Source organism: Littorina saxatilis, linkage group LG3, assembly GCF_037325665.1.
Source record: "Littorina saxatilis isolate snail1 linkage group LG3, US_GU_Lsax_2.0, whole genome shotgun sequence".
NCBI lineage: Eukaryota > Metazoa > Mollusca > Gastropoda > Littorinimorpha > Littorinidae > Littorina > Littorina saxatilis.
Window position 1 is genome coordinate 77,598,117 of NC_090247.1, and position 144,179 is coordinate 77,742,295.

The 144,179-nt window shown below is 42.2% G+C and overlaps 2 protein-coding genes, 1 long non-coding RNA gene and 1 pseudogene across 4 annotated transcripts; all 4 read left to right on the top strand.

Annotated features, from left to right (window-relative positions):
* Positions 1-17,069: 17,069 nt before the first annotated feature.
* LOC138963309 (serine-rich adhesin for platelets-like) lies at positions 17,070-38,282 on the top strand. 2 transcript variants are annotated; one of them, XM_070335371.1, is made up of 2 exons: positions 17,070-17,937; positions 33,947-38,282. In XM_070335371.1, exons 1-2 carry the CDS (start codon positions 17,877-17,879, stop codon positions 35,323-35,325), a joined length of 1,440 nt encoding a protein of 479 aa, XP_070191472.1. In that variant the 5' UTR covers positions 17,070-17,876; the 3' UTR covers positions 35,326-38,282. The 2 variants fall into 2 exon arrangements, with proteins under 2 accessions (XP_070191472.1, XP_070191473.1); XM_070335372.1 differs by lacking the exon at positions 17,070-17,937 and adding an exon at positions 18,408-18,476.
* Positions 38,283-39,475: 1,193 nt separating this feature from the next.
* LOC138963311 (probable ATP-dependent RNA helicase DDX10) lies at positions 39,476-116,370 on the top strand. Its single transcript, XM_070335373.1, has 20 exons — positions 39,476-39,678; positions 40,860-40,920; positions 41,177-41,307; positions 41,778-41,936; positions 47,338-47,458; positions 51,454-51,568; positions 51,950-52,046; positions 56,914-57,018; positions 83,387-83,549; positions 84,140-84,224; positions 86,597-86,698; positions 87,132-87,219; positions 88,597-88,685; positions 90,917-91,460; positions 97,678-97,818; positions 99,306-99,464; positions 99,946-100,002; positions 105,922-106,019; positions 110,435-110,575; positions 116,252-116,370. Exons 1-20 carry the CDS (start codon positions 39,514-39,516, stop codon positions 116,307-116,309), a joined length of 2,679 nt encoding a protein of 892 aa, XP_070191474.1. The 5' UTR covers positions 39,476-39,513; the 3' UTR covers positions 116,310-116,370.
* Positions 57,116-67,158, top strand: LOC138961040 (mucin-5AC-like; annotated as a pseudogene).
* On the top strand, positions 67,618-68,183 carry LOC138963310 (uncharacterized). The gene is made up of 2 exons (XR_011454778.1): positions 67,618-67,837; positions 67,870-68,183. It is a non-coding gene; the product is annotated as an uncharacterized lncRNA (long non-coding RNA).
* Positions 116,371-144,179: the final 27,809 nt, after the last annotated feature.

Sequence of the window (144,179 nt, forward strand, 5' to 3'; positions counted from 1 at the left end):
CCACAACTTATATAAACATATGTCAACCTACAAATTGACACCCGAACAATACCTAACTAAACATAGCGAGCTCGGCTGGTCACATACACTACTGCTATGTAGGCTCGTATACCACTCCCCCGTGAGTGTGTGGGTCTGAGCCTACATAATTTTAAACAAACAACCATACCTGTACTTCTCCCACCATGATACTACCAGGTCTCCTACCACCTGTTTCCCTTTGCCCCCATCAACCCACGCCCCCCCTTCCCCCCACCCCCATCCCCTTTTTTCATTTTTTTTCAGGTGGCTAGTAGAGGCCCAACCCATGATTAAGTCTCCCCCTCTTCTCACACATATAAAATAATTAACTAAATCTTAACTAAAAATGTTATAGAGATATGAGGCTGTTGGCGCTCGGGAAACAGGGAGCGAAGGGCAGTGCCCCACCTAGTGATCGGGTGCCGCAGCCCATACCTCCCTCATAACTCAAAGGGAACTCAGCTCCTGCTCCCAGACTCTAAAATAAACTATAAAAATGAGACACTATAAACGAGAGGATTAATTTTAAACAATCTTTTAAGTAAAACTAATGCATCCTTTTAAATGAACACTGCTAGTGTACTGTCGGCTCAACTGCGACTATTGCAGTGGCAGGAGGGCTGGCGGACAAAGCAGATCTTAACTATACCATTTTGTATGGATAGGACAAAGCAGATCTTAACTATACCATTTTGTATGGATAGGACAAAGCAGATCTTAACTATACCATTTTGTATGGATAGGACAAAGCAGATCTTAACTATACCATTTTGTATGGATAGGACAAAGCAGATCTTGACTATACCATTTTGTATGGATAGGACAAAGCAGATCTTAACTATACCATTTTGTATGGATAGGTGCCGCATGGCACAGAGTACATGCGGGTGAGTATGAATGTGTGTGTCTGATTTTTACGTGGTAGCACAGTCTCTTTATTTTTCACATAACGTTTCACTTTTAAAGTTTTTAACAAAAGGTGGTTCTGAGTTTTAACATCTTTTATAAAATGATATATGAATTAAAGATTATGCTTTTAATGGTCCACAAACACACACCCCCCCCCCCCCCCTCCTTCGAGGCTGACAATTCATGTACAACACGTAAAATAACTTTTAACAGACAAGTCATGTACAACACGTAACATAACTTTTAACAACAGACAAGTCATGTACAACACGTAACATAACTTTTTAACAACACAGTTATTAGCATTGACTTTTGTGTTTTAGGAATTCACGTGTATGGCGGTATGTCTTTTTGGTATTGTGTCTTCTTCAAAATACATTGCGTAGTCGCAGATATGACACCAGGCTATACAAGGCAAATGATGTGTCAGAAACCATTACAATGTCGCTCGTGAAAATGCGGTTTCTAGACAAATGTTATTAGAGTACGGGAATGCCAGGTCTGAGCGCACGCTGAGCTGTCGTTAGTGCCTGGTCGCACACAACGTAGTCCTCACAGCCAGGCGCAGTGTACGGCTTTGTCAAAACGTTGCGTGACACTTTCATTAGCAGGGTATCCGGATAATGCTTACATTTCATACATTGTTATATTTTGACTGTTGTTGTCGGGTCATTATAATTTGAAGAGAATTGTGTCGATCGCTTTTGTCAAATTGTGTTGATGGTTGTTGTCAACCCGTATTGAAATATTCGGTTGTCAAGATTGTTTGTGCACGCTCATAACAGCTATGACACTCGCATTGTAGTTTAAAGGCTTTAAGCCTGTGACAGTGAGCGACGGTGTCAGGGCACCACTGAGGCTTCCCTCATGAAACCCGCATTACGTGTGAGGCGGCATTCAATCATTACCTTTTGTTCCCACCAGGCTCAACTTGGCTCAATACCACAGCATTGGCGGGAACTTTCCCGAACTCTTCTTCTTCAGCGTTCAACGATGGCTGTGTCTAGATTCTTTGGGCCGTGATGTTGACGAAGTGGGCTGTTTTTTTTCCCGAACTCAAAATAAAGTCCGGAAAAGTGGGCTATAATAATTCAGGCACACATCATTGTTTTGCTGTTTTGGCTGCATTTCTCTTCTTCTTCTTTTTTTAAAATTTATTTTTTCGTTTATTGGAACGCAGGCGCTTTTGTCAAAGAGAGAATGACTATCATTAACAAGTGTGTAGTCTTTTTCTCCAATCTGGTGCCAGTGTTGTGGCGTCTTTTTCCTTTGACACTGGTTACACTTTAGCAACAGAATCATTACATTAATAATAATAATAATCATAATAATAATAATAATAATAATAATAATAATAATAATAATAATAATAATAATAATAATAATAATGCAAACTTTTATAGCGCTATTCTAGAAAAATGTCTACTCTTAGCGCTTTACAATACATACATCGACAAGCATACTATACACGCACAGGCAAAGAAACCGACCAAACATAACCAACATACTATACGCGCGCAGGCAAAGAAAGCGACCAAACATACAATACACGCACAGGCAAGATAACGACCAAACATAAACAAACATACTATGACCAAACATAACCAACATACTATGACCAAACATAACCAACATACTATGACCAAACATAACCAACATACTATACGCGCGCAGGCAAAGAAAACAATCAGCACATGTAATAATTACTGACAACTAATAATGCAGGCATACAGTGACAGTCCAATACACAGCCTAAGCACATGTAATAATTACTGACAACTAATAATGCAGGCATACAGTGACAGTCCAATACACAGCCTAAGCACATGTAATAATTACTGACAACTAATAATGCAGGCATACAGTGACAGTCCAATACACAGCCTAAGCACATGTAATAATTACTGACAACTAATAATGCAGGCATACAGTGACAGTCCAATACACAGCCTAAGCACATGTAATAATTACTGACAACTAATAATGCAGGCATACAGTGACAGTCCAATACACAGCCTAAGCACATGTAATAATTACTGACAACTAATAATGCAGGCATACAGTGACAGTCCAATACACAGCCTAAGCACATGTAATAATTACTGACAACTAATAATGCAGGCATACAGTGACAGTCCAATACACAGCCTAAGCACATGTAATAATTACTGACAACTAATAATGCAGGCATACAGTGACAGTCCAATACACAGCCTAAGCACATGTAATAATTACTGACAACTAATAATGCAGGCATACAGTGACAGTCCAATACACAGCCTAAGCACATGTAATAATTACTGACAACTAATAATGCAGGCATACAGTGACAGTCCAATACACAGCCTAAGCACATGTAATAATTACTGACAACTAATAATGCAGGCATACAGTGACAGTCCAATACACAGCCTAAGCACATGTAATAATTACTGACAACTAATAATGCAGGCATACAGTGACAGTCCAATACACAGCCTAAGCACATGTAATAATTACTGACAACTAATAATGCAGGCATACAGTGACAGTCCAATACACAGCCTAAGCACATGTAATAATTACTGACAACTAATAATGCAGGCATATAGTGACAGTCCAATACACAGCCTAAGCACATGTAATAATTACTGACAACTAATAATGCAGGCATACAGTGACAGTCCAATACACAGCCTAAGCACATGTAATAATTACTGACAACTAATAATGCAGGCATACAGTGACAGTCCAATACACAGCCTAAGCACATGTAATAATTACTGACAACTAATAATGCAGGCATACAGTGACAGTCCAATACACAGCCTAAGCACATGTAATAATTACTGACAACTAATAATGCAGGCATACAGTGACAGTCCAATACACAGCCTAAGCACATGTAATAATTACTGACAACTAATAATGCAGGCATACAGTGACAGTCCAATACACAGCCTAAGCACATGTAATAATTACTGACAACTAATAATGCAGGCATACAGTGACAGTCCAATACACAGCCTAAGCACATGTAATAATTACTGACAACTAATAATGCAGGCATACAGTGACAGTCCAATACACAGCCTAAGCACATGTAATAATTACTGACAACTAATAATGCAGGCATACAGTGACAGTCCAATACACAGCCTAAGCACATGTAATAATTACTGACAACTAATAATGCAGGCATACAGTGACAGTCCAATACACAGCCAAAGCACAAGAACCACAGTAGGCTTCTATATAAAAACGTGTCAACGGTACTATTTACACACACACAAACAGTGCTGACACAAAGCGCAGAAAATATATATACACGTTATTTTAGGCGCTAGGTAGGGGGTGAGGTGGGGCGGGATGGGGTGGGTGGGGAGATGCTGGAGGGGAAATCACTTGCGCTGAAAGAGGTGTGTTTTGAGATTTGTCTTGAATGTAGTGAGAGAATCTGTGTGTCTGAGAGGCAGTGGTAATCTATTCCAGGTCACAGGGGCTTGATAGGTGAAGGACCTCTCGCCACATGTCTTTGTTTGCACTGTGGGGAGTCGGAAGAGTCGAGTGTCGGCGGCGGAGCGAAGCTGACGAGAGGGGGTGTAGAGATTGAGGAGTTCTGACAAGTATTCTGGGGCAGAACCAGAAACGACGGCAAAAGAAAGAGAGGAGAGTTTGTATTCGATCCTTTTAGTGATTGGCAGCCAGTGTAGAGAGTGAAGAAGGGGTGTGGCGTGTTCATACTTGGAAGATTTGAAGACCAGGCGGGCAGCGTTATTTTGGATCCTTTGAAGTCTATCTAAAAGGTACTTAGGGAGACCGGCCAGAAGAGAATTGCAATAATCTATCTTTGAGAGGACTAAAGAACACACTAACGTTTTGGTTGCATCAGCGGTGAGGTAGTGACGGACTGAACTAATCTTGCGCAGCTCTACATAGGCGGACTTGCAGATGTTAGAGATGTGTTTTTGGAAAGAGAGAGTTGGATCGAGAGTGACGCCAAGGCTGCGGACAGACGGAGAGAAAGAGATAGGTAGTTCGTTGACAGTGAGAGAGGCAGGAAGAGAAGGGTGATTGAGAAATTTCTTGGGACAGGCCAGCATAACTTCGGTTTTGTCACTATTTAACTGGAGTTTGTTTAAAGACATCCAATCACTGAGGTCCGCAATGCAATCCTGTGTCCGAGATACCAGATCGTCAACTTCAGCAAGGGGGGCAGACTGATGAAGCTGTGTATCATCAGCGAAACTCTCGTGCGACAACGCATGGCGACTGATAACATCGGACACAGGGGAGGCATATAGAACGAAAAGTATGGGGCCAAGCATGGACCCTTGCGGGACACCGTATTGGAGAGCTGAAGGTTGAGATTTGATGCCGTTGACACAAACGGTCTGCGTCCGGTTAGTAAGGTACGAACGAACCCAGGAAAGGGCCAGATCATGAACACCAAAGGAGTGCTGCAGCCTGTGGAGCAGAATTTCGTGGTCTATCGTATCGAATGCGCTAGACAAGTCCAGTAGTGTTAGAATGGAGACCTGATTTTCGTCAAAGCTAAGAAGGATGTCGTTTACAATCTTCAGAAGTGCTGTCTCAGTACTATGGTTTTTCCTGTATGCAGACTGATGGGTGTTGAGAAGGTGGTTTTGCTCTGGGTGAGTGAGAAGTTGTGAAAGGACAATTTTTTCAGTGATTTTTGAAAGGAATGACAAGTTCGAAACGGGCCTAAAGTTTTTCACGGAATTCTTGTCAAGTGAAGGTTTTTTGATGAGGGGCCTAACTATTGCAGGTTTGAATTCATCTGGGAATGAGCCGGAAGTCAGAGAGTCGTTGATGACGTGAGTGAGGTATGGAAGAAGGTCATCAATACAATCACACAGCAGAGAGGACGGAATGGGGTCAAGCTCGCACGTTTTCGGACTAGCGCCTAAACACACCTTTTTTACAAACTCGCTGGTGACAGGCTCAAAACGCTGCAGGGCTGGACCACAATACATCCTATCGGCAACCGGTGAAGGCGGGACAACAGCAGAATCAAGCTTCTCGCGAATAAGCGCGATCTTCGCAGTGAAAAAGTCAGCGAACTTCTGGGGAAGCTCATGTACAGAGAACATAGTGGGAAGAGGGGAACAAGTCACCTTGCCTAAGATGTCATTGGTGACACTAAACAGCTGTTTGACTGAGGTGCATGCGAGTATTTTGGATGAGAAGAATGCAGACTTAGCATGGTCGACGATGGCGATGACCCCGTTTCTGGCCGCCTGAAATACTTGCCGGTGCACGGTTAGACCTGTGGCGCGCCACTGACGCTCCGCCCTCCTCCTATTCTATGTAACCCAATGACTGTTGCTGGATAAGTGGACTGACTTGCTGGATAAGTGGACTGATATCGGTTTTACCTATCACGGTTTTCTCCTGAATTTTACTCATGACATCATGTAACACATACGACATCATATAATACATATGGCATCATATACTTCATATGACATCATATAATACTTATTTGACATCATATACTACATATGACATCATATGACATCATATAAAACATATGATCTCATATGATACATGTCGATATCATTCTGATCAGTCATCGCTCAACGGCTATATCGCCAGTTATCTCTCTGACCGGACGCTTCAGTCCTACGCAAATCTATCAAAACAAAAGTACAGAGTTATCTCCCATATGTTTTTCGCGAGCACTGATCTAAATTTGAGATCAGTGTTCGCGAGACAAAAATGATTGCAGATTGGCCGACTTCGACAGTGATCTCCGTTCTGTTCTTCACAGTTATGATAAAGACATCGTTCTAAGGTCAAAACAAGTCGACATTTTAGGACTGCTGTCAACTGGTTACAGAAAAAATCGTCTGCTCCAGTGAGCGCCGAAACCAAACACGGTTGATTATCACGTGACACTTTTGCCATATTTATAGAGTTGTTTGCACAGTAAATACAGCTGCGAAAAATAGCTCGCTTGAAACTGTCTTACATATCAATTCCTTTGTAATAACACCATGAAAAATAATTATCGACGATCGCGAATCTGCTTATATCAATAATACATTACAAAAAGCTCTAAATATGTTTAAAAAAAAATCAGTTTCCTTGCCAGTTAAGTTAGTCAGATAATTCACAACAATATCAGGTCAGAAGCAGTGGTGGAAGTTAGTTAACAGGTTTATGGCAAAGAAAGGCTCTGACCAAAACGAAATCCCGAAACTAACAGTTGATTGTAAAACCTATTTTGAAGACCAGGAAAAGGCTGAATTATTTAATATGTCTTTTGTTAAACAATCAGAAATAAACGACACAGACGATAATGTTCCCGATATAGACAATGCTGAGTTTTTTGTCGACGATATGGTCGTGACTTCCGAAGAAGTGAAAAGTGTAATAGAAAGTCTTGATACATCAAAAGCTGTCGGGCCTGATAAAATTCATAATAAGATTCTTATTGCAAGTTTACCAATAATAGCAGAACCTCTATCTATTTTATTTACAAGATCATTAAATGAGGGTGTATTTCCAAGCATATGGAAAACAGCACACATAACACCGATATTTAAAAAGGGGGATAAAGGAGACTGTTCAAATTATCGTCCCATCTCACTCTTAAGCTGCGTAGGTAAAGTTCTTGAAAAATGTGTTCAGAAACATGTGTTTGATTATTTTGTATCGAATAACATAATCACACCTTCCCAGTCTGGTTTTATTCCTGGTGACTCCACTGTGTACCAGTTAACATTACTGTCCATGCAATCTTTTTCGACATTTCCAAAGCATTTGACAGAGTCTGGCACAAAGGTCTTCTGAGAAAGTTATTTGCACTAGGGATTCGAGGTCAGATGTTTAATTGGTTGCAAAACTATTTAACTGATCGAACACAAGCAGTGGTGCTTAAAGGAAGTATGTCTAGCTACTTACCTGTGCGAACGCCTACAAGGCTCTATTCTAGGACCTCTCCTTTTTCTGATTTACATTAACGACATAGTTGATAACGTTGAATCCATTATTAAACTGTTTGCCGACGATACAAGTATGTATTTAAGCCTGGAAAATTCTCAGATGCGAACAGATATTTTTAACTCAGATCTTGATAAAATCGACCAGTGGGCTGGACAGTGGAAAGTTAAATCTAATCAAAGTAAAACAAAACTTCTGAATATAAGCAGGAAAAGAAATCCAGATTACATCCCTTTAAACTTCGGTGGCACAATTTTACAAGAAACTGAAAGTCATAAACATCTTGGTATTATTATTCAGAATAACGGTAAGTGGGAGTTACATATTAAATCTGTTATAGCAAAATGCCGTACGCTAGTAGCTTGCTTACGATCTTATAAATATAGACTAGGCAGAAAAGCTTTAGAAACAATGTATAAATCCTTGATATTGCCACATTTTGATTATGCTGATGTTCTCTGGGACAACTGCCCTAAGAAGTTAGCCACCGAGCTCGAAAGTATTCACTTAGATGCAATTCGAACCATTGTTGGAGCAGTCCACGGTACAAGCCATTAAAAATTGTACGATGAGTCAGGCTTTATTTCATTACTAGAGAGGCGAAAACGTCATAAATTGATATTATTTCACAAGATCGTTCACCGCAAGGTGCCAAACTACTTATTAGCGATATTGCCACCATTGATATCAACTAATAACCCATACCACCGGCGCAGACCTCTAGACAGGAAAGTTCCATCGTTTAAAACTGAATTATACAGAAACTCATTTCTCCCATCTACTACACAACTCTGGAATTCTTTACCAGACTATATATAAAACTTAGTGATTCCCTAAGTGAATTTAAGCACTTTTTGTCAAAAAACGATTTAAGTCCGCTGTGTTATTTTTATTCTGGAGATCGCATGTCACAAATAATTCACTGTAAGCTCAGGTTATATATATAAGTGATCTGATCTCAATAACGATCTAGTGAGACGTCACGTTGCTACAGATGCATCATGTGACTGCGGATTCCCGTCCGAATCCGTACAACACTTCATATTCGATTGTCCAAATTATCGCGAAGCACGTCAAGAAACTATACATACCCTCCCTAATCACATAATTCACCTCCCCCACCTTTTAAACGGAGACAGACAGTATTCTTTAGATTTGAACAGGAAAATTGTTTCCACCGTACACTCGTTCATTGAACGTTCAGGCCGCTTTGGGTCAATCAGAATAAATGCTCTACAAGCCGGACAACAACTTTAACTTCTGCACATCTCCTACCCATCCCTCTTCTTTTATTCATCTTCTTTCCCTCCTTCCTTCCTTTACTGTCTTTCTTTATAATCATTATGCAACGTTCATTACGTTATTAATAGATTTGGTTTATTGAGACAAATTTTTCAGCCGTTACCGCCTTAAGTGTTGTACTGTCATGCAGGAACACCACTATAAGCTTCTAGCTTGTTGCTGTTTCTGTGAACTTTGTATACATGTCCTTGTTAAAATAAACTTATGTTTAAACCAACAATATCAGGTAGATACAAATAAAAGGGGGGGGGGAGGGAGAGACTAAAGAAAGCTGCTCTGAATGAAACTGTTGAACCGAGCTGAAGCCTGAACCGCTATCAAACTACATCCACAGAGAAATGAAGAAAGCTGCTCTGAATGAAACTGTTGAACCGAGCTGAAGCATGAACCGCTATCAAACTACATCCACAGAGAAATGAAGAAATACTATTAACGATGAGCCGTGGCAAGACAAAGAAATGCGAAAAAGAATATAATGTCACGTAGCCTACTCATCATACAAGAAGGCAGAACAAAAATCATGGCTACACTGCGATACCCTGTTTAACAAAGCTACAAATCCTGGCTACACTGCTAACCCTGATTAACAAAGCTACAAATCATGGCTACACTGCTAACCCTGATTAACATGCTACAAATCATGGCTACACTGCTAACCCTGATTAACAAAGCTACAAATCATGGCTACACTGCTAACCCTGATTAACATGCTACAAATCATGGCTACACTGCTAACCCTGATTAACAAAGCTACAAATCATGGCTACACTGCTAACCCTGATTAACAAAGCTACAAATCATGGCTACACTGCTAACCCTGGTTAACAAAGCTACAAATCATGGCTACACTGCTAACCCTGATTAACAAAGCTACAAATCATGGCTACACTGCTAACCCTGATTAACAAAGCTACAAATCATGGCTACACTGCTAACCCTGATTAACAAAGCTAAAACAAACCAGTCTTGACTAAAAGTAAAAACACAATGTCCATTTGTAGTTGATCAGTTTTTATATTTAGTCAAGTTTTGACTAAATATTTTAACATCGAGGGGGAATCGAAACGAGGGTCGTGGTGTATGTGCGTGTGTGTGTGCGTGTGTGTGTGTGTCTGTGTGTGTGTGTAGAGCGATTCAGACTAAACTACTGGACCGATCTTTATAAAATTTGACATGAGAGTTCCTGGGTATGAAATCCCCGAACGTTGTTTTCATTTTTTTGATAAATGTCTTTGATGACGTCATATCCGGCTTTTCGTGAAAGTTGAGGCGGCACTGTCACGCCCTCATTTTTCAACCAAATTGGTTGAAATTTTGGTCAAGTAATCTTCGACGAAGCCCGGACTTCGGTATTGCATTTCAGCTTGGTGGCTTAAAAATTAATTAATGACTTTGGTCATTAAAAATCGGAAAATTGTTAAAAAAAAATAAAAATTTATAAAACGATCCAAATTTACGTTTATCTTATTCTCCATCATTTGCTGATTCCAAAAACATATAAATATGTTATATTCGGATTAAAAACAAGCTCTGAAAATTAAATATATAAAAATTATTATCAAAATTAAATTGTCCAAATCAATTTAAAAACACTTTCATCTTATTCCTTGTCGGTTCCTGATTCCAAAAACATATAGATATGATATGTTTCGATTAAAAACACGCTCAGAAAGTTAAAACAAAGAGAGGTACAGAAAAGCGTGCTATCCTTCTTAGCGCAACTACTACCCCGCTCTTCTTGTCAATTTCACTGCCTTTGCCATGAGCGGTGGACTGACGATGCTACGAGTATACGGTCTTGCTGAAAAATGGCATTGCGTTCAGTTTCATTCTGTGAGTTCGACAGCTACTTGACTAAATATTGTATTTTCGCCTTACGCGACTTGTTATATCTCGCTTCAACTGGTGTCTACACTGAGCCCGGGTGAGTTGTAACCCCATTCCTACAGTGTGAAGGGGGGAGAATACAACAGACCCCCTGAGTCTATTCAGTCCGGCCTTTGTGTGGACAGCAGCCCATTGAACCCCCTCACTCCTACCTCGGCTCCAGTTCACACACCCACCCCCCACCCCTCTTTTTTTCTCAGGACGGCTGGGTCCCGTTAGGGTTTCACCGGTCACGGCCAGCCAATCAGAGCGCGCGAGACTGTGCCCCCTGACCTCTGAACCTTTTCACAACAGTGCTCGTAGTAAAGTTGTAGTAAAGGCAGGCGGCGGCCCCGTTCTCTGTTCTCCCGTGCCGCACACCTGTCCCCCCTTTGTGTGACGTCAGGGTCGTATTGCACACACACACACACACACACACACACACACACACACACACACAAACACACACACACACACACACACACACACACACACACACACACACACACACACACACAGCCTGGCTGACACACTTACACACACACACTGGCACACACCTGGGGCGACTCCATTCTCTTTAACAAGTCTCTCCTCCACATTGAAAACCTGTACGTGTTCATGTGTCATTTTCAACAAATAAACAATCACGTGACAATAGAACTGAATCTACCACCACCTCCACTATACTACTACATGTACTAATTAACAGTAAGAAATAAAGAAAATAAACTTAAGTCAGTGCTGAATTTGTTTTTTGTTACCAAACACATTACCTTTAGAAAAAATGCAGAGAATAGATCTTTTCAGCGTCTGGACCCTTTGTTCCAGACAGGCTTTACATCAAAATTTCGCTCAAGCCTTTCTATGCGGGGGGGGGGGGGGGGGGGGGGAGGCCACACAATGGGGAACCAACATCTGGCGTCGACCTGTTCGTGAGCACCCTCTGAAAAGTGAGACAGAGGGCTTCAGAGAGAGAGATGGGGGCTTCAGAGAGAGAGAGAGAGAGAGAGAGAGAGAGAGAGAGAGAGAGAGAGAGAGAGAGAGAGAGAGACACTGAGAGAGAGAGAGAGAGAGAGAGCGAGAGACTGAGTGAGAGAGAGAGAGAGAGAGAGAGAGAGAGAGAGAGAGCGCAGGGGAGGTAAGCATGTTCCAAGGCCAGCTGGCGTCTCCCGTCGCAAGGGCGGGAGTTACCCCTGAGGTTCTGTCAGGGTTTTGTTGCTGATATCTTTTATCTATTTGATTTTAACAAGCGTTAACTGAACAGATCGGATAGCTCCTTTTTTGTTTTTCCACTTTTTCTTTTATCATTCTCATGATATTATTTTTTCTTTCTTTGTTCTCTGTTTCTTTGTTTTCTTTTTAGTTTAGTTTTTTATTTGACGGACGGCTGTGACACGCCGGTACAGTGATTTGGGAGACTCAGGTTTTACTGCACCCTCACAGCTTTTCATCCTTGACAGGGCCTCAGGTTGGTGTCAGCTGCTGCGCCGTGTCAAAGTTCATCGCGCGCAGATCATCACGGGTCATGCCGTCATCTAGCCCCGCCCCTTTTATTGTTGTCCCATGGCGGAACCGTTAGTTACGATACGGGGGGGGGGGGGGGGGGGGGGAGAACAGATGACAAATTCACACTTTTGTGCTGACACAGACCCGTTAGCCGGAAAGAGAGAGGGACACGGGATAACAAGTTGATTCTCTGTGGTACACCCACAACACGGGATAACAAGTTGGTTCTCTGTGGTACACCCACAACACGGGATGACACGTTGATTCTCTGTGGTACACCCACAACACGGGATGACACGTTGATTCTCTGTGGTACACCCACAACACGGGATGACACGTTGATTCTCTGTGGTACACCCACAACACGGGATGACAAGTTGATTCTCTGTGGTACACCCACAACACGGGATGACACGTTGATTCTCTGTGGTACACCCACAACACGGGATAACACGTTGATTCTCTGTGGTACACCCACAACACGGGATAACAAGTTGGTTCTCTGTGGTACACCCACAACACGGGATGACACGTTGATTCTCTGTGGTACACCCACAACACGGGATGACAAGTTGATTCTCTGTGGTACACCCACAACACGGGATAACAAGTTGGTTCTCTGTGGTACACCCACAACACGGTATAACACGTTGATTCTCTGTGGTACACCCACAACACGGGATGACAAGTTGATTCTCTGTGGTACACACACAACACGGGATAACACGTTGATTCTCTGTGGTACACCCACAACACGGGATAACACGTTGATTCTCTGTGGTACACCCACAACACGGGATGACAAGTTGATTCTCTGTGCCGGTACACCCATAACACGGGATAACACGGTGATTCTCTGTGGTACACCCACAACACGGGATAACACGTTGATTCTCTGTGGTACACCCACAACACGGGATGACAAGTTGATTCTCTGTGGTACACCCACAACACGGGATGACAAGTTGGTTCTCTGTGGTACACCCACAACACGGGATGACAAGTTGATTCTCTGTGGTACACCCACAACACGGTATAACAAGTTGGTTCTCTGTGGTACACCCACAACACGGGATAACACGTTGATTCTCTGTGGTACACCCACAACACGGGATGACAAGTTTTCACAAGATAAGCAGCTGGCGTACCCTACAAGTCTTGATAATGGTTGACCGACAGCTTGCTTACGTTAGTTTATATTGGGCCAAAAGCGCAGCCAGCAGGCCGTTTCGCACAGTAAACTATGACTAAAAATGTTTTCTATAACGATCGTATTGTACGACTTTCACGGTCGTCAACAATTTCTTTGCTTTTAAAAAAACCCGTTGGTTTAAAAAACATATGTTTTCATTCTATAATTCTCTCTTCCCCAGTGATTCACTTGTGTCGAATCTCGTGAAAACATGAGGTTGAGCTAGCTGAAGGGAGTAGCAACATGAGGTTAAGCTAGCTGCCGAAAGGATCAGCAACTTCATAGCAACACTGAACGGAGAAAAAAAGAAAGAAAGAAAGAGAGAAAGGAAAGAAGAAAGGAAGACAGGAAAAGCCTTCATAAACAATCGAATAGAAAGGAACATTGCTGAAAAAGGCGAGCATTGCTGAAAAAACCCAAAAAACGAAACAAGTAAACATACAAACAAAACCAAAACCAAACGAAACCAAAACATACAAACAAACAAACTAAAGACACAAAAAAACAAGTCGCGTAAGGCGAAAACACAACATTTAGTCAAGCTGTCGAACTCACAGAATGAAACTGAACGCACTGCAATTTTTCAGCAAGACCGTAACCTCGTAGCATCGTCAGTCCACCGCTCGTGGCAAAGGCAGTGAAATTGACAAGAAGAGCGGGGTAGTAGTTGCGCTGAGAAGGATAGCACGCTTTTATGTACCTCTCTTCGTTTTAACTTTCTGAGTGTGTTTTTAATCCAAACATATCATATCTATATGTTTTTGGAATTAGGAACCGACAAGGATTAAGATGAAAGTGTTTTTAAATTGATTTCGAAAATTTAATTTTGATCATAATTTTTATATTTTTAATTTTCAGAGCTTGTTTTTAATCCATATATAACATATTTATATGTTTTTGGAATCAAGAAATGATGAAGAATAAGATGAACGTAAATTTGGATCGTTTTATAAAAAATAAAAAATAAATTACAATTTTCAGATATTTAATTACCAAAGTCATTAATTGATTTTTAAGCCACCAAGCAATACCGAAGTCCGGCCTTTGTCGAAGATTGCTTGGCCAATGAGGGTGTGACAGTGCCGCCTCAACTTTTACAAAATGCCGGATATGACGTCATCAAAGACATTTATCGAAAAAATGAAAAAAACCATCTTGGGATATCATACCTAGAAACTCTCATGAACAATTTCATAAAGATCGGTCCAGTAGTTTACTCTGAATCGCTCTACACACACGCGCACACACACACACACACACACACACACACACACACACACACACCACGACCCTCATCTCGATTCCCCCCTCTATGGTAAAAACACCACAAAAACAGACCCATCATCAAGAACAACAAGAAATGTGTGCACCTGTGAATGTTACGAATGTCACCAACAACAAAGAGGGGGAATGTCACCAACAACAAAGAGGGGGAATGTCACCAACAACAAAGAGGGGGAATGGAGACGAGGGTCGTGGTGTATGCACGGAAATGTAGGTCCGTGGTGTATGTGTGTGTGTGTGTGTGTGTGTGTGTGTGTGTGTGCAGAGCGATTCAGAGTAAACTACTCGACCGATCTTTATGAAATTTGAAATGAGAGTTTTTTGGAATGATATCCCCAGAATTTGTTTCATTTTTCGATAAATGTCTTTGATGACGTCATATCCGGCTTTTTGTAAAAAATGAGGCGGCACTGTCACACCCTCATTTTTCAATGAAATTGATTGAAATTTTGGCCAAGCAATCTTCGACGAAGGCCGGACTTTGGTATTGCATTTCAGCTTGAAGGCATAAAAATTAATTTATGACTTTGGTCATTAAAAATCTGAAAATTGTAATTACATTTTTTTTATATAAATGATCCAAAAATAATTTCTTCTTATTCTTCATTATTTTCTGATTCCAAAAAGATATAAATATGTTATAATTTTATTTGGATTAAAACCAAGCTCTGAAAATTAAAAATATAAAAATTATGAGTAAAATTAAATTTCCGATATCGATTTAAAAACATCATCTTTAAAACATTTAAAAATTTCATCTTATTCCTTGTCCGCTCCTGATTCAAAAAACATAATAGATAGGATATGTTTGGATTAAAAACAAGCCCAGAAAGTTAAAAAGAAAAGCGTGCTATCCTGCTCAGCGCAACCACTGCCGCGCTTTTCTGGATTGTCAATTTCACCGCTCGTTGCGGACTGACGATGCTACGAGTATTCGGTCTTGCTGAAAAAATGCAGTGCGTTCAGTTTCATTCTGTGAGTTTGACAGCTTGACTAAATGTTGTATTTTCGCCTTACGCGACTTGTTTTACGTTCTCTGCTAAGTGGAGCTCGGTTTGTGTGCGAGGCACCATCCGGTGCTTCAGTAATTCAATAACTTGAAACATTTTTTTATTTTATTTTTTTTAAACCCTATCTTTAAGCTGTTGATTTAAAAATGTAAGAAAAAAGAAAAAAGAAAGAGGGAGAAGGAAAAACAAGTCGCGTAAGGCGAAAATACAATATTTAGTCAAGTAGCTGCCATTTTTCAGCAAGACCGTATACTCGTAGCATCGTCAGTCCACCGCTCATGGCAAAGGCAGTGAAATTGACAAGAAGAGCGGGGTAGTAGTTGCGCTAAGAAGGATAGCACGCTTTTCTGTACCTCTCTTTGTTTTAACTTTCTGAGCGTGTTTTTAATCGAAACATATCATATCTATATGTTTTTGGAATCAGGAACCGACAAGGAATAAGATGAAAGTGTTTTTAAATTGATTTGGACAATTTAATTTTGATAATAATTTTTATATATTTAATTTTCAGAGCTTGTTTTTAATCCGAATATAACATATTTATATGTTTTTGGAATCAGCAAATGATGGAGAATACGATAAACGTAAATTTGGATCGTTTTATAAATTTTTATTTTTTTTACAATTTTCCGATTTTTAATGACCAAAGTCATTAATTAATTTTTAAGCCACCAAGCTGAAATGCAATACCGAAGTCCGGGCTTCATCGAAGATTACTTGACCAAAATTTCAACCAATTTTGTTGAAAAATGAGGGCGTGACAGTGCCGCCTCAACTTTCACGAAAAGCCGGATATGACGTCATCAAAGACATTTATCAAAAAAATGAAAACAACGTTCGGGGATTTCATACCCAGGAACTCTCATGTTAAATTTCATAAAGATCGGTCCAGTAGTTTAGTCTGAATCGCTCTACACACACACACACACACACACACACACACACACACACACAGACACACACACACGCACATACACCACGACCCTCGTTTCGATTCCCCCTCGATGTTAAAATATTTAGTCAAAACTTGACTAAATATAAAAAGAAGAAAAAGGAAACTGAGCTGAACATTAGGAATAAATTTATGTTATGATTATTTTTATTTATTTATTTATTTATTTAAACATATTAGTTTACTGATAATGTTTGTTGATTTAAAAATGTACACATTTGACAGAGAAAAGAAAAGACCTATGAGGAAGGTTTGCTCCAAGCCACACACCAACAACAACAAAAAAAGGCAAACAATAATTGTAGTAGCAAACCTGCATGCAACTGAGGTTTAAAAAAAAAAATTTTAAAAAAAATAACTTGAAACATTTGGACAAATTAATAGCCCAAAACACTGAATCTATTTACTTTATAACGAACTTCATCACAGCTTGACATCACAGAAAAAAAGTAAAGCTTAGAAATGTGGTAACTTCAAGTTAAACTCATCGGAAGCTGTCTAGAGCTCCCCAAACCTAATTTACATGTCAATGCGTGCGTCACAGACTAGGGGTAACAACGAAAAGTCGACACCGGTAGTCAGACGAGAGAACGCTGACCTCTCTGAAGTTCACGCACATGTTGCGCATGCGCGGTGTGCCACAAGTGTGCGTTCATTGACGCCGAGAACACACCCACACAGGAGTTGTAAGTCTATGCGGATAGCACGTTAGTTATGAGATCTATGCACTCCGGCATGGTAGGACGTGGACCTCGCTCAGTCTGACTGCATACTTGTGATCAACTTTCAGCATTGGGTTGCTTGCCAAGAGGAGTACTATACCGGAGACATCCTGCACATCGGACGCAAATAGAACATTCCTGCAGAGCGTGTGTGTGCATTGTACATGCACACATTCCGACAGCTTGCGAATTCCAGAAGAATGCGCTTCAGCGGCGGCTGCATTGGTAGGTTTGCCATCTTGCATAGCTGGTTATTTGTTTGACAATGCCAGTGGAGGCTCATAATCACGCCCAGACACCCTCCGCACACTCTGTATTCGGCGTGTGAATCTGGGATGTATTTTCCATGTGATTATGTTGATCATTCCTGGATAATCTGCACTATGAGATCTCTAAACCAGCATCACACACTGTGTGTGTGTGTAAGAGAGAGAGGAGAGAGAGAGAGAGAGAGAGAGAGAGAGCGCTTTCGACCTTTGCACAAGTGAGTTCAAGCGAGGGTTTTTCCAGTTGCGTAGGTAATTCAGACCTACACTTGCCTATCTTTTGTGAGAGGTCATTGATGCGTCAAGTGCGTCCAGGTACAACGCGAGGCAGTTACAACACTGTCAACAGCCGAACAGGCAGTGTGTGTTTTGCCCAGTAGCGATGTGTTGTGATCTCAGCCAGAGTGTTTAACTGGCTGAACCCATCATGTTGTTACAGTGGCTGAACCCATCATGTTGTTACAGTTGATGTGGAATATTCATGTTTTCACAGTTGCAGTAAGAATGTAGATTTTGAGATCGTGTTGCTTGCTTGGACTTGTGTGGACGAACCTACTGTGTTTTGACATGTGATTTGCAGACAGGCTTTAAGAGGATAAGACATTGTGTGCTTTACACTGTAGTAAGACAGGCACTCACCTGAATTTGTCCTTGGTCAAACCAGTCGTTTCTTACACATTGTGTATTTAACGGGTGGTGGGGTTAGGGGTGGGGGCGAGAGAAAGGGAGAATGTACGTTCTGGCTCACCGATTCCGACAGACCCTAAATATTAACGCAAAATAGGCTTCTGGACTAAACTTTTACTAAAATGAAACATGCGACAAAATCAGAAAAATACTGCATAAATCCATACAAAAAAAATACAGTAAAGTAAGGTTGTTTTGAACCAATGCCGGGTCTGTCGGAATCAGTAACCCAGAACGTACATTCTCCCTTTCTCTTATACAACATTCTTAAGCTCAATACGCTCTCTCATTTACAAACTTTACTTCATATGTTCTTTCACTGTTAGAATTATATCTGATACATGCAATGTGACTGTCTAAACGAATAGTTAACTCTTTACAAGTGATTCTATTTTTACTTTTTCTTCCCGTCCTATTTGAATCCCCTTTTTTAAAAACTGCTTTTTCAGATCTTCTATATCGAGTGGCTTGTTATATTCAGCTCGTGTTTTTGTTTGAATACTTGCTTTCTTACTTTTGTAGTCATCAAAGTCTGTTTGTATCTGTTTGAATTCTTCGTCAGAAACTTTTGAATCTTCAAGTGCTTTACTGATAGACAGTTTTAGGCTAGACAATTTTGATGATGCAAGAGTGGAAATGGATTCGTGTTTTTCAAGCTTTTTCACAATTTTTTTCATTATAGCTGATGCTATAAATGATAAACCACCAACTGCTGCTGCCACACCACCTAGGATTAGAGAAACTGGAGTCCCTACTCCGGTAGCTAACAGAATTGTTCCCGTTACACCTGCAGCTGATGCAAGGATAGTAGAACCAGTGCTGGCATTAGAAAGGCTGTTGTAAGTTGTTGAGTACTTACGTCTAGCGCGAGAATATTTTTCTAATTCATCTTCTAGTTGTTTTTGTATATTACTAATGTGTGCCAGTCTGAATTGTTGACTTTCTGCTGCACTTTCATCAATATTAGGATAAAGCTTCACACTGCTAGTCATCTTTTTAATGCAAAATATAAAATATTTATCTTAATTCTCACTGGCCAGTGTTTCTGCTAAGCTTTGAAGCTGTTCATTGCTTAACACCTTATCTGTATAGTAGAAAGCAATCAAATCAAGATAAGTAAGATTAATACTTCTTATTTCTGTTAAATTATTTATATCTGCGTTAACAACAACATTTTGGTTTGACGTCTGTTTTTTTATTGTGTTAGAATCCTTTTGAACAGCAATAAATACTCTGACTTCTTCAACATTTAATGGTCTCCAGTTGAGATTTATTCCTCTCATTAGAACAGTGTTTGTGGTTTCTTCCCTTTTCCTGACAACTATATCAAATATCATAGTTGCATTCTGCCCTATTGGAAGCTTGGGTATAAAATCGACAATGGTGTCAGCGTCCTTTTCAACACTTTGTTTTCTGTGAATGAGATAGTTGTTCTTATGGAAAGGTTTAACTGCAACTTCTCCCCTGCTGTTAATCGCAGGAACAAGGCTAACAATTAGTGGTTTAGCATTGATTGACTTACGGAATGTGTCGTCTTTTCCAACAAGAGTGTATGGACTCACAAATTCAAACTTCATTTCCCAGTCAATCTTTTTTATAACAGGACTAAGTACCCATTTTTTATTCTGATGTTTCCACATGTAGTATATGTCATCGACAATTGGATCAGGTACATTAACATCACGGATTTGGCCTAGTTTGAGAAATCTTGGTTTCTTTTCATCGTCGATTTCCTTTCTCTTGTAATGACCAGTGTCTGTAAACTCGAATGCATACACTGCACCAACTTCAGCATTGCTCTCAAAGTCGATAGCGTCTGCTAAATCTTTCAACTCTATAGTTGAACATGCAACAGGATAAGCTATTGTAGGTCCACTCGACATTTTAATACTCAATATTTTATGGAACTATTTCCAATGTAATGTTAAACAAACAATCAACTGGTTGTCCACTTTGATTTTTCAGATCAATGTGTAGGAATTCATGACACCCTTCCTCCAAGTCCTTGAACTGAAGTGTCTTAAATGTTGGCACGTGCATTTTACAAAAAGAGGCATCACTCGGTGGAAGAATCCTAAGCAGATCAGAACGCTGATCATTAAACAGATTATAGGATGTGTTAAGCTCTCTCATGTGAACAAACAGTACACTGTTAACATCCATGTCAATGGGACGTGTTCCCTTGTATAAATTTGTAATTCCAAGCATATCAAGGAGTTTGGTTGGAAACTCAACGTTTACTTCTCTAGTTTTGGGCATAGTAAGAGTAGCAATGAGACTTGCATGATTTAAACTCGCTGTAATACCTACTGGAGCAAACAATTCTTTCTCTAAAGTGCAGAAGTCATAGTAACCATCTTCTACAGAATGTGTTTTACCATTAATTCTAACCCAGTTGTTAGCCTTTTTTTTACTGATATTATACCAAGTAACCTTGTACATAATTTCATGCAGTGCAACTTTCATTCCTCCATTTTGATTGTTGATAGGGTTTGCAAGTTTAACTGGCACACTAGTCTTCACATTTGTTAGTGTGATAAACATTTTTTATTCAACAACAAAAATGAGTCAGTATAAATTCAACAAAGATGTTAAATACAAAACTGGACCATATTACAATCCAAAGACTATTTCTTTCCATGAGTTGGACTTTGCTGTAACAGAAACAGAATCCATTCGCGTTAAAGTGCCTGACCCATTCCATTCTTACCTAAATCCCCCAATCAAAAATGATAGTGTTCCAAAGATGTGGAACTCTCACCCAATTCAGTTCTATCAGAATCAGTTAAACTTTGCAATATTCTGTGCAACCACGGGATGTGGAGTGTCCTATGCAGACCACATGAATAATTCAAACTTACTGACAAAGTGTGTGTACACATTTCACGTTTACTATCAGTGCAGGAGAATCTTGTCTGAACTTCAGGCACCAATGCCGCATGAAAAGAGCTGGAACCCATTCAACAATAGGATAAACATGAAAGTGTATGAGCGTCTCTGCAATGAATTCAATATAGATTTTAAGACCGACTTTAGGCAAAAGCAAGACAAAAACCATGGCATGGGAACACTATATTTATGGGGTGTCCACAGGAGGTATAATTTTGATTACTGGCCAGGTCATACATCTTTTTCTTCAAATGTGCAGGTACAGTTAGGATCAATAGAACAACAGCACCACAATGCATGGACTACTTTTATATTAGACACCGGCAAAGGTTTCACTGGATCAGGTGTTGAAAGGATCAATGAATCTATCCGAACATATGCGTGGTGCTTGCTAGGCTCGCAGGCACAGACACGATCAAACATAATGAGAACAAGCACAGGGTTTGGTGCACAGAAACAGTTGTTATCAAATTTAGAAGATGTCATAAACTCTGCAGTTGATCTGCCTTCCAGCATCAAAAGGTATCAAGACTCTCTCCGTTATGCAAGATCAAAAGTTGACTTTGCTGTTGGTAACGGCCTTTACATGTTACCTTCTGATCTCCAGCTGCAGATTGGAACAATAACAAATTATAACAATGAAATCATTATTGCTAGTGACACCCAGCCGCTTGGAAAGGGTGAAGAACTGAATTCAGAAATCAGAACGATGTTACAGCCATATCACAATGAACAGAAACAAAGCGTGACAAGTGAAGATCACGCTGCAGGTGAAGATCATTCTGTCACTAGTGATGATCAAGCTGTTAGTATTAGTGATGATCATGAATCGCAGAAGACTGCTCTAGTAATTGGTGGAGTGGGTGTAGGCTTACTTTTGCTTTATTCTCGTTAGCAGAACACCTGCAATTAAAACTATTAGAGTCCAGAGATGTTCAGCCATGAAACCAACAACTTTACCTGCAAAAGATAACAGCCAGCTAACAATTGAACCAATGATTCCTGGAAGTGCATCCAAAGCTTTTGCTGCTAGTTTCTTTAATAGTTCTGCAATGTGTTTGAGTTGTTTCTTTACCCATCCCGGATCAGATGGAGATGAAGGTGAAGGTGGAGGTGGAGGTGTGACAGTGCCACCTGTGAGTGTTAACACTAATGTGCTTATTGCAAATCCTAACGCAGTTAGTATACTAGCTATTGTGATTCCCTGCTCTCTGAAAAGCGTTCTAATTCTTTCAGCAAGAGTTGTGTCTTCGTAAAGGATTCTTTGAATTGTATTTTTTATTCTGCTGACCTGTGTTCTCAGTTGTTCTCTATTGTTACTTAGAACTTCTAACCTTATGGCTTTCTCCTCCTGCAAATCTTTTAAACGCTTAGAAATTCTGTTTTTTACTTCTTGTTCTAGGTTCAAATCATCAGCATCAGCAAGTTTTTGTTTCTCTTTGTTTATATCTTCATCCAGCTGACCTAGTTTTGACAGATTATTTGCTATTTCACCTCTGATGGTTTGTAGTGATTGATTAAGGGCTTCTATTTCTCTCATAGGTAATAGTTCATGTGGAGTCTTCAGTGAAGTTTCCTCAGAAAAAGAAGTCTCTATCTCTTGTATAAGTTGATCAGCCTCATCTGCAAGTTTATTAAGATCTTGCAATGGAACAGATTCTATTTGAGTAGCAGTTGGTAGTCCTAGTTCTGCTTGTTGAAGTAAGGAAACAACCTGGGAAGGTGATGACCGTGTGCTAGGCACAATATCTAATTGCCTAAGTCGATTAGCAGTAAGTTTTTGTTTTAGTGAAACTTTTGATAGAAACTTAGCAGGATTAGATTTATATGTAAGTTGGACTTTTTCTCCTTTATCGCTAGTTGTATATAAATGATTTGCTTCCATTTTGAACTGGTTTGGATCTAAAACATCAGGTTCTTCTCCTAAACTTTTGTAGAAATCTCTAACTTTACCTTCCAGAAGTTTATGTCGTGCCACCTCATAATGCAGTGAATGATGGTAGGGAACCAAAGGGATTGCTTCGCTCATGTCGTCCGCTGGCTCAAATAAATCTTCAAATCCACCTTCTGCCATTTGTAACTTATTTTTTATTTTGAAAATAAAAAAAGATGGCACAATCGTTCGGTTCTGTTCTTGATCCTTACAGAAGGCTGAAAGAACCTCTCGGGGTAAAAGGAATAAGGCAAACAGTTATAGTCACAAATAATCCTTCTACTATTGATCAGAATGAAATACTTACTGTTAGGTTTCCTAATCTAGGTAAGAACGATGTTATTGTACCAGGCACTGTAAGACTATCATTCAAATTAGAATTAGAATCTGGCTCAGATGAAAATAGGACTTTGGCTTATAATGTAGGAAGAGCAATTGTGAGGAAGATTACTGTCAAACTGGAAGGGCGGGAAGTGATGTCATTGAATAATGCAGATGTATTTTTAGTTTATGCAGATAATTGGTTAACTGACAATGAAAAGAAAAACAGAGTGTTTCAAGGGATTCAGTCAGACAATGGGATAAAAGTTAGAATAGGAGCCGGAGATAAAGCTGACAATAACAAAAAAGATAACGCTGTCAATGTTGCTTTTGGAAACAAATTTTGTATTCCACTTGACTTTGAACTCATAAATTCACATCCTCCCTTCTATCAAGGAGCATTGCGTGACAGGCTGTCATACGACCTGACTTTCAATAGTTATGATCGTGTTATGCTTTCACAAGACCCGGAAGCAAAGTATAAGGTGTCTGGAATTTCTTTAGAGTTTGATGTTGTAAACCATCCTGAACTGGCTAGACTTATAGAAAATCAGTACAGTTCTAAGCTGCCTATCTATTATGAAAGAGTGTTGAATCACAGTACACTTTCAAAAAGCCAGGCCGATCCAATCTGGAACATTAACTTGAATACACCAGCTAGGTCAATGAAGGGAATACTTATGTTGTTTGAGGAACCAAAAGATTCATATGAAAGGCAAATAGAAAAGTTTTACAATCCACTAATCAATAGAGTATATTGCACAATTGAAGGGCAGCCAAACCAAATATTTGCATCTGGCATGCTGCCATACCAACACTATGATGAAGCAAGAAAGTACTTTACTGGAGGAAGATTGAAAGACCCAACATCTGATCTTGTGGCTAAAGATCTACATTTACACGGTGTTGGCGTAGAAGATTTCTTGACAAATAAATATGCGTTATGGCTGGATCTCAGAACAACTGACGACAACAAACTGCATGGAAGTGGAAGGCGAATTGAAAACGGATCAGAAGGAATCACAATACAAATTGAAAAGGAAGTAGGGAGTAGTAGTAAATCAGTTAAGATCTACGTGTTTGTTGTGTCAGATGCGCAGTTAAACATCTCTGAAAGCAGATTACAGGATATTGTTTATTGAACGTGTTAAAATGAAGTATCTAGATTTTCTTCCAAAAGATCCACACTGTTCTTTGATTTGTGGGGCAACAGGTTGCGGCAAAACAAGATATGTTTTGGATTTATTACAGACTGTTTACATAAATCACTTTGAACACATAGTCATATTCTGTCCAACCATAAAGCATAACAGAACATACAAGGAGAGAAAATTCATATGGTCTGATCAAAATATATTTATTGTAAATCCTTCTGATCGTCTAAATGTTTGCTTGGAGCATTATTTCGATCTTTTTCAGAACACGCCAACACTGTTTATTATTGATGACTGTGCAGCAGAACGTGACATTGTTAGAAAGAAAAGTGCACTAGCAAAGCTTGCATTCAGTGGACGACATGCATTAATATCAGTTTGGATATTAACACAAAAATACAATGCAGTTCTGAAAGACTTTAGAGAGCAACTCAAAACAATAACATTGTTCTATTCAAAGGACCGTGACAGTTTTGAAGAGTGCCTTCGAGAAAATGATGTCATTGAAAACAAACAGGAGAGAGAAAGAATAAAGAATAATCTGAAATCTTCTAAGCACTCGAAACTGGTTTTAAAAACTGATCAACCAGTTCAGTATGTATGTTTGTAGAAATCCTTGCTAAGTTCTTGTCAAGTTCTTACTCAAGTTCTTGTCAAGTTCTTACCAAGTTCTTACTCAAGTTCTTGTCAAGTTCTTGTCAAGTTCTTACTAAGTTCTTACCCAAGTTCTTACTCAAGTTCTTGTTAAGTTCCTACCTAAGTTCTTACCCAAGTTCTTACCTAAGTTCCTACCTAAGTTCTTGTTAAGTTCCTACCCAAGTTCTTACTCAAGTTTAATTACTAGATTTTAATTTTATTCTGCATCAAAATAAAATGAACTGTGATGAATTGCTGATGCAGACTGCTACAGATATTGAAATCTGTGACAGTAGGACTATACCTGATAAAAAAGAAAGATTGTATTCACTTGCTGTTTGTGGAAAAACAAAACACTACCTTGGGCAGCAGTTAACTGTGGAAGAAGTACAACATCTTTCCTCAGAAGATATAGAAAAGTATCATGGACGGTATGAATCAGTGCTTGGTTCTAAGATGGTTAGAAGTATTGGACAGACTGTTATAGGTTTGTACACAAAGATTTTTGGACATTTTACACCTCTCGACTCGGAGGAAGACTTAACACATGATCTAACTCATGACCCTGTTGTTTCCAAGTCCCTCGAATCTCTTGCCTGTGGCCTGTATTATCGATTTGGTGCTTTATTAGTACCATTTGTTGCTGGATTAATTACTTTCAAACACATTAATTTTCAGAATAAAAAAGATGACGGATCAGTTGAAGCAGACAGTGGAGCAGACGAAAATACCAGAAGTGAACACAGTGACAAAGAAACCTGGTAGAGTAGAAGCAGGAAAAAAACTAGCCGAATGGAACAGACAAAAAAAGTTAAATCAAAAGGCAAAGCAGAACATTATGTCTGAGGTTGAGCAGACACCAAACATTCCTGAAGTGACTAAGGTCACACAAACTGATCAAGAATTAAAATCTTCATTTCTATCATACAGAAAAGTAGCTGTAGCAGCTGTTGTTGGAGGAGGTGGATACTTGCTTTACAAACTTTGGCAAGGCAAATATAAAGTGTCAGAAACACCAAAATCAGAAACACCAAAACCAACAAACAAAGCAGTACAAACAATAAAAAAGCCCACAGTAGTACCTGCAGTGGATTCATTTCATATGGAATAATTTTAATATTTTAATTTTGATAACATAAAAATGAGTTCTGAAAAGACAATAGTTAATCTAGTTTATCACGCTGCAGTGATTGGAGGCTTGAGTGTAGGTTACACAATGCTGGGTAAAAGTCTCCTCAGAATGAAACCAGCCGACTTGGGAAAGTTAGACTTCGAAGACGGTGCTAAACTAATTGGTGTTGTGACAGCTTCCTTTGCAACAAAAGACTTCCTGGTGAAGCAAGGAATTATTCCAGAAAATATAAACATGTAAGACAATAAAATGGCTAGCTTGGTTATGATGGTGGGAGGTGCGATTGTAAATGCGCTTGCATTTTCTGGCAGCAACTATTTGTTTTCTAAACTGCAAAATGGTGAAGAGAGGGAAAGGCACAACAAAGCCATGGAACAACTGGCGAAAGCACAGGATGAATACGAGAAGAAACGAATTGCGCAGTTAGACTTTATGAATGATAAACTCAGGCAGCAAGGACATGCAAACAAAACCTTTGCCAATGTTGATGCAGCCATTCAAGAATACTATCTTGTAACTGGAAAGAAAATGAAGACAAGTGCTCCTCCAAAACTGGGTGACTTTTATCAGCCTTCAGAAGAGCAGAAAATGGGGGAGATTGTTTTCATTGTTATTGGTATGGCTGTTGTTTACTTTATTGCGCGTGCTGTCAAATCTTAATATTCTGTCATTTAAAAAACCATGAGTGATGCTTTGTTATCTAAAATATATTATTCCCCAAAAGGATACTGGAAAGGAAGAACTGCTATTGACAAGCTCAGTGACGCAGCAGGTGTTTCTCAAGATACAGCAAAGAAATGGTTGTCAAAGCAGGCAGTTTGGCAGATCTATTTACCTGCACCAAGAAAAATTACACGACCACACTTTGTTAACATTAAACCGAATGACACTCATCAAATAGACCTGCTGTATTTACCGCATGACACAGTCAGAAGGAAGAAATATAAGTATGCACTGACTGTAGTTGATGTTGCAACAAGATACAAAGATGCTGAACCGTTGACAGAGAAAAGTGCTATAGCTACAGCTGTTGCCCTGCAAGAAATTTACAGACGTGGACCACTAAAGTATCCCAGAATGATTCAGTGCGATGATGGTAAGGAGTTTAAAGGAGCTGTCAACCAGCTTCTGTTAAAACATCATGTTACAGTGAAGAGAGGTATTCCAGGAAACCACAGGTCACAGGCTATTGTTGAGAGCTTTAACAAACAGTTGGCAGAAAAACTGTTTTCATATCAGTACCATCAGGAATTTTTGGACACAGAAAGTAAATTGCGTAACACTGAATGGGTCAAAAGATTACCATCAGTACTTAGAGCAATGAATCTGGAGGTATTTAAAGCTACAGGGTTAAGACCAGTTGATGCAATCAAACAGAAAACAATACCTGTTGCTCCAAAGTCAACAACACCAGTGGCATTACTACCTTTCAATCAGAAAGTCAGATATTTATATGCACCCGGTGAAGCTGAGGGTGACAGCAGGAAGCGTGCAACGGATCCAATCTGGAGTATTGACATTCATGAAATCAAGAGAGTAGTAGAGACAAATCCACCTATATATTACTTGAGAGAACCAGCACCGCAAAGAGCCTTTGTAAAAGAGGAATTACAATTAGTTCCACGTGGTACAAATGTTAAATGATTTTTTATTTCAGATTTTATAGTGTTAACAAAAATGGAAGCTCTGAGAAAGAATTCTAAGCAACTTCATTTTTTTGATTTATATTTTTATTTTGAGTTATAAAATCAAACTCACAGCGATGGAAGACTCTGTATTAGAATCTTTATCGACAGTATTTGACACCGTTGAATTACAAGTAACGGATCCTCAAAATGTGCAGTCCAGTGTGCAAGACGCCATTGAACAAATTCCAAACAATTTGTTGATTGAACCTCCAGTAAAAGTGCAGATAGTCAGTTTAATAAAATACAAAACAGTCAGTGATGAGGTGCTAGAAGTTCATGTTTCAACCAGACAACTAGCACTTAATTCTATGGCAGAATTGAATGGAAACTGGGCAGATGAAATGATGAAACGGTTTGAGCAAGCTGCAGAGGATGCAAAGATGAAAGGATCCGGATGGTCAGAAGGTGAAATTATAAAAATAGAATTGAAGCTAAGTAAATTTGCCCCCATCAGAGGTAGAAGTTACATACCTTTACCTCCTGCTCTTGTCAAAAAACGTGCTGTGCTGAACATAAAGAATGATGATGACAAATGTTTTATGTGGTGTGTTCTGGCAAGACTGTACAGTGTAAAGAAAAATGCAGAAAGAGTGTCTAACTATCATGCATACAGAAATAAACTAAACTTTACTGGTATTGAATTTCCTGTCAGCATTACAAGCATTGACAAATTTGAACAGCAAAACAAACCCATCACCGTAAATGTTTACACGTGGGATGAGGAAGATGAACTGAAACCAGTCAGAATATCAAAGAACTCACCAACGATTGGTGATTGTGATACTAACCATGTTGACATGTTACTAATGACTGATGGTGTAAAATATCATTACACTTTGATTCGTACAATGAGTAGACTGATGGCGAGCACAAGCAATCACAATAGTAAACAAGACTTTTGTAGGCGATGTCTCTTGCGTATTCCATCAATTCATGCAGCACTTATACACAAGCAACATTGTAAGAGCGTTGATGATGCGGTCGTGAAGTTAACAACACCGCCGCCAGACAGCAAAGTGTATTTTAAGAATGTATGCAAACTACAGAAAAGTCCTTATGTTGTTTATGCTGACTTTGAATCTATCATTGTGCCATATGAAGGACCTTTACCAAAAGACCTACCTAAAACAGTAACTCTAAGTAATCATCAAGTCTGTTCATATGCATTTATTGTTGTTAGTTCAGATGGTAAACATTCTAAACCGCAATTGTACAGAGGACCTAATGCAGCAAAGAACTTCTTACAGCAAATGAACCAAGTGCGAAATGACTGCTCCAAACAACTGAATCTTTCAGACATTGTTATGAAACCTGAAGACCAAGAACAGTTTAACTCTACCACACAGTGTTGGATATGCGAACAAAGTCTAACACCAAACCCAGACAATCCAATAGTAAGAGATCATGATCATGTAAGTGGGCAGTTCCGAGGAGCAGCACACAGCAAATGTAATCTACAATTAAAGTTTGATCCTAAGACTTGGAAGCTTCCAATCTTCTTCCATAACTTGCGCGGTTATGATTCACATCTGATCATGCAGGCAGTAACTGATGAATACAAAGCAAGATGCATTGCGCAGTCTTCAGAAAAGTACATGGCCTTTACTCTGAATAGTTTACACTTCTACGATTCTGCTCAACATCTGATGGGAACACTTGAGTCTTTATCTTCATCACTAACTGCTTTCCCAATCACATGTAAGTACTTTGACAGTGACTTAGTTAGAAAGGGAGTCTATCCATATGAATACATGGATTCGTGGGAGAGGTTTGATGAAGATGAGTTACCACCAAAGGATGCTTACTTCTCACGGCTGAAGGGTAAAGGTATAAGTGACGAAGACTATGAACACGCTAAGACTGCATGGAATAAATTAGGATGTAATACAATGGGTGATTATCATGATCAATATTTGTTGGCTGATGTTTGTTTACTTGCAGATATATTTGAGAATTACAGAAGAACATGTATGAAGCACTACAATCTAGATCCTTCACATTACATATCTGCACCAGGCATGAGCTGGGATGCATTTCTTAGATTTACAGGAGTAAAGATTGACTTGCTATCAGATCTTCCTACACTTCAGATGATTGAAAATGGACTACGTGGAGGAATCAGTATGGCTTCACACAATTACTGCAAAGCCAACAACAAATACTTGGACGACTTTGATCCTATGAAACCTTCTAATTACATCATGTATCTAGATGCAAACAATTTGTATGGTTGGGCAATGTGTCAGACGCTTCCACTTCGGAACTTTAAGATCTATTCAGGACCATTTTCACAATGTGTTGTGCTGACAATATTAAAAGCAGGCCCAGACAGTCGAAAGGGATGGATACTAGAAGTTGACTTAGACTATCCACTATCACTTCATGATCTACATAATGATTATCCTTTAGCGGCTGAGAGGTTAAAAGTAAACCCAAGAGAACCTCCAAAGCTGGTGCCCAATCTGTTTCACAAAAAGAAGTATGTGTGTCACTACAGACTGTTACAGTTTTACATTAGACATGGATTAATTTTGAAGGCTGTTCATCGTATAATTTTATTTGATCAAGAACAGTTTATGAAACCTTACATCATGAAAAACACAGAACTGAGAACCAAAGCCGCTGATGCATCAGAGAAAGACTTTTTTAAACTGATGAACAACAGTTGCTTTGGTAAGACAATGGAAAACCCACACAAGAGAAAGGATGTTAGACTTGTTACAAGAGAAAATGAGGCCATCAAGCTGACATCCAAACCACAGTATCAAGACTTTAAATACTTTCATGAACAGCTGTATGGTATCTTAATGAAAAAACTTGTAGTCAAGCTTGACAAACCAGTATTCATAGGCTTTACTGTGCTAGAGTTGTCAAAACTGTTGATGCTTGAGTTTTTGTATGATTATTTGAAACCAAGATATCCCAAATCGAGAGTACTTTACACAGACACAGATTCATTCTTACTTGACATTCCAGCGGATGACATTTACAAAGATCTAGAAGCTGAAAGTCCTGCAGTAAAAGGAAAAGATTCTTTTTATGACACTTGCGACTACCCTAAAGAATCACCATTGCACTCAAATGTTAACAAGAAGGTTATTGGAAAGATGAAAGATGAAATGAATGGGAAGATAATTAAGGAGTATGTTGGATTGCGTGCAAAGATGTACAGTGTTGCAAGTGAGAAAGGGGTGGTTAAAAAAGCAAAGGGTGTAAGCAAACAGGTTGTAAAGTCGAGCATATCGCATGATAACTACAAGGAAGCACTGTTTCAGAAGCGAGTGTTTCACCATGACAACCCTAAGATCAGTTCCGCGCTTCATCAGATCAACACAACTATTGTAAACAAGAAATCTTTAGATGCTAATGACACAAAGCGCGTTTATTCATCACCAGAATATTCTTATGCAATTGGACACTGGAGAACAAACGCAAATAGTATGAGTGTGTAATAAGAATTTTTGTCAATCGGGAAAACCCGCTATGACAGCTTTGTTTTGACTGCAGCGGGGACAAGGACGTTGCTTGTGAAAGGGGAGAAGGCTTTGTTGAGTTTCAAAGCAGCCACCAAGTACACTTGTCAAAGCTTGATTCAATAAACAAGTCATTTGCATAAAGTGCACTCGGCGGCCGCCCGAAGGCAGCCTTTGAAGCGAAGCGAAGCGAAGCAGGGTGTTGACCTATTTTGGCGCAACTGGCAGTTGCGTGACCTGATTGCAGTGTTAGCTCTAACTCTTTTTTCCTACTCTTGTGATTGCTGTTGATGTATATTTGGAACCATTGACGTCACTTTCTCAGCCCAATCGCGAAGCAGGGTGTTGACCTATTTTGGCGCAACTGGCAGTTGCGTGACCTGATTGCAGCCTACTCTTGTGATTGCTGTTGATGTATATTTGGAACCATTGACGTCACTTTCTCAGCCCAATCGCGAAGCAGGGTGTTGACCTATTTTGGCGCAACTGGCAGTTGCGTGACCTGATTGCAGCCTACTCTTGTGATTGCTGTTGATGTATATTTGGAACCATTGACGTCACTTTCTCAGCCCAATAAAGCCTGATATCCTCATTCTTTTCAAACATGGTTTTGAGTTCTTTTCTCATGTTGAAGACTTCATAAAAAGACATCCCAACTGTGCTGAATTTGGCTCTGTATGGAAATAGTAAACGGGCAATCTCCCTCAATCTCCGTGCATACGTAGAAGAAATTTTAACGTTTCTTTCCAACCAGCCATCCCAGGTCTCATTATGAATGCCTTGTTCTGCTTCATAAAACTTAAATGCGATTTCTAGAACCATTCCATATTGCAAATTGAAGCCCATTGAAGTTGCCTCCTGTCTTTGTATGTGTCTATATCCCTCAACTAACTTTTCAATGGCACTTGCTGATGATGTGATATCTTCCGGATTAAAAAAGAACACTTCCTTCCTAACTTTCATGCTTACATAAACAATTTTTGACTTTAAATATTCGTGGAGTTCATTGAACGTCATTGTTGTTTTGGTTTTCTTTGGTTTTCCTCCATACAAATCTGAAAGTTTCCGTTTTGGGCGTGAAGGAAATTTAGGTAGTTTTCCACTCTGAGATGGCCCTTCATTTTTCATTTGCGATAATACTTCAACAAAATTGTTGAGGTAACTGAGGTGCTCTTCAATAGTTAAAAACTGCTCAGAATTCCATTCACTCAATGATTCCGGTAAAACCATAGTTGGTGAATGTAAAATTAAAGTTGATGACTGTGTTGAAAAATCTAATAGATTTTGATGAGCAACTTGTGATTCAAGAATTTCTCTCTCTAATTCTTCAGAAATGCTATCTTGAGACATAAATATTTAGCAAATATAGTGACAGTAAAAACACTTCTCTCACAGAAAACACAACTGCACGGCAGGCGAGTCCAGAATGAAATGGCAAAATCACCAGGCTATGTTACAATCAATACCAAGTGTTGGGCGGACGTGACGTAACTGTTGCTATCACATGATTTAATCTTGTCTTGCCATTGGAGGAATATAGAAGACAGGCTTGCTGTTTGTTTTTACCAGATCAATACGGTAGTTATGGCTAGCCGACGAAGGGCAGATTGTTGGATCAATACGCACGCTGGCTGCAACTAGTTAATATTTCAATGGAAACTAAATTTAGCGTTGCACAGAGAGAAAGGGGGAATGTACGTTCTGGGTTACTGATTCCGACAGACCCGGCATTGGTTCAAAACAACCTTACTTTACTGTATTTTTTTTGTATGGATTTATGCAGTATTTTTCTGATTTTGTCGCATGTTTCATTTTAGTAAAAGTTTAGTCCAGAAGCCTATTTTGCGTTAATATTTAGGGTCTGTCGGAATCGGTGAGCCAGAACGTACATTCTCCCTTTCTCTGGGCGTGGTATGAGTTATGACTCATGTTGCAGCACAGAATATAGACTATTGTATTATATCTGGTAAGAAATACGAACATTTAAAGGTACATTTTATATGAGTGTTACTTGTTTGTGGAAATTGACAGAACTTTGTACTTTTTGTGTTTCAGGTGAGGTTGCCACGATGGAGATTCCACTGGCTTTCCCCATGCTGTTCTCTGCAGTGGGACAAGAAGACGATGACGATGTTCCTCCCAGCCCCACTCCAGACCCAGCGCCCCCCGCACACAACTCCCAGGTGCTCTTCCAGCGAGGATTCTTGGACTGCGCAGAGGCCGCCGTACACTTCCTGACAGACGTGGGGGGAATGGCGGCAGACAGTCCTGTGATCGCCGGTCTGAAGCAACACCTGGTTCTCTCCACGCAGCAGTTGACACCTGCCAGTCTGGCGTCGCCCTCACCCGCCTTTGCCTTTCCCTCACCTGTGTCTGGTGGGGGGTTTCCCTCACCTGTGTCTGGTGGGGGGGTGGTGAGGAGGAAGCATCATGTCAACAGTCTTCCTTCTTCCATGCAAGGTGATTCCCGTTCAAGCGTGCCATCAGGTTGGTCAGACAGTGTCAGGTTTGCACCATACACGGTGGCATCCCATCGAAGTACGTCCAGCAGACAATCCAGAGCAGGAATGGAATCTCAACGGAGCAGTGTGCTGCACAGTTCTCTGAGAGCACAGTCAATAACGTGCCCTTTGACCAGAGGTCTGGAAAATGTTCTGAGAGATGATCTCATCTCAACAGACGATCTGCATGGCGTGCTGAGGTGTCTGCAATCCGTGCAATCCCCTGCAGTGCCCCAGCATCATCCGCAACATGCACCCACTGTGCACCCCTCCACCCACCTGTCCACACCAATCTGCCGCCAGTCAGAGCACAGTGGTCATTCATGTGCTGTGTCCAGCAAGGTCAGTTCTTGCAGCAGTCTGAATGACAGCGGTGTAAGCCTGGACCTGACAGACGAAGTAGATGGACCTTGCAATAACAGTGCAGTAGATGAAGTAGATGGACCCTGCCATAACAGTGCAATAGACGGTGCTTCTGACCAAGTCTTCCACTCCAGCAACATTAGTGACAGTGAAAGAAGAGTGACTGGACATCTGTCTGACAGGACAGTCGGAGATGGTGAAGCGGAGTCGTTCAATTACACATCCTCTGCAGCATTCACCTCTCCAACGTCATCATCACTATCTACATCATCATCACTATCTACATCAGTGTCAACGTCAGTATCCATGCTGCCGGAGAGTAGCCCGTCGTCACAGCTGTCGCTGCTGTCATCTCTGTCATCCGGCACTCACCGACTGACGGCACAGTCAGGTGACGGCAGTGCCACCGCCTCCAGGATCCAGTCGCTGGCCAACGAGATTCTTCTCTTGCTGCAGGAGGAGGCTGATGACGAGGATGAGGACGATGACAATGACGATGAAAGTGATGTTGATGATGAGAATTACTCTGATGAATCGGAGGAAGATTCTGCAGTAGAAATGGAACCATAAGTATAAACGCTTGACTGTGTGTGTTGGCTAATTCTCTGGCCATATCACTGTCTCTAGTATCTGTCACTGACTTATGAGATGTTGCAATAAGAGTTGCATGGTGCTTTACATTGCCATTTGATCAGCGCACTGTGTATGATCAAGATCAAGACTTTGCAGTGAAACTAAAAATGGAGCCACAAACTATGACTCTTGTTGTTGGAACAGTCAGTACAGTACCACTAGAGTCCTACATCTTTAACTTGTGTGCGTAATTTATTGCAAAAAGTCTTCCATGCTACTAATTTTAAGTTAAGGCTGCCATTTGATTTGTTCATCAATGGTTGGCCGTTGGCATGAAAGACCAAGAGGACCAGGACTATGATCTCAGTGGACAAGACAAGCTGGGTGCTGGGAATGCTGCAATAGCAGAAAAATGCAGAGTTAAAAGTTTTGTTTTATAAATGTCTTGAAACATAAATATATATATGCACATCTACACCCCCTGTGAAGTTTGATGTAAGTAGTAAAGTTCTTGCTGGGATTGTTTTTACCTGAGGATGAATGAAATCCATTTGATGAAACAAATTTCCTTAAAATCATGCTTATGATTTCATTTAAAATCATGCTTATGATTTCATTGTATTCGTAAACAATTGTCTCTCTATTTTGTTTGGCATGATTTGGATTGTTTAAAGTCGAGAGTATTTTGTTCTTTGCTTGTTAAAAGTCAGGAGTATTTTGTTCTTTGCTTGTTAAAAGTCAGGAGTATTTTGTTCTTTGCTTGTTAAAAGTCAGGAGTATTTTGTTCTTTGCTTGTTAAAAGTCAGGAGTATTTTGTTCTTTGCTTGTTAAAAGTCAGGAGTATTTTGTTCTTTGCTTGTTAAAAGTCAGGAGTATTTTGTTCTTTGCTTGTTAAAAGTCAGGAGTATTTTGTTCTTTGCTTGTTAAAAGTCAGGAGTATTTTGTTCTTTGCTTGTTAAAAGTCGGGAGTAGTTTGTTCTTTGCTTGTTAAAAGTCGGGAGTATTTTGTTCTTTGCTTGTTAAAAGTCAGGAGTATTTTGTTCTTAAAAGTCAGGAGTATTTTGTTCTTTGTTTGTTAAAAGTCAGGAGTATTTTGTTCTTTGCTTGTTAAAAGTCAGGAGTATTTTGTTCTTTGCTTGTTAAAAGTCAGGAGTATTTTGTTCTTTGCTTGTGTGCCAAATGATGATGCCGGACTTATGCATACATGTAACTATGTCTACACATACATGTAACTATGTCTACACATGTATACATGTAACTATGTCTACTCATGTATGTAAGTGTTGAACCTGTAAATTGTTATTGTTGCTCAAGAAAGTTCTTAATATATTATGTTTCGCATAAATGTCAGTACACACTAAATGAAATTGTTTGAATTTAACTAAAAAAATGTCACCAATAGTGGCACATTAGAACAAGGGAAGTCTGTTGTATCAAGTGCAGTTTTCTTGGTGTGATTGTTTCATTGAAGGGAAGTCTGTTGTATCAAGTGCAGTATTCTTGGTGTGATTGTTTCATTGAAGGGAAGTCTGTTGTATCAAGTGCAGTATTCTTGGTGTGATTGTTTCATTGAAGGGAAGTCTGTTGTATCAAGTGCAGTATTCTTGGTGTGATTGTTTCATTGAAGGGAAGTCTGTTGTATCAAGTGCAGTATTCTTGGTGTGATTGTTTCATTGAAGGGAAGTCTGTTGTATCAAGTGCAGTATTCTTGGTGTGATTGTTTCATTGAAGGGAAGTCTGTTGTATCAAGTGCAGTTTTCTTGGTGTATGATTGTTTCATTGAAGGGAAGTAACTCTGATAAAAACTACGCAGAGATTTTATGGTGTGGATAAGCAATGTGAGAAGATTTTTGTCAGAACTCGCTTTTAACTTAAAATTGAGTCAATCTTTTTTGTTTCATTGATTCAAAGTTCAAGATGAAATCTTGATGGGACAGAGCGGACAGAGTATGTAAATGTTAAAACAGGAAGTCAATCTGTTTTGTCACTGTGTGTATTCATAAAAAAGTTAAAGATAAAATCTTGATGGGAAAAAGCTTGTGGATGTTAAAACAGGAGGTCTTGCGGTACATCGCTGTACGTTGTTTGTTCATTCTATGTTAGTCTCAAGGGTCCCTTCCCGCAGTGGGGCACTGCGGTTATGAAATTAAAAGCCCCTCCTGTTTTTGGAACCGCAGGAGCTTTCTACTGTTTGCTGTTAGGTAGATTTTTGGTTCCTCTTTCCTGTCATGCTCTCTTTTTCTTCATGAATTCTTTTCTTTTTTCTGCCTTCTTGCTCATTCACCTGTATTTTTTCCAAAAATCTCTTCTCTTGCCGCTTGTCTCGCGATTCATGTATAGTTTAATCTGTTAGTGTTCTGATGTAAGTCCAGCAGTAGATAGGTTAAGCCTATTTTAACATACTGGAAACTGGTAATCTTCCAGTAGGTATTAATTTAGTTTTACTAAAGCCTGCTGGGACACAAGTAATGGGTTAGTGCATTTGTAAACAGGAATCGCTTGACAAGTGGCCCCCTTCATCCCCCCCTTCCTCGTCCTGATATGGCTCTGCGTAGTCGGCTGGACGTTAAGCAACAAATAAACAAACAAACAAACAAATCAAGGGTCCCTCCTTCATGCGTTTGTTCTTTCTTTCATTCCTTTTCTTTCTTTGTTCATTTCTTTCTTTGTTCGTTTCATTTGTTTGCTTGTTTGTTTGAAATTAACTTGATTTTTATCTGTATACAGTATAGACAGGTAGATTTATTTATTTAAATATGTACATAACTTGTTGAAACAAACAAACCAAAGCACAAACAAACAAATAAATTCTTCCAAGATGTTTATTATGTATCCTTGTTGTCAATGCTAAAGCTATTAATATATTATTTGGAATTTGATATTGTTTTATGCAGTGCTAAACATTTTTATAGATTGTTGATGTTGTCTTTATAAAAAACACAATGAAAACCTGACCTTTGTGTTGTGTTTGGGTGTGTTGTGTTTGGGTGTGTTGTGTTTGGGTGTGTTGTGTTTGGGTGTGTTCGCATGCTGGCGTGAGTGTGTGTATGCATGTGTTGTGTTTGGGTGTGTTCGCATGCTGGCGTGAGTGTGTGTATGCATGTGACTGTGTTGTGTTTGGGTGTGTTCGCATGCTGGCGTGAGTGTGTGTGTGTATGTGTTGTTTGAATGTGTTGCTGGAGTGTGAGTGTAGGTGTGAGCATGTGTGTGTTTGTTTGACTATGTTCGCATGCTGGAGGGATTATGTGTGAAAAAAAAATTCATGCATTATAATCATTTAGTGTTAATTTCACTAAATGTTACATTAATTTATGTAACAGCAGGGTTTTAATTTACCAATGTGCCCTGCACCATTGGCGCATTAAATCTGAAAATGTCCCATCACAATTTGCGTCAGTGCGTCAAAGGGCGCATTGAGATTACGTTCCACTGCGCCAGCAAATGTACACTTTACGTAGAGGTTACATGCCGAGTAACGCCCTGACCCAGGGTCGAACTCGCAACCTCTTCGCTTCCGAGCACAAGTGCGTTACCACTCGGCCACCCATGTTCACCCATGTTCACACACACACACACACACACAAACACACACACACACACACACACACACACACACTCACTAACTCACTCACTCACATGCGTACACACACACACACACACACACATATACACACACACACACAAACTCACTCACTCACATGCGTACACACACATACACACACACACACACACACACACAAACTCACTCACTCACTCACATGCGTACACACACACATACACACACACACACACACACACACACACACACACACAAACTCACTCACTCACTCACATGCGTACACACACACACACACACACATACACACACACACATACATACATACATACAAACACTGATGCGTGCAGACACACACACCCACACACTGAGTCTGACACAGGCACTAGCACACACACTGACACACACACACACAATGACACACACACACAAAGTCACTCACTCACTTACATACGCGATGTGCGGTCATCTTTTCTAGACTGAGCCATGCAGCATAGGTCTATGGTGATAGTGAGCGATCGGGGAACCCTAAGATTGATTGAAAGAAGGGTACCCCTGAGCGAGCGGGAATCTAAATTTGTATCATTAGACACTTCCGGTTTACACCACCACATGTGCTTTCGCACACGATGAAACCAACAAACGGAAAACGCTTTGGCCAGGCCTTTTCTTTCAAGAAAAAGAAGCTTGGCAAAGGATTACAGAAAGGAAACAGACAGAAGAAAGTGGTGTTGACGAAAAGCCAGATAGTGGACAATGAGATCGCCGATCTTCAGCGCAGAATCGACGAAGGGGTAAGCCAGAGTCAGAGATCACGATACATCATTCATAAACAGATGCGGCCAGCCCTTGGACGTTGTACTGAGAGAGGTTGAAATTCAAAATACGCTCACCATTTAGATTTGATCATTTTAATGTTGGCAAGGCTTCCATTGAATGATTGCCATTAGAAATGAGATATAGTGGAACTGAGGAGAGTGCACGGAGATGGAGACTGTAAGTGTAAAGGCTGCCATCCCGTTTCTTCATGTTGGTGAGGAAATCCCTTTTTTCAAGGCAACGATCCTTATTTTGGTTGGTGCGCCTATTTGCCTGGAGTGAAAAATAAAGTGGATAGTTTTTTTTATTTATAACAAACAATTAACATGAACATGAGGCAAATTATGACTACAATTCAGGGGCACACTGCCAATACATAGTCAGCTTGTTCGAGGAGTGACATTGAAGTAGTGACATATACTACATAGATATTTTGTACGCATGTGGTTATTTTGAGTCACTAGTACTGTCCATAGCAGTGAACATGGTTGTAACAGTAATGAAGTGTTAGTCAACATAATTATGTTTGTGAAAAAACACACACACATACATGATACACACACACATCATTCCTTAACCTGGATGTCAAAACAGAAGTGTATTTGAATTGACCTACACGTCAAGGAGTCAACTGTTTCTGCACTGTACACTGGTAATGATTTGAAATACACGGGCGGGGATGTAGCTCAGTCGGTAGCGCGCTGGATTTGTATCCAGTTGGCCGCTGTCAGCGTGAGTTCGTCCCCACGTTCGGCGAGAGATTTATTTCTCAGAGTCAACTTTGTGTGCAGACTCTCCTCGGTGTCCGAACACCCCCGTGTGTACACGCAAGCACAAGACCAAGTGCGCACGAAAAAGATCCTGTAATCCATGTCAGAGTTCGGTGGGTTATAGAAACACGAAAATACCCAGCATGCTTCCTCCGAAAACGGCGTATGGCTGCCTAAATGGCGAGGTAAAAAACAGTCATACACGTAAAATTCCACTCGTGCAAAAAAAAACCACGAGTGTACGTGGGAGTTTCAGCCCACGAAGAAGAAGAAGAAGAAGAAGAAGAAGAAGAAGAAGAAGAAGAAGAAGAAGAAGAAGAAGATTTGAAATTTACTGTAGATATCACTTTGAGTTTGATCATTTTCAGCTTGTTTTTTTTTTTCAGATTGATGCAAATCAGATTGAGACTTTCTCTGATTTTCCCTTGTCAAGGAATACTCTGGCGGGTAAGTTTATGCTCCATCGTATTTTTACCAGGGTAAAGTAAGACTGAAGAGATACTGTGATGAGAACAGATAGGAGAACAAGGTCTTAAATACAGGATCTCTTTGATTCAGGGTCTTGAAATGATAAATGCAGGATCTCTTTATTCAGGGTGGTATTAATGGGGGTTCCACTGTATAACCTTTTCTGCAAGCAAGTATAACAACCCTCATAATGTTAATTATTCATCATGTTACAAATACATCATTGTGGGTTCAGGTCTAGCTAAGGCCAGGTTCAGCAAACCCACCGACATCCAGAAGCAAGCCGTGTGCGCCGCGCTGCAAGCCAGGGATGTACTGGGAGCGGCCAAGACTGGGTCCGGCAAAACACTTGCCTTCCTCATACCTGTAAGTGTGACACAGTGTGTGTGTGTGTGTGTGTGTGTGTGTGTGTGTGTGTGTGTGTGTGTGTGTGTGTGTGTGTGTGTGTGTTTGTGTGTGCAAGCCAGGGATGTGCTGGGAGCAGCCAAGACTGGGTCCAGCAAAACACTGGCCTTCCTCATACCGGTCAGTGTAACCCACTGTGTGTGTGTGTCTCTGTGTGGTGGTTTTGTTTGGATATTGAAAAATTTGCAAAGTTCAGGTCTAATACAGAAGGAATCAACAGAGAATCTTGAACAAAACAAGGTCTGACATGGGAGAACATCTTACATGGGGGAATATCTTACATGATGGAGGCGGTGTACAAAGCCAAGACGTCAGTGTATAATATGCCACCATTCTAATGAGTGATGATGAGCCAGGTACTGGAGGCGTTGTGCAAAGCCAAGACATCAGTGTATAAAATGCCACCATTCTAATGAGTGATGATGTGCCAGGTACTGGAGGCGTTGTACAAAGCCAAGACGTCCCCGACGTTCGGCATGGCTGCCCTCATCATCACGCCCACCAGGGAGCTGGCCTTCCAGATCTTCGAGGTGCTCAACAAGATTCGAACCGCGCACGACTTCTCTGCCAACCTCATCATTGGCGGGAAGGTGAGAAACAGTCGTGTTGTTTTTGCAGAGGGCTATATCTGAGAAAGCAGTTTTCTATGCTTACTCCATCTTCAAAAATAAACATTTATTTTTCTCGGCACAAACACTCCCCCAATTACACACACACACACACCCTTTTTCTCTCCCTTCCAAACAATAACAGCTATTGTGTTTTCAGCGTAGCAATAGGGTCCGATATTTAGACGAGACAAGTATGATGATGTTTTGTTGTTGGGCTGACAGAGGGTGTGGTAACACAGTGTGATGATGTTTTGTGATGTGACCATGGGGGCCTAGTAGCTCAGGTGATAGAGAACCGGACTTGTGGTAACACAGTGTGATGATGTTTTGTGATGTGACCATGGGGGCCTAGTAGGTCAGGTGATAGAGAACCGGACTTGTGGTAACACAGTGTGATGATGTTTTGTGATGTGACCATGGGGGCCTGGTAGGTCAGGTGATAGAGAACCGGACTTGTGGTAACACAGTGTGATGATGTTTTGTGATGTGACCATGGGGGCCTGGTAGGTCAGGTGATAGAGAACCGGACTTGTGGTAACACAGTGTGATGATGTTTTGTGATGTGACCATGGGGGCCTGGTAGCTCAGGTGATAGAGAACCGGACTTGTGGTAACACAGTGTGATGATGTTTTGTGATGTGACCATGGGGGCCTAGTAGCTCAGGTGACAGAGAACCGGACTTGTGGTAACACAGTGTGATGATGTTTTGTGATGTGACCATGGGGGCCTGGTAGGTCAGGTGATAGAGAACCGGACTTGTGGTAACACAGTGTGATGATGTTTTGTGATGTGACCATGGGGGCCTGGTAGGTCAGGTGATAGAGAACCGGACTTGTGGTAACACAGTGTGATGATGTTTTGTGATGTGACCATGGGGGCCTAGTAGGTCAGGTGATAGAGAACCGGACTTGTGGTAACACAGTGTGATGATGTTTTGTGATGTGACCATGGGGGCCTGGTAGCTCAGGTGATAGAGAACCGGACTTGTGGTAACACAGTGTGATGATGTTTTGTGATGTGACCATGGGGGCCTGGTAGGTCAGGTGATAGAGAACCGGACTTGTGGTAACACAGTGTGATGATGTTTTGTGATGTGACCATGGGGGCCTGGTAGGTCAGGTGATAGAGAACCGGACTTGTGGTAACACAGTGTGATGATGTTTTGTGATGTGACCATGGGGGCCTGGTAGGTCAGGTGATAGAGAACCGGACTTGTGGTAACACAGTGTGATGATGTTTTGTGATGTGACCATGGGGGCCTGGTAGCTCAGGTGACAGAGAACCGGACTTGTGGTAACACAGTGTGATAATGTTTTGTAATGTGACCATGGGGGCCTAGTAGCTCAGGTGATAGAGAACCGAACTTGTGGTAACACAGTGTGATGATGTTTTGTGATGTGACCATGGGGGCCTGGTAGGTCAGGTGATAGAGAACCGGACTTGTGGTAACACAAAGTGTGATGATGTTTTGTGATGTGACCATGGGGGCCTAGTAGCTCAGGTGATAGAGAACCGGACTTGTGGTAACACAAAGTGTGATGATGTTTTGTGATGTGACCATGGGGGCCTGGTAGGTCAGGTGATAGAGAACCGGACTTGTGGTAACACAGTGTGATGATGTTTTGTGATGTGACCATGGGGGTCTAGTAGCTCAGGTGATAGAGAACCGGACTTGTGGTAACACAGTGTGATGATGTTTTGTGATGTGACCATGGGGGCCTAGTAGGTCAGGTGATAGAGAACCGGACTTGTGGTAACACAGTGTGATGATGTTTTGTGATGTGACCATGGGGGCCTGGTAGGTCAGGTGATAGAGAACCGGACTTGTGGTGACACAGTGTGATGATGTTTTGTGATGTGACCATGGGGGCCTGGTAGCTCAGGTGATGGAGAACCGGACTTGTGGTAACACAGTGTGATGATGTTTTGTGATGTGACCATGGGGGCCTAGTAGGTCAGGTGATAGAGAACCGGACTTGTGGTAACACAGTGTGATGATGTTTTGTGATGTGACCATGGGGGCCTGGTAGCTCAGGTGATAGAGAACCGGACTTGTGGTCCTCGGGTCATGGGTTTGAATCCAGGCCAGGACCTACACAGGTTAACTTTGTGTGCACACTCAGAGACGATATCCATGTCCCACTCCTGTGTCACCACGATGGCAGCAAGAAGAAGACCTCCGTCATTTTGCCATAAGAACAGGGTTAGGTGGCTGATTACACCTGTGTCACCATGATGACAGCAAGAATAAGACCTCCGTCATTTTGCCATAAGAGCAGGGTTAGGTGGCTGATTACACCTGTGTCACCATGATGACAGCAAGAATAAGACCTCAGTCATTTTGCCATAAGAGCAGGGTTAGGTGGCTGATTACACCTGTGTCACCACGATGGCAGCAAGAGCAGGGTCAGGTGGCTGATTACACCTGTGTCACCACGATGACAGCAAGAGCAGGGTCAGGTGGCTGATTACACCTGTGTCACCATGATGACAGCAAGAGCAGGGTCAGGTGGCTGATTACACCTGTGTCACCACGATGGCAGCAAGAGCAGGGTCAGGTGGCTGATTACACCTGTGTCACCACGATGACAGCAAGAGCAGGGTCAGGTGGCTGATTACACCTGTGTCACCACGATGGCAGCAAGAGCAGGGTCAGGTGGCTGATTACACCTGTGTCACCACGATGACAGCAAGAGCAGGGTTAGGTGGCTGATTACACCTGTGTCACCATGATGACAGCAAGAGCAGGGTCAGGTGGCTGATTACACCTGTGTCACCATGATGACAGCAAGAGCAGGGTTAGGTGGCTGATTACACCTGTGTCACCATGATGACAGCAAGAACAGGGTCAGGTGGCTGATTACACCTGTGTCACCACGATGGCAGCAAGAGCAGGGTCAGGTGGCTGATTACACCTGTGTCACCACGATGACAGCAAGAGCAGGGTCAGGTGGCTGATTACACCTGTGTCACCATGATGACAGCAAGAGCAGGGTCAGGTGGCTGATTACACCTGTGTCACCACGATGACAGCAAGAGCAGGGTTAGGTGGCTGATTACACCTGTGTCACCATGATGACAGCAAGAGCAGGGTCAGGTGGCTGATTACACCTGTGTCACCACGATGACAGCAAGAGCAGGGTTAGGTGGCTGATTACACCTGTGTCACCATGATGACAGCAAGAGCAGGGTCAGGTGGCTGATTACACCTGTGTCACCATGATGACAGCAAGAGCAGGGTCAGGTGGCTGATTACACCTGTGTCACCACGATGGCAGCAAGAGCAGGGTCAGGTGGCTGATTACACCTGTGTCACCATGGTGACAGCAAGAGCAGGGTCAGGTGGCTGATTACACCTGTGTCACCACGATGACAGCAAGAGCAGGGTCAGGTGGCTGATTACACCTGTGTCACCATGATGACAGCAAGAGCAGGGTTAGGTGGCTGATTACACCTGTGTCACCACGGTGACAGCAAGAGCAGGGTTAGGTGGCTGATTACACCTGTGTCACCATGATGACAGCAAGAGCAGGGTCAGGTGGCTGATTACACCTGTGTCACCACGATGACAGCAAGAGCAGGGTCAGGTGGCTGATTACACCTGTGTCACCATGATGGCAGCAAGAGCAGGGTCAGGTGGCTGATTACACCTGTGTCACCATGATGGCAGCAAGAGCAGGGTCAGGTGGCTGATTACACCTGTGTCACCATGATGACAGCAAGAGCAGGGTCAGGTGGCTGATTACACCTGTGTCACCATGATGGCAGCAAGAGCAGGGTTAGGTGGCTGATTACACCTGTGTCACCACGATGGCAGCAAGAACAGGGTCAGGTGGCTGATTACACCTGTGTCACCATGATGACAGCAAGAGCAGGGTTAGGTGGCTGATTACACCTGTGTCACCACGATGACAGCAAGAGCAGGGTCAGGTGGCTGATTACACCTGTGTCACCACGATGACAGCAAGAGCAGGGTCAGGTGGCTGATTACACCTGTGTCACCACGATGGCAGCAAGAACAGGGTTAGGTGGCTGATTACACCTGTGTCACCACGATGGCAGCAAGAACAGGGTTAGGTGGCTGAATACACCTGTGTCACCACGATGACAGCAAGAGCAGGGTCAGGTGGCTGATTACACCTGTGTCACCATGGTGACAGCAAGAGCAGGGTTAGGTGGCTGATTACACCTGTGTCACCATGATGGCAGCAAGAGCAGGGTTAGGTGGCTGATTACACCTGTGTCACCATGGTGACAGCAAGAGCAGGGTTAGGTGGCTGATTACACCTGTGTCACCATGATGGCAGCAAGAGCAGGGTCAGGTGGCTGATTACACCTGTGTCACCATGATGACAGCAAGAGCAGGGTCAGGTGGCTGATTACACCTGTGTCACCATGATGACAGCAAGAGCAGGGTTAGGTGGCTGATTACACCTGTGTCACCATGATGACAGCAAGAGCAGGGTTAGGTGGCTGATTACACCTGTGTCACCACGATGGCAGCAAGAACAGGGTTAGGTGGCTGATTACACCTGTGTCACCACGATGGCAGCAAGAGCAGGGTCAGGTGGCTGATTACACCTGTGTCACCATGATGACAGCAAGAGCAGGGTCAGGTGGCTGGTCACCATGGTGACAGCAAGAGCAGGGTTAGGTGGCTGGTCACCATGGTGACAGCAAGAGCAGGGTCAGGTGGCTGGTCACCATGGTGACAGCAAGAGCAGGGTCAGGTGGCTGATTACACCTGTGTCACCACGATGGCAGCAAGAGCAGGGTCAGGTGGCTGATTACACCTGTGTCACCACGATGACAGCAAGAGCAGGGTTAGGTGGCTGATTACACCTGTGTCACCATGATGACAGCAAGAGCAGGGTCAGGTGGCTGATTACACCTGTGTCACCACGATGACAGCAAGAGCAGGGTTAGGTGGCTGATTACACCTGTGTCACCATGATGACAGCAAGAGCAGGGTCAGGTGGCTGATTACACCTGTGTCACCACGATGGCAGCAAGAGCAGGGTTAGGTGGCTGATTACACCTGTGTCACCACGATGACAGCAAGAGCAGGGTCAGGTGGCTGGTTACACCTAAACAGCACACACCTGGGTAGCGCGACTCTGTTGCTGCTAGTTTTCCACTGGGAGGAAGCGACCCAGATTTACAAGCAATGGGATGGTAATGAAATGACAAAAGTGTTTTGTTGTACTTGCAGCACATGTGTGTTGTTGTTGCATGATGTGGCTGTGTTGTTGTTGTTGTTGTTGTTGTTGTTGTTGTTGTTGTTGTTGTTGTTGTTGTTGTTGTTGTTGTTGTTGTTGTTGTTGTTGCATGATGTGCCTGTTGTTGTTGCTGCAGCATGATGTGATGTTGTTGTTGCAGCACATGTGGCGGGAGGTGGGGCTGATGAACAGCACCAACATTGTCATCTGCACGCCCGGCCGTCTGCTGCACCATCTTGACCAGACGCGCATGTTCAACGCCGATGAACTCAAGATTCTCGGTAGGAATTGGAAGAATATGAATTTTACTTGAAAGTATATCTGGTTCCATATAAACAAACAAATCAGAAACAATTACGCAATAAGGATGTGATTAGAAGAAGTGTTTTTGTGATAAGAGTTTAGACTTTTTAAACCTCAATGGTGTGATGGCCATGAGCAATAGTTGACGAATCTGCTGTACCTGAAAGAACGTCTTATCAGTCACAGAATGCTATTTGATGACCTGAGCTTCTAGTGATGAAAACATGTGTCCAGTACTGAAACAGTTTGTTAAAAACACTGTCAGTCTTTCTCTTCTTTTCACGCATCAGACGTGCGCTGCAGCATTTAGAGTGTGTAGTCATTTTCCTTAACACTTTGTACCCCACGTATGTTGACCAAGTTTTTTTTAGCCGAGACTAGCTGTGCTGCAGCAGGTCACTCAGAATTGTAGTAACTGTGTATCAACAGTCTGGAATGCAGGCGTTAGATCGACGTTACAGGAAGCGACTGAAGCTAACAGTCTGAGCACAATGCGGATATGTGCCGAATTTGAGCAGATGCAATGTAGTGACAAAGTGTGTACAGATATATCCGTACCTGGTCAGATAGAGCCATATGAGTGGGTACGGATATATCCATACCTGGGAGACAATGAGTTATGTTTGTGTAGTTATTTTCCTTTTCTTTATGTAGTTATGTTCCTTTACTTTGTGTAGTTATGTCCCTTTACTTTGTGTAGTTATGTCCCTTTACTTTGTGTAGTTATGTTCCTTTACTTTGTGTAGTTATTTTCCTTTTCTTTATGTAGTTATGTTCCTTTACTTTGTGTAGTTATGTCCCTTTACTTTATGTAGTTATGTCCCTTTACTTTGTGTAGTTATGTCCCTTTACTTTGTGTAGTTATGTCCCTTTACTTTGTGTAGTTATGTCCCGTTACTTTGTGTAGTTATGTCCCTTTACTTTGTGTAGTTATGTTCCTTTACTTTGTGTAGTTATGTCCCTTTACTTTGTGTAGTTATGTCCCTTTACTTTGTGTAGTTATGTCCCGTTACTTTTGTAGTTATGTTCCTTTTCTTTATGTAGTTATGTTCCTTTACTTTGTGTAGTTATGTCCCTTTACTTTGTGTAGTTATGTCCCTTTACTTTGTGTAGTTATGTCCCGTTACTTTTGTAGTTATGTTCCTTTTCTTTATGTAGTTATGTTCCTTTACTTTATGTAGTTATGTCCCTTTACTTTGTGTAGTTATGTCCCTTTACTTTGTGTAGTTATGTTCCTTTACTTTGTGTAGTTATGTTCCTTTTCTTTATGTAGTTATGTTCCTTTACTTTGTGTAGTTATGTCCCTTTACTTTGTGTAGTTATGTCCCTGTACTTTGTGTAGTTATGTTCCTTTTCTTTATGTAGTTATGTTCCTTTACTTTGTGTAGTTATGTTCCTTTACTTTGTGTAGTTATGTCCCTTTACTTTGTGTAGTTATGTCCCTTTACTTTGTGTAGTTATGTCCCGTTACTTTTGTAGTTATGTTCCTTTTCTTTATGTAGTTATGTTCCTTTACTTTGTGTAGTTATGTCCCTTTACTTTGTGTAGTTATGTCCCTTTACTTTGTGTAGTTATGTCCCGTTACTTTTGTAGTTATGTTCCTTTTCTTTATGTAGTTATGTTCCTTTACTTTATGTAGTTATGTCCCTTTACTTTGTGTAGTTATGTCCCTTTACTTTGTGTAGTTATGTTCCTTTACTTTGTGTAGTTATGTTCCTTTTCTTTATGTAGTTATGTCCCTTTACTTTGTGTAGTTATGTCCCTTTACTTTGTGTAGTTATGTCCCTTTACTTTGTGTAGTTATGTTCCTTTTCTTTATGTAGTTATGTTCCTTTACTTTGTGTAGTTATGTTCCTTTACTTTGTGTAGTTATGTCCCTTTACTTTGTGTAGTTATGTCCCTTTACTTTGTGTAGTTATGTCCCGTTACTTTATGTAGTTATGTTCCTTTTCTTTATGTAGTTATGTTCCTTTTCTTTATGTAGTTATGTCCCTTTACTTTGTGTAGTTATGTTCCTTTTCTTTATGTAGTTATGTCCCTTTACTTTGTGTAGTTATGTCCCGTTACTTTGTGTAGTTATGTTCCTTTTCTTTATGTAGTTATGTTCCTTTACTTTGTGTAGTTATGTCCCTTTACTTTGTGTAGTTATGTTCCTTTTCTTTATGTAGTTATGTTCCTTTACTTTGTGTAGTTATGTTCCTTTACTTTGTGTAGTTATGTCCCTTTACTTTGTGTAGTTATGTCCCTTTACTTTGTGTAGTTATGTTCCTTTTCTTTATGTAGTTATGTTCCTTTACTTTGTGTAGTTATGTCCCTTTACTTTGTGTAGTTATGTCCCGTTACTTTTGTAGTTATTTCCCTTTACTTTGTGTAGTTATGTCCCGTTACTTTTGTAGTTATTTCCCTTTACTTTGTGTAGTTATGTCCCGTTACTTTTGTAGTTATTTCCCTTTACTTTGTGTAGTTATGTCCCGTTACTTTTGTAATTATTTCCCTTTACTTTGTGTAGTTATGTCCCTTTATTTTGCCATTGCTTGTTAGTACTTTGATGGTGTTAAGGGGAGCACTGCTTCATATGATGACACAGCTAGAATTCTAGTTGAACAGGGGACACAACTTGAGCTAGAATTCTAGTTGAACAGGGGACACAACTACAGCTAGAATTCTAGTTGAACAGGGAACACAACTACAGCTAGAATTCTAGTTGAACAGGGAACACAACTACAGCTAGAATTCTAGTTGAACAGGGGACACAACTACAGCTAGAATTCTAGTTGAACAGGGGACACAACTACAGCTAGAATTCTAGTTGAACAGGGGACACAACTACAGCTAGAATTCTAGTTGAACAGGGGACACAACTACAGCTAGAATTCTAGTTGAACAGGGAACACAACTACAGCTAGAATTCTAGTTGAACAGGGGACACAACTACAGCTAGAATTCTAGTTGAACAGGGGACACAACTACAGCTAGAATTCTAGTTGAACAGGGGACACAACTACAGCTAGAATTCTAGTTGAACAGGGGACACAACTACAGCTAGAATTCTAGTTGAACAGGGGACACAACTACAGCTAGAATTCTAGTTGAACAGGGGACACAACTACAGCTAGAATTCTAGTTGAACAGGGAACACAACTACAGCTAGAATTCTAGTTGAACAGGGGACACAACTACAGCTAGAATTCTAGTTGAACAGGGGACACAACTACAGCTAGAATTCTAGTTGAACAGGGGACACAACTACAGCTAGAATTCTAGTTGAACAGGGGACACAACTACAGCTAGAATTCTAGTTGAACAGGGGACACAACTACAGCTAGAATTCTAGTTGAACAGGGGACACAACTACAGCTAGAATTCTAGTTGAACAGGGGACACAACTACAGCTAGAATTCTAGTTGAACAGGGGACACAACTACAGCTAGAATTCTAGTTGAACAGGGGACACAACTACAGCTAGAATTCTAGTTGAACAGGGGACACAACTACAGCTAGAATTCTAGTTGAACAGGGAACACAACTACAGCTAGAATTCTAGTTGAACAGGGAACACAACTACAGCTAGAATTCTAGTTGAACAGGGAACACAACTACAGCTAGAATTCTAGTTGAACAGGGGACACAACTACAGCTAGAATTCTAGTTGAACAGGGGACACAACTACAGCTAGAATTCTAGTTGAACAGGGGACACAACTTGAGGTAGAATTCTAGTTGAACAGGGGACACAACTACAGCTAGAATTCTAGTTGAACAGGGGACACAACTACAGCTAGAATTCTAGTTGAACAGGGGACACAACTACAGCTAGAATTCTAGTTGAACAGGGGACACAACTACAGCTAGAATTCTAGTTGAACAGGGGACACAACTACAGCTAGAATTGAGCCTGGGAATGCAGAGTGCATGCACTGAGAAACTTGAACAGCTGCATGTTGCCATCAACCTTTGCCATTTGTTTTCCCCAGTGCTGGATGAAGCAGACAGGATTATGGATTCCAAGTTTGCCAAAGACATGGACAACATTATTGGCCACCTGCCGGCGGAGCGACAGACGCTGCTCTTCTCGGCCACACAGACCAAGCAAGTCTTCGTCACACTCTTGTCTTCATTTCTACTGGGCTTCTCTTTTCTTCACCTTGTCTAATCTTTAATACTGGTTTTCGCAGGTTTTGTTATAAGTTTATAAAGAGTGATAGTTTTAGACATGATGAGTCAAGCTCAAATACAGTAAATAGCAGGTAGCTGGGTTTTTTTCGGCAAATGTTGTCAAACACACACAAAATTGTTCAAGGAGCAGTCTTGGTCTGTAATTTGTAGTTGCAGAAAAGTAAGTTGAGCTGTTATGATCTGGTCTATGAAGTGTTCCCTTACTGCTTATAATGCCCATCTTGTGTTTGTGGGTGTGTGTTTTGTTCTGTTGACTTGCATGAAAAGAAGTTCATTAATGATGTGTGTGTTCAGGTCAGTGAAGGCCCTGGCGAGACTGAGTCTGAAGGACCCCGCCTATGTGTCAGTCCATGAGCACGAACAGTACAGCACTCCCTCTGGTCTGAAACAGGTATGGTAACCCTTTCATCTAACAAGTGGCTCTATTCCAGCCCCCCCCCCCCTTTTTCCCGTCGCAATATAACCTTGAACGGTTGAAAACGACGTTAAACACAAAATAAAGAAAGAAAGAAAGAACCCTTTCATCACACACACTCACACACTCACACACAGACAGACATACGCACACACACACACACACACACACACTCTCTCTCACACGCACACACACGATCACACACTGGAACTTACATACACACACACACGCTTACACACTGGAACGAACACACACACACACATATTCCTCCCGAACACCTAGTGTGCTTGGCTGATCACACGTCAGATGCCATCATCCTCCCGAACACCTAGTGTGCTTGGCTGATCACACGTCAGATGCCATCATCCTCCCGAACACCTAGTCAGACCTGTTTACCCTTACGATTTTGGCGTAATTTATTACGATTTTCTGCAAAAACTACGCCATTCCGCTATCCGTGTCAAGACTACGATTTTCATAAATTAAAAAAATGTTAAAAAAAAAAGAAAAAAAAATGTTTTCTTATTTATCAATTCACATGTTTGGCATTGTTTTTTTCAATGGCAAAATGGGATGAAAAAGCACAGGACTGACCAGAGATCATGTCTGTCTGATGAGATGCTGGAGAGCCTTTATTCTAGTGGTGAAGTCTCGCCCTCACTCATTCGGCAAGCGCAAGTACAGTAGAGAAGCGCTTGACACACTGAGAAAGGCCTACTACGAGCAAAAGAAAAAGAATCAGTGATGCATGTGCTTTTGATGTGATCTTCTTTGAAATTATGATGACTACAAAAACTGACTGATGTGTTTTGTTTGTGAATGATGGATATATTATATGTGCATGATTGCGTTTCGCAGACACAGTTGTCATGTGCATTGTAATTGGCGACGAATGCTGGATGATTACTATTTTTGTGCCAGGATTACTATTTTTGGGGCTGAGCATTACTCCAAAACACTTATGGGGGTAAACAGGTCTGCCTAGTGTGCTTGGCTGATCACACGTCAGATGCCATCATCCTCCCGAACACCTAGTGTGCTTGGCTGATCACACGTCAGATGCCATCATCCTCCCGAACACCTAGTGTGCTTGGCTGATCACACGTCAGATGCCATCATCCTCCCGAACACCTAGTGTGCTTGGCTGATCACACGTCAGATGCCATCATCCTCCCGAACACCTAGTGTGCTTGGCTGATCACACGTCAGATGCCATCATCATCATCATCCTCATCATCATCATCATCATCATCATCCTCATCATCCTCATCATCATCATCATCATCATCATCATCATCATCATCATCATCATCATCATCATCATCATCATCATCATCATCATCATCATCATCATCATCATCATCATCCATTGTAGAGACAGAGTTAGGTCCCTTTTACCAGTTTTACTGCATTTCTGTTTTCCCTCTGAATATTTGGGTTTAGTAAGCGTTCCAGCTTGTTGTTAGCAATGCTAACCCTAACCCTAACCCATTTCTGTTTTCCCTCTGAATATTTGGGTTTAGTAAGCGTTCCAGCTTGTTGTTAGCAATGCTAACCCTAACCCTAACCCATTTCTGTTTTCCCTCTGAATATTTGGGTTTAGTAAGCGTTCCAGCTTGTTGTTAGCAATGCTAACCCTAACCCTGTTAGCAATGCTAACCTTAACCCTAACAAACTGTTAAGCAACAAAGAAGAAGTACAAAAACAACAATGTCTGCGTGTGATGTATTCTGTATACATCAAGGACACATTGTAAGTCGCCAAGTCAGGTCAATACAGGTTATACTTTGTGTACAAATATCTGCTGGCAGCGAACAGGTCAATACAAATATCTGCTGGCAGCGAACAGGTCAATACAAATATCTGCTGGCAGCGAACAGGTCAATACAAATATCTGCTGGCAGCGAACAGGTCAATACAAATATCTGCTGGCAGCGAACAGGTCAATACAAATATCTGCAATACAAATATCTCAAGGTGTGCACAAAGGAAAGAGGTTTGGCCTGAATGGTGCAAGGGAGGTAATCGAGATCCTGCTTCCCTGTTGCTGGCAGCCGCCTTGTACTGCAGAATCAGACAACCAAAGCAAAATTGTCATGTCAAATTTTAGTGTTGATATGTGTATGCCCAGGTTCTTTTTATTGTGTCTTTTATCAGCAGTTTTTTTTTCTTTGTTTTGTCAAAAATGACCTCAAACTTACAATGTCCTTTGTAACTTGCTGTAATGAATTGAATGAATGTTAGTCTGTAGGTACGGGGTATGAACTTGCTGTAATGAATTGAATGAATGTTAGTCTGTAGGTACGGGGTATGAACTTGCTGTAATGAATTGAATGAATGTTAGTCTGTAGGTACGGGGTATGAACTTGCTGTAATGAATTGAATGAATGTTATTGTTAGTCTGTAGGTACGGGGTATGAACTTGCTGTAATGAATTGAATGAATGTTAGTCTGTAGGTACGGGGTATGAACTGTAGGTACGGGGTATGAACTGTAGGTACGGTGTATGAACTGTGGGGTATGAGCTGTAGGTACGGGGTATGAACTGTAGGTACGTGGTATGAACTGTAGGTACGGTGTATGAACTGTAGGTACGGTGTATGAACTGTAGGTACGTGGTATGAACTGTAGGTACGGTGTATGAACTGTAGGTACGTGGTATGAACTGTAGGTACGGTGTATGAACTGTAGGTACGGTGTATGAACTGTAGGTACGGGGTATAAACTGTAGGTACGGTGTATGAACTGTAGGTACGGGGTATGAACTGTAGGTACGGTGTATGAACTGTAGGTACGGGGTATGAACTGTAGGTACGGGGTATGAACTGTAGGTACGGTGTATGAACTGTAGGTACGGGGTATAAACTGTAGGTACGGTGTATGAACTGTAGGTACGGGGTATGAACTGTAGGTACGGGGTATGAACTGTAGGTACGGGGTATGAACTGTAGGTACGGGGTATGAACTGTAGGTATGTGGTATGAACTGTAGGTACGGTGTATGAACTGTAGGTACGTGGTATGAACTAGGTACGGGGTATGAACTGTGGGGTATGAACTGTAGGTACGGGGTATGAACTGTAGGTACGGGGTATGAACTGTAGGTACGGTGTATGAACTGTAGGTACGTGGTATGAACTGTAGGTACGGGGTATGAACTGTAGGGTATGAACTGTAGGCACGGTGTATGAACTGTAGGTACGGTGTATGAACTGTAGGGTATGAACTGTAGGTACGGGGTATGAACTGTAGGTACGTGGTATGAACTGTAGGTACGGTGTATGAACTGTAGGGTATGAACTGTAGGTACGGGGAATGAACTGTAGGTACGGGGTATGAACTGTAGGTACGGGGTATGAACTGTAGGTACGGGGTATGAACTGTAGGTACGGGGTATGAACTTGCTGCGTCTGAGATTTTTAGGGCCACCAACACCATGTGTTGATCAGTATTTTCTTTTTACATTTAGTCAAGTTTTGACTAAATGTTTTAACGCAGAGGGGGGAATCGAGACGAGGGTCGTGGTGTATGTGTGTCTGTCTGTCTGTCTGTCTGTCTGTCTGTGTGTGTGTGTAGAGCGATTCAGACGAAACTACTGGACCGATCTTTATGAAATTTGACATGAGAGTTCCTGGGTATGATATCCTCAGACATGTTTTTCAATTTTTTGATAAATGTCTTTGATGACGTCATATCCGGCTTTTCGTGAAAGTTGAGGCGGCACTGTCACGCCCTCATTTTTCAACCAAATTGGTTGAAATTTTGGTCAAGTAATCTCCGACGAAGCCCGGACTTCGGTATTGCATTTCAGCTTGGTGGCTTAAAAATTAATTGATGACTTTGGTCATTAAAAATCTGAAAATTGTAAAAAAAATATTTTTTTTATAAAACGATCTAAATTTAAATTCATCTTATTCTCCATCATTTTCTGATTCCAAAAACATATAAATATGTTATATTTGGATTAAAAACAAGCTCTGAAAATTAAAAATATAAAAATTATGATCAAAATTAAATTTTCGAAATCAATTTAAAAACACTTTCATCTTATTCCTTGTCGGTTCCTGATTCCAAAAACATATAGATATGATGTGTTTGGATTGAAAACACGCTCAGAAAGTTAAAACGAAGAGAGGTACAGAAAAGCGTGCTATCCTTCTCAGCGCAACTACTACCCCGCTCTTCTTGTCAATTTCACTGCCTTTGCCATGAGCGGTGGACTGACGATGCTACGAGTATACGGTCTTGCTGCGTTGCATTGCGTTCAGTTTCATTCTGTGAGTTCGACAGCTACTTGACTAAATGTTGTATTTTCGCCTTACGCGACTTGTTTTATTTTCAAGCCTGTCAACATATTTTATAGTTTTTGTGCATCAAATTTGTTTAATACTGAAAAAGACTGATGTGTTGTGGGTGACAGAGCTACCTGGTGTGTGAATACTGAACAACAATATGATGTGTTGTGTGTGACAGAGCTACCTGGTGTGTGAATACTGAACAACAATATGATGTGTTGTGTGTGACAGAGCTACCTGGTGTGTGAATACTGAACAACAATATGATGTGTTGTGTGTGACAGAGCCATCTGGTGTGTGAATACTGAACAACAATATGATGTGTTGTGTGTGACAGAGCTACCTGGTGTGTGAATTCTGAACAACAATATGATGTGTTGTGTGTGACAGAGCTACCTGGTGTGTGAATACTGAACAACAATATGATGTGTTGTGTGTGACAAAGCCATCTGGTGTGTGAATACTGAACAACAATATGATGTGTTGTGTGTGACAGAGCTATCTGGTGTGTGAATACTGAACAACAATATGATGTGTTGTGTGTGACAGAGCTATCTGGTGTGTGAACTGCAACACAAGCTGTCCTTCCTCTACTCCTTCCTCAAGAGTCACCCCAACAACAAGATCCTGGTGTTCCTCCACACCTGTAAACAGGTGAGTCATGTCGTCATTCAAAAATCAGTTAACAAGTTCATCGTAGTTCACGATTTGTTGCGGAAATGATTGCTTGTCTGTAGTAATCCCTCACAACATGTTTCGACTGAGGTCACGTGAGTGTAGGTTTACTGTTTAGTGAGTGTTTAGCAAACACTTCAGTGATCAGTAAGCCATACACTTCACTCATCAGTAAGCCATACACTTCAGTCATCAGTAAGCCATACACATCAGTCATCAGTAAGCCATACACTTCAGTCATCAGTAAGCCATACACTTCACTTCAGTCATCAGTAAGCCAAACACTTCAGTCATCAGTAAGCCATACACTTCACTCATCAGTAAGCCATACACTTCAGCCATCAGTAAGCCATACACTTCAGTCATCAGTAAGCCATACACTTCAGTCATCAGTAAGCTATACACTTCAGTCATCAGTAAGCTATACACTTCAGTGATCAGTACAGTCATCAGTAAGCCATACACATCAGTCATCAGTACAGTCATCAGTAAGCTATACACTTCAGTCATCAGTAAGCCATACACATCAGTGATCAGTACAGTCATCAGTAAGCCATACACTTCAGTCATCAGTAAGCCATACACTTCAGTGATCAGTACAGTCATCAGTAAGCCATACACTTCAGTCATCAGTAAGCCATACACATCAGTGATCAGTACAGTCATCAGTAAGCCATACACTTCAGTCATCAGTAAGCCATACACTTCAGTCATCAGTAAGCCATACACATCAGTCATCAGTACAGTCATCAGTAAGCCATACACTTCAGTCATCAGTAAGCCATACACTTCAGTCATCAGTAAGCCATACACTTCACTCATCAGTAAGCCATACACATCAGTGATCAGTAAGCCATACACTTCAGTCATCAGTAAGCCATACACTTCAGTCATCAGTAAGCCATACACTTCAGTGATCAGTAAGCCATACACTTCAGTCAGTAAGCCATACACTTCAGTCATCAGTAATACACTTCAGTCATCAGTAAGCCATACACTTCAGTCATCAGTAAGCCATACACTTCAGTCATCAGTAAGCCATACACTTCAGTCATCAGTAAGCCATACAGTCATTTCAGACATCAGTAAGCCATACACTTCAGTCATCAGTAAGCCATACACTTCAGTCATCAGTAAGCCATACACTTCAGTCATCAGTAAGCCATACAGTCATTTCAGACATCAGTAAGCCATACACTTCAGTCATCAGTAAGCCATACACTTCAGTCATCAGTAAGCCATACACTTCAGTCATCAGTAAGCCATACACTTCAGTCATCAGTAAGCCATACACTTCAGTGATCAGTAAGCCATACACTTCAGTCATCAGTAAGCCATACACTTCAGTCATCAGTAAGCCATACACTTCAGTCATCAGTAAGCCATACACTTCAGTCATCAGTAAGCCATACACTTCAGTCATCAGTAAGCCATACACTTCAGTCATCAGTAAGCCATACACTTCAGTGATCAGTAAGCCATACACTTCAGTCATCAGTAAGCCATACACTTCAGTCATCAGTAAGCCATACACTTCAGTGATCAGTAAGCGATACACTTCAGTCATCAGTAAGCCATACACATAAGTCATCAGTAAGCCATACACTTCAGTGATCAGTAAGCCATACACTTTAGTCATCAGTAAGCCGAACACTTCAGTCATCAGTAAGCCATACACTTCAGTCATCAGTAAGCCATACACTTCAGTCATCAGTAAGCCATACACATCAGTGATCAGTAAGCCATACACTTCAGTCATCAGTAAGCCGAACACTTCAGTCATCAGTAAGCCATACACTTCAGTCATCAGTAAGCCATACACTTCAGTCATCAGTAAGCCATACACTTCAGTCATCAGTAAGCCATACACATCAGTCATCAGTAAGCCATACACTTCAGTCATCAGTAAGCCATACACTTCACTTCAGTCATCAGTAAGCCAAACACTTCAGTCATCAGTAAGCCATACACTTCACTCATCAGTAAGCCATACACTTCAGCCATCAGTAAGCCATACACTTCAGTCATCAGTAAGCCATACACTTCAGTCATCAGTAAGCTATACACTTCAGTCATCAGTAAGCCATACACATCAGTGATCAGTACAGTCATCAGTAAGCCATACACTTCAGTCATCAGTAAGCTATACACTTCAGTCATCAGTAAGCCATACACATCAGTCATCAGTACAGTCATCAGTAAGCCATACACTTCAGTCATCAGTAAGCCATACACTTCAGTCATCAGTAAGCCATACACTTCACTCATCAGTAAGCCATACACATCAGTGATCAGTAAGCCATACACTTCAGTGATCAGTAAGCCATACACTTCAGTCATCAGTAAGCCATACACTTCAGTGATCAGTAAGCCATACACTTCAGTCAGTAAGCCATACACTTCAGTCATCAGTAATACACTTCAGTCATCAGTAAGCCATACACTTCAGTCATCAGTAAGCCATACACTTCAGTCATCAGTAAGCCATACACTTCAGTCATCAGTAAGCCATACAGTCATTTCAGACATCAGTAAGCCATACACTTCAGTCATCAGTAAGCCATACACTTCAGTCATCAGTAAGCCATACACTTCAGTCATCAGTAAGCCATACAGTCATTTCAGACATCAGTAAGCCATACACTTCAGTCATCAGTAAGCCATACACTTCAGTCATCAGTAAGCCATACACTTCAGTCATCAGTAAGCCATACACTTCAGTCATCAGTAAGCCATACACTTCAGTGATCAGTAAGCCATACACTTCAGTCATCAGTAAGCCATACACTTCAGTCATCAGTAAGCCATACACTTCAGTCATCAGTAAGCCATACACTTCAGTCATCAGTAAGCCATACACTTCAGTGATCAGTAAGCCATACACTTCAGTCATCAGTAAGCCATACACTTCAGTGATCAGTAAGCCATACACTTCAGTGATCAGTAAGCCATACACTTCAGTCATCAGTAAGCCATACACTTCAGTCATCAATAAGCCATACACTTCAGTCATCAGTAAGCCATACACTTCAGTCATCAGTAAGCCATACACGTCAGTCATCAGTAAGCCATACACTTCAGTGATCAGTAAGCCATACACTTCAGTCATCAGTAAGCCGAACACTTCAGTCATCAGTAAGCCATACACTTCAGTCATCAGTAAGCCATACACTTCAGTCATCAGTAAGCCATACACATCGGTGATCAGTAAGCCATACACTTCAGTCATCAGTAAGCCGAACACTTCAGTCATCAGTAAGCCATACACTTCAGTCATCAGTAAGCCATACACTTCAGTCATCAGTAAGCCATACACTTCAGTCATCAGTAAGCTATACACTTCAGTCATCAGAAAGCCAGAAATGGTGAAGAGTGGCTCCAATGTGCTTTATTTTGTTAAAGAAAAGGTATCACATTGAGTACACACGCCATTACATACAGAGTTGTTTGAAAGCGTGGTACATGCTTCGCCCGTTTTGAAAAGCGAGTAAAAGGGACTCTTAACTCTACCAGACCGCTGAACATCCTGAACACGTCTATTCTGTCTGCTGGTTTCGTCATTTGTTTGCTGTTGGAAGATTATGAACACTTCTGGTGTTTGTGTATGGAGTTAGAAATACATATATTACACACTAATCAGTCATACAAAACGTTTGATACCTTTTTCTACAACCAAGGGGTCATAGTACATGTGGTAGACAGTCTATTGTCACATGATTCATGTCACACCAAATGTTTGATACCTTTTTCTACAACCAAGGGGTCATAGTACATGTGGTAGACAGTCTATTGTCACATGATTCATGTCACACCAAACGTGTGATACCTTTTTCTACAACCAAGGGGTCATAGTACATGTGGTAGACAGTCTATTGTCACATGATTCATGTCACACCAAACGTTTGATACCTTTTTCTACAACCAAGGGGTCATAGTACATGTGGTAGACAGTCTATTGTCACATGATTCATGTCACACCAAACGTTTGATACCTTTTTCTACAACCAAGGGGTCATAGTACATGTGGTAGACAGTCTATTGTCACATGATTCATGTCACACCAAACGTTTGATACCTTTTTCTACAACCAAGGGGTCATAGTACATGTGGTAGACAGTCTATTGTCACATGATTCATGTCACACCAAAACGTGTGATACCTTTTTCTACAACCAAGGGGCCATAGTACATGTGGTAGACAGTCTATTGTCACATGATTCATGTCACACAAAACGTGTGATACCTTTTTCTACAACCAAGGGGTCATAGTACATGTGGTAGACAGTCTATTGTCACATGATTCATGTCATACAAAACGTTTGATACCTTTTTCTACAACCAAGGGGTCATAGTACATGTGGTAGACAGTCTATTGTCACATGATTCATGTCACACCAAACGTTTGATACCTTTTTCTACAACCAAGGGGTCATAGTACATGTGGTAGACAAACGTGTGATACCTTTTTCTACAACCAAGGGGTCATAGTACATGTGGTAGACAGTCTATTGTCACATGATTCATGTCATACAAAACGGGTGATACCTTTTTCTACAACCAAGGGGTCATAGTACATGTGGTAGACAAACGTGTGATACCTTTTTCTACAACCAAGGGGTCATAGTACATGTGGTAGACAGTCTATTGTCACATGATTCATGTCATACAAAACGTGTGATACCTTTTTCTACAACCAAGGGGCCATAGTACATGTGGTAGACAGTCTATTGTCACATGATTCATGTCATACAAAACGTTTGATACCTTTTTCTACAACCAAGGGGTCATAGTACATGTGGTAGACAGTCTATTGTCACATGATTCATGTCACACCAAAACGTGTGATACCTTTTTCTACAACCAAGGGGCCATAGTACATGTGGTAGACAGTCTATTGTCACATGATTCATGTCACACCAAACGTTTGATACCTTTTTCTACAACCAAGGGGTCATAGTACATGTGGTAGACAGTCTATTGTCACATGATTCATGTCACACCAAAACGTTTGATACCTTTTTCTACAACCAAGGGGTCATAGTACATGTGGTAGACAGTCTATTGTCACATGATTCATGTCACACCAAACGTTTGATACCTTTTTCTACAACCAAGGGGCCATAGTACATGTGGTAGACAAACGTGTGATACCTTTTTCTACAACCAAGGGGCCATAGTACATGTGGTAGACAGTCTATTGTCACATGATTCATGTCACACAAAACGTGTGATACCTTTTTCTACAACCAAGGGGCCATAGTACATGTGGTAGACATGCTATTGTCACATGATTCATGTCACACAAAACGTTTGATACCTTTTTCTACAACCAGGGGGCCATAGTACATGTGGTAGACAAACGTGTGATACCTTTTTCTACAACCAAGGGGCCATAGTACATGTGGTAGACAGTCTATTGTCACATGATTCATGTCACACAAAACGTGTGATACCTTTTTCTACAACCAAGGGGCCATAGTACATGTGGTAGACAGTCTATTGTCACATGATTCATGTCACACAAAACGTTTGATACCTTTTTCTACAACCAGGGGGCCATAGTACATGTGGTAGACAAACGTGTGATACCTTTTTCTACAACCAAGGGGCCATAGTACATGTGGTAGACAGTCTATTGTCACATGATTCATGTCACACAAAACGTGTGATACCTTTTTCTACAACCAAGGGGCCATAGTACATGTGGTAGACCGTCTATTGTCACATGATTCATGTCACACAAAACGTTTGATACCTTTTTCTACAACCAAGGGGCCATAGTACATGTGGTAGACAGTCTATTGTCACATGATTCATGTCACACCAAAACGTGTGATACCTTTTTCTACAACCAGGGGGTCATAGTACATGTAGTAGACAGTCTATTGTCACATGATTCATGTCACACAAAACGTGTGATACCTTTTTCTACAACCAAGGGGCCATAGTACATGTGGTAGACAGTCTATTGTCACATGATTCATGTCACACAAAACGTTTGATACCTTTTTCTACAACCAAGGGGTCATAGTACATGTGGTAGACAGTCTATTGTCACATGATTCATGTCACACAAAACGTTTGATACCTTTTTCTACAACCAAGGGGCCATAGTACATGTGGTAGACAGTCTATTGTCACATGTTATCTAGTTAGATAAATGGATGTGCATAAGCACGAGCTTGGTTTTGTGATTATATCTGCGGCTTTTTTGTGTGTGTACGCCATGTATGCAGATTGTGTAGGTATATTAGTATTCATGTGTGAGTGCATGTGTATGTGTGTGTGTTGTATGTATGTGTGTGCGCCTGTCTGTATGCGTGTGTGTGTGTGTGTGTGCGTGTGTGTGTGTGTGTGTGTGTGTGTGTGTGTGTGAACGTGTGTCCGTGTGTATCTGTGCATGTGTGTGTTGATAGCATGTGTGTGTGTATGCGCACGCGTATGTGCGTGCGCACGCGTGGGTTTGTATTATTGTGACTGCATGGACTTCAACGATGAATTTGCTTTTGTACTCCTGTTCTTTTTGTGTCTTAATGCTGTATTTTGGTTTTGTACATGTGTATAGCAATGTCATTGTAAAGCGCTTAGAGCTTCTAGGTAAGCGCTCTATAAGTTTCCATTATTATTATTATTATTATTATGATTCATGTCATACAAAACGTTTGATACCTTTTTCTACAACCAAGGGGTCATAGTACATGTGGTAGACAAACGTGTGATACCTTTTTCTACAACCAAGGGGTCATAGTACATGTGGTAGACAGTCTATTGTCACATGATTCATGTCACACCAAACGTTTGATACCTTTTTCTACAACCAAGGGGTCATAGTACATGTGGTAGACAGTCTATTGTCACATGATTCATGTCATACAAAACGTTTGATACCTTTTTCTACAACCAAGGGGTCATAGTACATGTGGTAGACAGTCTATTGTCACATGATTCATGTCACACCAAACGTTTGATACCTTTTTCTACAACCAAGGGGTCATAGTACATGTGGTAGACAGTCTATTGTCACATGATTCATGTCACACAAAACGTTTGATACCTTTTTCTACAACCAAGGGGCCATAGTACATGTGGTAGACAGTCTATTGTCACATGATTCATGTCACACAAAACGTTTGATACCTTTTTCTACAACCAGGGGGCCATAGTACATGTGGTAGACAAACGTTTGATACCTTTTTCTACAACCAAGGGGTCATAGTACATGTGGTAGACAGTATATTGTCACATGATTCATGTCACACAAAACGTTTGATACCTTTTTCTACAACCAGGGGGCCATAGTACATGTGGTAGACAGTATATTGTCACATGATTCATGTCACACAAAACGTTTGATACCTTTTTCTACAACCAGGGGGCCATAGTACATGTGGTAGACAGTATATTGTCTCATGATTCATGTCACACAAAACGTTTGATACCTTTTTCTACAACCAAGGGGTCATAGTACATGTGGTAGACAGTCTATTGTCACATGATTCATGTCACACAAAACGTTTGATACCTTTTTCTACAACCAAGGGGCCATAGTACATGTGGTAGACAGTCTATTGTCACATGATTCATGTCACACAAAACGTTTGATACCTTTTTCTACAACCAGGGGGCCATAGTACATGTGGTAGACAAACGTGTGATACCTTTTTCTACAACCAAGGGGTCATAGTACATGTGGTAGACAAACGTGTGATACCTTTTTCTACAACCAAGGGGTCATAGTACATGTGGTAGACAAACGTGTGATACCTTTTTCTACAACCAAGGGGCCATAGTACATGTGGTAGACAAACGTGTGATACCTTTTTCTACAACCAAGGGGCCATAGTACATGTGGTAGACAAACGTTTGATACCTTTTTCTACAACCAAGGGGCCATAGTACATGTGGTAGACAAACGTTTGATACCTTTTTCTACAACCAAGGGGTCATAGTACATGTGGTAGACAGTCTATTGTCACATGATTCATGTCATACAGAAATGTTTGATACCTTTTTCTACAACCAAGGGGTCATAGTACATGTGGTAGACAGTCTATTGTCACATGATTCATGTCACACAAAACGTTTGATACCTTTTTCTACAACCAAGGGGCCATAGTACATGTGGTAGACAGTCTATTGTCACATGATTCATGTCACACAAAACGTTTGATACCTTTTTCTACAACCAGGGGGCCATAGTACATGTGGTAGACAAACGTTTGATACCTTTTTCTACAACCAAGGGGCCATAGTACATGTGGTAGACAGTCTATTGTCACATGATTCATGTCACACCAAAACGTCTGATACCTTTTTCTACAACCAGGGGGTCATAGTACATGTGGTAGACAGTCTATTGTCACATGATTCATGTCACACAAAACGTGTGATACCTTTTTCTACAACCAAGGGGTCATAGTACATGTGGTAGACAGTCTATTGTCACATGATTCATGTCACACCAAACGTTTGATACCTTTTTCTACAACCAAGGGGTCATAGTACATGTGGTAGACAAACGTGTGATACCTTTTTCTACAACCAAGGGGTCATAGTACATGTGGTAGACAGTCTATTGTCACATGATTCATGTCATACAAAACGTGTGATACCTTTTTCTACAACCAAGGGGTCATAGTACATGTGGTAGACAAACGTGTGATACCTTTTTCTACAACCAAGGGGTCATAGTACATGTGGTAGACAGTCTATTGTCACATGATTCATGTCATACAAAACGTGTGATACCTTTTTCTACAACCAAGGGGCCATAGTACATGTGGTAGACAGTCTATTGTCACATGATTCATGTCATACAAAACGTTTGATACCTTTTTCTACAACCAAGGGGTCATAGTACATGTGGTAGACAGTCTATTGTCACATGATTCATGTCACACCAAACGTTTGATACCTTTTTCTACAACCAAGGGGTCATAGTACATGTGGTAGACAGTCTATTGTCACATGATTCATGTCACACCAAAACGTTTGATACCTTTTTCTACAACCAAGGGGTCATAGTACATGTGGTAGACAGTCTATTGTCACATGATTCATGTCACACCAAACGTTTGATACCTTTTTCTACAACCAAGGGGTCATAGTACATGTGGTAGACAAACGTGTGATACCTTTTTCTACAACCAAGGGGCCATAGTACATGTGGTAGACAGTCTATTGTCACATGATTCATGTCACCCCAAACGTTTGATACCTTTTTCTACAACCAAGGGGTCATAGTACATGTGGTAGACAGTCTATTGTCACATGATTCATGTCACACAAAACGTTTGATACCTTTTTCTACAACCAGGGGGCCATAGTACATGTGGTAGACAAACGTGTGATACCTTTTTCTACAACCAAGGGGCCATAGTACATGTGGTAGACAGTCTATTGTCACATGATTCATGTCACACAAAACGTGTGATACCTTTTTCTACAACCAAGGGGCCATAGTACATGTGGTAGACAGTCTATTGTCACATGATTCATGTCACACAAAACGTTTGATACCTTTTTCTACAACCAGGGGGCCATAGTACATGTGGTAGACAAACGTGTGATACCTTTTTCTACAACCAAGGGGCCATACAGGGATGCAAAATAGCCGCCAAACGGCGAAAAAATCGCCGTTTTTACTTTTTGAAATCGCCGTTTTTCATGCACAGTCGCCGAAAAAAAAGAAGAGGAAAAATGTAAACCGAGCATGCCTCTCGGTGTTTATTCTCAAGCGGGCGAATCCGAAAGCCGTATTCTTAAACGGGCGAAGCTGTAAACCGTTTGTCATTTCCAAACACGTGAGCGCGGGCCTTCCCGAAAAATGGCTTCGTGCATGAAGTTCGTTGAACGCGGGTTTGAAAAGAAAATCAAGGAAAACGCAAAGAACGAGTGGAAATGGGAGTGGTTGGACAGAAACGTCAACGAGCAAAGAGTAGGCGATGTCATCCGCAAAATTGAAAAAGCCGGAAACGCATTTTGTGTGGCGTGTTCGAAACCAGTGGTGTATGGCAGCCGCGGCTTTGTGGCCATTGAATTTGAAGAACACATTCGACGAAAGCGTCATGTGAAAGCCTTAGCAGCTGTCAGCAAGAACACGACAATCGCTGGTAAGTAATATTATCGACATATAATTTGGCTTCAGAATAATAATAATCAGCCTAATCTGGGAGCAGAAAAAAGGCTCTGACGTCTCTTCTTCCCAAAGGGCTGCCCCAGAGGCATTCTCAGCAAATACAAAGAAGCCAGAGAAGAGAAAGAATACTGATATCAGAAATTTCTTTAGCAAAAAAACAAAGATGTCAGAACGTGTGTCTGTGTGTCTGTGTGTATCTGTGAATGTGTGTGGTCATAGCATGTGTGTGTGTATGCGCACGCGTATGTGCGTGCGCACGCGTGTGTTTGTTTGCGACTGCATGGATTTAAACGATGAATTTGCTTTTGTACTCCTGTTCTTTTTGTGTATTAATGCTGTATTTTGGTTTTGTACATGTGTATAGCAATGTCATTGTAAAGCGCTTAGAGCTTCTAGGTAAGCGCTCTATAAGTTTCCATTATTATTATTATTATTACAATAACTAATTGTGGACACACACATTATCACTTGCAATGCTTAATCAATACTCACAGCATAGACAGTAAGAATGTTTTCATTGTGTGACAAGGTTAAGAGACTATTTTTAAAGTTTTTCTATGACAAAATCCAGATGTTTTTATTTTATGCCAGAGATTGAGTGAGAATTTTTAGCTTCTTCAAAGACAATAAGATTAAGGATCTTGTCTTCATTTTGTGCCAGGTGTTGAGTGACAAGCCTTCTTTATGTGCAAGGTGTTGAGTGACAATGTTTAGATTTTTCACAGACAATAAGTCCAGATGCCTTCAAGTTCATTTGTGCCAAGAGTTTAGAGATGGTGTTTAGTGGCTTCAGTGACAGTAAGGATATAAGATCTGCATTGTGTGCCAGGGATTTGAGACTATGACTGCTAAGACACAACCATGTTTTTAATTGTCTGTCAGAGACAAAGTTTTAAAGTTTCAAATACATCCAAAGCAAAGGGATTTTTACAGTTGCCATTACAGACTTTGTGACTTGCCAATGCCTTCTTGTCAGTGCCATGGATTGATACAGCTTGCAGAAAGAGTGAGTCAACATATCTCTGTCTCCCTGTCCCTCTCTCTCCAAGTAATGTCATGTGGCTGCTTTGTACAAGTATATGATTGTCCGTATTTTCAATGATCAGAAGACAGAACACTCTAGTCTAATGACTGTTCATTTGGTAAAAATATTAGTGGTACTAAACTCTATAGTCTATAAGCAGTAATTTTGCTAAAGTAAATTTAGTAAAACAGTAAGTATTGTACATTATTTTAGACACTGTGAATATAAGGTTTTTTTAGGGTAATATTGCCGTTTATGCATGTTTTTGGTCATTAATTTGTTCATAATGCCCCGCCAGGGCGTTGCCCCTGGACCCCACTGGGGGCCTTCGGCGGCCCCCAGACCCCCGCCACTTTTCCTCTTTTTTTGTTTTTTTTGTTTGCATCCCTGCCATAGTACATGTGGTAGACAGTCTATTGTCACATGATTCATGTCACACAAAACGTGTGATACCTTTTTCTACAACCAAGGGGCCATAGTACATGTGGTAGACAGTCTATTGTCACATGATTCATGTCACACAAAACGTTTGATACCTTTTTCTACAACCAAGGGGCCATAGTACATGTGGTAGACAGTCTATTGTCACATGATTCATGTCACACCAAAACGTGTGATACCTTTTTCTACAACCAAGGGGTCATAGTACATGTGGTAGACAGTCTATTGTCACATGATTCATGTCACACAAAACGTGTGATACCTTTTTCTACAACCAAGGGGCCATAGTACATGTGGTAGACAGTCTATTGTCACATGATTCATGTCACACAAAACGTTTGATACCTTTTTCTACAACCAAGGGGTCATAGTACATGTGGTAGACAGTCTATTGTCACATGATTCATGTCACACAAAACGTTTGATACCTTTTTCTACAACCAAGGGGCCATAGTACATGTGGTAGACAGTCTATTGTCACATGATTCATGTCACACCAAACGTTTGATACCTTTTTCTACAACCAAGGGGCCATAGTACATGTGGTAGACAGTCTATTGTCACATGATTCATGTCACACAAAACGTTTGATACCTTTTTCTACAACCAGGGGGCCATAGTACATGTGGTAGACAAACGTTTGATACCTTTTTCTACAACCAAGGGGTCATAGTACATGTGGTAGACAGTATATTGTCACATGATTCATGTCACACAAAACGTTTGATACCTTTTTCTACAACCAGGGGGCCATAGTACATGTGGTAGACAGTATATTGTCACATGATTCATGTCACACAAAACGTTTGATACCTTTTTCTACAACCAAGGGGTCATAGTACATGTGGTAGACAGTCTATTGTCACATGATTCATGTCACACAAAACGTTTGATACCTTTTTCTACAACCAAGGGGCCATAGTACATGTGGTAGACAGTCTATTGTCACATGATTCATGTCACACAAAACGTTTGATACCTTTTTCTACAACCAGGGGGCCATAGTACATGTGGTAGACAAACGTGTGATACCTTTTTCTACAACCAAGGGGTCATAGTACATGTGGTAGACAAACGTGTGATACCTTTTTCTACAACCAAGGGGTCATAGTACATGTGGTAGACAAACGTGTGATACCTTTTTCTACAACCAAGGGGCCATAGTACATGTGGTAGACAAACGTGTGATACCTTTTTCTACAACCAAGGGGCCATAGTACATGTGGTAGACAAACGTTTGATACCTTTTTCTACAACCAAGGGGCCATAGTACATGTGGTAGACAAACGTTTGATACCTTTTTCTACAACCAAGGGGTCATAGTACATGTGGTAGACAGTCTATTGTCACATGATTCATGTCATACAGAAACGTTTGATACCTTTTTCTACAACCAAGGGGTCATAGTACATGTGGTAGACAGTCTATTGTCACATGATTCATGTCACACAAAACGTTTGATACCTTTTTCTACAACCAAGGGGCCATAGTACATGTGGTAGACAAACGTGTGATACCTTTTTCTACAACCAAGGGGTCATAGTACATGTGGTAGACAGTCTATTGTCACATGATTCATGTCACACAAAACGTTTGATACCTTTTTCTACAACCAAGGGGCCATAGTACATGTGGTAGACAAACGTGTGATACCTTTTTCTACAACCAAGGGGTCATAGTACATGTGGTAGACAAACGTTTGATACCTTTTTCTACAACCAAGGGGCCATAGTACATGTGGTAGACAGTCTATTGTCACATGATTCATGTCACACCAAAACGTCTGATACCTTTTTCTACAACCAGGGGGTCATAGTACATGTGGTAGACAGTCTATTGTCACATGATTCATGTCACACAAAACGTGTGATACCTTTTTCTACAACCAAGGGGCCATAGTACATGTGGTAGACAGTCTATTGTCACATGATTCATGTCACACAAAACGTGTGATACCTTTTTCTACAACCAAGGGGTCATAGTACATGTGGTAGACAGTCTATTGTCACATGATTCATGTCATACAAAACGTTTGATACCTTTTTCTACAACCAAGGGGTCATAGTACATGTGGTAGACAGTCTATTGTCACATGATTCATGTCACACCAAACGTTTGATACCTTTTTCTACAACCAAGGGGTCATAGTACATGTGGTAGACAAACGTGTGATACCTTTTTCTACAACCAAGGGGTCATAGTACATGTGGTAGACAGTCTATTGTCACATGATTCATGTCATACAAAACGTGTGATACCTTTTTCTACAACCAAGGGGTCATAGTACATGTGGTAGACAAACGTGTGATACCTTTTTCTACAACCAAGGGGTCATAGTACATGTGGTAGACAGTCTATTGTCACATGATTCATGTCATACAAAACGTGTGATACCTTTTTCTACAACCAAGGGGCCATAGTACATGTGGTAGACAGTCTATTGTCACATGATTCATGTCATACAAAACGTTTGATACCTTTTTCTACAACCAAGGGGTCATAGTACATGTGGTAGACAGTCTATTGTCACATGATTCATGTCACACCAAACGTTTGATACCTTTTTCTACAACCAAGGGGTCATAGTACATGTGGTAGACAGTCTATTGTCACATGATTCAACCCGTACGAAACGTTCTTATAAGAAATTGGACCCAATTTCATATAAGATTCTTATAAGAGTCTTGTATGACAATTTCATATATGTGGCTTATAGGTATTTTAAATGCAAATGAGGTAAATTCTTATAAGAAACTTATATGAATCATATATGAACCTATAACCTGAGCTCATATAGGTCTCTTATATGAATCTTATATTCTCTTATAAGAAAGCTATAGGTCTCTTATATGAAATGTTCATATATGAGACTTATAAGAATCTTATATGAAACCTACATCTCCCTTATAGGATTCTTATATGTCTCATATATGATATTTATATGTCTCATACCAGACACACGACCTTGACCTACATTTGTGTTTTCAAGGGAAATAACACCTGCTTAACCCAATTTAACTGTCTTGACTTTGAATTATAATGAATCCAACTGCAAAATACCTTTTGGTTCAGTATATATACATATCTTTACTGAAGTTGTGTTTATTTTGAGGGCAAAAACAAACAGATCTCTAAATCACTGGTCACAAGAAGAGGAGTAAGACATGCATTGTCCTCTTCAAATCCAATACTTTGAAATTTGAAATTATGAACAAGAAACAACAAACAAGTTACAGCCACAAATAATTTTCTTGAATATGCACAGCTGTCACAGTTTCTTGTTGCTTGAACCAAAGTAGTGCTGGTAAACATGATTTGATCACCTGATGCAGAACCAGAACTGTAAAGTAAAACAGATAATGGAGGGAAATTCTGGATTTTGAATAAAAACACAAACCTGTCAGTGTCAAGCTGTTGGGTTCAGGTTGGGCTGCCAGCCACCCACAAACATCAGCATGACATAAACATTCTCTTCACATATTCATACATCAAGTCCAATTATTTCTGTAAGAACTTTGCATTTTAGTCCTGCTCTTTCACTGATTTTCTGCTAAACATCTTCACAGAGCTGCTGTCACAAAGATGGCCGTTCAGTCAGGGGGAGATAATGCTCAAGGCAAACCATCCACTTCCTGTTCATATATGAAACATATATGAAAGCCAGTATTGCCAGTAATTCAGCATTGTCCAATATTTTTTCTAAGTCCTGAATTCTCCTATGCAGAAACTAAGTGATGATTCATATAAGAGTCATATAAGATTCATATAAGAAACATATAAGAGAACTATAGGTTTCTGGAAGTGCAGGTTCTCATATATGATTCATATATGATTCTTATATGAATTGGGGTCTTTTTCATATAAGAGACTTATAAGAAACCTATTCCTACAACTGACATACATAGCTTTTTACTTGTCATATATGAAACTTATATGTTTCTTATAAGAAACTTATAGGTTTCTTATATGTCTCTTATATGTTCATATATGTTCATTTCGTACGGGATGTCACACCAAAACGTTTGATACCTTTTTCTACAACCAAGGGGTCATAGTACATGTGGTAGACAGTCTATTGTCACATGATTCATGTCACACCAAACGTTTGATACCTTTTTCTACAACCAAGTTGTCATAGTACATGTGGTAGACAAACGTGTGATACCTTTTTCTACAACCAAGGGGCCATAGTACATGTGGTAGACAGTCTATTGTCACATGATTCATGTCACACCAAACGTTTGATACCTTTTTCTACAACCAAGGGGTCATAGTACATGTGGTAGACAGTCTATTGTCACATGATTCATGTCACACAAAACGTTTGATACCTTTTTCTACAACCAGGGGGCCATAGTACATGTGGTAGACAAACGTGTGATACCTTTTTCTACAACCAAGGGGCCATAGTACATGTGGTAGACAGTCTATTGTCACATGATTCATGTCACACAAAACGTTTGATACCTTTTTCTACAACCAAGGGGCCATAGTACATGTGGTAGACAGTCTATTGTCACATGATTCATGTCACACCAAAACGTGTGATACCTTTTTCTACAACCAAGGGGTCATAGTACATGTGGTAGACAGTCTATTGTCACATGATTCATGTCACACAAAACGTGTGATACCTTTTTCTACAACCAAGGGGCCATAGTACATGTGGTAGACAGTCTATTGTCACATGATTCATGTCACACAAAACGTTTGATACCTTTTTCTACAACCAAGGGGTCATAGTACATGTGGTAGACAGTCTATTGTCACATGATTCATGTCACACAAAACGTTTGATACCTTTTTCTACAACCAAGGGGCCATAGTACATGTGGTAGACAGTCTATTGTCACATGATTCATGTCACACCAAACGTTTGATACCTTTTTCTACAACCAAGGGGCCATAGTACATGTGGTAGACAGTCTATTGTCACATGATTCATGTCACACAAAACGTTTGATACCTTTTTCTACAACCAGGGGGCCATAGTACATGTGGTAGACAAACGTTTGATACCTTTTTCTACAACCAAGGGGTCATAGTACATGTGGTAGACAGTATATTGTCACATGATTCATGTCACACAAAACGTTTGATACCTTTTTCTACAACCAGGGGGCCATAGTACATGTGGTAGACAGTATATTGTCACATGATTCATGTCACACAAAACGTTTGATACCTTTTTCTACAACCAAGGGGTCATAGTACATGTGGTAGACAAACGTTTGATACCTTTTTCTACAACCAAGGGGTCATAGTACATGTGGTAGACAAACGTTTGATACCTTTTTCTACAACCAAGGGGCCATAGTACATGTGGTAGACAGTCTATTGTCACATGATTCATGTCACACCAAAACGTCTGATACCTTTTTCTACAACCAGGGGGTCATAGTACATGTGGTAGACAGTCTATTGTCACATGATTCATGTCACACAAAACGTGTGATACCTTTTTCTACAACCAAGGGGCCATAGTACATGTGGTAGACAGTCTATTGTCACATGATTCATGTCACACAAAACGTGTGATACCTTTTTCTACAACCAAGGGGTCATAGTACATGTGGTAGACAGTCTATTGTCACATGATTCATGTCATACAAAACGTTTGATACCTTTTTCTACAACCAAGGGGTCATAGTACATGTGGTAGACAGTCTATTGTCACATGATTCATGTCACACCAAACGTTTGATACCTTTTTCTACAACCAAGGGGTCATAGTACATGTGGTAGACAAACGTGTGATACCTTTTTCTACAACCAAGGGGTCATAGTACATGTGGTAGACAGTCTATTGTCACATGATTCATGTCATACAAAACGTGTGATACCTTTTTCTACAACCAAGGGGTCATAGTACATGTGGTAGACAAACGTGTGATACCTTTTTCTACAACCAAGGGGTCATAGTACATGTGGTAGACAGTCTATTGTCACATGATTCATGTCATACAAAACGTGTGATACCTTTTTCTACAACCAAGGGGCCATAGTACATGTGGTAGACAGTCTATTGTCACATGATTCATGTCATACAAAACGTTTGATACCTTTTTCTACAACCAAGGGGTCATAGTACATGTGGTAGACAGTCTATTGTCACATGATTCATGTCACACCAAACGTTTGATACCTTTTTCTACAACCAAGGGGTCATAGTACATGTGGTAGACAGTCTATTGTCACATGATTCATGTCACACCAAAACGTTTGATACCTTTTTCTACAACCAAGGGGTCATAGTACATGTGGTAGACAGTCTATTGTCACATGATTCATGTCACACCAAACGTTTGATACCTTTTTCTACAACCAAGGGGTCATAGTACATGTGGTAGACAAACGTGTGATACCTTTTTCTACAACCAAGGGGCCATAGTACATGTGGTAGACAGTCTATTGTCACATGATTCATGTCACACCAAACGTTTGATACCTTTTTCTACAACCAAGGGGTCATAGTACATGTGGTAGACAGTCTATTGTCACATGATTCATGTCACACAAAACGTTTGATACCTTTTTCTACAACCAGGGGGCCATAGTACATGTGGTAGACAAACGTGTGATACCTTTTTCTACAACCAAGGGGCCATAGTACATGTGGTAGACAGTCTATTGTCACATGATTCATGTCACACAAAACGTGTGATACCTTTTTCTACAACCAAGGGGCCATAGTACATGTGGTAGACAGTCTATTGTCACATGATTCATGTCACACAAAACGTTTGATACCTTTTTCTACAACCAGGGGGCCATAGTACATGTGGTAGACAAACGTGTGATACCTTTTTCTACAACCAAGGGGCCATAGTACATGTGGTAGACAGTCTATTGTCACATGATTCATGTCACACAAAACGTGTGATACCTTTTTCTACAACCAAGGGGCCATAGTACATGTGGTAGACAGTCTATTGTCACATGATTCATGTCACACAAAACGTTTGATACCTTTTATTACAACCAAGGGGCCATAGTACATGTGGTAGACAGTCTATTGTCACATGATTCATGTCACACCAAAACGTGTGATACCTTTTTCTACAACCAGGGGGTCATAGTACATGTGGTAGACAGTCTATTGTCACATGATTCATGTCACACAAAACGTGTGATACCTTTTTCTACAACCAAGGGGCCATAGTACATGTGGTAGACAGTCTATTGTCACATGATTCATGTCACACAAAACGTTTGATACCTTTTTCTACAACCAAGGGGTCATAGTACATGTGGTAGACAGTCTATTGTCACATGATTCATGTCACACCAAACGTTTGATACCTTTTTCTACAACTAAGGGATCATAGTACATGTGGTAGACAGTCTATTGTCACATGATTCATGTCATACAAAACGTTTGATACCTTTTTCTACAACCAAGGGGTCATAGTACATGTGGTAGACAGTCTATTGTCACATGATTCATGTCACACCAAACGTTTGATACCTTTTTCTACAACCAAGGGGCCATAGTACATGTGGTAGACAGTCTATTGTCACATGATTCATGTCACACAAAACGTTTGATACCTTTTTCTACAACCAGGGGGCCATAGTACATGTGGTAGACAGTATATTGTCACATGATTCATGTCACACAAAACGTGTGATACCTTTTTCTACAACCAGGGGGCCATAGTACATGTGGTAGACAGTCTATTGTCACATGATTCATGTCACACAAAACGTTTGATACCTTTTTCTACAACCAGGGGGCCATAGTACATGTGGTAGACAGTATATTGTCACATGATTCATGTCACACAAAACGTTTGATACCTTTTTCTACAACCAAGGGGTCATAGTACATGTGGTAGACAGTCTATTGTCACATGATTCATGTCACACAAAACGTTTGATACCTTTTTCTACAACCAAGGGGCCATAGTACATGTGGTAGACAGTCTATTGTCACATGATTCATGTCACACAAAACGTTTGATACCTTTTTCTACAACCAGGGGGTCATAGTACATGTGGTAGACAGTCTATTGTCACATGATTCATGTCATACAAAACGTTTGATACCTTTTTCTACAACCAGGGGGCCATAGTACATGTGGTAGACAAACGTGTGATACCTTTTTCTACAACCAAGGGGTCATAGTACATGTGGTAGACAAACGTGTGATACCTTTTTCTACAACCAAGGGGTCATAGTACATGTGGTAGACAAACGTGTGATACCTTTTTCTACAACCAAGGGGCCATAGTACATGTGGTAGACAAACGTGTGATACCTTTTTCTACAACCAAGGGGCCATAGTACATGTGGTAGACAAACGTGTGATACCTTTTTCTACAACCAAGGGGCCATAGTACATGTGGTAGACAAACGTGTGATACCTTTTTCTACAACCAAGGGGCCATAGTACATGTGGTAGACAAACGTGTGATACCTTTTTCTACAACCAAGGGGTCATAGTACATGTGGTAGACAAACGTTTGATACCTTTTTCTACAACCAAGGGGTCATAGTACATGTGGTAGACAAACGTTTGATACCTTTTTCTACAACCAAGGGGTCATAGTACATGTGGTAGACAAACGTGTGATACCTTTTTCTACAACCAAGGGGCCATAGTACATGTGGTAGACAAACGTGTGATACCTTTTTCTACAACCAAGGGGCCATAGTACATGTGGTAGACAAACGTGTGATACCTTTTTCTACAACCAAGGGGTCATAGTACATGTGGTAGACAAACGTTTGATACCTTTTTCTACAACCAAGGGGTCATAGTACATGTGGTAGACAGTCTATTGTCACATGATTCATGTCACACAAAACGTTTGATACCTTTTTCTACAACCAAGGGGCCATAGTACATGTGGTAGACAGTCTATTGTCACATGATTCATGTCACACAAAACGTTTGATACCTTTTTCTACAACCAGGGGGTCATAGTACATGTGGTAGACAGTCTATTGTCACATGATTCATGTCATACAAAACGTTTGATACCTTTTTCTACAACCAGGGGGCCATAGTACATGTGGTAGACAAACGTGTGATACCTTTTTCTACAACCAAGGGGTCATAGTACATGTGGTAGACAAACGTGTGATACCTTTTTCTACAACCAAGGGGCCATAGTACATGTGGTAGACAAACGTGTGATACCTTTTTCTACAACCAAGGGGCCATAGTACATGTGGTAGACAAACGTGTGATACCTTTTTCTACAACCAAGGGGTCATAGTACATGTGGTAGACAAACGTTTGATACCTTTTTCTACAACCAAGGGGTCATAGTACATGTGGTAGACAAACGTTTGATACCTTTTTCTACAACCAAGGGGTCATAGTACATGTGGTAGACAAACGCGTGATACCTTTTTCTACAACCAAGGGGCCATAGTACATGTGGTAGACAAACGTGTGATACCTTTTTCTACAACCAAGGGGCCATAGTACATGTGGTAGACAAACGTGTGATACCTTTTTCTACAACCAAGGGGTCATAGTACATGTGGTAGACAAACGTTTGATACCTTTTTCTACAACCAAGGGGTCATAGTACATGTGGTAGACAAACGTTTGATACCTTTTTCTACAACCAAGGGGTCATAGTACATGTGGTAGACAAACGTTTGATACCTTTTTCTACAACCAAGTGGTCATAGTACATGTGGTAGACAGTCTATTGTCACATGATTCATGTCACACCAAAACGTGTGATACCTTTTTCTACAACCAAGGGGCCATAGTACATGTGGTAGACAGTCTATTGTCACATGATTCATGTCACACAAAACGTTTGATACCTTTTTCTACAACCAGGGGGCCATAGTACATGTGGTAGACAGTCTATTGTCACATGATTCATGTCACACCAAAACGTTTGATACCTTTTTCTACAACCAAGGGGTCATAGTACATGTGGTAGACAGTCTATTGTCACATGATTCATGTCACACAAAACGTTTGATACCTTTTTCTACAACCAAGGGGCCATAGTACATGTGGTAGACAGTCTATTGTCACATGATTCATGTCACACAAAACGTTTGATACCTTTTTCTACAACCAGGGGGCCATAGTACATGTGGTAGACAGTCTATTGTCACATGATTCATGTCACACAAAACGTTTGATACCTTTTTCTACAACCAGGGGGCCATAGTACATGTGGTAGACAAACGTTTGATACCTTTTTCTACAACCAAGGGGCCATAGTACATGTGGTAGACAGTCTATTGTCACATGATTCATGTCACACAAAACGTTTGATACCTTTTTCTACAACCAGGGGGTCATAGTACATGTGGTAGACAAACGTGTGATACCTTTTTCTACAACCAAGGGGTCATAGTACATGTGGTAGACAAACGTTTGATACCTTTTTCTACAACCAAGGGGTCATAGTACATGTGGTAGACAGTCTATTGTCACATGATTCATGTCACACAAAACGTTTGATACCTTTTTCTACAACCAGGGGGTCATAGTACATGTGGTAGACAGTCTATTGTCACATGATTCATGTCACACAAAACGTTTGATACCTTTTTCTACAACCAGGGGGTCATAGTACATGTGGTAGACAGTCTATTGTCACATGATTCATGTCACACAAAACGTTTGATACCTTTTTCTACAACCAAGGGGTCATAGTACATGTGGTAGACAGTCTATTGTCACATGATTCATGTCACACAAAACGTTTGATACCTTTTTCTACAACCAAGGGGCCATAGTACATGTGGTAGACAGTCTATTGTCACATGATTCATGTCACACCAAAACGTTTGATACCTTTTTCTACAACCAAGGGGTCATAGTACATGTGGTAGACAGTCTATTGTCACATGATTCATGTCACACAAAACGTTTGATACCTTTTTCTACAACCAAGGGGCCATAGTACATGTGGTAGACAGTCTATTGTCACATGATTCATGTCACACAAAACGTTTGATACCTTTTTCTACAACCAGGGGGCCATAGTACATGTGGTAGACAGTCTATTGTCACATGATTCATGTCACACAAAACGTTTGATACCTTTTTCTACAACCAGGGGGCCATAGTACATGTGGTAGACAGTCTATTGTCACATGATTCATGTCACACAAAACGTTTGATACCTTTTTCTACAACCAAGGGGCCATAGTACATGTGGTAGACAGTCTATTGTCACATGATTCATGTCACACAAAACGTTTGATACCTTTTTCTACAACCAGGGGGTCATAGTACATGTGGTAGACAGTCTATTGTCACATGATTCATGTCACACAAAACGTTTGATACCTTTTTCTACAACCAGGGGGTCATAGTACATGTGGTAGACAGTCTATTGTCACATGATTCATGTCACACAAAACGTTTGATACCTTTTTCTACAACCAAGGGGTCATAGTACATGTGGTAGACAGTCTATTGTCACATGATTCATGTCACACAAAACGTTTGATACCTTTTTCTACAACCAAGGGGCCATAGTACATGTGGTAGACAGTCTATTGTCACATGATTCATGTCATACAAAACGTTTGATACCTTTTTCTACAACCAAGGGGCCATAGTACATGTGGTAGACAGTCTATTGTCACATGATTCATGTCACACAAAACGTTTGATACCTTTTTCTACAACCAAGGGGCCATAGTACATGTGGTAGACAGTCTATTGTCACATGATTCATGTCACACAAAACGTTTGATACCTTTTTCTACAACCAAGGGGTCATAGTACATGTGGTAGACAGTATATTGTCACATGATTCATGTCATACACATGGAATGTTCAACATACAGATGATCCTAACTGTTTTCATGGTTCAGACTCTGCCTGTAAGATTGATGTTTAGGTGAGGTTTGTGCACACGATGATGAATGATTCATATCATACACATGGAATGTTAAACATGAAGACGGTCCTAACTGTTTTCATGGTTCAGACTCTGCCTGTAAGATTGATGTTTAGGTGAGGTTTGTGCACACGATGATTCATGTCATACACATGGAATGTTAAACATGAAGACGGTCCTAACTGTTTTCATGGTTCAGACTCTGCCTGTAAGATTGATGTTTAGGTGAGGTTTGTGCACACGATGATTCATGTCATACACATGGAATGTTAAACATGAAGACGGTCCTGTTTTCATGGTTCAGACTCTGCCTGTAAGATTGATGTTTAGGTGAGGTTTGTGCACACGATGATGAATGATTCATATCATACACATGGAATGTTAAACATGAAGACGGTTTGTAAGTGAGGTTCGTGCCCACTATCATGAATGATTCATATCATACACAGGGAATGTTAAACATAAGATGGTTTGCAGGTGAGGTTTGTGGACACGGTCATGAATGATTCATATTGTAACAGATGAGACTTTAACCTGAACATTTGCAGATCTAACTTTCGTAATGAGAAACATGTGATACAGATCTAAAAGTGTTCTTCGTCGACGTATGTGAAGGAACTCTTATTTCAAGGTCGACAATGACTGGAAGACTTGTGGACAAATGTCATGATATTAACTGTGTTAAAATGTACTTACCAGAAAACCACTGCACAGTTCGTAGCAGGATACTTTCGTTGACCAGTTCATTTGGTTTTTATTCGGAATCGCGTTTGTATCATGAGAACGCGATCGATACGAACACAATAGAACATAATCTTCTCTTGGACGACGCCATTTTAGATGACGTGTTGCACGACGCCATTTTAGATGACGTGTTGGACGACGCCATTTTAGATGACGTGTTGGACGACGCCATTTTAGATGACGTGTTGGACGACGCCATTTTAGATGACGTGTTGGACGACGCCATTTTAGATGACGTGTTGGACGACGCCATTTTAGATGACGTGTTGGACGACGCCATTTTAGATGACGTGTTGGACGACGCCATTTTAGATGACGTGTTGGACGACGCCATTTTAGATGACGTGTTGGACGACGCCATTTTAGATGACGTGTTGGACGACGCCATTTTAGATGACGTGTTGGACGACGCCATTTTAGATGACGTGTTGGACGACGCCATTTTAGATGACGTGTTGGACGACGCCATTTTAGATGACGTGTTGGACGACGCCATTTTAGATGACGTGTTGGACGACGCCATTTTAGATGACGTGTTGGACGACGCCATTTTAGATGACGTGTTGGACGACGCCATTTTAGATGACGTGTTGGACGACGCCATTTTAGATGACGTGTTGGACGACGCCATTTTAGATGACGTGTTGGACGACGCCATTTTAGATGACGTGTTGCACGAGATCTCATCGGGAAAGAACGATGAATGATTGTTGTTTTATACAATGTGCATGTAATTATTACTGTATGCATTTTAGAATTGATTCATTATTGATAAGATAATGAATGAATGAAAGGAAATAGAGATTTAGTTTGGTAAGATAAATTGTTTGTACGTTGTTAGAGGTTACCTAGAGAAACGTAAACAAACACTTTCGATCGCCTTGACTCTAAGACGATCGCCTTGACTCTAAGACGATCGCCTTGACTCTAAGACGATCGAGAGTGTCGGTTCGTACGTTGCTAAAGGTACGAGACAAACCAGACGAGCAAAGAGAAGAAAGGTATGTTGTGTATGTTGTTAGGACAGGTATTAGGGTAACGTAGACAAATAGGGGAGATCGTTATAGACGATCGAAACGTTAGTGGTAGCTACAGGTAACAGGTAAACAAACAAGGAAGAGGATAAATAGAGAAGGGAAAGGAGAAATCGGGGCTATGTGAGATGATCCTGGTGATTTATACGGGGTCTATGCGGCTATGCTAGGTTTTATGCTTATGGTCTTCGAGAACGCCTTCTTCTGGGTTCGGAGCAGATTAACGGACAGAGGGAAATTCGGAGCAGATTAACGGACAGAGGGAAATTCGGAGCAGATTAACGGACAGAGGGAAATTCGGAGCAGATTAACGGACAGAGGGAAATTCGGAGCAGATTAACGGACAGAGGGAAATTCGGAGCAGATTAACGGACAGAGGGAAATTCGGAGCAGTTTAACGGACAGAAGATAATTCGGAGCAGTTTAATGGACAGAAGATAATTCGGAGCAGTTTAATGGACAGAAGATAATTTGGAGCAGTTTAATGGACAGAAGATAATTCGGAGCAGTTTAATGGACAGAAGATAATTCGGAGCAGTTTAATGGACAGAAGATAATTCGGAGCAGTTTAATGGACAGAAGATAATTCGGAGCAGTTTAACAGGCAGAAGAAAATCCGGAGCAGTTTAATGGACAGAAGATAATTCGAGCATAAGATGAAGTTTTAGCAGTGTAACGATGTGGGCGGTCAACTGACGTTTTCTTGGTTGATTCATTACCAGAGATAGTGTATGTCATTCTTACTTTATGTGTGAATGAATGTTGCCCTGAGATATGAATTTATTGCCATGAGATAATCAGATAATTAAATCTGAGTCTTGAAACCTACAACAATTTGTGTTTTCTTTCATTCATCATCATCACTAACATTAATTTTAGCTGTTAATCATACACAGGGAATGTTCAACATCATATCAATATCATACACAGGGAATGTTCAACATCATATCAATATCATACACAGGGAATGTTCAACATCATATCAATATCATACACAGGGAATGTTCAACATCATATCAATATCATACACAGGGAATGTTCAACATCATATCAATATCATACACAGGGAATGTTCAACATCATATCAATATCATACACAGGGAATGTTCAACATAAGGATGGTTTGCAGGTGAGGTTCGTGCACACGATCATGAAGCGTGAGCGGCCAGGCATGACTGTGTTACACCTGCACGGGGGGCTGAACCAGCTGAGGCGTATCGAGGTGTACCGGGAGTTTTGTCAGAAACAACACGTCATCCTTATCGCCACGGACGTTGCATGCCGTGGGCTGGGTGAGTCTTAGGTCCAGCACCATTGTCATTTTCTGCGGACATAACGCCAAAACTTCTTTCAATTCACTTATGTCCCATTGTTTCTTCACCTCACCTCACCTACGCCTGTGACCCTGTCTGGGGTATAGGCCGCCAATCAGCTCCCTCCCATTGTTTCTTAGATCTTTGAAATAATCACAAACTTTGCCATTTACTAGTTCCTTTGAATCTTGTTTATTGCATTGTTATTGTTACCAGGGCAGTGAACAGCGTTCATAGCACTCTATAGATTTCAGCGTTCATGGCACTCTGTAGATGTCAGCGTTCATGGCACTCTATAGATGTCAGCGTTCATGGCACTCTGTAGATGTCAGCGTTCATGGCACTCTATAGATGTCAGCGTTCATGGCACTCTATAGATGTCAGCGTTCATGGCACTCGATAGATGTCAGCGTTCATGGCACTCTATAGATGTCAGCGTTCATGGCACTCTGTAGATGTCAGCGTTCATGGCACTCTATAGATGTCAGCGTTCATGGCACTCTATAGATGTCAGCGTTCATGGCACTCTATTGATGTTTATCACACTTGTGGTGTTTGTGTGTGTGCAGACTTTCCCAACGTGAACTGGGTCGTACAGCTTGACTGTCCCACGGACGCTGCTACCTACATTCATAGGGCTGGTCGCACTGCTAGGTTTGTGTGTGTGTGTGTGTGTGTGTGTGTGTGTGTGTGCGAGAGAGAAAGGAGGGGCTTATATCTGTGAAAACAGGAAAATGATGTGTGTTTTTGTTTGTTTATGTGTTTGTTACAGGCATGGGAATGGTCCGCGGATCCACTAATTTCAGCGGTTTTCGTGAGGAGTTTCAGCGGGGGGGAAAAAATTCAGCGGGGGAAAAAAAAAATCCCTCAAAAATCGTATATGAGGTTTTTATTCTCAAATGGTCGGGTGTCTTCAAATGGCACAGGCCACTATCCGGAACTGACGGTCTTGGCTGTCCCACGTGATATGAAACAGACGTTCACGCAACATCCGCTGCATGTGGTTTACTTGTCCGAGACAAAGACGCGTCTCTTGTGTTCGATTTGAAAGAAAACTTCATGTCTTCGGTATCGAATATTGTTCGACGCGGCCAGGATTATGACGAAAAAGGTGTGGTTAACCAGTGGAAATGGGATTGGGTTTCCAAAGAGGTTAAAGTTGGTGACAAGCAAGAGCGGATCGGTGAACACATACGAAAAGTCGACACGCCCGGTCAAGCAAGATGCACCCTTTGTGACAGAGAAATTGTGTACAGCAATTGTGGTTTCATTGCCCTCAGCGAGCATCTACTAACGAAAAGTGTTTTTTTTGGTTTTTTATCATTGTATTATTAATTCCCTTTGATTCAATACCTGGAATAAGAGAAAGTTAAAGATGAGCTGGATCCTATCACATGTTTCCTCGTGGGTTTGACAAGTATGATTGAGAGTGAGAGCAGTCAGTGAATGTTTGCAAGAAAGTCATAAAGTATGCACAATCCTTTGTTCAGAATTTTTAAAACTTAAAGTTGCAGCTAAAACACCTGCATATTTATGTGAAATTAAATGCTAAACTTTGTCCCAAATACCCCTCAGATTGCATAGATTTTGATCTTTAAAAATTTGTTTTCCCTGTTTTTGGATCCCTCTCCTGTTTTCAGCTGACTTTTTATTCAGCCATTCCCATGCCTGTTGTTAGGACACTGATAATATATGGAGAAGAACAGTGTGGCCATGTAGACACACCCACTTGCCATGTAGACACACCCACTTGCAATATATGGAGAAGAACAGTGTGGCCATGTAGACACACCCACTTGCCATGTAGACACACCCACTTGCAATATATGGAGAAGAACAGTGTGGCCATGTAGACACACCCACTTGCCATGTAGACACACCCACTTGCAATATATGGAGAAGAACAGTGTGGTCATGTAGACACACCCACTTGCCATGTAGACACACCCACTTGCCATGTAGACACACCTACTTGCCATATAGACACACCCACTTGCCATGTAGACACACCCACTGGCCATGTAGACACAGCCACTGGCCATGTAGACACACCCACTGGCCATGTAGACACACCCACTTGCCATGTAGACACACCCACTTGCCATGTAGACACACCCACTTGCCATGTAGACACACCCACTTGCCATGTAGACACACCCACTTGCGTTCACTGTGTTGTGTCTGTGTATTAATTTTAAAGTCTCTATTTTTAATAACTTATTGGTTGGCTTCTCACTGGTCAGACATGTCATGTCTTGTTTCTCATTGGTCATGTCTTGTTTCTCATTGGTCATGTCTTGTTTTTCACTGTTCATGTCTTGTTTCTCACTGGTCATGTCTTGTTTTTCACTGTTCATGTCTTGTTTCTCACTGGTCATGTCTTGTTTTTCACTGTTCATGTCTTGTTTTTCACTGTTCATGTCTTGTTTTTCACTGTTCATGTCTTGTTTCTCACTGTTCATGTCTTGTTTCTCACTGTTCATGTCTTGTTTTTCACTGTTCATGTCTTGTTTTTCACTGTTCATGTCTTGTTTTTCACTGTTCATGTCTTGTTTCTCACTGTTCATGTCTTGTTTCTCACTGGTCATGTCTTGTTTCTCACTGTTCATGTCTTGTTTCTCACTGGTCATGTCTTGTTTCTCACTGTTCATGTCTTGTTTCTCACTGGTCATGTCTTGTTTATCATTGGTCATGTCTTGTTTTTCACTGTTCATGTCTTGTTTCTCACTGGTCATGTCTTGTTTTTCACTGGTCATGTCTTGTTTCTCATTGGTCATGTCTTGTTTCTCACTGGTCATGTCTTGTTTCTCATTGGTCAGATGTGTCATGTCTTGTTTCTCACAGGTCATGTCTTGTTTATCATTGGTCATGTCTTGTTTTTCACTGTTCATGTCTTGTTTCTCACTGGTCATGTCTTGTTTTTCACTGGTCATGTCTTGTTTCTCATTGGTCATGTCTTGTTTCTCACTGGTCATGTCTTGTTTCTCATTGGTCAGATGTGTCATGTCTTGTTTCACACTGTTCAGGTTTGAGCGTAACGGCCAGGCCTTGCTGGTCCTACTGCCGTCAGAAGAGGAAAACATGGTGCAGGAACTGAGGGCCAGGAAAATCCCCATCGAGAACATCAGGTACTGCCGCTCTCAGGGGGGGCATGTTGTGTGCTGCTCTCGGGGGAGGGGGGGGGGGGGGTGGTAGATAGGTTATGTCCCGCTCACAGTGACTGGATGTTATGTGCAAGGAAACAGACTACACCACAAGACTGTGGGATCATTGTACGAAAGTTTTCCTTGAAAGTATGCAATGCTTGAAGTCAAGTCTTTGCAATGACAATGTGAACACTTGTGTGTATCTCTCTCTTTGTGAAGACTTTTTTGTGTCATTTTTGCTTCGTTTGACTTTTTGTGATGTGCGAGTGTGTGTATACATGCCAAAGCTGCTTGTGTGTATGACAGATTATGCCCTTCATGCGCCTTTGTCAATGTTCTAGAAGAAGTAATACATGGTGTGATGCGCCTTTGTCAATGTTCTAGAAGAAGTAATACATGGTGTGATGCGTTTCAGGGTGAACAACAGGTTTCAGTATGACATCACTGGCAGCACGGCGGCAGCGTGCGCTGAGAACAAGGAACTCAAGGACATGGCGGAGAGGGTGAGTTGTGTGTCGTCATGGTGATGGGTAAATAATGTACTGAGAACGAGGAACTCAAGGACATGGCAGAGAGGGTGAGTTGTGTGTCGTCATGGTGATGGGTAAATACTGTACTGAGAACAAGGAACTCAAGGACATGGCCGAGAGGGTGAATTGTCTGTCGTCATGGTGATGGGTAAATAATGTACTGAGAACGAGGAACTCAAGGACATGGCAGAGAGGGTGAGTTGTCTGTCGTCATGGTGATGGGTAAATAATGTACTGAGAACAAGGAACTCAAGGACATGGCAGAGAGGGTGAGTTGTGTGTCGTCATGGTGATGGGTAAATAATGTACTGAGAACAAGGAACTCAAGGACATGGCAGAGAGGGTGAGTTGTGTGTCGTCATGGTGATGGGTAAATAATGTACTGAGAACAAGGAACTCAAGGACATGGCCGAGAGGGTGAATTGTCTGTCGTCATGGTGATGGGTAAATAATGTACTGAGAACAAGGAACTCAAGGACATGGCCGAGAGGGTGAATTGTCTGTCGTCATGGTGATGGGTAAATAATGTACTGAGAACAAGGAACTTAAGGACATGGCGGAGAGGGTGAGTTGTGTGTCGTCATGGTGATGGGTCGTCTGTCGTCATGGGAGATGGGTAAATAATGTATGTGTTACTTCTGACATGGGACAGAGAGGGTGAGTCGTCTGTCGTCATGCAACTTGGTCATGGGAGATGGGTAAATAATGTTTGTGTTTCTTATGACATAGGACAGAGAGGGTGAGTCGTCTGTCGTCATGCAACTTGGTCATGGGAGATGGGTAAATAATGTTTGTGTTTCTTATGACATAGGACAGAGAGGGTGAGTCGTCATGGTGATGGGTAAATAATGTTTGTGTTTCTTATGACATAGGACAGAGAGGGTGAGTCGTCATGGTGATGGGTAAATAATGTTTGTGTTTCATATGACATAGGACAGAGAGGGTGAGTCGTCATGGTGATGGGTAAATAATGTTTGTGTTTCTTATGACATAGGACAGAGAGGGTGAGTCGTCATGGTGATGGGTAAATAATGTTTGTGTTTCTCATGACATAGGACAGAGAGGGTGAGTCGTCATGGTGATGGGTAAATAATGTTTGTGTTTCTTATGACATAGGACAGAGAGGGTGAGTCGTCATGGTGATGGGTAAATAATGTTTGTGTTTCTTATGACATAGGACAGAGAGGGTGAGTCGTCATGGTGATGGGTAAATAATGTTTGTGTTTCTTATGACATAGGAAAGAGAGGATGTTTCGTTCAGTCTCAAATTAAACATTCTGTAAACTTACCATGTTTGTTTTGTATGCTGAATTCGGTGTCTAATTTTTAATTTATGTGTGTGTGTTTCAGGCGTACAGAAGCTACATCTTCAGCATTTCCACCATGAAAAACAAGAAGGTGTTCGACGTCAGTAAGATCGACCTGGAAGAGTTTGCAAAGTAAGTCACCTGTTATCTAACAAAGCAAGGTAAGTCACCTGTTATCTAACAAAGCAAGGTAAGTCACCTGTTATCTAACAAAGCAAAGTAAGTCACCTGTTATCTAACAAAGCAAGGTAAGTCACCTGTTATCTAACAAAGCAAGGTAAGTCACCTGTTATCTAACAAAGCAAGGTAAGTCACCTGTTATCTAACAAAGCAAAGTAAGTCGCCTGTTATCTAACAAAGCAAGGTAAGTCACCTGTTATCTAACAAAGCAAGGTAAGTCACCTGTTATCTAACAAAGCAAGGTAAGTCACCTGTTATCTAACAAAGCAAGGTAAGTCACCTGTTATCTAACAAAGCAAGGTAAGTCACCTGTTATCTAACAAAGCAAGGTAAGTCACCTGTTATCTAACAAAGCAAGGTAAGTCACCTGTTATCTAATAAAGCAAGGTAAGTCACCTGTTATCTAACAAAGCAAGGTAAGTCACCTGTTATCTAACAAAGCAAAGTAAGTCGCCTGTTATCTAACAAAGCAAGGTAAGTCACCTGTTATCTAACAAAGCAAGGTAAGTCACCTGTTATCTAACAAAGCAAGGTAAGTCACCTGTTATCTAACAAAGCAAGGTAAGTCACCTGTTGTCTAATAAAGCAGGACAACCAGAAAAAAAGAACAAGTCGCGTAAGGCGAAATTACTACATTTAGCCAAGCTGTGGAACTCACAGAATGAAACTGAACGCACTGCATTTTTTCACAATGACCGTAGTCCGCCGCTAGTGCAAAACGGAGTGAAACTGACGAGCCTGTTTAGCGTGGTAGTGGTTTCGCTGTGCTGCATAGCACGCTTTTCTGTGCCTCTCTTCGTTTGAACTTTCTGAGCGTGTTTTTAATCCAAACATATCATATCTATATGTTTTTGGAATCAGAAGCCGACAAGGAATAAGATGAAATTGTTTTTAAATCGATTTCGGAAATTTAATTTTGATCATAATTTTTATATTTTCAGAGCTTGTTTTTAATCCAAATATAACATATTTATATATTTTTGGAATCAGGAAATGATGTAGAATAAGATGAACGTAAATTTGGATCGTTTTATATAAAAACATTTTTTTTAAATTTTCAGATTTAGGGTTAAAGTCATTAATTAATTTTTAAGCCACCAAGCTGAAATGCAATACCGAAGTCCGGCCTTTGTCGAAGATTGCTGTTCAAAAATTTCAATCAATTTGATTGAAAAATGAGGGTGTGACAGTGCCGCCTCAACTTTTACAAAAAGCTGGATATGACATCATCAAAGACATTTATCGAAAAAATGAAAAAAACGTCTGGGGATACCATACCCAGGAACTCTCATGTAAAATTTCATAAAGATCGGTCCAGTAGTTTACTCTGAATCGCTCTACACACACACACACAGACACACACACACACACACATACACCACGACCCTCGTCTCGATTAAAAGAAACAAGTCGCGTAAGGCGAAATTACTACATTTAGTCATGCTGTCAAACTCACGGAATGAAACTAAACGCACTGTATTTTTTTCACCAAGACAGTACAGCTTCGTCAATCCCCGCGAGAAGGAAATTGCTCACCTCCCACGTGCAAAACGCAGTGATATGCACACGCCAGAATAGCGCGACTTTTTTCTATATTCGTGTTAACTTTCTGAGCTGGTTTTGAATACTAAATGTAAAAAGGATGAAGACACAAAGAAAGAAATGTTTTAAAGATAACGTCATTTTACATTAAGTAGTGGTGTTCATAAAGATAAAGTCATTGTACATTAAGTAGTGGTGTTCATAAAGAGAACGTCATTTTACATTAAGTAGTGGTGTTCATAAAGAGAACTTCATTTTACATTAAGTAGGGGTGTTCATAAAGAGAACGTCATTTTACATTAAGTAGTGGCATTCATGAACTTGCTTATGAAAATAAGCAAGTAGCTTCATGCATGAACATTTTCACAGAACGACAGACTTTTTTTCTATCACAGGATGCATTGGAGTGTACAGCTGTTTTGTTTGGATAGTGTGGCAAGGTTTGTGATTGGCGTCATCACTGATGTACAATTTTATTCAAGTACACACACCAACGAAAGAATCTGTAGATGTTGACTAACTTACTGAAATCATAAAAACAGGGTCTACTTCATCCATACCAGCGTCTTGTGAGTTTTCCATCCCTGAGATCCTCCAGAAAAGGAACTCTTTTTTTACATTGTTAATTGTTGTGTTGTCAGGTCGCTGGGTCTGTTCCTGCCGCCAAGACTGCGATTCCTGGAGAAGCAACAGAAGGCAAAAGCAGAGAAAGCGCAGAAACAGAAATCTGCTGACAACGGACAGAAAGCCAAACCGCCAACAGATGACACAAGTGACAATGATGAAGACGATGACGACTCATCTGATGGCAGCAGTGACGATTCTAGCTCTGAGAGTGATGGCAGCAGTGATGAAAGTGATGACGACGACAGTGATGAAAGTGATGACGACGACAGTGAGGAAAGCAGCAGTGCAATGAGAGACAGTGGTAAAAAGAAATCACAGAAACGAGTGAAAGTAAAACCTGAAGAGAAACCCTCCAAGGCTGGGAGTGATGACAGTGATGATAACGATGATGATGACACTGACGATGATGATGATGAAGAGGAGTCAAGCCACGGAGACGGTGTGAAAGAAGCTGTGACAAATCCCAAAAGCAAGCCTGTGTTTAACCTCGGTGATGACAGTGACGACGATGCAGAGGACTTGTTCACTGTCAAAAGGACGTTGATGCCCCTCAGAGTGGTAGGGAACAGTGGAGTTTTGGTTTGTGTGTGTGTGTGTGTGTGTGTGTGTGTGTCTGTGTGTGTGTGTGATGACAGTGACGACGATGCAGAGATAGTGATCGTGTGTGTGTGTGTGTACGTGTGTGTGTGTCAGCTTGCCGCATGTGTACGTGTGTGTGTGTTTGAGTGTGTGTGTGTGTGTGTATGTGTCAGCTTGCCGCGTGTGTACGTGTGTGTGTGTTTGAGTGTGTATGTGTTAGCTTGCCTCGTGTGTGTGTGTTTGAGTGTGTGTGTGTGTGTGTGTATGTGTTAGCTTGCCGCGTGTGTACGTGTGTGTGTGTGTGTGTGTGTATGTGTTAGCTTGCCGCGTGTGTACGTGTGTGTGTGTTTGAGTGTGTGTGTGTGTGTGTCAGCTTGCCGCGTGTGTACGTGTGTGTGTGTTTGAGTGTGTGTGTCTGTGTGTGTGTGTCAGCTTGCCGCATGTGTACGTGTGTGTGTGTTTGAGTGTGTGTGTGTGTGTATGTGTTAGCTTGCCGCGTGTGTATGTGTGTGAATTAGTCGGGTTGAGACGAGGAAAAATAAGACAACTGTTCGGAGGGAAAGTTAACACAGGATTGATATTTATATGTCTCTATTGTAATATTTATTTATAAATCGATATATCTTCATAAAAATAGAGTAATCCTACAAAAGAGATAGAGAGAGAGACAGAGAGAGAGACAGAGAGAGAGAGAGAGAAAGAGAGAGAGAGAAGGAAGCTTCTGCCAAAGGGACTGTAAACACAAAACAAGACTTGTAAGAAGAAGAGGGAAAGTAAAGTTGAACAAGTCGCGTAAGGCGAAATTACAACATTTAGTCAATCTGTCGAACCCACAGAATAAAACTGAACGCAATGCAGTTTTTTCACCAAGACAAAACCGCTTCGTCAATCCACGCGGCAAGGAAGTCGCTCAATTTTTTCCGTGTGACACGAAGTGAAACTGACATGCAAGAATAGCGAAATAGCGTACTGCGGTAAGCAGGGAAGCACGCTTTTCTGTATTCTTTTTAACTTTCTGAGCTTGTTTCCAATACAATATATTATATTTATATGTTTTTGGAATCAGGAAATGATAAGGAATAAGATAAAATCATTTTTGGATTGATTTCTTAAATAATAATCGAAGTACTAATTAACCTATTTTCGTTAATTGTGATCACATTTTAAGAGTAAACCTGACATATGTATATATTTTTAGATTCAAAGTTTGATGAAGAATACGATGCAATCAATTTTAAATCTGTTTGCGAAAATTCGATTTTAATGACAACTTTAATGAGCAAACTCATTAATTAATTTTTAAGCCTGCAAGCTAAAATGCAATACCAGAGTCCGGGCTTCGTCGAAGATTACTTGAACAAAATTTAAACCAAATTGGTTGAAAAATGAGAGCGTGACAGTGCCGCCTCAACTTTCACAAAAAGCCAGATATGACGTCATCAAAGATATTTATCCAAAAACTGAAAAAAATGTCTGGAGATATAATACTCAGGAACTCTCATGTTAAGTTTCATAAAGATCGGTCCAGTAGTTTCTCAGGAACTCTCATGTTAAGTTTCATAAAGATCGGTCCAGTAGTTTCTCAGGAACTCTCATGTTAAGTTTCATAAAGATCGGTCCAGTAGTTTCTCAGGAACTCTCATGTTAAGTTTCATAAAGATCGGTCCAGTAGTTTCTCAGGAACTCTCATGTTAAGTTTCATAAAGATCGGTCCAGTAGTTTCTCAGGAACTCTCATGTTAAGTTTCATAAAGATCGGTCCAGTAGTTTCTCAGGAACTCTCATGTTAAGTTTCATAAAGATCGGTCCAGTAGTTTCTCAGGAACTCTCATGTTAAGTTTCATAAAGATCGGTCCAGTAGTTTCTCAGGAACTCTCATGTTAAGTTTCATAAAGATCGGTCCAGTAGTTTCTCAGGAACTCTCATGTTAAGTTTCATAAAGATCGGTCCAGTAGTTTCTCAGGAACTCTCATGTTAAGTTTCATAAAGATCGGTCCAGTAGTTTCTCAGGAACTCTCATGTTAAGTTTCATAAAGATCGGTCCAGTAGTTTCTCAGGAACTCTCATGTTAAGTTTCATAAAGATCGGTCCAGTAGTTTCTCAGGAACTCTCATGTTAAGTTTCATAAAGATCGGTCCAGTAGTTTCTCACAATCGCGTTATACATGTTAAGTTTCATAAAGATCGGTCCAGTAGTTTCTCACAATCGCGTTATACATGTTAGGCGCGTTTGATCGATCTGCGCGATCGCGTGACAAACGCGCACACATCGATCGCGTGACAAACGCGCACACATCGATCGCGTGACAAACGCGCACACATCGATCCATGTGTGCGCGTTTGACCGATACAAAGAATACAAGAATCGTTAAAACGCGCAGCTCTTATATACTTGCGCATTTGAACGATCCGTCTCACAAATCACCATACTACGCACACACACGTCTGTTGGCAATGACCGGAAGTTATGACCGGAAGTAGGCCTAGCTATAAGTGTCTAAACAACAATCTGTAGGACATTTAAAACAAGTCGCGTAAGGCGAAAATACAATATTTAGTCAAGTAGCTGTCGAACTCACAGAATGAAACTGAATGCAACGCAACGCAGCAAGACCGTATACTCGTAGCATCGTCACTCCACCGCCCGTGGCAAAGGCAGTGCCCGTGGAATTGACAAGAAGAGCGGGGTATTCGTTGCGCTGAGAAGGATAGCACGCTTTTCTGTACCTCTCTTCGTTTTAACTTTCTGAGCGTGTTTTTAATCCAAACATATCATATCTATATGTTTTTGGAATCAGGAACCAACAAGGAATAAGATGAAAGTGTTTTTAAATTGATTTTGAAAAAAAAAATTGATAATAATTTTTATATATTTAATTTTCAGAGCTTGTTTTTAATACGAATATAACATATTTATATGTTTTTGGAATCAGCAAATGATGGAGAATAAGATAAACGTAAGTTTGGATCGTTTTATAAATTTTTATTTTTTTTTACAATTTTCAGATTTTTAATGACCGAAGTCATTAATTAATTTTTAAGCCACCAAGCTGAAATGCAATACCGAAGTCCGGGCTTTGTCGAAGATTACTTGACCAAAATTTCAACCAATTTGGTTGAAAAATGAGGGCGTGACAGTGCCGCCTCAACTTTCACGAAAAGCCGGATATGACGTCATCAAAGACATTTATCAAAAAAATGAAAAAAACGTATGGGGATTTCATACCCAGGAACTCTCATGTCAAATTTCATAAAGATCGGTCCAGTAGTTTAGTCTGAATCGCTCTACACACACACACAGACACACAGACACACAGACACACGCACATACACCACGACCCTCGTTTCGATTCCCCCTCGATGTTAAAATATTTAGTCAAAACTTGACTAAATATAAAAAGAAGAAAAAATGGATTATATTGTACCAAACACCTAGACTACCTCAGAGACATCACATCACAGGTATATATGCGTCGAGGTTGCACCTGATCATCCATTTCACATGTATTAGCTCATTGAGTGTTTAATTGTCCTTTAATAGCAAATGATTTAATTAAAAGTTCAGCTGTTTTCATGAGATGTCAGAGGAATGGACAGAGATGAGGAAGGAGGGATTGGGGGGAGAGACTAAGAGAGAGAGAGATTGAGCGACTAAGAGAGAGAGAGAGAGAGAGAGAGAGAGAGAGAGAGAGAGAGAGAAAGTGTGTGTGAGAGAGAGAGAGAGAGAGAGAAGAGAGAGAGCAGAGACTGAGGAGAGAGACAGAGAAGAGAGAGAGACTGAAACTAAGAGAGAGAGAGAGACAGAGACAGAGAGAGAGAGAGAGAGCCTGAGAGACTGAGCGACTAAGAGAGAGAGAGAGAGAGAGAGAGAAAGTGTGTGTGTGAGAGAGAGAGAGAGAGAGAGAGAGAGAGAGAGAGAGAGAGAAGAGAGAGAGCAGAGACTGAGGAGAGAGACAGAGAAGAGAGAGAGACTGAAACTAAGAGAGAGAGAGAGAGACAGAGAGAGACAGAGAGAGAGAGAGCCTGAGAGACTGAGCGACTAAGAGAGAGAGAGAGAGAGAGAGAGAGAGAGAGAGAGAGAGAGAGAGAGAGAGAAAGTGTGTGTGAGAGAGAGAGAGAGAGAGAGAGAGAGAGCAGAGAGAGAGAAGAGAGAGAGCAGAGACTGAGGAGAGAGACAGAAGAGAGAGAGACTGAAACTAAGAGAGAGAGAGAGACAGAGAGAGAGAGAGAGAGCCTGAGAGATTGAGCGACTAAGAGAGAGAGAGAGAGAGAGAGAGAGAGAGAGAGAGAGAGAGAGAGAGAGAAAGTGTGTGTGAGAGAGAGAGAGAGAAGAGAGAGAGCAGATACTGAGGAGAGACAGAGAAGAGAGAGAGACTGAAACTAAGAGAGAGAGAGAGAGAGACAGAGAGAGAGAGAGAGAGAGCCTGAGAGACTGAGCGACTAAGAGAGAGAGAGAGAGAGAGAGAGAGAGAGAGAGAGAGAGAGAGAAAGAGAGAGAAAGAGAGACTAAGAGTCTGGAGAGAGAGAGAGAGAGAGAAGAGAGAGCGATAGAGAGAGAGAGGAGAGAGAGCCTAGAGAGAAGAGAGAGAGAGAGAGACTGAGAGACTAAGAGAGAGACAGAGAGAGAGAGAGAGACTGAGAGACTAAGAGATGTGTGTGTGTGGTAGGGACTTACTTTGTGACAGATCGTCCAAATGCGCAAGTATAAGACTAGAGCTGCGCATTTTAACGATTCTTGTATTCTTTGTAGCCTATTCTTTGCATCGATCAAATGCGCACACATCGATCGATGTGTGCGCGTTTGATTGATCCACCAAACGCGCAGCGCGATCGCGCAGATCGATCAAACGCGCCTAACATACACACACACACACACCACACCCTCGTCTCGATTCCCCGTCTATGTTAAAACATTTAGTCAAATGTAAAAAAAAAAAAAAAAAAAAAAAAATAACTGTCTTGAACAGTTTTTTGAATGGTTAATTTTAAAAATTTGATATACAACTGGCTTAACTTGGATTGGTTCTAAATTTCTGTCATGCTTTATTCCCAAACACAAAATTACATGTATTTGGTTTGCTTTTTAAAAGTATTTTTTACTTCAGCATGCAGTGAAATGTGTGTGTTGTTGCACAGGAAGAAGAAGACTGTGAGATGGCGGACATCCCAGCCGACAGCATGCAGTGAAATGTGTGTGTTGTTGTACAGGAAGAAGAAGACTGTGAGATGGCGGACATCCCTGCCGACAGCATGCAGTGAAATGTGTGTGCTGTTGTACAGGAAGAAGAAGACGGTGAGATGGCGGACATCCCAGCCGACAGCATGCAGTGAAATGTGTGTGTTGTTGTACAGGAAGAAGAAGACTGTGAGATGGCGGACATCCCAGCCGACAGCATGCAATGAAATGTGTGTGTTGTTGTACAGGAAGAAGAAGACTGTGAGATGGCGGACATCCCAGCCGACAGCATGCAATGAAATGTGTGTGTTGTTGTACAGGAAGAAGAAGACTGTGAGATGGCGGACATCCCAGCCGACAGCATGCAGTGAAATGTGTGTGTTGTTGTACAGGAAGAAGAAGACGGTGAGATGGCGGACATCCCAGCCGACAGCATGCAATGAAATGTGTGTGTTGTTGTACAGGAAGAAGAAGACGGTGAGATGGCGGACATCCCAGCCGACAGCATGCAGTGAAATGTGTGTGTTGTTGTACAGGAAGAAGACGGTGAGATGGCGGACATCCCAGCCGACAGCATGCAGTGAAATGTGTGTGTTGTTGTACAGGAAGAAGACGGTGAGATGGCGGACATCCCAGCCGACAGCATGCAGTGAAATGTGTGTGTTGTTGTACAGGAAGAAGACGGTGAGATGGCGGACATCCCAGCCGACAGCATGCAGTGAAATGTGTGTGTTGTTGTACAGGAAGAAGACGGTGAGATGGCGGACATCCCAGCCGACAGCATGCAGTGAAATGTGTGTGTTGTTGTACAGGAAGAAGACGGTGAGATGGCGGACATCCCAGCCGACAGCATGCAATGAAATGTGTGTGTTGTTGTACAGGAAGAAGAAGACGGTGAGATGGCGGACATCCCAGCCGACAGCATGCAGTGAAATGTGTGTGTTGTTGTACAGGAAGAAGACGGTGAGATGGCGGACATCCCAGCCGACAGCATGCAGTGAAATGTGTGTGTTGTTGTACAGGAAGAAGACGGTGAGATGGCGGACATCGCAGCCGACACGACGGAGGGAAGCAAGCGCACAACAAAAGCGGCCGTCGTCAAACGCATGAAGAAAAAGGGAATAATGGCCAACACACGACTCACCTTCGATGACGAGGGAAATGTGAGTATCTTCCGTTTGTGAATGGGTTAAAGTCTGTTGTGAAGGTTTACCCCAATGTGGGGCTTGTTGATTGAAGGTTGACTGAAGGTTGACTGAAGGTTGACTGAAGGTGTTGAGTTTGACTGGCAGAGATTGCTTCCGTTATCTCGTCATTGGACACAGCGCTCCCAAACCCGCTTTAATGCTACTTCCGTTATCTCGTCATTGGACACAGCGCTCCCAAACCCGCTTTAATGCTACTTCCGTTATCTCGTCATTGGACACAGCGCTCCTAAACCCGCTTTAATGCTACTTCCGTTATCTCGTCATTGGACACAGCGCTCCTAAACCCGCTTTAATGCTACTTCCGTTATCTCGTCATTGGACACAGCGCTCCCAAACCCGCTTTAATGCTACTTCCGTTATCTCGTTATTGGACACAGCGCTCCCAAACCCGCTTTAATGCTACTTCCGTTATCTCGTTATTGGACACAGCGCTCCCAAACCCGCTTTAATGCTACTTCCGTTATCTCGTTATTGGACACAGCGCTCCCAAACCCGCTTTAATGCTACTTCCGTTATCACGTTATTGGACACAGCGCTCCCAAACCCGCTTTAATGCTACTTCCGTTATCTCGTCATTGGACACAGCGCTCCCAAACCCGCTTTAATGCTACTTCCGTTATCACGTTATTGGACACAGCGCTCCCAAACCCGCTTTAATGCTACTTCTGTTATCTCGTCATTGGACACAGCGCTCCTCAACCCGCTTTAAAGGTCCTTGTCTACATTTTTATACCGAAATCGCCATTTGACCATTAAAATGCAGAGTCTATTATCTACAAATATCAACAATACACCCCCTTTCGATCAGGAAAGACGAAGCCAGTGTAGCCGTTTGAAAATTTCATTGTAGTATTCCAGCGTAGTACTCATAGTAGGATATCCTTATTTGGAAAATGCCAAGCGCAAAACTCCTCTCAAATCCTGTGCAGTTCGTGCGTTTAAAAAAAAGCGTGGACAGCGCTCCAGTGTCAAACTGTTGCTGCACTTGTTTGGGCATGGCTATAAGCATAGTGACATGAATTTGATTGGTCAGTATTTTTAGGCAAAGCACATGTTCTCAGCAAACAGAAAACAAAATATTGGAAGCGTGAGTCACGCTACCCCCCAAAAAAATCTTTTTTTACATATTTTTTTTTCTATAACTTGTTTCCCCATGGTTCATTCATCATTTGACATAATTTTGTATTGAAATCTAACCATAAGATTATTGAAAAAAAGCAAAAATGTAGACGACCACCTTTAATGCTACTTCCGTTATCTCGTCATTGGACACAGCGCTCCTAAACCCGCTTTAATGCTACTTCCGTTATCTCGTCATTGGACACAGCGCTCCTAAACCTGCTTAAATGCTACGTAGGCTAAGTGAATACAACATGACTGTTATGTTATACAAGAGATGGTAGGCTGAGTGAATACAACATAACTGGTGTTTGTTCCCCCAGGTTGTGGTGGACGCACTGAAGCGGCGCATGATGGGCGACGTGTCGGAGGGGGAGGACAGCGACGGGGGCATCAACATCGGATCGGCCGCCAAGCGTCTGCGTCTGGAAGACTCGGTCGACAAAGTGCTGGAGCGCCAGAGGATCAAGCAGAAACACAGGGTGAGACTTCATTTCGTACTCTTTTGTCCCAACGCTGGGACATTGTCATTTATTTTCTTACTCTTTTGTCCCAATGCTGGTTGAACGTGAGACAATGCCACACTTCAACACCAGTTTTTTCACTTGCAATTGTAATTGCTACACTCAAAGCTTCACAGGGGTTGGCAGACGTATGTCAGAGTTCAGATTAAAACTCATGTAAATTTTAGCAGTTGACTGAATCTAAAAAGTAATTTTGATTAAATCATTAAGCCCAGTAATACAATGACTGCATGATGCTGTTTCAAACGTCATGTGATGTTTGACGTTTGCTTTTCAGGAGGAGAGAATAAGCCCAGTAATACAATGACTGCATGATGCTGTTTCAAACGTCATGTGATGTTTGACATTTGCTTTTCAGGAGGAGAGAATAAGCCCAGTAATACAATGACTGCATGATGCTGTTTCGAACGTCATCTGATGTTTGACATTTGCTTTTCAGGAGGAGAGAATCAAGAAGAAGGAGAAGAAGAGAGCGGAACAGGCCCAGCAGAGAAGGGTGAGTAATTCCCCCTTGTGTTGTTGTGTGGCACTGAGTGATTCCCCCTTGTGTTGTTGTGTGGCACTGAGTGATTCCCCCTTGTGTTGTGGCACTGAGTGATTCCCCCTTGTGTTGTGTGGGACTGAGTGATTCCCCCTTGTGTTGTTGTGTGGCACTGAGTGATTCCCCCTTGTGTTGTGTGGCACTGAGTGATTCCCCCTTGTGTTGTGTGGCACTGAGTGATTCCCCCTTGTGTTGTTGTGTGGCACTGAGTGATTCCCCCTTGTGTTGTGGCACTGAGTGATTCCCCCTTGTGTTGTGTGGCACTGAGTGATTCCCCCTTGTGTTGTTGTGTGGCACTGAGTGATTCCCCCTTGTGTTGTTGTGTGGCACTGAGTGATTCCCCCTTGTGTTGTTGTGTGGGACTGAGTGATTCCCCCTTGTGTTGTGTGGAACTGAGTTATTCCCCCTTGTGTTGTGTGGGACTGAGTGATTCCCCCTTGTGTTGTGTGAAACTGAGTGATTCCCCCTTGTGTTGTGTGGGACTGAGTGATTCCCCCTTGTGTTGTGTGGAGCTGAGTGATTCCCCCTTGTGTTGTTGTGTGGAGCTGAGTGATTCCCCCTTGTGGTGTGTGGAGCTGAGTGATTCCCCCTTGTGGTGTGTGGAGCTGAGTGATTCCCCCTTGTGGTGTGTGGAACTGAGTGATTCCCCCTTGTGGTGTTGTGTGGAACTGAGTGATTCCCCCTTGTGTTGTGTGGAACTGAGTGATTCCCCCTTGTGTTGTGTGGGACTGAGTGATTCCCCCTTGTGGTGTGTGGAACTGAGTGATTCCCCCTTGTGTTGTGTGGAACTGAGTGATTCCCCCTTGTGTTGTGTGGGACTGAGTGATTCCCCCTTGTGTTGTGTGGAACTGAGTGATTCCCCCTTGTGGTGTTGTGTGGAACTGAGTGATTCCCCCTTGTGTTGTGTGGAACTGAGTGATTCCCCCTTGTGTTGTGTGGAACTGAGTGATTCCCCCTTGTGGTGTTGTGTGGAACTGAGTGATTCCCCCTTGTGTTGTGTGGAACTGAGTGATTCCCCCTTGTGTTGTGTGGAACTGAGTGATTCCCCCTTGTGTTGTGTGGAACTGAGTGATTCCCCCTTGTGTTGTGTGGGACTGAGTGATTCCCCCTTGTATTGTGTGGAACTGAGTGATTCCCCCTTGTGGTGTTGTGTGGAACTGAGTGATTCCCCCTTGTGTTGTGTGGAACTGAGTGATTCCCCCTTGTGTTGTGTGGAACTGAGTGATTCCCCCTTGTGGTGTTGTGTGGAACTGAGTGATTCCCCCTTGTGGTGTTGTGTGGAACTGAGTGATTCCCCCTTGTGGTGTGTGGAACTGAGTGATTCCCCCTTGTGGTGTTGTGTGGAGCTGAGTGATTCCCCCTTGTGTTGTGTGGGACTGAGTGATTCCCCCTTGTGTTGTGTGAAACTGAGTGATTCCCCCTTGTGTTGTGTGGGACTGAGTGATTCCCCCTTGTGGTGTGTGGAGCTGAGTGATTCCCCCTTGTGTTGTTGTGTGGAGCTGAGTGATTCCCCCTTGTGGTGTGTGGAGCTGAGTGATTCCCCCTTGTGGTGTGTGGAGCTGAGTGATTCCCCCTTGTGGTGTGTGGAACTGAGTGATTCCCCCTTGTGGTGTTGTGTGGAACTGAGTGATTCCCCCTTGTGTTGTGTGGAACTGAGTGATTCCCCCTTGTGTTGTGTGGGACTGAGTGATTCCCCCTTGTGGTGTGTGGAACTGAGTGATTCCCCCTTGTGTTGTGTGGAACTGAGTGATTCCCGCTTGTGTTGTGTGGAACTGAGTGATTCCCCCTTGTGTTGTGTGGAACTGAGTGATTCCCCCTTGTGGTGTTGTGTGGAACTGAGTGATTCCCCCTTGTGTTGTGTGGAACTGAGTGATTCCCCCTTGTGTTGTGTGGAACTGAGTGATTCCCCTTTGTGGTGTTGTGTGGAGCTGAGTGATTCCCCCTTGTGGTGTGTGGAACTGAGTGATTCCCCCTTGTGTTGTGTGGAACTGAGTGATTCCCGCTTGTGTTGTGTGGAACTGAGTGATTCCCCCTTGTGTTGTGTGGAACTGAGTGATTCCCCCTTGTGTTGTGTGGGACTGAGTGATTCCCCCTTGTATTGTGTGGAACTGAGTGATTCCCCCTTGTGGTGTTGTGTGGAACTGAGTGATTCCCCCTTGTGGTGTGTGGAACTGAGTGATTCCCCCTTGTGTTGTGTGGAACTGAGTGATTCCCCCTTGTGGTGTTGTGTGGAACTGAGTGATTCCCCCTTGTGGTGTTGTGTGGAACTGAGTGATTCCCCCTTGTGGTGTGTGGAACTGAGTGATTCCCCTTTGTGGTGTTGTGTGGAGCTGAGTGATTCCCCCTTGTGGTGTGTGGAGCTGAGTGATTCCCCCTTGTAGTGTGTGGAGCTGAGTGATTCCCCCTTGTGGTGTGTGGAACTGAGTGATTCCCCCTTGTGGTGTGTGGAGCTGAGTGATTCCCCCTTGTGGTGTGTGGAGCTGAGTGATTTCCCCTTGTGGTGTTGTGTGGAACTGAGTGATTCCCCCTTGTGGTGTTGTGTGGAACTGAGTGATTCCCCCTTGTGTTGTGTGGAGCTGAGTGATTCCCCCTTGTGGTGTTGTGTGGAACTGAGTGATTCCCCCTTGTGGTGTGTGGAACTGAGTGATTCCCCCTTGTGGTGTGTGGAGCTGAGTGATTCCCCCTTGTGTTGTGTGGAACTGAGTGATTCCCCCTTGTGGTGTGTGGAACTGAGTGATTCCCCCTTGTGTTGTGTGGAACTGAGTGATTCCCCCTTGTGGTGTGTGGAACTGAGTGATTCCCCCTTGTGTTGTGTGGAACTGAGTGATTCCCCCTTGTGGTGTGTGGAACTGAGTGATTCCCCCTTGTGTTGTGTGGGACTGAGTGATTCCCCCTTGTGTTGTGTGGAGCTGAGTGATTCCCCCTTGTGGTGTGTGGAGCTGAGTGATTCCCCCTTGTGTTGTGTGAAACTGAGTGATTCCCCCTTGTGTTGTTGTGTGGGACTGAGTGATTCCCCCTTGTGTTGTGTGGGACTGAGTGATTCCCCCTTGTGGTGTGTGGAGCTGAGTGATTCCCCCTTGTGGTGTTGTGTGGAGCTGAGTGATTCCCCCTTGTGGTGTTGTGTGGAGCTGAGTGATTCCCCCTTGTGGTGTGTGGAGCTGAGTGATTCCCCCTTGTGGTGTTGTGTGGAGCTGAGTGATTCCCCCTTGTGGTATGTGGAGCTGAGTGATTCCCCCTTGTGGTGTTGTGTGGAGCTGAATGATTCCCCCTTGTGGTGTTGGAACTGAGTGATTCCCCCTTGTGTTGTGTGGAACTGAGTGATTCCCCCTTGTGGTGTGTGGAACTGAGTGATTCCCCCTTGTGTTGTGTGGGACTGAGTGATTCCCCCTTGTGTTGTGTGGAACTGAGTGATTCCCCCTTGTGGTGTGTGGAGCTGAGTGATTCCCCCTTGTGGTGTGTGGAGCTGAGTGATTCCCCCTTGTGGTGTTGTGTGGAGCTGAGTGATTCCCCCTTGTGTTGTGTGGAACTGAGTGATTCCCCCTTGTGGTGTGTGGAGCTGAGTGATTCCCCCTTGTGGTGTTGTGTGGAGCTGAGTGATTCCCCCTTGTGGTGTTGTGTGGAGCTGAGTGATTCCCTCTTGTGGTGTGTGGAGCTGAGTGATTCCCCCTTGTGGTGTTGTGTGGAGCTGAGTGATTCCCCCTTGTGGTGTGTGGAGCTGAGTGATTCCCCCTTGTGGTGTTGTGTGGAGCTGAATGATTCCCCCTTGTGGTGTGTGGAGCTGAGTGATTCCCCCTTGTGGTGTGTGGAGCTGAGTGATTCCCCCTTGTGGTGTTGTGTGGAGCTGAGTGATTCCCCCTTTTGGTGTGTGGAGCTGAGTGATTCCCCCTTGTGTGTGGAGCTGAGTGATTCCCCCTTGTGGTGTTGTGTGGAACTGAGTGATTCCCCCTTGTGGTATGTGGAGCTGAGTGATTCCCCCTTGTGGTGTGTGGAGCTGAGTGATTCCCCCTTGTGGTGTTGTGTGGAGCTGAGTGATTCCCCCTTGTGGTGTTGTGTGGAGCTGAGTGATTCCCCCTTGTGTTGTGTGGAACTGAGTGATTCCCCCTTGTGGTGTTGTGTGGAGCTGAGTGATTCCCCCTTGTGTTGTGTGGAGCTGAGTGATTCCCCCTTGTGTTGTGTGGGACTGAGTGATTCCCCCTTGTGGTGTGTGGAGCTGAGTGATTCCCCCTTGTGGTGTGTGGAGCTGAGTGATTCCCCCTTGTGTTGTTGTGTGGAACTGAGTGATTCCCCCTTGTGGTATGTGGAACTGAGTGATTCCCCCTTGTGGTGTGTGGAGCTGAGTGATTCCCCCTTGTGGTGTGTGGAGCTGAGTGATTTCCCCTTGTGGTGTGTGGAGCTGAGTGATTCCCCCTTGTGGTGTGTGGAGCTGAGTGATTCCCCCTTGTGGTGTTGTGTGGAGCTGAGTGATTCCCCCTTGTGGTGTGTGGAGCTGAGTGATTCCCCCTTGTGGTGGTGTGTGGAGCTGAGTGATTCCCCCTTGTGGTGTGTGGAGCTGAGTGATTCCCCCTTGTGGTGTTGTGTGGAGCTGAGTGATTCCCCCTTGTGTTGTTGTGTGGAGCTGAGTGATTCCCCCTTGTGGTGTGTGGAGCTGAGTGATTCCCCCTTGTGGTGGTGTGTGGAGCTGAGTGATTCCCCCTTGTGGTGTTGTGTGGAGCTGAGTGATTCCCCCTTGTGGTGTTGTGTGGAGCTGAGTGATTCCCCCTTGTGGTGTTGTGTGGAACTGAGTGATTCCCCCTTGTGGTGTGTGGAGCTGAGTGATTCCCCCTTGTGGTGTTGTGTGGAACTGAGTGATTCCCCCTTGTGTTGTGTGGAACTGAGTGATTCCCCCTTGTGGTGTTGTGTGGAGCTGAGTGATTCCCCCTTGTGGTGTTGTGTGGAGCTGAGTGATTCCCCCTTGTGGTGAAATGTGGAGCTTTTGTGGGGAGAGAGAGAGAGAGAGAGAGAGAGAGAGAGAGAGAGAGAGAGTGAGAGAGAGAGAGAGAAAATTGAACTTTATTTATCGAGAGTAACAGAATAAGCAAATTTAACATGCTTTTTTTTATCGGGCCCTCGCCTATTGAGGGTAACTCGAATAATAAGAAATCTCCTTAATAAATAAATAACAAAAAGAAATAGAAGTTAAGTTAACTACAATACAATTTACATAATTAACATGTCAAACAATTAAAAAGACATTTGAAATTGCATTATGAATATCAATATCAAGCAATGCTGAAATATTATCACAGAATTATTTACTTATTTGCAAGACAAACAGCATGTAGAGTTTCTTGAATGAGAGAGAGAGAGAGAGAGAGAGAGACACACAGAGTGATAGAGAGAGACAGAGACACAGAGTGAGAGACAGGGAGAGAGAGAGAGACAGAGAGTGAGAGAGACAGAAACACAGAGAGTGAGAGAGACAGAGTGAGAGAGACAGAGACACAGAGAGTGAGAGAGACAGAGAGTGAGAGAGACAGAGACACAGAGAGTGAGAGAGAAAGAGAGAGTGTGCTGAACTGAACTGAACTGAATTCTTAACGGGGATAAAGATTTAAGGCTTGATTGAAAAGCTGACGAAAGATGGTGACCGTATGGTATGGTGACCGTATGGTATGGCATACCGTTCTCATTGACATACCTGTGTGGTGAATGACGCTGTGTGTTTCTCATTGACATACCTGTGTGATGAATGACGCTGTGTGTTTCTCATTGACCCTTGACATACCTGTGTGATGAGTGACGCTGTGTGTTTCTCATTGACATACCTGTGTGGTGAATGACGCTGTGTGTTTCTCATTGACATACCTGTGTGGTGAATGACGCTGTGTGTTGCAGGCTGGTGATGATGGAGAGGAGGATGCGTTGTTGGGCGGTGTGGACGACGACGACGATCCCTTCAAGTACATCCCTGACCCTGACAAGCTGGCCTCACTGTAAGTACATCCCTGACAGGCCCGGTAGCTCAGTTGGTAGAGCACTGGACTTGTGATCGGAAGGTCGCAGGTTCGAATTCGGGCCGGGACGGACACGGGTCAACTTTATGTGCAGACCCAGAGACGGAAGCCATGTCCCACCCCCGTGTCATCACAATGGCACGTAAAAGAACTTGGTCATTCTGCCATAAGTGCAGGTGGCTGAATACACCTAAACACGCAGACACCTGGGTAGCGACCCGAATTTCCCAGCGATGGGACAATAAAGTAATGAAAATGAAATGAAATGAAAATGAGCTGGCCTCACTGTAAGTACATCCCTGACAAGCTGACCTCACTGTAAGTACATCCCTGACCCTGACAAGCTGGCCTCACTGTAAGTACATCCCTGACAAGCTGGCCTCACTGTAAGTACATCCCTGACAAGCTGACCTCACTGTAAGTACATCCCTGACAAGCCTGCCTCACTGTAAGTACATCCCTGACAAGCTGGCCTCACTGTAAGTACATCCCTGACAAGCCTGCCTCACTGTAAGTACATCCCTGACAAGCTGGCATCACTGTAAGTACATCCCTGACAAGCTGGCCTCACTATAAGTACATCCTTGACAAGCTGACCTCACTGTAAGTACATCCCTGACAAGCTGGCCTCACTGTAAGTACATCCCTGACAAGCTGGTCTCACTATAAGTACATCCCTGACAAGCTGGTCTCACTGTAAGTACATCCCTGACAAGCTGGTCTCACTATAAGTACATCCCTGACAAGCTGGCCTCACTGTAAGTACATCCCTGACAAGCTGGCCTCACTGTAAGTACATCCCTGACAAGCTGGCCTCACTGTAAGTACATCCCTGACAAGCCTGCCTCACTGTAAGTACATCCCTGACAAGCTGGCCTCACTGTAAGTACATCCCTGACAAGCTGGCCTCACTGTAAGTACATCCCTGACAAGCTGGTCTCACTATAAGTACATCCCTGACAAGCTGGTCTCACTGTAAGTACATCCCTGACAAGTTGGTCTCACTATAAGTACATCCCTGACAAGCTGGCCTCACTGTAAGTACATCCCTGACAAGCTGGCCTCACTGTAAGTACATCCCTGACAAGCCTGCCTCACTGTAAGTACATCCCTGACAAGCTGACCTTACTGTAAGTACATCCCTGACAAGCTGGCCTCACTGTAAGTACATCCCTGACAAGCTGGCCTCACTGTAAGTACATCCCTGACAAGCTGGCCTCACTGTAAGTACATCCCTGACAAGCTGGCCTCACTGTAAGTACATCCCTGACAAGCTGGCCTCACTATAAGTACATCCCTGACAAGCCGGCCTCACTGTAAGTACATCCCTGACAAGCTGGCCTCACTGTAAGTACATCCCTGACAAGCTGGCCTCACTGTAAGTACATCCCTGACAAGCTGGCCTCACTGTAAGTACATCCCTGACAAGCTGGCCTCACTGTAAGTACATCCCTGACAAGCCGGCCTCACTGTAAGGACATCTAGACCTGGGAACCCCTGTTTTGCACTTTGAGTATTCTCAAACAAACTTGGTGTATTTTCAAAAAAATGAGCGTACTCCACACAGCGTTTGCACACCCATGATTAAAACATGCCTCATGCGCGTCCGTCACACTGTTAATTAAGTTTACCTATACATTTAAAACAAATGCTTTTTTCAAGTTTTACTGACAAAAACTGTACCGTATTTGACGGACCACAAGCCGCGACTTAAAATTTTTTTTTTTAAAAATCGCATTGCGGCTAATAAAAAGATGCGGCTAAAACGTTACCTAAACTTGAATAGCATTCACCTAATGGAAGTCGCCGCGGATTTTCATTTCGCTCGATTAGCGATTACTGGTACTTTATTAGCTCTCTACTCAAGACTCTGCGCTTTTCTCTTTCTTTCGCGAATCTTCGTTTGTCAACAAGTCGTCGTGACAAGCGTACAGAGAAACACCAGATGTATCAGGATCTCGCGCGCGCGAGATTTCGTTTTTTTGTGTCTCGCGATAGTTGGAGGAGCGAGAGCCGCCATGTTGTGTTTTCGTCTGCTCGAAATGTGCGCAAAAGTCGTAAATCATCCCAAAAAAGCTTATTCCGGGCGGGACTGCATGTGTGTGTTGGTTACAAATTGTGTGTGTGTGATATTTTTCTTCAAATTTTTTCACTTTTCTTCTTTGTTTCACTTGTTTATTCTCGGAGCCGATTTCGCCAAATACCATACTTTCGTTTGCCTGGTTGTTTTGATTGATTGACACGATCCGATTATATTTTTTTCGACGGCGGCTAATATAGTGACGTAATCATGTGCCAAAATACTGGATCGGCTTCAGGATGGGCTTGTGAAGAAAAGTAGTCTAGGAATTTTTCTCGTCGTATTTTTTTCCCACTGACCGTACTGAGCGTATTCTCGACAATCATGCGTACAAAATACGGCGAAATCGTATGGGTTCCCAGGTCTGGACATCCCTGACAAGCTGGCCTCACTGTAAGTACATCCCTGACAAGCTGGCCTCACTATAAGTACATCCCTGACAAGCCGGCCTCACTGTAAGTACAGCTCTGACCCTGACAAGCTGGCCTCGCTGTAAGTACATCCCTGACCCTGACAAGCCGTCCTCACTGTAAGTACATCCCTAACAAGCTGGCCACACTGTAAGTACATCCCTGACAAGCCGGTGATACTGTAAGTACATCCCTGACAAGCTGACCTCACTGTAAGTACATCCCTGACAAGCCGGCCTCACTGTAAGTACATCCCTGACAAGCTGGCCTCACTGTAAGTACATCCCTGACAAGCTGGCCTCACTATAAGTACATCCCTGACAAGCTGACCTCACTGTAAGTACATCCCTGACAAGCCGGTCATACTGTAAGTACATCCCTGACAAGCTGACCTCACTGTAAGTACATCCCTGACAAGCCGGTCATACTGTAAGTACTAAACTGACAAGCTGGCCTCACTGTAAGTACATCCCTGACAAGCTGGCCTCACTATAAGTACATCCCTGACAAGCTGACCTCACTGTAAGTACATCCCTGACAAGCCGGTCATACTGTAAGTACACCCCTGACAAGCTGGCCTCACTGTAAGTACATCCCTGACAAGCTGGCCTCACTGTAAGTACCGTAAAGTACCTTGTAAGCGCCCAGTATCGAGTAAGCGCCCACCCCCCACTTTTAGTCCAAAACCGTGCATAGGGTATAGTACCTTGTAAGCGCCCACCCCCCACTTCGCACCATTGAAATCAGGGGTAATAAAAATTCCGCACTTGATCTGCTAGTTTTGTGAATGATTTCCCTCCGCTCTTGCAAACCATATCAAACGCCTGCAAGTCAATGATTACAAGATGCCGCGGATCAAATCGTACACCGTTGAATTTAAGCTGTCAGCTCTTGACTATTTGATTAATAACGCCAATGGAAATGTGTCGCAAACAACAAGTGAGTTTGGGGTAGATAGAAAAAGGATACGAGAATGGCGAGAGAATCGCGATACCCTGTTACGTCACCAGGCCGGAAAGGAAAAGAAGAAGCTCTCTCTCTCTCTGATCTCTCTCTCTCTCTGATCTCTCTCTCTGATTTCTCTCTCTCTCTCTGTGATCTCTCTCTCTCTCTCTCTCTCTCTCTCTCTCTCTCTCTCTCTCTCTGTGATCTCTCTCTGTGATCTCTCTCTCTGATTTCTCTCTCTCTCTCTCTGTCTCTCTGTCTCTGTCTCTCTCTCTCTCTCTCTCTCTGGGTCGGAATTGGTGCACAGGGGGGGTGGGCGCTTACAAGGTACTTTACGGTACATCCCTGACAAGCTGGCCTCACTGTAAGTACATCCCTGACAAGCTGGCCTCACTGTAAGTACATCCCTGACAAGCTGGCCTTACTGTAAGTACATCCCTGACAAGCTGGCCTTACTGTAAGTACTAAACTGACAAGCTGGTCTCACTGTAAGTACATCCCTGACAAGCTGGCCTCACTGTAAGTACATCCCTGACAAGCTGGTCTCACTGTAAGTACATCCCTGACAAGCTGGCCTAACTGTAAGTACATCCCTGACAAGCTGGTCTCACTGTAAGTACATCCCTGACAAGCTGGCCTAACTGTAAGTACATCCCTGACAAGCTGGTCTCACTGTAAGTACATCCCTGACAAGCTGGCCTTACTGTAAGTACATCCCTGACAAGCTGGCCTCACTGTAAGTACATCCCTGACAAGCTGGCCTCACTGTAAGTACATCCCTGACAAGCTGGCCTTTCTGTAAGTACATCCCTGACAAGCTGGCCTCACTGTAAGTACATCCCTGACAAGCTGACCTCACTGTAAGTACATCCCTGACAAGCTGGCCTCACTGTATGTACATCAATCTCGGACATGACAGTGTTCAATCCAATGTTCAATTCATACATTGCATTTTACAGAGGCAGTGAAGAGTCTGGAAGTGGAGACGATGAGAATGCCGATGACAGCGGTGATAACGGTGATGATGACAGTGGGGATGACGGTGATGATGCAAGCAGCAGTGATGAAGATGATGAAGAAGTGGTTCCAGGAAACAGAAGGTTGGTCTGGTTGTCATGGTGATGATCATTTGAGAATTGTGCCTGCACTGTGAATTGTCGTGAGAAACTGACACTCGACTTTTTGTACTGCAGTACTATTTGAAGAATACATCAACAACAAGAAAACACTAACATAAACTCTGCGTGTTCAAACTCTCAAAATGTTTGTTGTCAACCTGCAGCAAAATTTAGAATGCATCCAATCCAATCCAATCCAATCTATTACAACTTTATTGTTTGACTGTTTGCAGTAGTCTCCCTTGAAAGCAGCAACTCCGCACTGACTGACAGAGAATTGAGACAATGATGATGATGCTTCCTGTCCCACAGAACTTGGTCCATTAGGGACCAGGTAGTTGGAGGGGGGGATGTTGAGGTTATATCAGATGTTTTTAAAGCTAGAGTTTTGATACTTTGCACACATCTAGGGTTTGATGATCTCCAGACTTGACGCAAGTTTGATTGACCCTCGTCAAGTTTTGGGGTCACAGGGGGTCATGTTCAACTCATAATAACCTAACATTGATGTTCTCTCAGGCGTTTCTGAAGGTAGACATTTGAAACTTTGAACACTTTAAGGGTTTGATAATCTACCGACATAACCCTAGTTTTGTTGACCCCCTTCACATTTTGGGGTCACAGCGGGGTCATGTTTGTAAAAACTTTGGGTTGATTTTTGTTCAGTTATTTTGGGAGCAAAAGCCTACAAATTTCACATAATTGTAGGTGTTGGTAATCAGCAGACATGAGCAACATGTGACTTGTTTCCATCAAATGTTAGTCACAGCATGAAAATATATGTTAATATAATAATAATAATAATAATAATATGTTAATATACCGTGGAAACCTCCTTTTAAGACCTAAAACAAAATCTGAGAAAATCGTGGCTTTAAAAAAAGTCTTAAAATGGGGGTAAACTTTCAGAATGTATTAGAAAATGTGAGAAAACTGGGTTTTGAATGGGCGGAAGGTCTAATCGGGGGATGGGGGTATTAAAAGGGAAGGAGGCTTCTATTGGGTAGGATTGTTGGGGGAACTGAAGGGGGGGGGGGGGGGGTTGTGGGTTAATAAGGGAAGGAGGCGTCCATCGGATGGGGACGGGGAGGGTCTTAAAGGGGAGGGAGTACATCTGATTTTGGGGGGAGAGGGGGGAGTTGTCTTAAAGGTGGGTTCCACTGTAATGGGAAATGATGAAGGAGAGTAGTGTTAAAGGGGGGTTCCACTGTAATGGGAAATGACGAAGGAGAGTTGTGTTAAAGGTGGGTTCCACTGTAATGGGAAATGACGAAGGAGAGTAGTGTTAAAGGTGGGTTCCACTGTAATGGGAAATGACGAAGGAGAGTTGTGTTAAAGGTGGGTTCCACTGTAATGGGAAATGACGAAGGAGAGTAGTGTTAAAGGGGGGTTCCACTGTAATGGGAAATGACGAAGGAGAGTAGTGTTAAAGGGGGGTTCCACTGTAATGGGAAATGATGAAGGAGAGTTGTGTTAAAGGGGGGTTCCACTGTAATGGGAAATGACGAAGGAGAGTAGTGTTAAAGGGGTGTTCCACTGTAATGGGAAATGACGAAGGAGAGTAGTGTTAAAGGGGTGTTCCACTGTAATGGGAAATGACGAAGGAGAGTAGTGTTAAAGGGGGGTTCCACTGTAATGGGAAATGACGAAGGAGAGTAAAGGGGTGTTCCACTGTAATGGGAAATGATGAAGGAGAGTTGTGTTAAAGGGGGGTTCCACTGTAATGGGAAATGACGAAGGAGAGTAGTGTTAAAGGTGGGTTCCACTGTAATGGTAAATGATGAAGGAGAGTTGTGTTAAAGGGGGGTTCCACTGTAATGGGAAATGACGAAGGAGAGTTGTGTTAAAGGGGTGTTCCACTGTAATGGGAAATGACGAAGGAGAGTTGTGTTAAAGGGGGGTTCCACTGTAATGAGAAATGATGAAGGAGAGTAGTGTTAAAGGGGTGTTCCACTGTAATGGGAAATGACGAAGGAGAGTTGTGTTAAAGGGGTGTTCCACTGTAATAGGAAATGATGAAGGAGAGTAGTGTTAAAGGGGGGTTCCACTGTAATGGGAAATAACGAAGGAGAGTAGTGTTAAAGGGGGGTTCCACTGTAATGGGAAATGACGAAGGAGAGTAGTGTTAAAGGGGTGTTCCACTGTAATGGGAAATGACGAAGGAGAGTTGTGTTAAAGGGGGGTTCCACTGTAATGGGAAATGATGAAGGAGAGTAGTGTTAAAGGGGGTTCCACTGTAATGGGAAATGACGAAGGAGAGTAGTGTTAAAGGGGGGTTCCACTGTAATGGGAAATGACGAAGGAGAGTTGTGTTAAAGGGGGGTTCCACTGTAATGGGAAATGACGAAGGAGAGTTGTGTTAAAGGGGGGTTCCACTGTAATGGGAAATGACGAAGGAGAGTAGTGTTAAAGGGGGGTTCCACTGTAATGGGAAATGACGAAGGAGAGTTGTGTTAAAGGGGGGTTCCACTGTAATGGTAAATGACGAAGGAGAGTTGTGTTAAAGGTGGGTTCCACTGTAATGGGAAATGACGAAGGAGAGTTGTGTTAAAGGGGGGTTCCACTGTAATGGTAAATGATGAAGGAGAGTAGTGTTAAAGGGGGGTTCCACTGTAATGGTAAATGACAAAGGAGAGTAGTGTTAAAGGGGGGTTCCACTGTAATGGGAAATGATGAAGGAGAGTAGTGTTAAAGGGGAGTTCCACTGTAATGGGAAATGACGAAGGGGAGTTGTGTTAAAGGGGGGTTCCACTGTAATGGTAAATGACGAAGGAGAGTAGTGTTAAAGGTGGGTTCCACTGTAATGGGAAATGACGAAGGAGAGTAGTGTTAAAGGGGGGTTCCACTGTAATGGGAAATGACGAAGGAGAGTAGTGTTAAAGGGGGGTTCCACTGTAATGGGAAATGACGAAGGAGAGTTGTGTTAAAGGGGTGTTCCACTGTAATGGTAAATGACGAAGGAGAGTAGTGTTATAGGGGGGTTCCACTGTAATGGTAAATGACGAAGGAGAGTAGTGTTAAAGGGGGGTTCCACTGTAATGGGAAATGACGAAGGGGAGTAGTGTTAAAGGGGGGTTCCACTGTAATGGGAAATGACGAAGGAGAGTAGTGTTAAAGGGGGGATCCACTGTAATGGGAAATGATGAAGGAGAGTAGTGTTAAAGGGGGGTTCCACTGTAATGGGAAATGACGAAGGGGAGTAGTGTTAAAGGGGGGTTCCACTGTAATGGTAAATGACGAAGGAGAGTTGTGTTAAAGGGGTGTTCCACTGTAATGGTAAATGACGAAGGAGAGTAGTGTTAAAGGGGGGTTCCACTGTAATGGGAAATGACGAAGGAGAGTAGTGTTAAAGGGGGGTTCCACTGTAATGGTAAATGACGAAGGAGAGTAGTGTTAAAGGGGGGTTCCACTGTAATGGTAAATGACGAAGGAGAGTTGTGTTAAAGGGGGGTTCCACTGTAATGGGAAATGATGAAGGAGAGTTGTGTTAAAGGTGGGTTCCACTGTAATGGGAAATGACGAAGGAGAGTAGTGTTAAAGGTGGGTTCCACTGTAATGGGAAATGACGAAGGAGAGTAGTGTTAAAGGGGGGTTCCACTGTAATGGGAAATGATGAAGGAGAGTAGTGTTAAAGGGGGGTTCCACTGTAATGGGAAATGATGAAGGAGAGTTGTGTTAAAGGGGGGTTCCACTGTAATGGGAAATGATGAAGGAGAGTTGTGTTAAAGGGGGGTTCCACTGTAATGGGAAATGACGAAGGAGAGTTGTGTTAAAGGTGGGTTCCACTGTAAAGGGAAATGACGAAGGAGAGTAGTGTAAGCATTTGCTTTTCCTGTTAATTTCCAGTGTTTGGAAAGCTTTGCAGGGGAGTCTGGAGAATGGCATCTTTAAATATTTTTTTTAATTTTATTTTTGAAACCAAGAACATGTTTATGATTGTTTGCAGTTACTGATAAATAATGTGCCAGCTGTGGATTCTTGTCATGAACTTAACAAGCTTACCTAGTCCAAACACGATGACTAAGAAGTCTGAAAAATCTTCATTTTTGACTGACTGAGTAACTAAGAATGTTGGAGAAGGAATGATAGGTGTGGACAAATTGTGTAAAGAGTTCTTCTCTCTGCTAAGCCATGACCTGCTATCATGTTATGTACTTCTCTCTGTTATGTACTTCTCTCTGTTAAGCCATGAACTGCTGGCATGTTATGTACTTCTCTCTGTTATGTACTTCTCTCTGTTAAGCCATGACCTGCTGTCATGTTATGTACTTCTCTCTGTTATGTACTTCTCTCTGTTAAGCCATGAACTGCTGGCATGTTATGTACTTCTCTCTGTTAAGCCATGACCTGCTGTCATGTTATGTACTTCTCTCTGTTATGTACTTCTCTCTGTTAAGCCATGACCTGCTGTCATGTTATGTACTTCTCTCTGTTATGTACTTCTTTCTGTTAAGCCATGACCTGCTGTCATGTTATGTACTTCTCTCTGTTATGTACGTACTTCTCTCTGTTATGTACTTCTTTCTGTTAAGCCATGACCTGCTGTCATGATATATTACTTCTCTCTGTTATGTACTTCTCTCTGTTAAGCCATGAACTGCTGTCATGTTATGTACTTCTCTCTGTTATGTACGTACTTCTCTCTGTTAAGCCATGACCTGCTGTCATGTTATGTACTTCTCTCTGTTAAGCCATGACCTGCTGTCATGTTATGTACTTCTCTGTTATGTACTTCTCTCTGTTATGTACTTCTCTCTGTTAAGCCATGACCTGCTGGCATGTTATGTACTTCTCTCTGTTAAGCCATGACCTGCTGGCATGATATGTACTTCTCTCTGTTAAGCCATGACCTGCTGTCATGTTATGTACTTCTCTCTGTTATGTACTTCTCTCTGTTAAGCCATGAACTGCTGGCATGATATGTACTTCTCTCTGTTAAGCCATGACCTGCTGTCATGTTATGTACTTCTCTCTGTTAAGCCATGAACTGCTGGCATGTTATGTACTTCTCTCTGTTAAGCCATGACCTGCTGGCATGTTATGTACTTCTCTCTGTTAAGCCATGACCTGCTGGCATGTTATGTACTTCTCTCTGTTATGTACTTCTCTCTGTTATGTACTTCTCTCTGTTAAGCCATGACCTGCTGGCATGTTATGTACTTCTCTCTGTTATGTACTTCTCTCTGTTATGTACTTCTCTCTGTTAAGCCATGACCTGCTGTCATGTTATGTACTTCTCTCTGTTATGTACTTCTCTCTGTTATGTACTTCTCTCTGTTAAGCCATGACCTGCTGGCATGTTATGTACTTCTCTCTGTTATGTACTTCTCTCTGTTAAGCCATGAACTGCTGTCATGTTATGTACTTCTCTCTGTTAAGCCATGAACTGCTGGCATGTTATGTACGAATAATATAAGTAAGCACATTTCGTGAAGAGCTCTTGTCTCTGTGAATCCATGACCTGCTGTCATGTTATGTAAGAATAATATAAGTACATGTAATCACATAATGACACTTTTCGTAAAGAGCTCTTGTCTCTGTTAGCCATGACCTGCTGGCATGTTATGTAAGAATAATATAAGTATTGATGTTCAGGGATGACTGTCGTTGTAGAACTTCTTCAATTTGTTCTTAAAATTTGCTTTTGTTTGTTTTCAGCTCTTTGGAGGACGCGGCCCTTCAGTTATTGCAAATGAACAGAAAGAAAAAGACATGAGTGTCGACAACTTTACTGATTAGAGTTTTTTGTGAAATAAATATCCTGGTTTGAAACATCATCATTTCATATGTGTGTGTGTGTGTGTGTGCTTGTCTGTGTGTGTGTGTGCTCTTGTCTGTGTGAGTGTGTGTGTGCTTGTCTGTGTGTGTGTGTGTGTGTGCTTGTCTGTGTGTGTGTGCTTGTCTGTGTGTGTGTGTGTGCTCTTGTCTGTGTGTGTGTCTGTGTGTGTGTGCTCTTGTCTGTGTGTGTGTGCTCTTGTCTGTGTGTGTTTGTGCTTGTCTGTGTGTGTGTGTGTGCTTGTCTGTTTGTTTGTGTGTGTGTGCTTGTCTGTGTGGGTGTGTGCTTGTCTGTGTGGGTGTGTGCGTGTGTACATTTATGTGTGGGTGTGTTTGTGTGAAAACATAAGCTTGTCTGTTGTGTGACTCGTGGTTCATAGCTTGTCTGTTGTGTGACTCGTGGTTCATAGCTTGTCTGTTGTGTGACTCGTGGTTCATAGCTTGTCTGTTGTGTGACTCGTGGTTCATAGCTTGGCTGTTGTGTGACTCGTGGTTCATAGCTTGTTTGTTGTGTGACTCGTGGTTCATAGCATGTGTGTTGTGTGACTCGTGGTTCATAGCTTGTCTGTTGTGACTCGTGGTTCATAGCTTGTCTGTTGTGTGACTCGTGGTTCATAGCTTGTTTGTTGTGTGACTCGTGGTTCATAGCATGTGTGTTGTGTGACTCGTGGTTCATAGCATGTGTGTTGTGTGACTCGTGGTTCATAGCTTGTCTGTTGTGTGACTCGTGGTTCATAGCTTGTCTGTTGTGTGACTCGTGGTTCATAGCTTGTCTGTTGTGTGACTCGTGGTTCATAGCTTTTCTGTTGTGTGACTCGTGGTTCATAGCATGTCTGTTGTGTGACTCGTGGTTCATAGCTTGTCTGTTGTGTGACTCGTGGTTCATAGCTTGTCTGTTGTGTCACTCGTGGTTCATAGCATGTCTGTTGTGTGACTCGTGGTTCATAGCTTGTCTGTTGTGTGACTCGTGGTTCATAGCTTGTCTGTTGTGTGACTCGTGGTTCATAGCATGTCTGTTGTGTGACTCGTGGTTCATAGCATGTCTGTTGTGTGACTCGTGGTTCATAGCATGTCTGTTGTGTGACTCGTGGTTCATAGCATGTCTGTTGTGTGACTCGTGGTTCATAGCTTGTCTGTTGTGTGACTCGTGGTTCATAGCTTGTCTGTTGTGTGACTCGTGGTTCATAGCTTGTCTGTTGTGTGACTCGTGGTTCATAGCATGTCTGTTGTGTGACTCGTGGTTCATAGCTTTTCTGTTGTGTGACTCGTGGTTCATAGCATGTCTGTTGTGTGACTCGTGGTTCATAGCTTGTCTGTTGTGTGACTCGTGGTTCATAGCTTGTCTGTTGTGTGACTCGTGGTTCATAGCTTGTCTGTTGTGTGACTCGTGGTTCATAGCTTGTCTGTTGTGTGACTCGTGGTTCATAGCTTTTCTGTTGTGTGACTCGTGGTTCATAGCTTGTCTGTTGTGTGACTCGTGGTTAATAGCTTGTCTGTTGTGTGACTCGTGGTTCATAGCTTGTTTGTTGTGTGACTCGTGGTTCATAGCATGTCTGTTGTGTGACTCGTGGTTCATAGCTTGTCTGTTGTGTGACTCGTGGTTCATAGCTTTTCTGTTGTGTGACTCGTGGTTCATAGCTTGTCTGTTGTGTGACTCGTGGTTAATAGCTTGTCTGTTGTGTGACTCGTGGTTCATAGCTTGTCTGTTGTGTGACTCGTGGTTCATAGCTTGTCTGTTGTGTGACTCGTGGTTCATAGCATGTCTGTTGTGTGACTCGTGGTTCATAGCATGTCTGTTGTGTGACTCGTGGTTCATAGCATGTCTGTTGTGTGACTCGTGGTTCATAGCTTGTCTGTTGTGTGACTCGTGGTTCATAGCTTGTCTGTTGTGTGACTCGTGGTTCATAGCTTGTCTGTTGTGTGACTCGTGGTTCATAGCTTGTCTGTTGTCACTCGTGGTTCATAGCTTGTCTGTTGTCACTCGTGGTTCATAGCTTGTCTGTTGTGTGACTCGTGGTTCATAGCTTGTCTGTTGTGTGACTCGTGGTTCATAGCTTGTCTGTTGTGTGACTCGTGGTTCATAGCTTGTCTGTTGTGTGACTTGGGGTTCATAGCTTGTCTGTTGTGTGACTCGTGGTTAATAGCTTGTCTGTTGTGTGACTCGTGGTTCATAGCATGTCTGTTGTGTGACTCGTGGTTCATAGCTTGTCTGTTGTGTGACTCGTGGTTCATAGCATGTCTGTTGTGTGACTCGTGGTTCATAGCTTGTCTGGGCCCGTATGCTTATGGGAGAAGTTCGCGACAACTCCCGAAGTTTTGAGTGACATCGGAAGTACTTGCCTCACTTTCGTATGCATGGGCCGGAAAAAGGGTTTACCTCGAAGCAAAGCGAGGAAGTAACTCAGGGTATTTTGCGACTACTTCTAAAGTTTTGAGTGACATCGGAAGTACATCCTCACTTTCGCATGCATGGGACGAAAAAAGAGTTTACTTTGGAAGCTAACGAGGAAGTAAATGAGGGTAAATGTACTACAGCCAGACCCAGTAGTAAACACGCTACTTCCACAGTTTCTCAGTGCAAAAAGGCAGGGCTTTTCTTCAGTTTTTCATGTCAAACCGAGCTGACGCTCCAAAAGAGAGAAAATAGAGGGAAAAGTCGTATCTTCTGCATGCATTTCGTGCAAATTTCCCTGAATACAAACCTGAGTTGCCAGCTTTGACTTTTGTTTGTTGATCTGGGTCATTGGCCACCACTCTTTCATTCCCGCTTATACGAGGGGGTTACTGTGTTTCTATGAAAATGGGCGTCGTTGTGTGCATGTGTGAGTGTGTGTGTGTGTGTGTGTGTGTGTGTGTGTGTGTGTGTGTGTGTGTGTGTGTTTGTTTGTGTGCATGCGTGCGTGTGTTTGTGTTCGTGTGCGTGTGTGTGTGTGTGTGTGTGTTCGAGTGTTTAAGTGTAAGTTTCTGCTATTTTTTTTGTCATTGCTTTATCTGTGTGTGTGTGTGTGTGTGTGTGTGTGTGTGTGTGTGTGTGTGTGTGTGTGTGTGTGTGTATGTATTTGTGCGAGTGCCTGTCTGCCTGTGTGTGCGTGCGTGCGGGTATAATTGTGCGTCTGTTCCTTCATACGTTTGTTTGCGTGTTCGTGTGTGTGTGTGTGTGTGTGTTTGTGTGTGTGTGTGTTTGTTTGTGTGTGTTTGTGTGTGTATGTTTGTGTGTGTGTTTGTGTGTGTGTGTGTGTGTGTGTGTGTTTTCGATGTTATGTGTGTGTTCGACGGTGTGTGTGTGTTCGACGGTGTGTGTGTGTTCGACGGTGTGTGTGTGTTCGACGGTGTGTGTGTGTTCGACGGTGTGTGTGTGTGTGTGTGTGTGTGTGTGTGTGTGTGTGTTCGACGTTATGTGTGTGTTCGACGGTGTGGTGTGTGTGTGTGTGTGTGTGTGTGTGTGTGTATGTGTGTGTGTGTGTGTGTGTGTGTGTGTGTACCCACTCCCCACACTATGATGAGCTGACTATATTTGCGCCTTGATATTTTATTCATGTTCTTACGTTTTATGCTGTTTATTGTGATTCACCACACCCGAGTTTATCGTAATTGAGATAATAAAGTGTTCTATGTCTATGTATTATGTCTAATACACATGCACACACGCACGTAAGCTACAAAAATCCAATCTTGACTTTGAACTTTATATAAACATACATCCTCTTCACAATTAACGAGGACAAACGTAATTTACAAACACCTAAGTACAACAATTTTTCTGTTTTAAAAATTCGGACACACATTTTCTCAAATAATATGAAATTCGCTGAACTTATCTTCTTTTCACTACATCTTATATCTTGATTCCCCAAAAATGGAGTTCTGCCTTTTTAAATTTACCAGTAACACAAACATTCGCTCTGACCAAACTATTTTTGTCCAGCAGTTTTACCGATACACAATCATTAAAAAAACACTACAAAAAGAGTTTTAAGTTAACCGACTTCGCTACCACATAAACAACCTTTTTTTTTATTGTCCCCAACATTCTGGTCAACGAAATCATTATTATAGACAGTCATTCTATTTAAGGACAATCATCACAGCTTTCGTTCAACCAGTTAAAAACAACAATTATAATAAAAGCTACAGCGCGATCAACGTTTGCCCATTTACGAACTCGCGATGAGATTTGTTTCTTCTGGTCACCAAGCCTACCGTTTACAAACGCATGCGCACTAATTGGGATTCCCCCAATTTTCTCGACCTTGACCTCAGAACTCTCGAAGCCACTACTTCGGCGTTCAATTTAGCTCGTGCATACCGAGTAGCTGGCAACTTTGCTTTCGAAGTTCCCACTTCCAATGTCAAGGGCCTCTCGCTTGACATAATTATACGACGATATCGCATCTCAAGTGTCCTTACCCATCCAAAAGAAACCTCCAGCGCATACTACAATTGCAGGACATTCCGTTTTTAAAGGCAGCTCATTGGGAAATGATCTCAGACACAATATCGAAGACGTGAAATGCGTCAATCGAGCAACTGTCGTAACTTGGCTACAATGAGACGGTCTCCTACCTTGCACCATAGACACGGACTGTGACATTCTTGTTTAATTTAGGTGAAATGCTTAAAACAGAGTGACTCAAAAGCGACAGTTCGATCAGTTACTGACCGAAAAAAACGTGCTCGAGTCATTCGGCGAAGGTGGCGAGCTTTCAAACCAGCACGACTGAATAACTCAGAATGCCTTTTTTCATCATGCCTCTATTCTACACGAGTAACATAGTGCAGTGGTAACGGTTCCGGACTCTCGTTCATTCGCTCCGGGTTCAAGTTCCGCCGGGAGCTATATATTTTTTTATTAATCTTTTCCTTTTTAAGCATCCGCAATTGCATTCCGGCTGCAAAAACCGGGTTTTGCCTCTGTGTTAATTTTATTCATTTGCAAAAGAAACCTTCCTATGCTTTGAAAAAATCATGTCATGTCTTGACTTTCAACTGTACGCGCGTGTGTATATGTGTGTCACTACGGTGAGTGTGTGTGTGTGTTTGTGTGTGTGTGTGTGTATGTGTGTGTGTGTCAGTGTGTGTGTGTGTGACGTGTCACTTGTGTCATCATAGTTTCAGTGTGTGTATGAGTGTAGATTGAGAGAGAATGAGAGAAAGTGAGAGAGAGTGAGTGTGTGGTTATTTGTTTGTGACTGTGTGCGTGCGTGTATGGGTGCGTGTGTGTGTGTATATGTGTGCGCGCGAGCGCGCGCGCGTGGTGTGTGTGTGCAGTGTGTGGTGTGTGTGTGCAGTGTGTGGTGTGTCTGTGTGTTTATGTGTGCCGTCAGTGTCACTTGTATCATAGTGTCAGTATGTGCATGAGTGTACGTTTGTCTGTGTGTGCATGTGTCGTCAGAGAGAGAGAGAGAGAGAGAGAGAGAGAGAGAGAGAGAGAGAGAGAGAGAGAGAGAGAGAGAGAGAGAGAGAGAGAGAGAGAGAGAGAGAGAGCGACACTTCTTTGGCAATTTCAGTTGGACCAGACAGCGTCTTTATGTTTAACAGCCTGTTAGACTGTTCTGTAAACTTGGTGTTTACTGTGTTTTTTTCTAATTAACTGTTCTGAAATTTGGACAGAATAACCGTTCTTTCGTAAAACACTTCTGTCAAGAGTACAGCAATTTCACCATCTGAAAAAGGTGCAGAACGCCCCTCCGTGTCTACTTTCTTTTTGAGCGGCACACGTGCCTTGCCATTTTCGTTGACTGCCATGTTGATAGAAACGTGCGCATGCGTATTAGTAGGGATTCCCCCAATTTCCCCGACCTTGACCTTAATACTCTCGCTGTCACTACTTTGGCGTTCAAGTCAGTTCATGCATTGTGAACAGTGTTAGAAAGTTGACTTCGGGAGTTCCCACTTCGAAAAGAGGCCTCTACTTCCAGTGTTTCTTACTTCTAGTTCATGCATACGGGCCCTGTTGTGTCACTCGTGGTTCATAACTTGTTTGTTGTGTGACTCGTGGTTCATAGCTTGTCTGTTGTGTGACTCGTGGTTCATAGCTTGTCTGTTGTGTGACTCGTGGTTCATAGCTTGTCTGTTGTGTGACTCGTGGTTCATAGCTTGTCTGTTGTGTCACTCGTGGTTCATAGCTTGTCTGTTGTGTCACTCGTGGTTCATAGCTTGTGTGTTGTGTGACTCGTGGTTCATAGCTTGTCTGTTGTGTGACTCGTGGTTCATAGCTTGTCTGTTGTGTGACTCGTGGTTCATAGCATGTGTGTTGTGTCACTCGTGGTTCATAGCTTGTCTGTTGTGTGACTCGTGGTTCATAGCATGTCTGTTGTGTGACTCGTGGTTCATAGCATGTCTGTTGTGTGACTCGTGGTTCATAGCTTGTCTGTTGTGTGACTCGTGGTTCATAGCTTGTCTGTTGTGTGACTCGTGGTTCATACAGTCGACTCCGGATATTACGTCACCCCTCGGGGGATGTTTTTGAGCGACGTTATACGCGGTGACGCTGTATCCGGTTCATCGGTTATAACGTCACTTTTACGCGCGGGTGATGTTATATTTGGAGTCCAAGAGTTATGTCCCTTTCTAAAGTACTGACTGTTTTAATAAAACTGTGCAGAAATGGAAAGTGCATGCATTAGTGTTGTTTAAAAATTACAACAACATATTGTTGTAAGTTTTAAACTAACTTATTACAATAATCTTTAATTCACTTCCTCATATATAGAATTGTGGACTATTCTCTTCTTTGCGTATTTCCAAAACCTGGCTATACCATGAATACAAAATTGTATACACAACATTTTCCCCGTAAGTCGGCAACAGTATCAACGTACAGTGTCGAAGGCTGCATGCTGATTCTGAGACAGGTTGCTAGTGTTGGAGTGTCAAGCTCCGTCTGGTTCCATCTCAGTCTTTAATTATAGTGTCCGACGATATTAGTTTTAAGGACACGCACACACATGGCAGTCGTTTATTCATATTCAGCTAGATCTTGACCTGTCCTTGATGTCCGAAGAAATAACAAGTCGCGTAAGGCGAAAATACAACATTTAGTCTAGTAGCTGTCGAACTCATAGAATGAAACTGAACGCAATGCAATTTTTCAGCAAGACTCGTAGCATCGCACAGTCCACCGTTCATGGTAAAGGCAGTGAAATTGACAAGAAGAGCGGGGTAGTAGTTGCGCTGAGAAGGATAGCACGCTTTTCTGTACCTCTCTTCGTTTTAACTTTCTGAGCGTGTTTTTAATCCAAACATATCATATCTATGTTTTTGGAATCAGGAACCGACAAAGAATAAGATGAAAGTGTTTTTAAATTGATTTCCAAATTTAATTTTGATAATAATTTTTATATTTTTAATTTTCAGAGCTTGTTTTTAATCCAAATATAACATATTTATATGTTTTTTGAATCAGAAAATGATGGAGAATAAGATGAACGTAAATTTGGATCGTTTTATAAATTTTTTTATTTTATTTTTTTTACAATTTTCAGATTTTTAATGACCAAGGTCATTAATTAATTTTTAAGCCACCAAGCTGAAATGCAATACCGAAGTCCGGGCTTTGTCGAAGATTATTTGACCAAAATTTCAACCAATTTGGTTGAAAAATGAGAGCGTGACAGTGCCGCCTCAACTTTCACGAAAAACCGGATGACGTCATCAAAGACATTTATCAAAAAAATGAAAAAAAAACGTCTGGGGATATCATACCCAGAAACTCTCATGTCAAATTTCATAAAGATCAGTCCAGTAGTTTAGTCTGAATCGCTCTACTCACACACACACACACACACACACACACACACACACAGACACACATACACCACGACCCTCGTCTCGATTCCCCCCTCTACGTTAAAACATTTAGTCAAAACTTGACTAAATGTAAAAATGACGAGAACTTCATGGGTTCTTATACGTAATTAATGTCTATTTGACTTATATTATTATTATCAACGAAGAAGTTTCTCGTCAACAGCAAAGTGGCTTGCCCACCTTTACGCACAATCGTTCTGGTAGTAACAACTTTGGGTTCATAGTTACCCCCTTTCCCCCATCCACCGTCTCCACCACATCTAGTGAGCGGGACGTTATACTCGTTAGACTACTACTGTATTATTATTATCATTATGACGTCACTTGATATAACGTCCATGGCTTTCCAAGTAGAGTCATAATAGTGCTTTAAGAGTGCAGTATCACTTTTCTCAATTTGTCGGTTCACTGCACTTAATGTTTACCTTTACAATTTAGCCTGAGCGACCTACTCAGCCTGTCGACAACGCCCGTGACGCTCAGCCTCCTCGTCGAGGGCAGTTGTAGTCTGTATTCTACGGACCAAAAAACAAACGTCGTAGTCTGTTCTCATCCTCTCGATCTTCTCCTACTGTCATTTCAATAATCGAGGTTTTTTTTTATATGCGTGATTGAAGGACAGAAGTAGACAGATCCATTCGCACGCGCTCGCGCAGGAGTAACCATGTATGCTCGATATGAAACTTTTTAAAACAATTTTTTTTAGTTAAAAACAAAGACAGGAACTCACAACACGAATGAAATGGAACATTTTTCTTTTAATTAAAAACCTAGAACACTGAGGAACCTAAGTAAGGAACTCACAAAGCGAAATGAAATGAAACATTTTTCATTACTGACTAAAAACATAGAACAGGAACTCACTTTTGCAGAAACGTCGTGTCTGGCAACGTCCCCAGGCAAACGTACAGGTGGGAGATGTTGTTGTCTTGCATGACCAGAACTTGTGCAGATCAGAGTGGTGCATGGCTCGTGTAGTCGAAGTGATGCCGGGATCTGATGGACTGGTCAGACGAGTGAAAGTGCATGTTGGAACAAAGGCTCTAGACAATCACGGCCGTCCCACTGGTGATAGTCGCATATTAGAGCGACCTATTCACAAAATGACTGTGTTAGTTGATCGTGAAAATCACAAAGACAAAGCTGTGTAAGCGAACTGAAAGAACATTGAACTTTGGAGTGTTTTCCCAATTTGACAGTTGTTGATTGTTGCGGTTTGTTTTTATACCAGATGATGTAACGAACATTTATGGTTTAAGTGGTGCGGTTTTTCTTTATGCCGTCGAGTAAATGACCAGTGGCATTTAGTTGAAACGAGATGTGTTGAGACACTGAAAGTGATTGAACCATAATATTGTTGTGTAAATGTTTTGCAACACAATGGTTTTGAGTTGTAAATTTGAAATGTCTAAATCTGCGTTATTCTTCTTTTGATATAAGGAATATGTTTGTACAAAGGTTTTTGAAGTAAATTATATTAATATAATTTCCGGTGGGAGTGTGCATGCCGATGTGGCATGCAGTCACCTACTTTTGTTGTAATTACGTTTGCTCAAGCCATTGCATGATGTAAAAAGAAGTAAACCGTGTTTTTATTGTAGCACCTTGTTGTGACCCGTTTTGTGGAGCGTTAATATTTTTACGTGAGATTCACGTGCTCCTTGTTCAGTTGTTGTGACCTGGTTTTGGTCGGAGCGTCACAAACTGCGTTGTTTAGTCTTAGAACACCGTGAGATTCACGTGCTATTTTCCGTGTTTTGATTTTGAGGTGAGCCCTGCGAATCTGCGTTGCAAGTTTTAGAATACGTGTGACTCACGTGTTTTTAGCTTTGTGATGTCAGCTAGTTCCTTGATGTTCTTTCTGTTAAATATACCGTTTTAAGTTTTGGGCATGCACGGAGTGCGTGATCGGTTACTGATTGGTTGTAAAATAGTAGTTTCACCCGATTCTGTCTTAGGAATGTTGTTGGTTGGTCAATCCGGTGACCTTTGACTTTTGAATAACTATTCCATGTTAGGTTTTTGTTTCCATAAATACCGCTGCTTGACTCCTGTCTCGTCAGTCGATCTGAGGGTTTTAGGAAGCGTTTGGTTTTGATGTAAACGTATGAAGGTTATCAAGTGAACCAACGGAGTGTTTCTTATGTTTTAACGTCAACGTAATGTTCTTGGAGACAGTTGTTTCTCAAGTGTGAATCGTTTTGTGCCCTTCGTTTGTGAGGCAACACGTTTTGGTACTGCTGGTCAACCCACACAGCGCATAAGGTAATTTTGTTGTTACTTGTTTGTGTTGTGTTTTGGTCGCCATTTTGTAATTACTTTGTGAGTTGTTTATGTATAACGTGAGTTGAAAGTCTGACTTGTTGTAGTGTTTCTTTATTGTGTGTTCAACTGTTCTAGTGTTGTGAACGTACAGCAATGTTTTGTAGACGCTAGAAAGTCGCTAATGTTTATAATGATAACTTGTGTTTTCTGTGGTTAACGAAGTTCGAAGTGAAACGTTTTCTCCGACTTTTTCAGCCTTACGTTAAAAGAATTTAGGTAAAAGAGCTTGCGGTCTGTGGTGATCGTTTTGTAAACGGGCTTATTTCTTGTAACGTTATTGAGGGAAAGTGGATGAGTAAATATCTTGTTTGTGACTTTGATTAACGCAGGAACGTTGTCGTTAGACTTTTTTGGTATGACAGTTTGCTTTGTATTCCTGGCCTGATGAGTCAACGTTTTTGTATTTTTCTGAAAGTAGCCATTTTGGTTTTAAACGTATGTATGCTAAGTTTCTTGAGTATTCTTAGTGCTTATGGTATTGTTGAACGTACGGAACGTAATTCTTTATTGTTGTTGAAGGACTAACCAACGAGTGTTTGGTAATTGTAACTTTCTTGTCTGTTTGTCTTCTCCTGTCTTGTGATTGTTTATTTTTCTTGTTTTTACTTCTCGTGTCTTGTTAATGCATTTGATACTTTTGCCATGTCTAATAATTTGTTTTCTTTTCTCTTTTTCTTTCTGTTCATAAGTTTTTTACCGCATTACGTGGTACTGTAACTATATATCTATACATTACTGATCCCTAGTGTCAGATGTAAAATAATAAACCAGTACTTTTGCGCGTTATCGCTTGTAACCTGTGTTTGTCATTTCGTATGAACAATATGTAGTACCAGCCTCGCTCACGAAGGCGCGCACAGTAAAAAACGATGTGGCATGCAGTCACCTACTTTTGTTGTAATCACGTTTGATCAAGCCATTGCACGATGTAAAAAGAAGTAAACCGTGTTTTTCTTGTTGTGACCCGTTTTGTGGAGCGTCAATATTTTTACGTGTAATTCACGTGCTCCTTGTTCAGTTGTTGTGACCTGGTTTTGGTCGGAGCGTCACAAACTGCGTCGTTTAGTTCTAGAACACCGTGAGATTCACGTGTTCTTTTTCGTGTCTTGATTTTGAGGTGAGCCCTGCGAATCTGCGTTGCAAGTTTTAGAATACGTGTGACTCACGTGTTTTTAGCTTTGTGATGTCAGCTAGTTCCTTGATGTTCTTTCTGTTAAATATACCGTTTTAAGTTTTGAGCATGCACGGAGTGCGTGATCGGTTACTGATTGGTTGTAAAATAGTAGTTTCACCCGATTCTGTCTTAGGAATGTTGTTGGTTGGTCAATCCGGTGACCTTTGACTTTTGAATAACTATTCCATGTTAGGTTTTTGTTTCCATAAATACCGCTGCTTGACTCCTGTCTCGTCAGTCGATCTGAGGGTTTTAGGAAGCGTTTGGTTTTGATGTAAACGTATGAAGGTTATCAAGTGAACCAACGGAGTGTTTCTTATGTTTTAACGTCAACGTAATGTTCTTGGAGACAGTTGTTTCTCAAGTGTGATTCGTTTTGTGCCCTTCGTTTGTGAGGCAACACGTTTTGGTACTGCTGGTCAACCCACACAGCGCATAAGGTAATTTTGTTGTTACTTGTTTGTGTTGTGTTTTTGGTCGCCATTTTGTAATGACTTTGTGAGTTGTTTATGTATAACGTGAGTTGAAAGTCTGACTTGTTGTAGTGTTTCTTTATTGTGTGTTCAACTGTTCTAGTGTTGTGAACGTACAGCAATGTTTTGTAGACGCTAGAAAGTCGCTAATGTTTATAATGATAACTTGTGTTTTCTGTGGTTAACGAAGTTCGAAGTGAAACGTTTTCTCCGACTTTTTCAGCCTTACGTTAAAAGAATTTAGGTAAAAGAAGCTTGCGGTCTGTGGTGATCGTTTGTAAACGGGCTTATTTCTTGTAACGTTATTGAGGGAAAGTGGATGAGTAAATATCTTGTTTGTGACTTTGATTAACGCAGGAACGTTGTCGTTAGACTTTTTTTGGTATGACAGTTTGCTTTGTATTCCTGGCCTGATGAGTCAACGTTTTTGTATTGTTCTGAAAGTAGCCATTTTGGTTTTAAACGTATGTATGCTAAGTTTCTTGAGTATTCTTAGTGCTTATGGTATTGTTGAACGTACGGAACGTAATTCTTTATTGTTGTTGAACGTACAGAACGTAACTCTTTATTGTTGTTGAAGGACTAACCAACGAGTGTTTGGTAATTGTAACTTTCGTGTCTGTTTGTCTTCGCCTGTCTTGTGATTGTTTATTTTTCTTGTATTTACTTCTCGTGTCTTGTTAATGCATTTTAATACCTTTTGCCATGTCTAATAATTTGTTTTCTTTTCTCTTTTTCTTTCTGTCCATAAGTTTTTTACCGCAATAAGTAGTATCGCAATTACGTAGTATCGCAATACGTAGTACTGTAAACTATATATATGCATTACTGATACCTAATATCAGATGTAAAATTAATAAACCAGTACTTTTGCGCGTTATCGCTTGTAACCTGTGTTTGTCATTTCGTATGAACAATATGTAGTACCAGCCTCGCTCACGAAGGCGCTCACAAAATGAAATAAAACATTTTTCTTTTGATTAAAAACCTCGAACAGGAACTCACAAAACGCATGCAGCAAAAATGATTATGCCTTGAACCTAGTTTTCCTTGGGTCTCTAACAACGGGAAAACGGAAAAACTTGAATACCGTTAACACACAAAACTTGTGACACGTGTAGGGTAAATGAACATGCCTTGACAGTCGTTCACCATGCAAACTGCTGCATATGGGGATTGATATGACGTTATAACCGACATGGATGAGTGACGTTATAACTGGGTGACGTTATATCCGGTGACGTTATATCCGAGGTTAAAATAGTCTTGGAAAGAAGGAATTGAGCCGGGACCGGTGTTTGGGTGACGATATAACGGGGTGACGTTATATCCGGCGACGTTATAAACGAAGTAGACTGTAGCATGTCTGTTGTGTGACTCGTGGTTCATAGCTTGTCTGTTGTGTGACTCGTGGTTCATAGCATGTGTGTTGTGTGACTCGTGGTTCATAGCTTGTCTGTTGTGTGACTCGTGGTTCATAGCATGTCTGTTGTGTGACTCGTGGTTCATAGCTTGTCTGTTGTGTGACTCGTGGTTCATAGCTTGTCTGTTGTGTGACTCGTGGTTCATAGCTTGTCTGTTGTGTGACTCGTGGTTCATAGCTTGTCTGTTGTGTCACTCGTGGTTCATAGCTTGTCTGTTGTGTGACTCGTGGTTCATAGCATGTCTGTTGTGTGACTCGTGGTTCATAGCTTGTCTGTTGTGTGACTCGTGGTTCATAGCTTGGCTGAATACAGAATTAACTAAAAGGCAACAGAAAGAAACCACAGCAGACCTATTATGCACCACAGCGATGATTTAACGGCTAATACCTGTATTAGCAAGTGCTTGTTTGTCAAATCACGTCAGTTTTTGCACCAAAGAGATCGAGAAATTCATTTATTTACACTCTTACTGTCTAGTTATTCTCATTAGAATTGCAACCGATTAATATTTTCACACACACGCACCTCGCCTGGATTCGCAGTCTTCTTCTAACTGTCTCCCACACCCGCTCTCCGGCGAGTGGTATGCAATATGGCGGTTAAGATAAAATACAAAAAGTTTGATGTCCATTTTCATTTTACACAAACATGACATTGTTTTTCTTGGTACCACATCGCATTTCTAATAACACAAAGACACGATCATAAAGCATTATCTAATAACACATCTTTCTTTCTTTCTTTATTTGGTGTTTAACGTCGTTTTCAACCATTCAAGGTTATATCGCGACGGGGGAAGGGGGAAGATGGGATAGAGCCACTTGTTAATTGTTTTTTTGTTCACAAAAGCACTAATCAAAAAATTGCTCCAGGGGCTTGCAACGACGTAGTACAATATATAATATGACCTTACTGGGAGAATGCAAGTTTCCAGTACAAAGGACGTAACATTTCTTACATACTGCTTGACTAAAATCTTTACAAACATTGACTATATTCTATACAAGAAACACTTAACAAGGGTAAAAGGAGAAACAGAACCTGTTAGTCGCCTCTTACGACATGCTGGGTAGCATCGGGTAAATTCTTTCTCGTCCCAACCAATATGGGACTCCCCCTAACCCGCGGGGGGTTCTAATAACACAAAGACTATAGAAATACATTCTAATCTAACATAAATACACTACTAAGTCTTATAAGATCAACTTATTGCATAATCATTTAAGTAATGAGCAGTAGCAGCCTTAGGGTAGTAGCCTTAGGGTAGTAGCCTTAGGGTAGTAGCCTTAGGGTAGTAGCCTTAGGGTAGTAGCCTTAGGGTAGTAGCCTTAGGGTAGTAGCCTTAGGGTAGTACTAGTAGACTTAGGGTAGTAGCCTTAGGGTAGTAGACTTAGGGTAGCCAAGCCCTGGGCAGCATTGGAGCCCTCCCTCCCCTCCCTCCATCATTATTCCGTTTATAACCGTTAAACAAGAAAATTGGTTGATTAAAATCAACATGGCCGAAGCCATGTTTTCATGAAAGAAGCGGTATTGTACGGGCACATGTTGAATTTGGGTTGCAGAGTATTTGAAAATCCGTATGCATAAAAACATGCAAAGAAGAGTGATAGGTCCCTGCTTGTGAATATAGTCAAGTGGCTAAATTGATTACTTATGTTTCACACTAGTTTTGCTGGGATTTGCCCTTTGCGCCCCCGTCTCAGTTGGGCCCCCGTCTCATTGGGCCCCAACACTTTTTTGTAGCAATAACAAAACGTGTCATTGGGCCCCCGTCTCATTGGGCCCCCGTCTCATTGGGTTCCCGTCTCTTTGGGCCCCCACACTGTTTGTAGCAATAACAAAATGTGTCATTGGGCCCCCGTCTCTTTGGGCCCCCGTCTCATTGGGTTCCCGTCTCATTGGGCCCCCGTCTCTTTGGGCCCCCACACTGTTTGTAGCAATAACAAAATGTGTCATTGGGCCCCCGTCTCTTTGGGCCCCCAGCATAATAAACAAGCCCAAACGGTATATTTTGTATTTCAGCAATGCAAAGGTACAACCCCTCCACGTTAAAGGCACAGTAAGCCTCCTGTAAACCTTCACAGACCCTCCCTCGGCCATCCCATCTCTTACCCTGAACCCACCACCTAATTCACCCTCCCTCGGCCATCCCATCTATAACCCTGAACCCACCACCCACCATCCCATCTCTAACCCTGAACCCACCACCCAATTCACCCTCCCTCGGCCATCCCATCTCCAACCCTGAACCCACCACCCAATTCACCCTCCCTCGGCCATCCCATCTCCAACCCTGAACCCACCACCCAATTCACCCTCCCTCGGCCATCCCATCTCTAACCCTGAACCCACCACCCAATTCACCCTCCCTCGGCCATCCCATCTCTAACCCTGAACCCACCACCCAATTCACCCTCCCTCGGCCATCCCATCTCTAACCCTGAACCCACCACCCAATTCACCCTCCCTCGGCCATCCCATCTCTAACCCTGAACCCACCACCCAATTCACCCTCCCTCGGCCATCCCATCTCTAACCCTGAACCCACCACCTAATTCACCCTCCCTCGGCCATCCCATCTATAACCCTGAACCCACCACCCAATTCACCCTCCCTCGGCCATCCCATCTCTAACCCTGAACCCACCACCCAATTCACCCTCCCTCGGCCATCCCATCTCTAACCCTGAACCCACCACCCAATTCACCCTCCCTCGGCCATCCCATCTCTAACCCTGAACCCACCACCCAATTCACCCTCCCTCGGCCATCCCATCTCTAACCCTGAACCCACCACCCAATTCACCCTCCCTCGGCCATCCCATCTCTAACCCGGAACCCACCACCTAATTCACCCCCTTTCGGCCATCGCATCTCTAACCCTGAACCCACCACCCAATTCACCCTCCCTCGGCCATCCCATCTCTAACCCTGAACCCACCACCCAATTCACCCTCCCTCGGCCATCCCATCTCTAACCCTGAACCCACCATCTAATTCACCCTCCCTCGGCCATCCCATCTCTAACCCTGAACCCACCACCCAATTCACCCTCCCTCGGCCATCCCATCTCTAACCCTGAACCCACCACCCAATTCACCCTCCCTCGGCCATCCCATCTCTAACCCGGAACCCACCACCTAATTCACCCCCTTTCGGCCATCCCATCTCTAACCCTGAACCCACCACCCAATTCACCCTCCCTCGGCCATCCCATCTCTAACCCTGAACCCACCACCTAATTCACCCATCCTCGGCCATCCCATCTCTAACCCTGAACCCACCACCTAATTCACCCTCCCTCGGCCATCCCATCTCTAACCCTGAACCCAGACGGTATTGTAGGTATGTTATTTGATAGTAATGATGTGTTTTGTTGTTCAAAGAGTTAGTTTGTGGTAGTTGAAATTGTTGAGTTGTTTACGTATGCTTACGGCGTGCATTCTGTGTTTTGCAGGATGGCGGAGTGTGCGACGGGGTTCTTTTTAGATGGGGTTTTGGTAGACGGGTTATTTTAGCTAGGTTTTTGTAGATGGGTTTTCTAGCTAGGTTTTTGTAGATGGGGATTTCGTAGATTAGTTTTCGTAGACTGGTTTTTGTAGATTAGCTTTTGTAGATTGGTTTTCGTAGATTAGTTCTCGTAGACTGGTTTCCGTAGACTGGTTCTCGTAGATTAGTTCTGGTAGACTGGTTTCCGTAGATTAGTTCTCGTAGATTAGTTTTTTTAGATTGGTTTTTGTAGATTAGTTCTCGTAGACTGGTTTCCGTAGACTGGTTCTCGTATATTAGTTCTGGTAGACTGGTTTCCGTAGATTAGTTCTCGTAGATTAGTTTTTGTAGATTGGTTTTTGTAGATTAGTTCTCGTAGACTGGTTTCCGTAGACTGGTTCTCGTAGATTAGTTCTGGTAGACTGGTTTTCGTAGATTAGTTCTCGTAGATTAGTTTTTGTAGATTGATTTTTGTAGATTAGTTCTCGTAGACTGGTTTCCGTAGACTGGTTCTCGTAGATTAGTTCTGGTAGACTGGTTTCCGTAGATTAGTTCTGGTAGACTGGTTTTCGTAGATTAGTTCTGGTAGACTGGTTTCCGTAGATTAGTTCTCGTAGATTAGTTCTGGTAGACTGGTTTCCGTAGATTAGTTCTCGTAGACTGGTTCTCGTAGACTGGTTCTCGTAGATTAGTTCTCGTAGACTGGTTCTCGTAGATTAGTTCTCGTAGACTGGTTCTTGTAGACTGGTTTTTGTGGACTGGGTTCTGTAGACTAGTTTTTGTTAGAGGGGCTCAGTGAGTTTTTGTAGATTTGTTTTTTTTTAAGAATTGTTTTTAGGTTGTGTTTTTAGATTTCGTTTGTTTTAGATTAGAGTTTCATTGTGTTTTTTTGGTTAAAGTGGAGAGTGAGGATTTAGAGTAGAGTTTTAGAGTGTAGTTTGGAGGAAGGATTTAGTGTGTTTTTAAAGAGTAGCTTTAGAGGGAGAATTCAGAATATAGTTTTAGAGTGAAGAATTGAGAGCGTTGTTTTTGGAGTTGTTTAGTCCTGTTGTAATACATTCAAAGTTTTGTATTTGAAAGTAAACCCCTGTTATCCCACACATTCCCCTTTTCATCTTATGGAATAAAAGAACCTGGTAATATAACTTGTGTCAGTTGCTTTGAGTGTTTGTGCTCGGTGAGAAAGGGTAAAGTAAATTGGCACTCGGTTACATATATATAGTGTTAATAATGTGAGACTACCCAATAAAAATATTTAACTAGTGAGTTTATTGAAATGCTGGCAGATAAAATCATATCACGAGGCAGGCGTGTGCTTCAGGTATTGTAAGCAGACTTGAAAAGGTGGGTTTTAAGGGACTTTTTGAAAGTGGAAGAGGTTTTACAGTGACGGATGGGGTGGGGAAGTTGATTCCTGCTGGGCCCGTATGCATGAACTGGAAGTCAGAAACACTGGAAGTAGAGGCCTCTTTTGAAAGTGGGAACTCCCGAAGTTAACTTTCTAACTGTTCCCTATGCATGAACGCCGTAGTGCTGACTTCGAGAGTATTTGGTCCATGTCGCGAAAATTGGGGTAATCCCAACTAGTGCATGCGTTTGTTAACGGTAAGCTTGGCGACCAGAAGAAACAAGTCTCATCGCGAGTTCAAAAGGGTGAACGTTGAGCGCGCTGTAGTATTAACAGCGTTATTGCTGTTGTTTTTTGAATGGTTAAACGAAAGGGTTGGTTCAAACCTGTGATGATTGTCTTGGAATCGAATGACTGCCTAGCTATGACAATGACTTTGTTGACTGCGAAAAAACAAACCCTAACACTGAGAAAATCAGCTTCTTCCATTAAGCCTGAGCCACGAAATTGTATACATGATTCTTCAAAAAGGGCACAAGTCTTAACCCTAATAATCTCCTTTGGACCCACACGGAAGCTTGTGGGGTATTTTGTAATGACCAGGGCCGGACCCAGGGGGAAAGCATGTACCTTGCTTTGACTTTTACTAGTTTTAGTACCAAAACAATGCTGCTCTTAACCCTCAACACAAGGCCCAAAATGCACCAGATTGCACAGATTTTAATCGTTTTTCAAAAATTTTCCGGGGGACCATGCCCCCGGACCCCCCTAGTTCACTTCGCTGATTTGCCACCCCACCCAAAAAGGAGGAACCCCCCCCCCCCCCCTTACAACTCATTTGGTCCCGCCCTGATGACTGTTATTTAACCCAGGCATGGTACTGAAGGAATGGCAGTTTCAGCTGAAATAAAGCCGGGGGTCCAGGGGGCCGCTTAGGCCCCCTTGCGGGGTCAATGGGCAGCGCCCTTTGTTGGGGTGAGGGGGCAACGCCCCCTGAAGCTGACGACTTTTTACTAATTCAAATGTGTTTAGTGCCCTCTCCTTGAAGCAGAGAGGGATATAAGTGAAAGATAACAAGGCTTGAGTAAGAAAAAATAATAATCTCAAGTCAATCAGCCGATTTTTTTTTAAATTTTTTTTTTTAATTTTTTTTAAAATTTTTTTATTTTTTTTTTATTTTCGTTTTCGGCGGATTTCCGCCGATCGGCGGAAGAGTACCATGCCTGTTAACCCTAACAGTGAGAAAATGAGCTTTTTTCATTGACCCTAAACCACAAAATTGAATACAACATGACTCTTGACAACGTGCACAATTGTGTCTTCTAATTAGGCACAAAAAAATAAATAGGTGTGGTTACGGTAACATAGCCCAAAAAAATAGGGCAGGTAGGTAGGCAATCACTTTTTTTTTTTTTACTTTTTTTTCTAATGTGTACAAATTAAACCTACTTGACAGGGAAATAAGTGTGCTACACGGGCGCTTCCGCTTTCATTGCGTTTTTTGCACTGGTTTTTTTTTTTTTTTTTTTTTTTTTGACAAATGTAATAAAAAGTTATAGGGTCGGCCCCTAAAAATAGGGTAGGTCGGGTTACCGTAACCACACCTATTTTTTTTTTAGGCCTTATAATATGTTCCTTTGGACCAGCACCGAAGCTTGTCGCGGATTTTCTGGGCGTCCCTGTGCTTCAGCTGCAGCTTTGTGGCCGCTTGTGGGAACAAGGTCAACACTTGGCGAATACGGTCTATTTTGAGGTTCGTCTCTTCCCTGCTGGGCTCCGAAAAAGTGATGGAGCCATGCATGCTCGCTCAAGCTCCAGGTTGATCTGGGGGGGTGGGGGGGTGGGGGGGGGGGGGTGGGGGGGTGGGGGGTGGGGGGGGGGGGGAGGGGACCTGTAAAATAGGAACACAATTAAGTCTCAGATGTCTAAGATGGTATATTATGAAAAAATGCCATTATTTCTTATCACATCGGTTGCCATCTTAAACTTGTGATGTTAACCCCTAAAACCCTGACCTACTTTTAATAAGAGCCAAAAGACCCTTGACCTTAATGAAAACAGCCTAGACCTAGTTAAAATACCTTGACCTACCTACAAACAAACAAACAAACAAACAAAAATAAAAAAGATATTACAAAAAAACTAACCTTGTAATCAAAGAAATCCATGTGAAAAGTGGAGGCAGTGGTCCAAGGGAAGGAACTCCTGTTGAAAAACCTGTAAAAAAACAACTAAATTAGCTCCCTTAAATAAAATAGTTACAATACGGAAAAAGAGCGCGAAAAATGAAGCCAACGGTCTAAGAGGAGCAACTCCTGTTAGCAAAAAAAGTGGTAACAAACGTAATTAGCTCCCCTGATAAAAAGTTTTTGCAAAGAGGCTGAAAATGTTTGAAAACGGGTAAAATAAGCAAGAAAAAGTCTGTAAAATGTAATGAATAGAAGCATAAATGAGTAATGTCAGTGCTTACCATGATAAGAAGGGCAAAAAAAGCGAAAAGAAGAAGAAAACGCCGTAAATATGGGCCAAAACATCGGCGGGAAGATGCAGACAGAAAATGGCAGCATTGTGATGCAAAGGGTCCAAGGGAAGCAACTCCGACTGGGCTTGGCAAGGGAGGCAACCCTAACTATGCAACCCAAAATAGTGTTAAAATGACGTAAAAAACATTATTTGCAGAGTGGCGATTGGGCGGGTCATGTTTTGTGTATCTTTTGCAGATATTAACGACCCTCGCAGGGGTTTTCCGGGATTTTTCTGCCCTGCAAAAATAGAGCACCTGTTGTAGCCGTAAAAATATTTGTACCATTTGAGAATATGAAATAGGTAAATGCCCGATTCCGGAATAATAAAGTCCCATTCCGGAATTGTTGCTTGCCCCATTTGAGAATATTACTATTTAAGAATACGTGACCCATTCCGGAATAATAAAGTCCCATTCCGGAATTTTTGCTCCATTTGAGAATAACAAAGCCCATTCCGGAATTTTTGCCCCATTTGAGAATAACAAAGCCCATTCCGGAATTTTTGCCCCATTTGAGAATAGTTGCCCCATTTGAGAACAAAAAGGTCAATGTCATATACTACGTGAAATGGCTGGCTGGCTGGCTGGCTGGCTGGCTGGATGGATGGCTGGCTGGATGGATGGCTGGCTGGCTGGCTGGCGGGCTGGCTGGCTGGCTGAAAGAAAGAAATGGTCTGGTTGGTTGCTGGCTGGTTGGCTGGCTGAAATAACGGAATGGGCTGGCTGGTTGGCTGAAAGAAATGGGCTGGCTGGCTGGTTGGCTGGCTGGTTGGTTGGCTGAAAGAAATGGGCTGGCTGGCTGGCTGGCTGAAAGAAATGGTCTGGTTGGTTGGCTGGCTGGCTGAAAGAAATGGTCTGGTTGGTTGCTGGCTGGTTGGCTGGCTGAAAGAAATGGTCTGGTTGGTTGGTTGGTTGGCTGCAATAACAGAATGGGCTGGCTGGCTGGCTGGCTGGCTGAAAGAAATGGTCTGGTTGGTTGGTTGGTTGGCTGGCTGGCTGGCTGGTTGGCTGAAAGAAATGGGCTGGCTGGCTGGCTGGCTGAAAGAAATGGTCTGGTTGGTTGGCTGGCTGGCTGAAAGAAATGGTCTGGTTGGTTGCTGGCTGGTTGGCTGGCTGAAAGAAATGGTCTGGTTGGTTGGTTGGTTGGCTGCAATAACAGAATGGGCTGGCTGGCTGGCTGGCTGGCTGAAAGAAATGGTCTGGTTGGTTGGTTGGTTGGCTGGCTGGCTGGCTGAAAGAAATGGGCAGGCTGGATGGCTGGCTGGCTGGTTGGCTGGTTGGCTGGCTGAACGAAATGGGCAGGCTGGGCTGGCTGGTTGGCTAAAAGAAATGGGCTGGCTGGCTGGCTGGCTGGCTGGCTGAACGAAATGGTTTGGTTGGCTGGCTGGCTGGCTGGCTGGCTGGCTGGCTGAAATAACGGAATGGGCTGGCTGACTAAAAGAACTGGGCTGGCTGGTTGGCTAAAAGAAATGGGCTGGCTGGCTGGTTGGCTGGCTGAAATAACGGAATGGGCTGGCTGGCTGGCTGGTTGGCTGGAAGAAATGGGCAGGCTGGCTGGATGGTTGGCTGGATGGTTGGCTGAAAGATATGGGCTGGCTGGGCTGGCTGGTTGGCTGGCTGGCTGAAAGAAATGGTCTGGTTGGCTGAAATGGGCTGGTTGGTTGGCTGGCTGGCTGGCTGAAAGAACGAAATGGGCTGGCTGGCTGGCTGGCTGGCTGAAAAAAAATGGGCAGGCTGGCTGGCTGGCTGAAAGAAATGGTCTGGCTGGCTGGTTGGCTGGGTGAAAGAAATGGGCTGGTTGGCTGGCTGGTTGGCTGGCTGAAAGAAATGGTCTGGCTGGCTGGTTGGCTGGCTGAAATAAATGGGCTGGCTGGCTGGCTGGCTGGCTGGCTGGCTGGCTGGCTGGCTGGCTGGCTGGCTGAAAGAAATGGTCCAAGGGAAGCAACTCCTGTCAAAAAATCTGTCCCAAAAAAAACCGTAATTAGCTCCCATAAATAAAATAATTTAAAAGTAAAAGTAAAAAGAGGCAAAACTGTCAAAGGGGAGCAACTCCTGTCAGCAAAAACAGTGCTAAGAACACGCAATTATCTCCCCTAAAGAAAATAAAACATTTACAAAAATGGAACAAAACAATCAATAAAATGCAGCCAACGGTCAAAGGGAAGCAACTCCTGTCAGCAAAAACAGTGCTAGGAACACGTAATTATCTCCCCTAAAAGAAATAAAAACATTTACAAAAATGGGACAAAACAGTCAATAAAATGCAGCCAACGGTCAAAGGGGAGCAACTCCTGTCAGCAAAAACAGTGCTAAGAACACGTAATTATCTCCCCTAAAGGAAATAAAAACATTTACAAAAATGGGACAAAACAGTCAATAAAATGCAGCCAACGGTCAAAGGGGAGCAACTCCTGTCAGCAAAAACAGTGCTAAGAACACGTAATTATCTCCCCTAAAGAAAATAACATTTACAAAAATGAGACAAAACAGTCAATAAAATGCAGCCAACGGTCAAAGGGGAGCAACTCCTGTCAGCAAAAACTGTGCAAAGAACACGTCATTATCTCCCCTTAATAATTTTTTTTTTTTTTTTTTTTTAATCCTAGGCCTGCGGCCAGAGGGAGAAGTATACCTGTAACACTTCAGAGTCAGACCAAATAAGAATTGAACCATTTGAGAACATCGCTTTTTTTTCAATCACTGTATCCAAGGCCTGCGGCCCGGGGGGTTGATATAGTACGATTTGCAAATCACACCAAATCAGAATAAAACCATTTAAGAATAAAACTTCGTGCAATTACTAAACATTTTAAAGAGTCAATTAGTAGCTACCAAACAACGTAATACAAGTAAATAAGCAATGAATTGGGTCATTAAGTAGGTCAGTTAAGTAGGTTAGTTAGTTAGTTACTAAGTCAGTAAGTAAGTCAGTAAGTAAGTAAGTAAGTAAGTAAGTAAGTAAGTAAGTAAGTAAGTAAGTAAGTAAGTAGGTAAGTCATTACTAAGTAAGTAAGTATGTAAGTAAGTAATCAGTAAGTAAGCAATCAGTAAGTAATAAAAAAGTAATCAGTAAGTCAGTAACTACGTAAGTAAGTCAGTAAGTCACTACTCAGTAAATCACTAAGTAAGACATTTGGTTGGTTGGTTGGTTGGTTGGTTGGTTGGTTGGTTGGTTGGTTGGTTGGTTGGTTGGTTGGTTCGCCGACTGGTTGGCTGGCTAGCTGGCTGGCTAATTGGTTGGATGGGTAATTGGCTGGTTAGCTGGCTAATTGGTTGGCTGGCTATTTGGTTGGCTGCCTTATTGGCTGGCTGCCTTATTGGGTGGCTTGCTGGGTGACTGGGTGGCACCAAAGTCTGTAAGTAGGTCAGCCTTAAGTAGGTCATTAAATGAGTCTGTAAGTAGGTCAGTCAGTAGCTCAGTCTGTAAATAGGTCAGTTTTGATCAGATTTACTTAAGTCATTCGGTCAATTTTTTTTATTAGCTTAGTTAGTCAAGTAAATACGTCAACTAGGTTGGTGAACTCAATAGGTCAAATCAGTCAATCAGTCAGTCAGTCAGTCAGTCAGTCAGTCAGTCAGTCAAATAAGTAGGTGAAGTGTTTTGGGTCAAATTAGTCAAATCAGTCAAGTAAGTAGGTCAAGTTACTTAAATGGGTGAAATAAGTCAAAATATAGGTCAAATAAGTTAGTCAAGTAAGGCAATCTGGTAACTAGGTCAAGCACAGAGGTCAACTACTTCAAGTCAGTAAGTAAAGTGAGTAAAAGAAGTAGGTCAAGTCAGTCAAGTTTAGTGAAAAACTTGTATTCCTTTTTCTTTAAACTTTTTGTGCTTACATTTTTCTATTTAAAATAATACAATTTCATTTTTGCTTCAACTTGGTTATTCTGTTGTCTTTTTACTAATTTTTGGCAATTTTATTATTTTTTTCATTTGTTTACCTTTTTCTTGATTTGTACAGTAGGGTCCTTACCCTAATCCCTAACCCTAATCCCTTATTCCTAACCCTAATCCTCACCCTATTCCCTTATCCTTCATCCTTATCCCTAACCCTAATCCTCACCCTATTCCCCTAACCCTAACCCTAATCCCTAACCCTAATCCTAATCCCTAACCCTAATCCTTATCCCTAACCCTAATCCTTATCCCTAACCCTAACCCTAACCCTAACCCTAACCCTAATCGTCACCCTAATCCTTATCCCTAACCCTAATCCTTATCCCTAACCCTAATCCTTATCCCTAACCCTAATCCTTATCCCTAACCCTAACCCTAACCCTAACCCTAACCCTAATCGTCACCCTAATCCTTATCCCTAACCCTAATCCTTATCCCTAACCCTAATCCTTATCCCTAACACTAATCCTGACCTATTCCATTATCCCTAACCCTATTCCATTATTCCTAACGTAATTATTATCCTATTCTCTTATCAATAATCCTTATCCCTAACCCTAACCCATTATCCCTAGCCCTAATCCCTAACACTAATTCTTATCCCTAACACTAATTCTTATCCCTAACCCTAATCCCTAAACCTAATCCTTATCCCTAACCCTAATCTTTATCTCTAACCCTAATTCTTATCCCTAACCCTAATCCTTATCCCTAACCCTAATCCTAATCCTTATCCCTAACCCTATTCCCTTATCCTTTACCCTAATCCCTTATCCCTAACACTAACCCTAAGCCTATTCCCTTATCCTGAAGCCTTACCCTATTTTCTTATCCCTAATTCTCACCCTAATTCCCTTATCCCTAATCCTTATCTGCAACCCTAACCCTTACCCTTACCCTATTTCCGTATCCCTAACCCTAATCCTCACCCTATTCTCTTATCCCTAACCCTAACCCTAACCCTAATGCCTATTCCTCACCCTATTCCCTTATCCCTAATCCTTATCCCTAACCCTAACCCTAATCGTCACCCTAATCCTTAGCCCTAACCCTAATCCTTATCCCTAACCCTAATCCTTATCCCTAACACTAATCCTTACCCTATTCAATTATCCCTAACCCTATTCCATTATTCCTAACCCTAATTATCACCCTATTCCCTTATCAATAATCCTTATCCCTAACCCTATTCCATTATCCCTATTCCCTTATCCCTAGCCCTAATCCCTAACCCTAATTCTTATCCCTAGCCCTAATCCCTAACCCTTATCTCTAACCGTAATTCTTAGCCCTCACCCTAACCCTAACCTTATACCTAATCCTTATTGATATTCCCTTATCCCTCACCCTAATCCTACCCTATTCCCTTATCCCTAACACTAATCCTCAACCTATTCCCTTATCCCTAACTTTTATCCCTAATACTAATCCTCACCCTAACCCTAATCCTCACCCTAACCCTAATCCTCATGCTATTATTTTATCCCTCACCCTTATCCCTTATCCCTAATCCTTATTTCTAACACTAACCTTAACCCTAATGCTGATCCCTGACCCTAATCCTTATCCCGAACCCTAACTCTTATCCCTAACCCTAATCCTAACCCTAATCTCTTGTGCCTAACCCTTATCCCTGACCCAATTCCTTATCCCTGACCCAAATCCTTATCCCTGACCCAAATCGTTAGGGTTAGGGTTAGGGTTAGGGTTAGGGTTAGGGTTAGGGTTAGGGTTAGGGTTAGGGTTAGGGTTAGGGTTTAGGGTTAGGGTTAGGGTTAGGGTTAGGGTTAGGGTTAGGGTTAGGGTTAGGGTTAGGGTTAGGGTTAGGGTTAGGGTTAGGGTTAGGGTTAGGGTTAGGGTTAGGGTTAGGGTTAGGGTTTAGGGTTAGGGTTAGGGTTAGGGTTAGGGTTTAGGGTTAGGGTTAGGGTTAGGGTTAGGGTTAGGGTTAGGGTTAGGGTTAGGGTTAGGGTTAGGGTTAGGGTTAGGGTTAGGGTTAGGGTTAGGGTTAGGGTTAGGGTTAGGGTTAGGGTTAGGGTTAGGGTTAGGGTTAGGGTTAGGGTTAGGGTTAGGGTTAGGGTTAGGGTTAGGGTTAGGGTTAGGGTTAGGGTTAGGGTTAGGGTTAGGGTTAGGGTTAGGGTTAGGGTTAGGGTTAGGGTTAGGGTTAGGGTTAGGGTTAGGGTTAGGGTTTAGGGTTAGGGTTAGGGTTAGGGTTAGGGTTAGGGTTAGGGTTAGGGTTAGGGTTAGGGTTAGGGTTAGGGTTAGGGTTAGGGTTAGGGTTAGGGTTAGGGTTAGGGTTAGGGTTAGGGTTAGGGTTAGGGTTAGGGTTAGGGTTAGGGTTAGGGTTAGGGTTAGGGTTAGGGTTAGGGTTAGGGTTAGGGTTAGGGTTAGGGTTAGGGTTAGGGTTAGGGTTAGGGTTAGGGTTAGGGTTAGGGTTAGGGTTAGGGTTAGGGTTAGGGTTAGGGTTAGGGTTAGGGTTAGGGTTAGGGTTAGGGTTAGGGTTAGGGTTAGGGTTAGGGTTAGGGTTAGGGTTAGGGTTAGGGTTAGGGTTAGGGTTAGGGTTAGGGTTAGGGTTAGGGTTAGGGTTAGGGTTAGGGTTAGGGTTAGGGTTAGGGTTAGGGTTAGGGTTAGGGTTAGGGTTAGGGTTAGGGTTAGGGTTAGGGTTAGGGTTAGGGTTAGGGTTAGGGTTTAGGGTTAGGGTTAGGGTTAGGGTTAGGGTTTAGGGTTAGGGTTAGGGTTAGGGTTAGGGTTAGGGTTAGGGTTAGGGTTAGGGTTAGGGTTAGGGTTAGGGTTAGGGTTAGGGTTAGGGTTAGGGTTAGGGTTAGGGTTAGGGTTAGGGTTAGGTTTAGGGTTAGGTTAGGGTTAGGGTTAGGGTTAGGGTTAGGGTTTAGGGTTAGGGTTAGTTAGGGTTAGGGTTAGGGTTAGGGTTATTTAGGGTTAGGGTTAGGGTTAGGGTTAGGGTTAGGGTTAGGGTTAGGGTTAGGGTTAGGGTTAGGGTTAGGGTTAGGGTTAGGGTTAGGGTTAGGGTTAGTTAGGGTTAGGGTTAGGGTTAGGGTTAGGGTTAGGGTTAGGGTTAGGGTTAGGGTTAGGGTTAGGGTTAGGGTTAGGGTTAGGGTTAGGGTTAGGGTTAGGGTTAGGGTTAGGGTTTTAGGGTTAGGGTTAGGGTTAGGGTTAGGGTTAGGGTTAGGGTTAGGGTTAGGGTTAGGGTTAGGGTTAGGGTTAGGGTTAGGGTTAGGTTAGGGTTAGGGTTAGGGTTAGGGTTAGGGTTAGGGTTAGGGTTAGGGTTAGGGTTAGGGTTAGGGTTAGGGTTAGGGTTAGGGTTAGGGTTAGGGTTAGGGTTAGGGTTAGGGTTAG

What these genes read in the sequence shown, in the direction of transcription:
- LOC138963309 (XM_070335371.1), top strand. Translation starts at nt 17,877, where the DNA reads ATGCACACATTCCGACAGCTTGCGAATTCCAGAAGAATGCGCTTCAGC. An exon ending in CTTCAGCGGCGGCTGCATTG is followed by an intron (nt 17,938 to 33,946) that starts GTAGGTTTGCCA and finishes TTTGTGTTTCAG; the next exon opens with GTGAGGTTGCCACGATGGAG.
- LOC138963311 (XM_070335373.1), top strand. Translation starts at nt 39,514, where the DNA reads ATGAAACCAACAAACGGAAAACGCTTTGGCCAGGCCTTTTCTTTCAAG. An exon ending in CGATGAACTCAAGATTCTCG is followed by an intron (nt 47,459 to 51,453) that starts GTAGGAATTGGA and finishes TGTTTTCCCCAG; the next exon opens with TGCTGGATGAAGCAGACAGG. An exon ending in CGTTGCATGCCGTGGGCTGG is followed by an intron (nt 83,550 to 84,139) that starts GTGAGTCTTAGG and finishes GTGTGTGTGCAG; the next exon opens with ACTTTCCCAACGTGAACTGG.